This window comes from Conger conger, chromosome 1 (genome assembly GCF_963514075.1).
Source record: "Conger conger chromosome 1, fConCon1.1, whole genome shotgun sequence".
Classification (NCBI taxonomy): Eukaryota; Metazoa; Chordata; class Actinopteri; order Anguilliformes; family Congridae; genus Conger; species Conger conger.
In genome coordinates this window covers 13,870,624-14,014,802 of record NC_083760.1, presented here as the reverse complement: position 1 = coordinate 14,014,802, position 144,179 = coordinate 13,870,624, and the positions used below count along the sequence as shown (strand labels likewise).

General features: G+C 39.6%; 4 protein-coding genes across 7 annotated transcripts; 1 reads left to right on the top strand and 3 right to left on the bottom strand.

Annotated features, from left to right (window-relative positions):
- Positions 1-32,763: 32,763 nt before the first annotated feature.
- vrk1 (VRK serine/threonine kinase 1) lies at positions 32,764-53,682 on the bottom strand. 3 transcript variants are annotated; one of them, XM_061249025.1, is made up of 13 exons: positions 53,550-53,682; positions 52,389-52,536; positions 48,644-48,699; positions 48,344-48,413; positions 47,853-47,940; positions 47,660-47,768; positions 45,756-45,848; positions 44,939-45,071; positions 43,640-43,760; positions 42,792-42,850; positions 41,051-41,223; positions 34,360-34,453; positions 32,764-34,181 (listed from the first exon to the last, which is right to left on the bottom strand). In XM_061249025.1, the coding sequence occupies exons 2-13, from the start codon at positions 52,534-52,536 to the stop codon at positions 33,910-33,912; spliced, it is 1,416 nt and encodes a 471-aa protein (XP_061105009.1). In that variant the 5' UTR covers positions 53,550-53,682; the 3' UTR covers positions 32,764-33,909. The 3 variants fall into 3 exon arrangements, with proteins under 3 accessions (XP_061105009.1, XP_061105000.1, XP_061105017.1); XM_061249016.1 differs by having other exon boundaries at positions 52,389-52,553; positions 53,550-53,676; XM_061249033.1 differs by having other exon boundaries at positions 53,474-53,562.
- A 2,177-nt stretch (positions 53,683-55,859) lies between these two features.
- On the top strand, positions 55,860-102,455 carry si:dkey-288a3.2 (protein phosphatase 1 regulatory subunit 37). Its single transcript, XM_061262579.1, has 12 exons — positions 55,860-56,010; positions 57,949-58,046; positions 67,328-67,373; positions 71,059-71,159; positions 71,740-71,859; positions 73,025-73,172; positions 78,381-78,536; positions 78,726-78,838; positions 82,012-82,153; positions 82,424-82,590; positions 100,913-101,022; positions 102,350-102,455. Exons 1-12 carry the CDS (start codon positions 55,860-55,862, stop codon positions 102,453-102,455), a joined length of 1,458 nt encoding a protein of 485 aa, XP_061118563.1.
- A 3,812-nt stretch (positions 102,456-106,267) lies between these two features.
- Positions 106,268-127,252, bottom strand: papola (poly(A) polymerase alpha). The gene is made up of 23 exons (XM_061233673.1): positions 126,995-127,252; positions 123,620-123,790; positions 123,127-123,193; positions 122,843-122,924; positions 122,398-122,507; positions 121,230-121,283; positions 120,743-120,854; positions 120,115-120,204; positions 119,222-119,360; positions 118,694-118,766; positions 118,364-118,484; positions 117,567-117,651; positions 113,235-113,288; positions 112,839-112,958; positions 112,469-112,578; positions 111,630-111,751; positions 110,955-111,091; positions 110,538-110,605; positions 110,289-110,461; positions 109,413-109,478; positions 109,192-109,236; positions 107,680-107,721; positions 106,268-107,202 (listed from the first exon to the last, which is right to left on the bottom strand). Exons 1-23 carry the CDS (start codon positions 127,000-127,002, stop codon positions 107,107-107,109), a joined length of 2,145 nt encoding a protein of 714 aa, XP_061089657.1. The 5' UTR covers positions 127,003-127,252; the 3' UTR covers positions 106,268-107,106.
- A 1,168-nt stretch (positions 127,253-128,420) lies between these two features.
- Positions 128,421-134,970, bottom strand: ak7b (adenylate kinase 7b). 2 transcript variants are annotated; one of them, XM_061258210.1, is made up of 18 exons: positions 134,865-134,970; positions 133,587-133,766; positions 132,423-132,531; positions 132,218-132,312; positions 131,931-132,041; positions 131,703-131,786; positions 131,519-131,607; positions 131,324-131,414; positions 131,155-131,232; positions 130,847-130,996; positions 130,439-130,567; positions 130,204-130,306; positions 129,975-130,103; positions 129,827-129,892; positions 129,371-129,568; positions 128,965-129,185; positions 128,696-128,854; positions 128,421-128,544 (listed from the first exon to the last, which is right to left on the bottom strand). In XM_061258210.1, exons 1-18 carry the CDS (start codon positions 134,952-134,954, stop codon positions 128,509-128,511), a joined length of 2,118 nt encoding a protein of 705 aa, XP_061114194.1. In that variant the 5' UTR covers positions 134,955-134,970; the 3' UTR covers positions 128,421-128,508. The 2 variants fall into 2 exon arrangements, with proteins under 2 accessions (XP_061114194.1, XP_061114202.1); XM_061258218.1 differs by lacking the exon at positions 129,827-129,892 and having other exon boundaries at positions 129,371-129,541.
- Between the last annotated feature and the right edge of the window lie 9,209 nt (positions 134,971-144,179).

Below are 144,179 nucleotides of genomic sequence, written 5' to 3'. Positions count from 1 at the left end.
AGCCGCCGTGCAGCTGAACAAACAAAGGCACATTTTAATGTGGTACCTTGCTCCCATGCATATTCATGAAGCCCACTCTTGGCAGTGACATGGGTACAGCGGGACGAGGCGTGCTTGTCGGAGTGTGTCACGTTTCCAGACCAGCGAATTTTTTTGATTAAAGTCCCTTATCCGTTTTATCATGCATATCCTCTCTCTGATTAAAGTGATCTGAGGCTGACACTCACAATGTCAGACTGAACTGAGAGGGCCTCCTTCGGAGCATGCCTGGAATGCCTAATCCCCGCCGATGCATCCGTCTGTTTGTACGTATAGCCCCGGCCTTATAGAGCCGCTTTAATTGCTGTTTTAATTGTTTAATATCGGCATCTTCCTTGAAGGCCAAGCAAATATGATTCTATAGCGCAATGGAAAAAAATATAAACAAAACAACTAAGCCTGGGGGTATTAATTATATTGAAATCATAACATTTAAAAGAGCTTGAGTGTAGAGGATAAAATCTCCATAAAACAATTGCTTTCTTCCCTTATGAGTAGCTCTCTCGTTTTCCAATAACATATTTGAATCCATAGGTTTTTACATACTGCTTTTGTCTTACCCTATTCTCAGTCATTTTAGAGTCATATTATCATACTATCATACTATTTAAACGAGTGGGTACAAACCTCAAAATTAGGGCATATATGTTTTAATTGATGTAACTCCTTGTGCTGTGAACAGCTTGGCTGAATGGGAAGACACTGTTCATGGCTTAATGTCAGACATATGCTCAACTGCATGACAGTAGAGTTTGTGAAGTGGGTTGATGAGGATACTCTACAGTTCTCCAATAAAAGCAATTCTCTCGAAAATATTAGCAAAGTCCCCCCCCCCCCCCCCCCCAGACTACTCACAGTGAGGCAATAAACCTTGTTTATAGAAAAAGCCAAGGATCAAACCAGTGGTAATCAGGATTTCAATAAAACCATTTTTATGCATCAGCCTTCTGAGCTATCCTTTTGCAATCTGTTTGATTTTTGTCCTGGCCCTTCCTTAACTCAATTAGTTTTGCTTTACCAAATTTACTTTCTCAACAATAACAATCTTAACAATCTTAAGAAACGGTCCTTTGTCAAGTGTAAAACGATTGATTGTTTTCCATTGAATAATCTATTACTATTACTATGTTTATTCAGTGGTAATAAGGGGCATGGTTGCATATGTTACGTCTAGTTTCATACCCATTCAAGTTAGTCCAGAGCTCTGGGATTGCTGTCTCCAATGTACTAAATATGTACTATACTATAAAATGTGTATTTCCTGAAAATCATTTAGGGCATGTTTATCTTACATTTGTCTTACAGTTATTGCTTGGAATGAGGTAATCACTTGTGAATAGTAGATTTTTTTTAATGTAGTTATCTCAGTATGTTTAATTGGCTAAGATCAGTGGTGGTTGCTGAGCTGGAAATAGACAACTTCCTGAGTGAAAAACTTCCCTTTAAAATGATCATTGGGCTCAATCTGTTTTCATTCATTCTCCTTGATTAACAATACCGCAATTAAATCACCAAATGCTCAATATCAACCGTATAGCCAGTTCTCCTCAATTGACCAGTTATCCTTAATTGATTGATTTAATTGTCACTGTTGCTCTGTCCATAGGTTTCTGTGTCCAGCAAAGCAAATATGCCATTCTCAACCCTGAATGCATGTATACTACAGGAAATATTTACTCAGTTTTGGAAAAATGGATCTTTGATTTCAGAAAGAAGCCCAGAGAAAGGTCTGCAGCTTACCTTTGAAGGCAAGATACATAATGTCGTTCTGACCCAGCAGGAAAATAATCCAAATAAATAAAGCCTACTGTACCAATCACAGTTCAAAGGTCAGTCATCTCATCACTTAGTGATTGAAGCAGTTGACATGGATATAAAGGAAGAGCCTTGTTCTTGTAGGCTGTGTGCTTACCTGCCAATGGCTTATTCAGACTTTTGGCACACTTGTTAATGTAGGAAAATGAATGAAGCAGGTTGGGACCAATAATCAGATTAAAGGAAAGTTTATCAGCCCCTCTATCTTCAGTTCCACAACCGCCACTGGTCAAGATTGCCAGGAAGTACACTGGTCAGTTTAACTGCACTATTATGTTCCTGACCAACCTAATCTGAAACAGGGTACGGGCATTAATAAATATATGCTTATGAATGAATAATGGTGATTCTATAGACATGCAATGTGAACGAGCCATCTGTCAAAATGTTTTTGGCAAAGAGTGCACAGTTTTCTGTTGCCACGCTAGGATCATTTTCAAAAAGCTGCCAGCGTGACAACAGCCTGGTGACATTGGTGGTGACCAGGGCAACGTCGCAGCCACAGCTGCGGGTGCCACATTGCGGTGGCTCACATCCTCCGAGCTGACAAATCTCACTGTTTATCATTCATTTATATGAATGCATTACATAGGGAAGTGGATAAATGTGACTTCTTTCAAATGATCAATGGGTACTGTATAGCTAAATAGAGAGCGCCGAGCCGTCTTCGGCTCCGAATAAACACGGAATTATCGTCGCGTTGTCTGCGCTGGCTGCGGTAAACCCAGATCAGACATTTTTGTAACTTTTGATGAAATCGCTAATCCAGTAATTTCATATCTGGATGTGTCTCTTGTTATTAGAAATGTGTCAGGAAGGTGTGTTTATACTATGCATATACAGGCAAAAATACTATAGATTAAGCTGCTATGAGTAATGTTTTTTTCATTGGGATTATTCATATATTTGCAGCATTCCTATACAGGGTGTGTAATGAACGGTACAGAGCCAGGACTGAGTGCCCTGACTATAGAGTGAGTATGCAATGCGCTGTGAGTCACTGAGTAGGGTGTCATTCTCATTGAAATTTTGTTCTAATGAAACAGCTGGGCGAGACACAGTTGAGACTATCCAATCAGAAATTTTAATTAATGGAATTAGGAAATTGCTGCAGTTTGGCATCATTTAGGGATTATATGACTTTTAAATTTGAAGAGCTAAAAACTTATCTGACCTTCACTTGCTTTTTTTCCCCCCACAACTGCTTTGCATAGATGAATTGATGCTCCAAGTGAAAGTAATATTTTAAGGCACTTGTATTTGCTTTCATGGCAATACAATGGCAAGCCTTATCTAAAATGACTTTTATAAAATGCATCGCCATTAAGCAAAACATGCAATCTATCATTGTGAACACAATATATCTGAACAATAGAGGCAAATCCAAAGGTTTGCTTTTTTACTACCTTTGATAAAGGAGAACTGTAAATGGTTGAATTCTATTTGATATTTGTGTTTTTTTGTGTTCCCTTACCAGCATGAAAAACAGCACATTCAAAAATCTCTTTATTGTTCAAATTATTATAGAGTATTTTTAGCACCCTCTTTTTTTATTTAAAAGCTAGCATTAATCTGATAACAAAAACAAAACGTTTCAGCCTTGAGAACATGTTATTAGTGTAATTTCAGAACAAGCTTGCCATATAATAACATGAAAAATGACAAATAATATTATATTTTAATAACTTGTAAAATAACAAAAATGAAATCCACAAAAGGGGCCTACATCCAAAAGCGGAGAAAAAGGATCTTGAGTCAGTAGTTGTCAGCCTATGATCAAATGGTACAGACGGAAGGCAACTACAGAGTGCTTGCTGGCAAAGAAATATAAAGTCCAGATTTAATTCTGATACCAAGAAATAGAATTTCAAAGCTGGATGTCTTATCGTTGGCATGCCCCTTTGCAGGACTGATTTCCCTAGCAAAAGCCTGTCACCACCATTATGTCTTACATGGAACCAATTTACTGCAACAGCTAAACAGGGTTACTAGAGCTCTTGTACCCCTAAATGTTTGAAGTTATCAAAAGGGGAAAAATAGCATTTTGAATGTTTGGGGAACGGGAGACTGTAATTGAAAAGTATCAATCAAAAACAAGGCAAGGGCCAGGAGGGGAAGCTATTATGTTAACCCACTCCTGATGTTGCAGAGCCAAAATGCATTCCTTTGTATTAGTAATGCACTCATGCACTCCGGTCCTAAGCCTTAAGCCCGGGTTCTGCAAATGTATCTCTGGACCCGGCTCTGGGATTATCAAATGGAGCATACAGCCATTACAGGTCTGTTTTGTGATGCTATCTGGGAAAAGAGATAAATGTTTACTGGTCAGGTGTTTGCAATTTCTATACATGAGAAATGAAGACCTTTTGGTACAGTTCCTCACATTCTCCTATTTTTTATTTTTTATTTTCATCGTCCTTTTTCAGTTCACTCCCTGCACAGCTCACTCAATGTATTACAATTCATCTTTCATAACTTCACAGTATGGGGTCGACCCTTCATAAAGCGACCATATACAAACATTCATGGGAATATTTCTGTAAAGGAAATCTTAAAACTCGCATACTGATACGCTGCATCTGACACTTATGATAATTACACTGTGGGTGTGATTAAGTGGGAGTGATGGAGATACTCATTTACATGAAGTCATGAACTCTTCATATACAAAATGGTGCACCAGTTGTATCACGCCATGTGCAACATGCAATAGTTAATCTAAATATTCCCTCTTTTTGAATTCTCAACATAATGGCTTTGGAAAATAATATTCTAAAAGATCTGGAATCGCAACCTCCATCTAACAGGTGCACGTGAAGCCAGAGACATTATACAGTAGAAATACAGACAGGTATTAGGATATTCAGTCACTTCGCTGGCTGAGCTGTTTTGAATACCCCACCCTAGGCCACAGGCATATTCAAGTATCCTTTTAAGGGTCACTGTTTTATTTCCTCTGTTCATGAAATGAGGGTATTGTGCAGCTCCTGAAATCCTCTCATGTTCAACCTTTCATCTGATTTTTTTCATGGTCTTAGAATAAATTCTGCAATGCATTAGCATGTAAAGAGTAGAAATGACATACAGCCATTGGTTTGAGAAAATAGCCCTTAGTTAGGAATGCCCTTATACCAAGGTCAAACAACTGGTCCACAATTATGTATTCCCTTTCTCTGACACAAACTGTGGGTTTCCATATATTAAAATAAATTGTTTTACAAGTTTTTTATCTTCTGGAAATGTACCACCGCTGAGCTGGGAGACAACTGTTAAGCCACATTCCTTAATACTACGGTGCATATGAAAAGCCTTCCGCTAAATCTCAAATTTCTATATTTGAACTGACATTTACAAAGAAAAAAGGGAAAAAGAACAGCTTTACTTTTACAAATAACACAACAACCTTCCTGTCTTTGCAAATATATTCAAAGAAATTCATTTTGCTTCTCAAATAATCGATGTGCTTGTTTCTCCGAATGTTGTGTTGTGTGTTATTAACAAAGCGCAATGCCATCGGAGCTTGCCAGCAGGTTATAGTTCAAACAGCAAGGAGAAAGTTGCCATTGAACATTGCAGCTAAACATCTGCTTCGCCAGTGTCCTTGGAGGCCTGACTAAATCAGAGGGTGTATATTTAGCTGTAAGAAGTATTACTTCTTCTTCAACTTAAAAATAAGAAGCATAAAAGACTATGTACTGGTTGTTTCTGTATGGGTAAAACAGGCACCAGCTGAATTTTCTGAGAAATGTCACCAAGGACATTTCAGCATTCCAAAGTCTTTGTGGACAAGATTCAGCAAGGAAAAACAAAATATACCTTTTCAATGATCAGTATTTGCAATGTAATATGCGAATAACAGTCACTAGCACAGGCAGTGTTATAGCACACACCAGGATCACTAAACGTCAACGCGTCGCCTTGTCTCCTAATTGGTCGAATCAAAAGGCCCTCCTCACGCCAACGGAACATTCCTCCTCCGTCCGACCGATCGATATTCGCCCTCTCGCGTCCGAGCGCCTGTCCATCTGCCCTTCTGTCCATCCGTCTATCCGTCTATCCGTCTTTTCCTTGAGGCCCGTCTATCTGTCTTTCCGTTCCATGCCTAGGCTGTTTCATAGCAGCCCCCATTTCCCCCTTGCACACACACACACAAAAAAAAAAAAAACAGCACCAGCAAGGTTTTTAATTCAAATTTCATTTCCACCGCTCCGGCCTGTAAGCTCACTCAGCAGCCACTGGAGTCTAAAGTGACTCTGGGGAGCCCTCTCACAGTTCTATATGCAAATATCTGTGCACCTGGGCAGTGGAGCGGGCCTGCTGAGAGGTTACTTATGCAAATCTGATTGACTGAGAGCATATTGCAGGAGAACACACGCGGGCCTGAGACACCAGCAGTTATATTTCACAGGGCAGACCGCGTTCCCGCAGAAGGAACGGAGAGAGAGAGAGAGAGAGAGAGAGAGAGAGAGAGAGAGGGCGAGGGAGAGGGGGAGTGAGAGAGAGGAAGAGAAAGTGAGAGGGAGAGAGTGAAAGAGAGAGAGAAGGAGAGAGAGAGATGAGAGACAGGAGGAGGAGAGAGAGGGAGAGAGAGATGGAGAGAGAGCAGGAGGAGAGAGAGAGAGAGAGAGAGAGAGAGAGAGAGAGAGAGAGAGAGAGAGAGAGAGAGAGAGAGAGACGCAGGCCATTTTAAATGCCAGCAGGTTTGATGAACATCCCCGTTGCTGTTTCGGCTCGTATTCCCCCCACGCCCTGCTTGCTTTTACAGCGCCCGGGCAGAGGAAGTATAAATGACACGGACTCAGTAATTTTCTATGCACACTTTGTAATGGGTTGAAATCTCAATATGTCCAACGTCTTACCTTCCTTTGGATGTGGCATTAACCCTCTGATTAAGTAGTAAAGGCTGGCTGGAGCTCAATCACCAAACTGCTGTTGGGCCTGAATGTAGATAAATGACCCAAAAAAGGGTCTGGCTGGAGCCCCCACAGACTTAGCCCGCTGTACAAGAATTTAAATTTGCAAATAAATGTGCTATGCTTCCACATTATTTATGAATTTAGGTATACTGTTTGCCTTGGCAATCTGGCCCTCACGAGCCCCTGCACCAGAAGCACTAAACGTCAGCAGAGGCTGGCTTTGGTGAATAACACGCAGTTAAAACTATTGCCCCTTGTATGCGAGCCATCATTGAGAGTGAGTGGATGAGAAGGAAGACAGAGAAGGGAAGACGTGAAAAGCCTCGGTATTCTGTCTTTGGCTGTTTATGGCACCGTATACATCGACAGTGTGGCTGTCTCCGTGGCGCACCATTTACATAATCAGCACTAAAATAGAGCAAGACACCTGCAAAGTGTTTTTGTGTGGTATTTAACATGCTCGTTCCCTCGTTTCCTCGTTCTCGTAATCCCTGACGGTTTCCAATTACACTTCTACATTCAACATTCACGATAACCCCCCCCCCCCACCCCCACACACACACACACACATGCACCCATAATGTTGTAACAATTTTTATATCCATGAACAATGTCTTTAATAAATTATGCTATTACCATAACCCACTTAATGTCACCTTTATTCACCCCACATAATGATGCAGAATGAACTGAGAAATATGATTTCTTTTTCCCAGAAGAATATTTGTTTCAGACCTTTTTATTAACCGCATTGGACAAATACTTTTGTTTTCTTTATTTGCAGTCCAAATGGCATGTACGGAACATGATATTTTGTGTAGTCTGCCTAACATTTTAGACTAATCTTTGCTGTTTATGAAATGAAGATCAAAGTAATTATGGGAATGAGTCTTACACACATTGGTAAACTTGTCTTGGTGTTATGCGATAGTAATCTTGCTGTCACATGGTCTCCAGTATCAGTTTTGGCTGAATTAATTTCTGCAACACCTGTCATAGTGTCATTCATACAGACTGAAGTATATTTTGTAAAATTAATTGTTCTCTGTGTTACAACAGATACCTGTCTACAGTATGTATGCTAAAATGTCAATTTAGTCTGAAATGTGTCATTTGAAGTGGTAAATTGTTTCTGACAAATTAATCTACTAGTGGAGTGGGCCAGTAAACTGTGAACAAATAAACAATGCCACAGATCATTTTGAAAAAAATATCAAAATTAGCATTTTGTAGTGTTCTTGCTTATCATTATTATTATTATTATTATTATTATTATTATTATAAGTATTGTTGTTGTTGTTTTTATTGTTGTTAATATTATTATTGTTGTTGTTGGTGTTATTTTGTTATTAGCAGTAGTAGCAGTAGTAGTGCTGTAGTAGTGGTGGTAGTAGTAGTAGTTGTAGTTGTAGTTGTAGTAGTAGTAGTAGTAGTAGTCGTAGTAGTAGTAGTAGTAGTATTTATTTATTTATTTATTTATTTATTTATTTATTTATTTATCTATTTATCATTACAATAATGTGTTTGTTATATGTATATGTATATTTGTACATATTATAGCACATTGTCAACTTATAATTCACCTTTAAAAGTCCCATCCAGCGAAAATGAATGTTGGGTGTTCGGACAGAAAAAAGGGGCTATGCAGAAGTGTGAAAAAAAAGAAATTGAGGGGATAAATACATATTTTTCACGACGGCCTCGCTAACAATAAAATATTCCCCTGGTTTATTTATGCCTCATGCACTTATAATAGCCCAATTAAGGGAAGACTGCGCTAGCCGTCTGAAGGTGTGTCAGAAATTGATTATCTCACCATGAGTAGACACCCCAATGTTCAAAGATTACTACTGTTAGCAGAGTCAGACTGCTTATTCACACTGTCAAGGACTTTCAAACCTAAATTACTCTAATAAGTGATCATTTTCACACTTGTTTAGTTTTAAAGTGCTCATGAAAAACACAATAGCAATAGAAAAACGGGTAGTTACGGGAGGTGTGGGGGGATGGAAAAACAAACGTCCCTTCTGTTTAAAAAGGGCACGTGTGTCATCTTCAGCAGTCGTTTTTCTGATGGTATTCTCGCTCAGACGAGCCCATGCAACACTGTGCTGCAATATCATTTGATGAGATTAGGAGATTTGTCCCTCACTGCAGTTTGACTTTACAATTGCTAGCAGCCCCTTAATGATGAGTGTGCCTGTAAGGTATAGTGCTATCTTCCTTTTGCACCCTCTTTTTCTTCCTGACTCCTCTCTCTCTCCTGCCCGCCCACCCCCCTCCCTTCCCAAAAATGGAGCAGTGGCCATATGACAGTCGGAGAGTAGCCGAGGGGGTCACATATGTGGACCCTGGGAAAGGTCATCTTTAATCCCGCCCCATAATGCCCCACTGCATCCTTACCCAGACAGCTGAGCAACAAAAGGGTCTCTGGTTCAGTGACTGACAGAATTTCTAATTGTATCCACTCATTCATGACAATTTGATTAAAATATTACGCCAAAGTCTCGCCCCCTGTTTGTTTCGTTCCTCCAAATCTAATTTTGATTTAAAAAAGAGAGATTACCTCCACAAGCATGACTGAGGATGCTATTAACTTCTACTTAATCTTTATTACTGATGTGATTTTAACATATGTATAGCTTTCGTCCCGCTCCCATTGTTTTGCTCCTTTTTTTCCAGAGCGATGTGGACGAAAATATGGAAGAAGCCATTTACTGGAGTTTGATGCACTGTCAGAGAGAACTGGGACTATAAACAGAAAATATGTCAGAAGAATTCAGAATCAGTTTTAATAATCACGTGGCACAAAAGTATTCTGTGATCTTGCGCCTAAACAATGAATTGAATGCATTCGTATGCAGCATATACAATGTACATTCAGTGAGCATTCTTTGGCATTTATTACTTTATACTATTTTAGACTGATTAGGTCTTCTGCTGCTGTAGCCTATCCACTTAGAGGTTTGATGCGTTGTGTGTTTAGAGATGCTCTTCTGCGTACCACTGTTGTAATGTGGGATTATTTGCGTCACCTTCCTGTCATCTTTGACCAGTTTGGCCCTTCTCCTCTGACTTCTCTCATTAACGATGCGTTTTTTCCCGCAAAACTCCTGTTCACAGGACATTTTTTGTTTTTTTTGCGCCATTCTTTGCAAACTCTAGGGACTGTTATGCTTGAAAATCCCAAGAGATCAGCAGTTCCTCAGATACTCAAACTCACTTAGATAAAAATAATTTCCCATTCTGATGGCTGATGTGAACATTAACTGAAGCTCCTGACCCGTATCTGCATGATTTTATGCATTGCACTGCTGCCACACAATTGGCTCATTAGATAATCGCATGAATAAGTAGGTGTTCCTAATAAAGTGCTCAGTGAGTGTATATACATAACAGCAGAGCCTAGTTGCTTATTTGTGTTGGGAGAAAATGGTTGTGTTGGATGAGAACTGTATACTTTTACATCACAGATTGGAGCATGTACAGTACCAAAACACATGGCTAATAGCCCTCACCTCTCCAGCCTGGCTCAATAGCTCACCTTTCATTGAAAGTAATCATTGGATAATCATAAATTAACAGAACTTATACTAGAATACAACATTCTCTATGCCACATATAACATACACCAGTAAGTTGGGGTGAATATTACAAGTTCTTAAGGGATGGGCCCCATTACATCAAACTTCTATGGAGGCATACTGATGGGTATTTGAAACAAAATTTCTGAAGCATGTTCAGGCACTGAGACTGCAATCCACTTGCACTGAAATTCTACAGTAATTCACTTCCACAGAAACGAGAACTACCCTGTTCGAATTTGATTTCAACCACCAGATCCTCTTCATATTAAATGTTAACCACCAGTGTAATAAATTAGATTTAGAGCACGTCCTTTGCATTTCTACTGTGATTTTAGTAAAATAAGGGTGTTCGTCCTTGTTTTAGGTCATCAATTCAATTAATTCATTCACCTTTAAAATGATCATAAATCTGAAGAGGTGCAACCTCTTCCTCCCTGCCAAGCACCCCTGTTATTACCCAAGACCCCCTCCTAGCGTCTGCCCATCCTCAGAACAGGGGAGAGAAATCTATTGTAATATGATAGCAGTGAGGGTGGGGCCATGGAAAGGGGGGGGGGGGTTGATGTGGGGAAGAAGGGGAGGTGGGGGGGGGCTCAGCACTGAGGATTTGAAAAAAATACATGTATCATTCACCTGATTTGAATTGTAGCTCCCTTTTTGAACCTCTGCCAATTCATTTTGTACATTAAAAATTGGTCAGGGATGATAAGATTCCATTTTCATGGTTGGCAATGCAGAACTGGCGAAAGAATACAATTACAGACCCCAGAGTAAACTCTCCGAATGTCAACTTGATGTAAATGATCAAGAACCGACACACAAAAGAACAGGCTTCAACTTCCTCCAGTCTCTTTCTTCTCACTGAGGGACCCTTTACCCTTAGCAGTCATGCTCCTGCGGTGCCATTACAAGAGGCGGTTATGTAAACTGGGAATCCAGGATCAGTTCAGTCTGAAAGGGAATTACTGCTATCAAACATGGGTCATTTTCACCCCAGTATGTAGTCGTATGTAGAATACATCTGTTCCCTCTCTGAGACAACAACAACAGAAAAACTTAAATGCAAATGTGCCTTTAAAACAGCCCTCTGCCATCAGCTTTCTGGAACAATATGCATGAATATTCACATGTGAGGATTTTAACCTGAGATGGGATTCTCTATAAACAGATGTTCCTCACTTCATCCAGGTGCTTTTGTTACATTCGGGCAAATATTTTTATAATGGAAACAATTTGTCTTTATAATACACTAACATATAGATTTGCAAGTTGTCAGACCATAGAGGTAGCAGACTATAGTACACGGGAGAATTGAAATGTCTTCCTGGCTATTTCCTTCTTTTTCATATAAAACACAAGTAGCCATGATTGAAATATAGTATCTATTTTAAAGTGTAGCCACCCAAATATGTATGTACAGTATTTATAATGAGTATTTCTTGTTTTAGAGTAAAACACTGTGCAGAACATTCCTCTACCATCCTGACCCCAAGTCTAACAACCAAACAGATTTAAAATAAACATAATTTAGCCGCAACATATCCAAACAATGATGCTAAACCATACCTGGGTACATTTATATATACCATATGAATATACAGGTACACGCGCGGTGCATTTTGTGAGTTGCCCACAGCATGCAGAGCATGTAAATATCCCAATACATTTGAATTCAGATGTCATCCCCTTTGACTCGGGTGCCATTTTGTGATGGTGAATGTGCCATCCGCTCTGTGTGCCCGGCGAGAGGGAGCAGCTGGACGGTTCGACACCTCGTAATTAAGGGTTGCGGCAGTGACACACTATGAGACATTATCAGTCTTTATCTCTCGCTCACCTCTCGCTCCCGCTCAGCGGAGTTGTCCTTCCACTGCACCCGGCTTGTTGTTGTTTTTCCCCCGTCCACGCACAAAGCACAAAGCACAAAGTTAAGGCGAATGTTAATGATGAAGACACTAATTCAGGCCCCAGCATTTATTGATTTAATGTATTTCTTTCTTTATTTATTGTGAGGACTGATGTGTAGACGCGTGTGGTCAGATGGCAATCCTGAGATATTTCAATCAGAATTATGGGTGTGAAAGGTTTTCATGCTTTCATGTCTTTTGTGTTTCTGACATATTTATGCATTCATATATTGATTTTATTTTATCTGTAATGCTTCCTTCGCAGAACTATTAACGACACATTGTTGCGATGCTGGTTACTTTCCAATCAATGCCGTTACCCATGTCGTACAGAAAGTAATCTTTACAGGGTGTGAATTATCAATCGCTATCCAACAGGGGTGTTAAAGCTCTACTGGAGCACAGGCCCCCAGCACTTACACTCCTAAAACCTGTAGCCGCCTTACGTTCACTAGCAGCCTCTTACTGACACACTCCTCTGGCTGACAGGAGGGGCGTTGCCAGGATTTGAGGACATAGGAGTCTTAGCCCAGAACTTTGTAGGGGGACATCCTACCCTGGGGGATTCTATTTGCATGAATCTAGAGATTTGGTATTACAACTGAATGCTTACATCAAATAATATTTTTGCTTAGAAAATGAACAAAATTATAATCTTTTTGAGTTGTCGAGTCAAGAGCTGAAAAGGGTCCCTTAAATGGTGATACAGTATGACCACCTTTCACATAAGACATCGCCAACCCTTTTGTCAGCAAGAAAGTGCCTATGGTGGGACACATAACCCACATGGTAAGTGTAGCTACGTCCGAATGGTCTCTAGCATACCAATAAACATGTGAAAAAATGGACTCAAAGCTGATTCATGAGCCACAGTGCATAGCAACACAAGTCTTTCACTCTCATTCGTAAACAATGCCTATAGATATTGCTACACTATAGAGACATCACTGATGACACAATAAAGTCAGGAGTATGACCTCTACACCAAACTCCTTCCTCTGTATATTGTAGCCGAGGAGCTGTTCAGTTATACAGCTGGCATCAACTTTACAACTGCAAATTCTCCAGAAGTGATACAAAATCATCTCTTGTAACTACCAGCCATCCTGGGTTTCAATAATACGTTTTCAAATTCACATGGTACATATTCACATATCATATCAACCATGGTACAATATTTACCACATACCCAGGCTGGCTAAAGGCCGGCTAAACTTCTCTAAATTGATTTCTCAGCAAGTAAGTTTACAGATGGAAGAAGTCACTTATTTGGAGAAAGAAAACAGAACCCAGAACTTTGGGGCACTCCAAAGTGAGAAGGTAATGAGAGTGGAGAGAGCCTTTTCACTGATGAGATGTAAAATTTGTGTCAACAACCAAGCACATGCAAAACTTCTCTAAAGAGCTCAAACAGGATTAAAACAGGGGTGAGAGAGGTTGCATGGGAAATGTGAGGAGGGTCATTTCAAGCTTGGACTGAGGGAGGTACAAAATCGTAATTGGGAAGAAAACAGCGAACCATTAAGTGGGACATTCTCAGGAAAACATGCCCTTTTGGCATTGCCAAAAAAAAAATTTTTTTCTCTTTATACTAATATCATTGGATATGGGCCTTATTCAACTGCTGAAAAAACCTATTTCACAACCTCAGGCAAAAGTGATGTTTTATTTTTCAATATTTTTGTCTCACACAAAGCAATTTGAGTTCAACCCCATCACAGACTACTTGGAGTACAACCAGATACGGTATGTTCAGTAAATATGACTGAAAATCTTGCACGGCCACATAATTTCAATGTCCCCAGTTTAAGAATTATCATGAAAAGTATGAATTTCATTTCAGTTCCCCGACTGCTGATTCAAATCATGCTGTGTGAACGTTTTGTATTGCCCATCTTTATATTTTTACTGAAAATTGATGACATTGATGAAACTAAAATATGAAACTTGATTCAACTGATTATACTGGCAATAATACACCCTCCCAGCCGATTTTAACATAAATATATTTTATTATGGTAAAGAAAACACAAATTCATCATGTAACAGGGCTGAAGGGACAGTCAACAATTCAAAGTGAAACAGTGAATCAATTACATTTTCAAATCATTGATGAAAACAGCTGAAAGTAATACAATGTCCTCAGCCTTTATTTCATTGAGTGAACACACAGTCAAGTATCACCTTTAGTGATGAATAATAATAGTTGCAAAAAATAATGTTATCTTTAAAAAGGTGGCTAGGTTAATCCGTACAATATACATGTATATGATAATCAGCCCCGTAACAAGTGTTAGACAATTTTCTGGTAAAAAGTGTTGAATGTCACAGGGCTGAAGAACATGTCCAATGATGGCAGCTACATACAAAAACCATGCTACCCCATGGCATATGATGCAAAAAAAATGTTTTCATATATTTTTTCTTGAAACAGAGTATAATTGAGCAATACAAGCTCAGTCCTACATGAGAAACAGTGTACAATAGAGCAAAATGAGAAGATGAGCTACCTCTTTTAAATAATGTCTTCAAAATACTTGAATGTCATTTCCTCAAGAATGATGTCAAATGGATGACTCCATTATTTTTACAGGTGGGGGATGGTCTATCATTACGGAATTGAACAAAACTGATGGACGGCCTAAAATCCTAGCAGTTTTTTTGAAAACAACTTATGAAGTGTAAAAAGACCTGTATGTGCCTTTAATATGCAATGGAAATGTAATGATGGTCAATGGGGGCATACAGAAATGAGTGTATTATTATGAAAGACAGCCATTATTTAAAACCATTAGATGTATTTTGGACAGAATTCTGCATGTGTGATTAGGAAGCAGTTTGGCAGTTTGGTCATTTTCCCCCTGAAATACATTAAGGAATAGACGAGTGACACAAAGGGCACGTTGTCCTGAAAATTCCCCATGTAGTATAAAAGTACTGTAGCAGTACAAAAGGAAATGTGGACTTTTAGGGAATCTCACATTTGTGACACAAGGTCAAGAGAGACTAGTATTTCTGCAGTATAATAGTCGTATAATAGAAGTCGTGAAGCTTGACATACGGTTTTTTAACCAACATCTTTCCCTTCATGGTGTCTCCATGACATGTATTTTGGTTTCAGCGTTAAAGGTTTTTATGGAATGAAACAATATGTTTTTCTATAAACCTACTATAGCTAGCTAACATGCATTTAATATCCCAACCTGTTTAGTGTCAGCATTTTGCAAAAGACCTACAGTGAAATATTTCATATCAATTAGAAACTTAATTAAACATGAATTAAAACTATCCCTGAGCTATGCCCATGCTAAGTATTCTAAAAGTTATTGTAAATAAATGTAACATTTTGAACCTCACAAACAAACAGGCAGGTGAAACGCTGTTACATTTGACACACAGTGATCCATTTGTTATCATATGCACAGTAATGCTGGCTTTCTGTCAACAGAACATGCTTTCCACCAGAGCAGTAAAATATTGACAAGAGAAATACAGTTATGACAAGAGGCAAAATTGTATACACTATAAAAAAAGTATACACTATATTTTTTGTTGTGTGTGGCTTCAAATAAATAAATAATCTTCCAACAAACAATTTGGCTTAGAAACAAAGCCTTCTTCAGAAATAATGGTATTTTTGCTAAACTGTTGAGACTTTTGCAATGACTTTGCTGTGTCCTCAGGTGAGTTTCCTAACTGACGCAGAAACTGGAAACCAAACATCCGTATACATTTTATGTGTATCAACCTGATAGGAAATCATGATCTTCTTTTTTCCAAACTTTTTAATGAATAACAATAACACATTGTTCAGTGTCATGCATGGGGTGGCTTTTAAAATTGTTTCTATTGGTTTAATTTGCTGTCACTCACAAGAGAAGCCAATCGATACAGCAAATGGGAAATAATTAGAGGCTAAGTAAGGCAAGCCTTTATCAGTGAAAACATTACACAAATGAAAACTTTCACATATTTAAAATTAAGAACTTTCGTTAAGTGCGCCAATGACCATGAATTCTTAAATCTTACACACATTAATATTCCATTAATCTGGAAATTAAATGTGAGCACATTGTATACATAGTAAAAACAACAATAATAATATAAACAATTTAGCAAAACAGTGACTATCCACACTTACTAAAATAAACACAAAGAGCAGTTGTCATTTATTTAGCTTAGCATACTAACTACTGCTAATAGTATTTGTTGTTAGGCAGCAGCTACCTAGTAAATACAAATATAATGCATGGCTCTGTGTAGGATAATACAAATTAAGTGCATTACTCTTGAAAATAATTATCATCTTTTTCGGTAGCTAACTCAGAAACGTCTTAGCCTTAAAAAAACAAACAGTAGTCACCAGCTAGCAAGCTATATTCATGATACAAATGATATCTAAGGGATAATTCTTCCAGGGGCAAAGAGTCAAAACCAGTGCTGTCACCATTTTCAAAGAAAACTGGCTTGTATTATGCCCACACTATGTTTATATAAATAAATAATAATAATGTTAATAATTAAATCCTGACCCCAATGAGAGCCACTTATCTTGTGACAGGACAGATCATCCAATATACAATTTTTATCCTATATTGCGATATCTAACATCTGACATGTTAGGTGCCTGAGCAGTTTAAACATGATATGCACATTTTCCCTGAGGTTTTTATTTGTTTTTTGTTTTCTTTGTGGAGGGAAAAACAGTTCAACCACTGGATGAATTGGGGCACCTTCCTCCATTATCACCACCCCCTCACCCCCAATCCCTACTCACTGTAAGTCAAATAAGCAAGAAATTATTCATACAGTTATATCCAGATATAACAGCTTTTACAGATACCTGCAGCTGTGAAAATTGGAATTACACCAGTGTTCCTGTATCCACAAAGGGGTTAAAAAGAGCCATATAATTACCGAAATATAAACAGAGACGTTGTACTCTCAAAAGAGTTCATGAGAGTAACAGAAATGTGTTTGGTTTTCATTTGCGGCATCAATTGTCACCTGCAAGACCTTGCACTTAATTTGGGAATGAATCCTGGAGCTGAACTGTTGCCAAACATTCAGAATGGATTTTGGTTGCAAGTGTAAAAGTGTAAAAAGGCCCACAGGCATAGCCTCCCATTATGATACCGGCAGTCATTAAGCTGGCCGTGATAGCTGAAATCTCATGTAAACCTAGCATTTATGGTACAACGTAGTTCTACATTAAACACTGTGCAAAAATATCTCCGAATTTGCAACCGCCAATATTAATTTTGTACATATGGGGACATATTTGTGTCGGACACACGTAACTACTAGGAAATGACACAGTTGTACACTGCCGGTGTGCAGACATCATGTAAATGGGAGTTGACACCATTTGCAGAGTGGAAATGAGGTTAGGCAAGGAGAGGCAGAGCCCAGCAGAGCTGGAGACGATGCCAGAAAAGCGACGATCTCTCACCCCGGAGTTGTGAAACAGCCTCTGACACACGTAGCATCGCTGCCTCTAATGACCACATGGCCATTTCTGGGAAATAAAGAAATACACTCTGACAAGCGTCTGATAGGGCTAAAGCCGCAGCCGGGGAGGAAATGGACGGGAAGGGGTTACTTCATTATGCGGCAAATTAGAAAAATTCATAATTTATCATTACACCCAGCCGAAATGCCACCCAACCGAGCCTCACCCCTGTGAAAAACATCACGCGGAAAAAAAGAAGGAAAAAAAAAAACTGTCAGAGGCCTGCTGCAGCCAACGGGCAAAATTAATATGCAAATGTATGCAAGAAATTAAAAAGCAGAATTACACAGGCAAATGAGGTAGCTACACTTGAATTGTTAGGATTATGAATAATTACTGCGAATTTCCTGCTCCTAATATAACTTGTTTTTTGATAAACAAAGACTTAATTATCGAGATGCGCTGGAGAATTTCCGTGGTACTCATTAATCTTGCAGAAAAAACAAGTCCCCGGTGGCCGGTGGTAATGAAGAGAGCGTGCCCTGAATCGGCAGAAAGATCAGAGGCACCGGGGTGCCAGGGTAGCAGGAATAAAACGACAGTGCCACTGTCCCTCACGCGTACCCAAGAGTGTCATAACTTCTTCCGCTAACTATCAAAGGGACTTATTTATGCTGGCAACTGAGCCATAAGTCCAATTTACGAGGCCTGGAGCGCTTGAGGAATGATCTGTTGATGGGCTCTGGAAATGCCATTTTGTCGGTTCCCCAGCTTGGTCCCCACTGATAGCGAGCGGTAATGGACCCGAAGGTGGCTGGCGGAGGAAGGGGGCTGGCACGCCGCAGTGTCGACTGGGGGGAAGCTGGCACTTCGGGGACCTGTGCCATAGGTCCTACAGTGAGCCGGAGTCCAGCGCTGACACCGGGAAGACTCCCAGAGGAGCGCGGCGCGGATAAACAGGGATGCGAGGTGCAGATGGCTTTAATGGGGCCTGTAGGTACTGTTTGTTCATCAGGGAAATCACTAATCTTCCAACCTTTAAAATGAGCAGGAGACAGACAGGACTGGCAGAGGAGAGAATAAACAAAAAAAAAAAAAAAAAAAAAAACAAGAGTCAAGGGCACACTTCCTATTGCCGGTTTGATTGTCATCTGATCATCCCTGTCTGTCCCCGATGTGTAATATGAACTCAGGATTGAGATAGATTGAGGGCTAGCCAGCCGTACTATTTTTGTTGAATAAGTGTCATTTTAAGTGTATTAAAAAGTAGGTGGGTGAGCAGAACATTATTTGGAAAACTTTGATGGCAGATAGATAGACAAAATGAATAAATACATTATATACAGAAAACCTTGACTTAATCAATTGCTCTCAACAACCCATCAATCCAGTTCTACGATCAGAAATGTAAACGATGTATTAGTGGCAATACATCCTAATCAATGCAAGAGACACTAATTTTACAAATATAGGTGTCGCAGAGACTATAATCATAACAAAAGACCCAGGCATACTATACTGTATATAACAGGAGCTGAGCACTATTTGTAAAATGTATTCATAATCTAGTCTAGTCTTAAAACTAGTCTTTTCCTTATTTAACTAGAAGTATACAACATTAAATGAAAATAGATTATACGTGGCCCTCCTGTAGCAATAGCAATATACAAGAGACACATTTTTTTAGGTCAACACAGCACACTCTTTCTTTAATTAGACAATCCTATTGCCACTTCGCAACAACAATGGTCCAACATTTCAAAATATGGAAATCTACCTTTCCCAGTAAAGTATACCTTGAAGCTGACAGACAGCTTTGATGTAGTGATCATTTCCTTTAAGGAAGCACTTTCTCTGAACACCCGCCTCTTTCTCTACACTCAGTCATGTCTAAGAGGGCCTGATCAACATGAAAAGAAAATATAAGGAGGACTGCCACGCCACATATTCTGATGAAAAATATGATAACAAACCTTTCCTCTAATGTCAAAAAAGTGCTTTTCAGAAGGGAAGGAAGTGTGCAAATTAGATGAAAGGGGTACGACGTAGCGCTTTGTTAGCGGGGAGGGGAGAGGCTGTCGTTAAACCTCCGACGTCTGACAGGCCTTGACGGGCCTAGTGTTGGAGAAGCACCACTTTTATTTGTGCTGGGACTTTGGCGGCCTAAACAATGTGCGTCTTTGATTAAGGCCCGTTGCCATGAAAAATAATGGCCATCGTGTCAACAGAAGCCTAATGCGGGCCTTGAGGACACGGAAAGGTCCCTCTTGTTTTCCACCGCCCAATGCAAAATGTCAGTTTAGTGATTGTAAAGTAGCCACAAGAGGTCATGGAGCCTCAGACATTAATAGGCTACTAAGACCCAATTAAAAACGGGTGACCCAGAGGAGGACGCCCCTTCTCTCCTCTCTCTGTGGGGCTTCATTAACAGAAAGATGTACAGAATTGGTCTCTGAGGACACCTTGGACACACAGGCATAAACATAGGTCTTTTTCTTCACACAATTACTGCGCTAGCAGTGTGCTTAGCCAAGGCAGAAATGAACACACCTTAGGCTTTGAAAAATAAGGTGTGGTTTTGGAAAGCCCTTTTTAAGGCTATTTCAAGAAATAAATTAAAGAAACAAATAATACCTATAAAAAAAGGTGATCATACCAAAGTATTTGACCAACAAAACCCAGAAAAAAGATTTTAAAAAGCACTGCAAGTAGATACAGTGCATTGATGCAAATGTATTCCTATTATACTGAACCAAATACTGTGCTGAAATAAAATCATGCATATAAACATAATGCATTGCATGTATTGTAGTGTACCAAAATGCATTCTGCATGACCGTAGACTTGTATCTAGGCAACCTCCACAGAGTCCCCATTTAGAGGGCTTGTCTAGGGATGAAAGTGAAAAGTATTGAGGGGTATAAAATACTTTAGAGCCTGGAGACCCTTGAGCGCTAGCAAATCTTGTTACTGCACAACATCTTTGAACAAGCCAAGTCTGCCTAAAATCAAAGTTGGTGTCGTACTGGCACTTACTGAGGCCCAATATTTCCATCTAAAATGGCTGGCCGGCACTTTGGTACAGCCTGTTTCCTGGCAAATGCAAAACAAAGAGCCCGGTAGACATGCCTTGAGGCAGTCTGGCAGTAAAGTGCTACGGCAATTTATATGTTTGACCAAGGCTCTGGGACCACAGGGCCTTGGTAATGCTGTTTTAATTGGGGCCTGGCCCTCCATCGGTAGGCCAGGTTTTCTAACACATGTTCAGGTTATGTATGAGATGCTCAATGAGTTATAAATGGGATTTATGGCTTCTTGCATAGCAGAAATATGTCCTGTGGATAGTTAAAGGGGGTAATATACAGCCACGGTCCAGATGTGGACACCTTCCCCTTCTTTATTTTTATTCCGATGCGACGGCTTTAATGCTGGGCCGCGGCGTTTCGCTCTCCGCCGCTCGCAAAATGGCTCCTTTCCACAGCCCTGCGATTTGGAGAGCAGAGCTCTCGGAGTTGGCCAGGAGCTTCGAGTCGTGACCTTCCCACTGTCTGAGGGAGGCTCAGCAGTGCCTTGTGCAGTCAGACCTGCTTCTGTAATTAGCAGGAGGATATGTGGAAGGTGATTAACGCCGGTGACATATCACACATTAAAAAGTGTTTTGGAGCAGACTGTTGTGTGACTGTGTGTGTGTATATGCCTATGTGTGAGTGTGTGCATGTGTGTGTGTGCCTATGTGTGTGTGTTTTTACGTGCATGTCTGTCCGTGTGGGCATGTGTGTGTTTGTGTGGGCATGTCTGTTTGTCTATGTGTGTGTAGGTGAGTGTGTGTGTGTTTGTGTGTATGTCAGTGTGTTTGTGTATAGGTGAGAGTGTGTGTGTGTGTGTGTGTGTGTGTGTGTAGTTGAGCGTGTGTGTGTGTGTGTGTGCATGTGTGTGTGTATCTGTGCACGCGCGCCCTGACAGACTCCCAGGGAGAAAGGAAGAATCGACTGGTTGTTGACTCCCAGTCACAGCGGGTGGGTAAGGAAATACAGACGCTCCCTGAGTCTGTGGCTGACCACCACTCTAACACACGTAATACTGTGACTGCGGTCACACTCCCTCCACACTGATCCCTCTTAACGCTGTTTAAATTCATGCAAGACTTTTATCAACATGTCAAAGATCCCCAACCTTTTTTTTCTGCACAGTTGTGTGGAAGCAGTTCCACGCTATCCTTGTTATGTTCTATGCGAGAATGGGGTGAGAGCTTGTTTCTAACTCCTGTTAGAAAGTGTCACCAATTTGAGCACCAAAATATCATGCAGTATCATGATTTCACTGAGAATGACATCACTGATTCTGTACTCCTAAAATACATTCTTCAAAAAGGAATTTGGTCCTCTGTGGCCTGCTTGCTTAAAAGCATATTTTTCCTGTTTTTGAACCTCTAATGTCATCCTGGAGCTTTTGATTTGTGTGCCACTCTGATTCAAGTAAAAGGATTGAAATTTTGGTCGAAGTATGCATATTTTAGGGACTAACGCTATTTTTCCGAGCTGCTTGTAAAACGATTGTCCACGTGACACGACCTATGTTTTTGCATAATTATCGGATGCTGTTGCTAAATGTTAACAGAGAGCAAAAAACCTACGGAACTGCTCTTTGCAAAGGTTTTGCGGGCATTTTACATACTAAAACCAGGAAGAGAACGCTGATGCGTGTGAGACTAAGTGCATATAGTGCTTAGGAAAAAAAGAAACATTCATAATATTAGAGATAACACAGGATAGGATTTTTTCCATGTAACAGAATACAAATTATTCCCCACCATCAATAAGGGTGTGTTTAAGATTAGAGGGAACCAGGGTGTTCTGGCTGAGGGAAGATGTCTCACTTCACAGTGACTCCCAGACAATGGGGACTGGAGTCAGAGCATACAGAGGATTACACAAACAGCTCAGACTTGTTGGACGAGCAGCAGGACTGGCCCTGCCACCCCCCTGTGAGAGAGCTTCCTCTGGGGCAGTCTTCAGGCGAGCTTCAGGACAACAGCGACACGCTCTCGCCGCTCCACTGATGAATACTCTGCTCAAGACCTCGCTAGCTGCTGCCAAGAGCCCATCTAATTGTAAATGCGTGGTCCAGTTAAAAGTTAAACCTTCTCCTATTTCCGTGCCATCCAGACACAAGACGTGGCATTTGTTCCATCGGTAGGCGTTTCGAACCCAGTTTGTAATTGTATTAATGTATTTAACAAGGTTAATGTATTTAACCTTTATTAAACTAGGTAAAAGTGATTCTCATTTACCACAGAGACCTGGCCAAGAAGGCATGTGTCAATCATGACACACGAAACTGCTTTGTTGCTACATCTCAGTATTAGCTAAAATGTGGATGCTATGGAAATTGCAGTAGTGCTCATTAAGGTCAAAGTAATGGAACTTGATTTGGGTGGATATAACAGCACGATTAAACTGTCTATTATCCTAGACAGTCTAATCGTTAAAAAAAATATATATACTTTGTTAAAGTACAGGGCTCTAGTTTCAAGGAGGTGTCCATATCTGATTCTGCTGAAACAGAAAGACAAACAAGGCATGAGTCATTATGTATATCGTTCTCTGACTGTCAGATGCACCAGCAATCACTGCACTGGACAGACAGACAGACAGACCGACAAACCGGAAGCTAATGTAGCACCCTGTCATGCGGAGAGCAAATGCAAACATACACGCACTCCGCAACCGCATACAGTATATTTGACTCAGCTAATATTATTCATTGCAAATTCATATTGATTCTATTAATTAACTCCAAATATTTTACGGGGCTAAAACAAAAACACCTACTGTTTTGTAATTAACTTTTCTTTCCATTGCACCCCATGTTTGAGCCCCTCCGCTTTGCCAGTGTGTTATTGTGTTTGTGTGTCCCCCCCATTCCCCTGAGGACCCCCACCGCCGATACCCCCTCCCCCCTTTACCCACTCACCCCCCCAACACACCCCCCCATCCGCCTAATGAAGTCCCTTAGAAAGGAACACAAAATGGCCTTGTTTTTTCATGGTAGCCTTTAGGGCCAGAAACTTAATTGGGGGCTGAATATCCAATTAATGTTAGAGGTAGAAGGAACTCATGTGGCCAACATAAGGTGGCAAAACTGATGTTGTTAGAGGTCTGCTAAGCAGAAAGGGGGGAGGGGGGGGGGGCTTTAGGGAGCGTCTCAAAGGGTCTGTCCTTTGGCCAAGTGGAAGAGGGATATTCATTAACGGGAGGTGCTGATAGTTTGAGCACGCTCCCATCAATTTCCACCTTTAAATACACACACAGCAGTCTCTGCAAAAGCAGAATTCGGGGTTTTCAGATAGCTTGCCCCAAAACAAGAGTCCTTTTTGGACCAGCAACTAGGTCACAAACAAACAGGAGGCCAGGCAGCAGATTCTTCGGAGAGGAGAAATCACATTAATGCCACAGGGATGGAGTCCCTCAATCCCAACTTCATTAAAACTAAATAAAAAAGTGAGGTCATTCATCTCTCTCCCCATGAACCTATAAACACAAATAGGTTAAGTCTCCCATTTTTTTTGCTTGTGATACTTTTTATGTGCTATATTTCATTCCAAATTAAAATCTGACGTGCCATATTAAATCACAATGTAAAGAAATTTAAAATTATACACAAAATAGGCACCATGGGTCTTGGTTTTTATAGCAGAACTTACTGATGAGCTTGCACCATAAAATAACATTAAAAAGAAAATCTCACGCTCAGTCTCTTTCTTGATCAGATCAATCTTACTGGTTGTCATATTGCTACACATAAATCCACTAAACTACAAAAAAAAAAAAAAAAAAAATTCTTTCCAGTGATAAGTGTTTGACCAATCAAAATATCTTTCTTCCGGGGGCCCAAATATAACAAAATGCAGATGCTTGATCATTTAGTCTATTATTAATTGTATAACAATTAGCCAGCTTTAACCCTTATTAACAGAGTCTTTGTTCTGGTGACAGGACCCATGGCGATATCCCCCTGCCGTACACTACGGAACCCCTTTCTGGGCAGGAAAGGCACCAGGGTGACAGTGACAAATCGTCGCTAAATTACAATAACTCCTTGGCGAAAGGAGAGGAGAAACTGCGGTCTGTGCGGGCGGCGGTCAGAGAATGAGGGCTGGGAAGCCGCTTTAAAGATGGGGTTTTGTCACAGGTGAACAGAGGCGGCGCTATCAGCAGGCTTCGCAGAAAGCACTCTCCTTCCGACCGGAGTGGAGCAGGGCGAGGTCGTCAGAGAAACGACAGGTCATAATTAAGCGCTGAGGATTACACATGTATACATTACATGATAAAATGCTTCATAAAGCATATAGCCACACCAACTAATGACTTCTGCAAGTCCCTGAATCACGGGCTAATTGAAACCTACGTTTGAGGGTGTTTGCATTTCAGAAGATGGCAAGTGCTTTATGATAGCAGAGAGGAGGCATATTTGGTTCCATGTGAGTGACACTAAACTGAGCTGGTTACAGTAGTGCAACTGCTTTTGTGAATGGTGTACACAGACTATCACAAAATTGTTAAGTCAGTTGCGGGGACATCACATATATTGGATATATGAAGGCAAAAATTGAATATACTCGCATAAGAATTATTATTTTTTTTTAATCTCAGAAACACCTCCCTGGGAGTCTAACACACACACACACACACACACGCACATCTGAGCCGAGGTCTTATTGATGTATATTTTAAAAATATTCCATGATCTGTTACATCATGATACAAATTCAGGTTTTTGGTGTGGGTACTCTGAGATCTCCATCATATTCCTTAATATTGAGCCAATATTGAAGTCTATTAATACATGTTATTGAACAGTCTACAGAATTAACTTGAGGCAAAATGAAACACATAAGCACTCACAATAATCACAACAGGAACAATGCGCGTTACATTTAGGGAGAAATTATTAGAGAGGCCCGTTGTAATGCAACGACGTATAGGCAGTTCCTTTTGTCATGATTAATTGTTTCCTGTAATGCATGACAGTTTTGTGCAGGGGGAGAGTCTGTGACTTCAGAGAGCACTTTCTGAATCACCGGAAGTGTTTCCAAGGGTACGGTAACTAGGGCCAGGTCACCACGACAGCGAGCAACAAGACTGAAGATTCATCTGTTAACTGGCAACAACAGGTAATGATAGTAAAACACACAGGCACAGTAGTAGCAACTGGCAAAACATAAATCTGAAATGTACATTTGGTAATGTTTTATATGTACCCAGCACACATGTAGAAAATTCAGTTTTTTATCTATAATGAACTCAGTATCTTGGCTGGATATTTGAATTTGCTGTTTTCCAGATGACTAGAATATGCTGCACTGTGTTCTTGCACATTACGGATATTGAAGTGACTGACGGTATACATTTGAATGGCCTTCTCAAAGTTTTTGTTCTGCACTTGACCTGTGTTACAGCATGCACATCTGATATTGAATCTACTACTGAATATTGTTCACATTCTGAAAAGCCCCAACCTTTCCCTCACCCAAGGCCTCTGCACGCTGCTCCTAGTATGTATAAATAGGTTACCACTTCACCCTAGCTACCATTTTGTATACATCATATCTCCTCTGCAGAAATGTATCATGAGGATTGAGAAAAGTTAGGAAGATCCCATTTTGATTTACAGTCATAACGTTTTGGTGGAGGAGCAGCAGTCCTTCAGACCTGATCTTCAACTTGACCTGATCCCAGATCGGATATCAAAACACAGCACCATCTGGCCCTTACTGCCCTGCTGTATCTCCAGAGCACAAGGTTAATATCATACGGTTAGGAGCGGAATAGAGACTGTAATTATCTTCAATTCCAAGACAGAAAATCCTATTATTTGATCCCAGTCTGACAGATGGAAAGGCTACCACATCCACACCCATTCCTGAACAAGCCAATCTGGTGGCTTCAGCCAGCCCGGGGAAGACAATGGTGGGAGAGTGTAGTGGTTGTGTGGGGTTTTCTTTTGGTGAACTACATCGGTGAAACCTGAACCACAGCTGACAGCTAATTACCCCTGCGGCCAAGAAATACCCACGACTGTTTGAAGCTGAGCAAGAGGATGGATGGGTGGTTCAGGATGGAAGGACAGAGAAGACATCTCAGACAGAGACATGGCTCACATTAAGAAAAAAAACAAATTACAACTACAACTGGGTCCATGTCAGAATCATTTCAACATTACCAGTGGCCAGATTTAATTCAAACTTATTGGATACGAGCAGTGCTCCAAACTTCCGTTTAGCATTAATGGCCAAAGGGCAGAGATACACAGAGGTTTTAATTCCTTCATCTCACGTTCATCTGTTTTGTGAAGTGACTAGTGTGAATGATAATCAAGGATAAGCATCAGAAAGTTTTTGCTTGTAAAATTGTCATGCAAACACACTTGCAATGTTGATACGCATGCATAAACCCAAAATTTGCCGCAGCAAATTTAATTTCACGAGGCAAATTTTACTTGTTTATGCTTTCATGGGTGTTAAAATATTGAGGTTTACTAGACCAGAAAGAAAGCTCACGCTTCTAATTTATATAACACCCATAATGTGATATAGTTGAATTGATTTACAATGGCAGATTTCTAGTTAAAATTCACTACGTATAGATTACACTTTGACACCAGAGGTCCTATTCCCATTTGCCATGGGCGCCGTGAATGCCTGTTTCCCAATAAGACTGCTGAAACCGAAATCACAGAGCTGAATTTTCATGTACGATCGGACCCTTGAGATCTCCTCTAAGGAGCAAGAACCAGCTAAATATGATTTAATTACAGTCTATCAGGCACATCAAATTGGTATCTTGGTTTCCACAGAAAGTGGGACAAATCAAATACTAGTACAGGACACTAAAATTAAATGTATAAAGTAAAAGGTGTAAAACAGATTAAGCATGTAATTTACTTATTTTAATACAATTTATTTGACCTAACATTGGCTTATATGCATTAACAGGGACTTGAATATGAAGAATATTAAGGAAAAGTATGACTGAAGTCAAAATTTTGGCATCCCCTGCAAAGTTAATTGGAATAATATTCCTTAATTAGAAAGTAAGGGTATGATGGAAAAAGGATGGTATATCCAGGTTAATAAAACTATATACACCAGAATCCATCTAGAATGTCTGGGAACCTGGATGCAAATTTTTATATGAGCGTATTTATATTGGGAATCCGTGTAGTAGCTACATCCCTTTTCAACCAGTCCCACCATTTTAGGGGACCAAAGGTTTGGATTTAACTTGAGTGGATAAGTTGCTTATGTACACTTCATAATTAATTCTACTGCTGCTATCAGCAGTTACATTTCCAATGAAGACAAGTGAGCCAGTATGGCAGCCAAACATTCCCAAACTACAACACCCCCACCACTATATTACATGGATGACAGGGGGGTTCTTGGGCAGTTCCTTTCAGCCTCCACATCTTGGGCTCCTCTGTCCACATTTTTCCAGAACTCTGCAGGCCCTTTTAGGTACTACTCCATAAACTGTAATGCAGTCATCCTGTTTTTGCAGCCAACTACAGTGTTTCTGATCTGCCAGAAAGATGGTTGGAGGGTTCATTATGGTGAGAATTATTCTTCCTTGGCCTACCAGCCCCCTTGCAATTATTGAGCTCACCAGTGCTCTCTTTGTTCTTAATGATATTCCAAACAGTTTATTGTGGAAACCCTATTGTTTGGCCTATGTCTGTTGTTTTCTTATTTCTCGGTCCCATAATGGCTTCCTTGACCATGATTAGCACAACTCTGGTCCGGATGTTTGCAAATGCCAATGACAGAGAATCAAAAAGTAGATACTGAAAGCTTTCTTATACCCAAACTATGGAAGTGATGAGAAGCCAACTGATACTTTAGGTCCTCTAAAATGGCTGGTCTATGTATAAAAAGGGCTGTAGTTCATACATGGATCATCTAATATGCATTTAAATACCCTCATACTAAAGATGACAGCCTGCACATTACCCTCATATTCATCGTTTCATTTAATATCCAATGCGCTGGAGTACAGAGCCAAAAACATGCACTGTCCCACTGTCCAAATACTTATGGACTGCACAGTATATTCGTGTAGATATAATGTAAACATAAACTCCTTATCACTGAGGTTAGAGCAGGGTGCTGACCATTAAAGGTGGCATAGTGTGGAAACATGGACATTATACAGTGAGAACCAGATGGCAACTTACTGAATGCAATAACTTTGTACCACTGAGCTACTGTACACAAAGATTAGACTCAACATAAGTCACAAACTCTGGACATTATACCTGAATAAAGAAGGACCATGATTCTATGAATCTAAGCTTGAAAGCCATTTAATTATTGCTAGCTAGGTGGACAGGATTTCACTGGACCTAGGGTCTTTAGTGACAGTGAACCCCAGCTAACCCCACCCACTAAAAACCTGGCACTTAGCCAAGGGGCCAAGCATGCCAATCTGAACACAGGCCTTCTACTCAAATCCTATATTCAAATCATTCAAAAAAATCCAGCACCATTTTTTAAAGCAAAACATAAAACACCCCAGCAATGAATTCAGAGATTTCAGTTTAAATAAACTTTACATAAAATTCATACTTTACGAACTAAAGCTCTTCTTGAAGGTGCCATTGAAAGCCACAGAGACACCCGACCACCCCGAGCACCCACCCACCATGGTCGACCCACCCCACCCCAGCACAGCAGCTGACCGCAATCATCTTGTGGCAGATCAAAAAGCCACCACAACATTGTTCTGCAGGCTGAGCACAGGACAGTGCCCCAAGCCCGTCATGTGTTGAGTGAATGAACTACAACTCCCAACGGTCGGCTGCCCTGAGCTACCACAGCGCTGCACAGTCCACGAGATTGTTGCTTGAGGGGACTCCACGGGCTGGACCTTGTCATTTCTCTCAGAATCCAGGGCAACAAGCAATCCCTCCTTCACCTCTTTTAACATTGATCACGTGAAGGTCCGTGTCCTCTCGGCTGGGTTAATAAGAAAGCAGTGAAGGGAATAAAGTCTACAGTGCACCCGGCTGGCGGAAGAGTGAGAAAACACGCCCACCGACAAGAGCCGGGCGCATCTTCTCATCGGCACGTTCATTAACATTTGATGAAATATTAAACGCGTTCATACATCTGCAACGGCAGGGCGGAATGCACATAGAGCTATGACCTAATTCAGGATTGCGGCCTTTTTCAGCCAACATTTGTTGTGTCACTTCCATTCGCTGACAACAATTACGGGGATGGTGGTTTGGCAACGGGGCGGAACGCAAGTTTGAGCGTCCTCCTTAGGACCCCTTCAGCTTCCATTACAACATCCGCCAACACTTCATTAAGACTCTCTCCGTGTACGAGATATGTGTTGATGTCACGTTAATTAAGACTGCAGTCAACTCCCTGCCTCCGCCGTGTCAACGATGGCCGCCTCGCCCATGTTCGGCGGTCCGCACTTGTCCGAACGGAGGAAGCCTTCATATGCCGTGTAAAGGGACGGTTAGCGTGTAGGACTACATGAGGGCGCACATGCACATACACAGCCTACTGCCGATGAACTTGTCTTCTTGATGACCGCCAAATCCCCACAATGCCGCTAGAGGCAAATCAAATTAAAGTCTCTCAATTTGGCCCGCGGACTCGGTTTGGCAGGTTCTGACTTGGAGAGGTCTGGCCTTCAGGAGGAGACACACAAGTCACTCCTTGGCCGATTCTCAAGCACACCACCATGTCGGAACAGTACAGACCGCTGCCCTTCGGAAAGAAAGGGGGCGGGGGAAAGAGAACTTGTTTATTTCCATGTTTTTCTACTGTTTCACCTAAAACAGAAATTAAATGTGTATCTACATTTTATCAGGTCTGGTATCGCCTTTGAAAATGGTAGGTAGTAGAGTGTTTAACATTCTCTTGTCAAGCGTCCCCCTGCTGCGACAATAAATGCCTGTCCAGTTTTGTTCTCAGCGGCTCCCACAGATTAGAAACAGCGGGAGGACTGTGTAGTGTGAATACAATACCGATAAGAACGCATGTCTTAGCCCCACTGCTCTGCCGCTTCTCGGAATGTGAGAACCTGCTGTTTTCTAATATTTACACACAACTAGAATCACAAATGCACCATAACTGAATTGAAAGAGGCTTTTTTTTCACCTAAAATCTGTTTTGTGGGAGAGAATAAATAAGAACATAATAACAGTGAAATTTATGTTACTTCCATTCTCATCTCCAAACTCCCAGAGAATGGGCATAGAAAATGGCTCAAGTTTTAAAGAAGAAAGAAAAGAAAAGAAAAAGGCAGAAAGTACAACTCCACATCCTGCGGGATTACATTATGAGACAGAAACACACGCCAGCAGGTGGAAATTAGTCCCACGTAAAGAATTTACTTCTTGTTCAGATGTGCATCTATGTATTACTCGAGATTTCAAGAAGTTTTCCCAATATGGTACGCTATAAAAAAACCTCAAATGTTTACTTCTCACAAAACATGAGAAAACTAAAAGGACTAGAAGTTCTTGTATAAAACGAAATGTGCAAAGCGAGCCTGTCCAAAGATGCTTCGGCTGCATATGTTCTTGTTTCAGCCCAGCAAGAATTTGAAGCCTGTTCAAGGCACAATTACTCTCATCTGTTCTACAGTACTGAATGCTTGACTGCCAATAAAATGTGAATAGCAGTTTGCTGCTGTACTGTCATTATAGGACTTTGACTGAAGCGTATTTATCAATCATGCACCGAGATCACTATGACAGGTGGAAGATTCAACAATGCTCTTGATCGTGGTAGTCTTATTTAATATTTTTCTGACAAAAAGAATATGACTGCACTGAAGTAAACTTATAAGTACCTTATGTTCACTTAAGCATTAAACACATACAAAAAATAATTTATTTTGCTTGTAAAGAAGACGATGTTAAAAGCTCTCAGATAGTTTCCCTCATCACCTTTATATATAATTGGTTGTTGAACCTTTTTTTTTTTTTTTTTCTCTCTTTCTGAAAACTATCTTAAGATGGCAGCTAGTTTGTTTAGGAAACAGATTTTGCTCCTGTCTATCACCTTTCCTATGAGAAAAAGAAATCCCATGAGCGCACTGTAGCTTTGCTTCAAACCTACACTGTTTTGCATGTGAATGCCCAGATCATTCCCTCATTCAAAGTGCACAGAGGGCATATGAACTACTGCAGGTAATGCAATGAAAAAAAAACAAAAAAAAACATCTTTATAATAAAACAGAGGTATTTCTCTTTAATAGGAAGATGCTGAATAATGATATAGGCTCACATGTTAAATAGCCGTTTGAACAGAGGGCACAAGAGGTTAATCTTTTTCATATGGACAAATTCTTGTGATTTCCCTCAAATTCAAAATGTCAAGACCGCTTCAAAACACGCCATTGCCGAAAGAACCCGGCAGCGATGCTGAAATTTTGCCACTGAAGTCGGGTGCCCACGCTGCAACAGAAACAGGGCTGAAGACAAGTCGCCTTGCAGCACAGAGAAAGTCACTGCAGCCCCCTGCCCAAGTCCGATCCCGGGAGTGAGCGTGAAACTTATAGCAGGCGCTGGATAAAAATACAGGTCAATCAATGGCCACAAGCGGGCATATCAAACGGCGAGCTGCAGCGTGGGGCGTGAGGAAACAGGTGGCACTGTTGTGTTTAAGCGCCGTCCCCCTCCTGCAATCATTATGTACTACTGCCCCCTGCTGAGGAGTGATGACTATGGGCGTCCAGGTCAGGGCCAGCGAGGGAAGCACACGCACGGGGATGCACTTACGTACTGCTGCATCAATCCATCCCGCGGCCGCTGACAGGCCCCTGCAGTTTGGTGCAGAAACACATTAAGAGGAACATCTTCCTCTGCGCCAGGCTTATTGGGAGGCTGCTGCCCCTAACAAGAGCTAAAGGGCTCTTACTCCCCACAACAAAATCAGACGCGCAGAGCTTAACGGGAAGGGGCGAATAAAGAAAATGTAGAGATTTGAGAAAATAAAAAATAAAAACAAAAATGAACATACAGGCTATATTTAAAGTATTTTTATTTTAAAACACACATCAGGTGTCGGTGTACAACTTCGAGAGGAACACACGCACCGATAAACATTTGAATCCTTTGTGAACAATCCTTCACGTCATAATCCTGAAATATAAATCCATGTTTTACAAAAAGAAAAGATTTCTGGCCATAGTCCACTAGTCCCGTGATTTATGCACATTATTTGCCTTGACCGTGAACACACCCACACAAATCAAATTTACATGAGAAAGATTGACAAACTGCTCTAATTTGTAAGTAATATTTTCACAAATTATGTTTGTTAATTTAGGTTCTGCACATCAGTTTTAATTACTTTTCCACTGGACGAATTTGGAAACATTGAGGAATTTGGCACCGATTCTCAGCCTGGTTCAACGCCGTGTCAAACACACAGATGAACTGGAGTCTGACGATTCAAATTCAGATCACCAATCTTGGCTAATTTGGGTCTAACTGCTCTAATACGGAAACGGAAAATGATACTTATTCAGAGTTTTCTTCACTATTTATTGATCTTGGAACAGGATAAGATCACAGTATGAAAACTGTAAAGTTTCTATTTGTGGCAAGTATCGCAGCCATTTATTTTGAGTTTTAATGACTGAATTGCTTAAGCAGATATTTCGACGGAGGAGAATTCTGGGTGAAGCGTGATAGACCCAAACGCTTCTTTGGGCGCTTTTGATCAAATAGCAAAAGAGCTACAACACAAGCCACAGACCTGATGTGTGGCTCAGTGGCACCTGCAACATGTCTGCCTGCTTCAGTGTAGGCATCAAAGCCCAGCCCGCTTCTCCCAGAGAAGAGGAAATGGGAGCTCATGACTGCTTTCATGCAAAACAAGAGAAGAGTATGGCGAGGGGAAGCAGTGAAAAGACTCCACACTGGTGCAAAGCAATCCCCACTGGCTTTCCTTCCGTGCTCATATTCGGCTGCTATGGGAGAGAAAAGAACTTGCGATTCTGAAGATCTTCTGAGTTATTTATTATTTTATGGAAAGGCTACCGCTAAGAACAAACGCAAGCTGTGTTAAGTATAAAAAGATACAAATAAAAAAAAAAGGAACAAACCAAAAGAACTGACTAAAAACAAACAAGAGAAAGTGGGTTGGGAGCAGGCAGAGTCATTTTTCAGGCGTTCTTCTTTGGCCTGCCTCTAGCCCTACTCCTTACCTCCAAACCTGGAGTGGTCTGAGTCCCTATTTCCACTTGATCCTTGTTAGCAGGAGACTTCTTAAGTGGAGACTTCTTAAGTGGAGACTTCTTAACACGAGACTTCTTAACAGGAGACTTCTTAACAGGAGACTTCTTAACAGGAGACTTCTTAACAGGAACCTTCTTAACAGGAGCCTTCTTAACAGGAGCCTTCTTAACAGGAGCCTTCTTGTAGACTGCCTCTGCCACTGTGGGACAGCAATTAAATAGCACATTAAGAACTAAGCGTAGAACAATGGCTTTCACAAAGTCTTAAGTATGACCATGAGCTTCACGGTGCTATTGAGGTAAACATGTCGATAACCTTTTCAGAGTAGCAGGTAACATACTGTACACATTCCACCCAAGCAGTGAAAAAAGCCTCACCTTTCCTCTCGGGGGATGGTCTTATTTTTTCAGGAATGATGTCCGTTTCATCGGATACGCCCCAGACCTCCACGATCTTCCTTTTAGTAGCCTTCTACAACACAATCAGGAGGGGGAGAGGGAAATTCAAAAGTAATTTAATACAACAATTGGCCAGCTAATGTGATTATTTTTATTATTCATTGTCGATTAGTATACACACACGCAGCTTGGTATGTACAGTCAATAGTGGAAGTTTGTAACTGTTGGTGGTAACATGGTAACTAACTGGCTAGTAGCATGCATGCTAGATTTAGATTTCATTTAGCTAAAAGGCATTACTGCATAAGTCTAGGGTGGCATTATTTTAGGCAATGTAGGTGGTCACAGGTAATCATATACTTTAAAAAATGTAAGAAAAAAATGAAGAAATGTCTAACTATTTATGGGAACAACTGATGGTTATTAAAACGCTATTAGACCAAAAGCAACAGCAAGCACCCTAGTGCTTACTTTCCCCATTTCCCCTCGGAATTTTAATTTCATATCCTGAAAGCAGGCTGATGCTCATTGTGGAGAGCAGCACAGATTCATTCTGCAGAGGGCATTCACAAAGTGAATCCAGGAGCATATTTCACCGAGTCTGCCACCTCTATCTCTTAACCAGAAATAATAGTATCTTAAATGTCTTCTTATTAAAAATAAATCGCAAGTAAAAAAATAAATAATTGTAGAAGGGGCAGCATCAGTAGTAGTACTAAAATGTATGACACTCTGTTTATAGTTCAAATTCTGAATATAGCTTTTCCAATTTAAATATGTCCAAATTCCAAAAAATAAAATGCTCTACTACTGGCTAATTGTTATTGTATGTCGATGGGTATATGGTATAGGGCAGTGTCTCTGAACTCCATTCCACCCACTTGCTAACTACATCTCCGACAACAAAGAAACTTAACCCAGTGTTTTAAATTAGACATTTCAGGGTTTTTTGCCAACACGCTAACACAGCCAATGAGAAATCTCATTCAACCAACCAATCTTACCTCATTAAAGCAGTCGTAATGGTATCACAATTAACAATGTTACACATCTCATTTTCATACCTGCATGCTTTTGACAAAAATGCTGTGATCAAATGGAGTAAAACAATCACTACCATAGTGAAATAAACAAATATTTAAAAAGTAAAAGAATCTAAAGTAGACTTTACAAACACATTCTCCCCAATTTGAAATGCCCAGTTGCACTATAAGCAGTCTTACTCATGCTGCAATGGGAGAGCAGAACAGTCAAAACGCACTCTCCTCTGAAGCACGTGATGTCACCAGCTGCTTATTTTCACGCTGCGGCCCACAAGCCAAGCTTTGCAGGGATGAGTCAGAGGAAGACACTTGACGTGTGGCTTTAACGAGCAAACCGCGGACGCTCGACTGACCAGCGGGGGCTGCCACGTGAATCCCGGCTGACTCAACTCCCCGTAACCCTGGCGACGCCATTGCCGATCGCACATCGCCCTCCGGAGCTACCAGCCATAGCTGCCATAGGATACCAGTCTGGACCAAGAGGCCCATCCATTCACTCCAGCAGTGACTTAACCACATCAGGCAGTTAACTAAATAATTAAATTGGAGAATAATGTTCATTTTGCAACAGTATCAAATATGCTATACAAAAATGCCGGTTGTTGAGTCAGAGACCAGGTTCTTTTTTTAAACCGTCAGGCAAGCAGAAAAAGCAAAGTACCTCAGCAACGAGCCAGAAAGGGAAAGGATGTCTCATAGATACACAGGCAGATTAAATGACCTACTTCAGTTCTGGCCTTCAGCACCGCATTTATCACTTTCAAAATTATACAAACTGTCCTTGTTAATCATTATACATGTTCACTTAGATTCCCGGTTTGAATCCCCCATTCACTTTAACTGTATTACATTCAATAACGACGCTGATACTGTTCATAGTGGGTGGAAAAATTGAGTGGAATACACATATTCAGTTAGACTTTATCATGGCCAACGGTAGCTCAAATACTGGTTTGTTTAGTGAGTCAGTGGACAGAAGACAGACCGCTGAGCAAAGCACTGTGCAAGGCCTTGTGCTCAACGGAGGGAGGAACATATCTGTGCATGCCCAACGCAAGACTGGGGTTCCTAGGTGACGCATCCAGCTAAAGCCATAGCTGTGAAAGTGAAGCTGAGCTCCAGCCCAAATCGTGACCATGCTAATGGAGCCTGTGGCTGGCAGTCCCATGGGACCATGCACACAGTCGCCCACAGCGTCTTCCAGGGAGGGAAGGTTTCATTATGCGATGCAATAGTGACTCCTTTGGTCAACTGGGCACCTGCACGAGTTGTGCAATCATCAAAGAACGCAGCACAGCCGGTAGATTACAGGAATGAAGTGGGAACTGGACACATGCATTTCAGAGGCTGTGCATGCTAGTATGGACACTGCAGGGATGGGACAGGCCTGGAGTTGTGATTGTCAATTCGAGACTGGGGACTAATAGGAAGGGAATTAAAATGTTTTCATGGTTTCCCCTATAAATATGGAAAAATTAATTCAACAAATGAATAAATAAATGAATTAATAAAGAAAACGTAAATAAGTACAATAAATTGAATTAATTAAAGCAAATAAACAGAATTGAAATATTCTTCAGGGAACAAAAAGACATCTCTGTAAGACAGAAGTGCTAATCATAATTATTCTCTGAAAATAATTTCCTGTTTAAGGAAGTTTTTTTTTGTGTGAAGGAAAAGTTAGTTCTTCTACTGACCTCATGAGGGACACCTGAAGATAGTAATCACAATGGGCCTGATTCACAAAACCTCAATAACTTCACCTTTGTTGTTAAGAATAGTTCCAGGAAAACCCTAAATTGGATTCTTTACACATGTGCAATCCATAGTTTTTGTGCATACATTAGTTTTTATACATTTTGTGCATATGTATCAGATGACTAATGCCGTTTGTCCGGAAATTCGATGTGCGTGCCTGCTCACGTGATTAGCATCTGGAAACACCCTAGCGAATTCATAAAAAGCATGCCAACTTCAGGGTCGTGTGCAAACATAAGCTAAACAAGTCCCTAAAGATACACTCACTCTCCAAGGCACATTTATACAAAAGCAGCAAATATTACTCCACTATTACTGTCATATACTCAATCTCTTCATCACTCAGTTTTTATCAATAAACAAAAGTAATGATTATTCCCAACCAGATTATTATCGCAAAATTGAGAGGAAAAGTAGGTGTAAAAAAAGAAAAAAAAGAAAAAAAAGAAGCCTAAAAATAGTAAAAATTTCATTTTAAAACAAAACCGAAATAACAGCTTGATTGAAGCCTGTTATTTGCTTTACAGACGCATGAATCAAGGGTATTTTAGAACCTACAAACTGGAAAATGTATTTAAAGAAGGAATCCATGTAAATGCCTTTAGATTCCGTGGAGCTACATGAAATGTGGATTTTAACAACGGGAATTCAAATCATTTCATATACAGAATACACATGATTTCACACTGCCAACTTGATATCTGATGATTCAGCATGGTACTGGTATTCAATTATTCAAGTAACAACTCAAAAACTCAGTTCTAGTCTTCAGACAATAAAGTGATTATCATTCACAGTTTTTGTGAATGATAATGGGAATTGTGGACTGATCGAAATTTACAACACAACATAGCTCGATTCTGTTTTCTGGATTGGGCGAGAACTAATTTCTGCAATGTGCAATATCAGGTAAAATACAAAATCAGGAGATCATCATTTAGTTATAGCTATCTTTATAGGAAACATTTTTCAGGAAACACGGCCAATCACCTACGTATGCACTTATGTGTTACCAAAACTGAAGAAAATATTTTCTATTTTGGCCTTTGCAAAAAAATAATAAATGTACCTATACTTGTGAAAAGAAAACTATAAATAAATTTTTAGACCAGGTTTCTATTAAATTGAATCCAGCGGGTCAACGCATTTCATTTAAACATAAATTCGCAGATGATAATGACAGCATCGGCTTTCTCTATTTTATAATCAATTCTATGAAACGTAATTTGTTGTTTCGGTAGAAACAGCAGAAATGAGAATAATTCTGACAATGAAATCATCCTTTGAGATGACGAGGACGATGCACTTAATGACAGCAATCAAATCCTCTCTCGCTCTCTTTCCAATTCCTCCTCTCCTCGACTACATAATGAACACTCCCCCCCCCCCCCCCCCACCCCCCCCGCCCCCCCCCCCGCCCCCACCCCCACCCCCTCTCAGACTTGAACTATCACGGTTACTTCTTTTTCCTGCTCTCCTCTCCCTTCCATTTTGCCAATTGCTGCCTCATGATTACCATCCAGACCCTGCTGAGCTGAACAGATTGGCTCGATAATTACATACAATAACTGCAGTGGGCAGGTAACCCTCAGCTGGCGCAGGCCAGCTCCCCGGTGGCACCTTCCATATGCAAACTGCATTGTGGGAGTGCGACGCGTCCGTCCCTCCGAGCTGCGGCACGGCTCGCTGATTGCCGGCCCGCGCCGACTCCAAGGTTACCGTGTCAGCAAATTTGTGATACATTAGCAGCGAATAAACACAGACACTCAGACCTGTCGCAGAGGAGGGAAGAGCAAGAAAAGAATAAAATATTGAGGAGGATGAAACCGGTTCAGTGTTTTTTTGCGGGAGGGAGCCATCGCTGTTTATTTTTGGTTCGGGATTTTTGCCTTCCGGTACTTGAATTTGAGCTTTTTTTTCTTAAACCAAAAAATTGTTAAATTGACACTTCATTAATTTCTCATTTTTGGTTTGGATGAATATTTCTTTATATTGATCACAGAATGTTCATGTTTTTCAAATGCATGAACTCAGGATGGATGAGAAATTATATTCTTTCTGGTCATGGCAAATAAAATGACTTAATAATAAATAAACACATCGATGAATGTCATTAAAACAATAGCTGAATAATCTCTCACTATTTTCCTTCAGATTAATACTAACACATAAAACAATAAATCAATATAGCACGCGGTCTAATAACACCTCCGAGATACTTTCCTTCACATAGCTTCTGAGGAACATTTTATGTAGCTGTACTCGTACACTGGACTTTACTGAATGTGGATTCACTTCAGTTATTCAAAGCTGATTTTAAAATTCTGCTCCAAACTAGACTTAAGTGTACAGTGGAGTCCCTTCTGTACGAATTCCCCTTTTCCGACTCATACACCGAGTGATCGTAAGGCGACAGTAAGCGCTTAGTAAAACGCCCATTTATAACGTTCAGGGTGTTTCAAACTTTGTACAGTGGTTAAACCACGGCCTGCTTAAAAAACTGTACATACAGTAGAAAGATGCCAGGGCATACAATAAAGATAGAAATTCAATGTGGGTTATGTTTCCAAAATCTTTTTCTGGAAATAAGTAATGTCTGGTTTATTTTCATTTGATAAAACTTTGAACTTGAATTGCAAGGAATTACTATATTTGAACTTGAATTGCAAGGAATTACTATATTCGGAGGTCTAAATGTGTTGAAAACACCATTTCAGCTAGATAGGGGAACACAGGCTATTTTACACTTTTCCATAAACAGCAATATAAGGGAAACACGAAAAGTCTATGAAATCGGGAACAAGTGCATTAGCTAGCTCGCTATAAATAAACAAATATATATATATTTTTTCAAATGTTGGTTGAGAAGACCGGGTATATTTAAGATATGTCCAAATCAAAGGACAAATCAAAGATTCACATGACAAACAAAGGGGAAAAGGACCGCATTTCTCTGTTTGTTAAATCCCAGATGTGGGTGGACAATAACAGACTACAGCTCTGCAAGCGATCTGTTGAAATACTCAAAAAGCAGATCCTGCCATCTGCAGAAGTAACCTCAGCAGCCTCACAACGTCAATGACCAAATGCGTACTTTTCATTTATTTCCATAATATCGATTTCTTTTCCAGGACACAATATCTCCATTCTTTTCCTCTCATCTTAAGTCCACCTGCTGTTGCTTGAGCAGTAGGAGAGACAAATATGGGTAAAGATGCTTCATTCTAACAGGAAAAAGGCCAAGTTTAAGACGATCTTTAATTTCTCAATAATTTTGTTACAGCACAACATTCCAAAAATGTTTATGTTGCTGGAATGGTCTAATGTCACATACTATACAATATAACTAAATTATATTATGTTTCATGTGTCCTTTTGGGGACTCCAAATGTCCTTTTTGGAAAACTGCCTAGACATAGAAAAAAACTACGCAGAATTTTTGGTGATATTGTCTGAATCTGAAAGGGTATATGTTTCAAAGTATGCCAGGCATCGCAGTAATAATCTGTATCCACTCCAATAAAGAAAATCTTTTCAGTGAGGAAAAAAAAAAAAAAATTCATCCACTTCCACTGTGTTGCTTCTGTAACGTTGATTTGGTAATACTTAAGAGTAATTCTGATTATGCCTCTAGTCAGAAGGGTTCAAGAATAGTCATGAGCATGTCATTTTCAAGCTTGTGTTAAGGAAAGGGGTGCTGCTTAAGGGGTAAATACACTCCTACGATGGTACCCCAGTAAATCCATATTGGCAATCACATAAAAGTAGACCTATTGGAAAATAAAGGGGAATTGGGGTAGGTCCAATAAATGCACATACAATAACTGACCTGAACACAGACATTCACATTGTGAAAGCAAGTTTCTGACCTTAGTGGAAGATGGGCCAGCACCATTGACTGAAACGGAGAAGTCCAGCTTGTCATCATCAGTGGCGCCTATAGACTTGAGCCCCGCCTCCAGGATGCTGCGTAGCTTCTGATAGGCCGGCTTGTCCTGGTAGCCTAATGACTTCACTGCCTCCATGAACTTCACCATTTCCTCTAACATTGAGATGAGACAATGTTTCTTATTGAACTTAAAGAATAACGGCTTCAGATTTAAAAAAATAAAACCAGCAGGGTGAATGTGCGGAATTAGGAGGTAGTAGTAAATTAAGGAGTTTTTTTGGAATAAGAATGAAGGACACAGCTGACCCCAAGTCACGCACTGTTCCTCCTGCTTGACTAAAAAAAAAGAAAAAAAGAAAAAGAAATTAGTGACGGCCATAAAAGTGCCACCTTACGTTATCTTATTGCTCTGATGTCGTATGTATGTATAAGACAACAGCCTGAAGATACATTTACTTCATTCTGTAGCCGTGCTGTCGGATATCGTAACATCTGCCATGATGTCAGCATCACTCAACAGTCAGAAACCAGTTTGTTCACTGACGAAAGTTATGCATTCAACTTTGAATGCATAATAGAGTCTGATGTCCAGCAAACGCAACACTTTTGAAGTAACCTGCTACAACTAATAAGAGGCACAATAAGATAAAAAGTGGTACTCTACATAAACAAATATATTATAATAAATGAACAGCTATTAAAGCAGGAAAACATCAAGTTTTGCCCGAGAAAAAAAATCCATCCACTCGTACAATCCGCCACACATTTCATTGTCAGTCTGCTAATAGCAATCAAGCTAATGTGTTTTTCTCCCCATTCTGTTAAATGCATGAACCTGTATGAAACCGCCACAGTCACCCAAAAAGTTAAAGTGAAAAGTTTTGCGGAAAATTAGCATAGTGCTAATGAATTAGCCCTCATTATCGGTGAATCAACAGGTTTGTGCTCATTACGGGGAGAAAGGGCTCTCCAAACTGTTTGTGAGGCAGATCAGGAAGTGCTTCAGTTCAATTACCACTTGGATTGTAAACAGACTGGGTAGCATTTCAGGAATCACAGGTGTTTTCAAGGACCTCTGTGTGCCTGCGGAACAGCGAGCAACAGTCTCCCAGGACGACGCCGAAAGCATTAGGATATTTGGTTAATCTAGTCTCAACTGAATTACTCCAAAAGTGAAATTACAACCGTTATCATACCATAAAACAATACATTTGCGCAGCAGCGTAATTTTGAGAAAACAACAACAAAAAAAACACATTTTTACGGAAGTTTGTGGTTCCGATCTAGTAAATCACATTTTTCATACCATTTTCTGAAAGATAAATTAACAATGGTGCATCTGGTCACTTTGGCTGTTCAAGGCATCTGGAGAAATGCCCTCACATTTCCTAATGTACTGCATTGTACACCAACTAATGCAAGCACTGGACAACCATTGAAAGATTACATTCCATCACAAACAAATCTTTAAATTAAAAATGTGATACAATGCCATTTTGACATTCTTAACTATTACATTACATGCATTCAGCCAAATATCAATACAGCTCTAGGTTTAGAAATGCGGGACAAAATATATATTTTTAACTAGCTACATTAAATGTTTTTTTATTTTTACAATAAAACCATTAGAAATGCTATTAAAATATTTCAGATAATTACTTTTCAGGATCATCTGCCAATGTATCAAATTCATAAATATTTTGGTATGCCGGCCTCACCTGGTTTATTTTCTGACGAGAAACACTTTGAAATGAATTCTGAGATGTTGTTTCTGCTTCTGATAAAAGAAGAAATGACAAGGTAAAAATCTGAAGACATATCTTCAGTCACTTAATTTGTTTTTATACACATTTTCAGTTTATGTTGTCATTTGTCATTACTGTAGTACAAATCTAATACATATACATTACAAATCTAGTACATATACGTTTGCAGATATAATTATTCAAGCTAGTAACAAAAATACAGTTTCGACATCTTGATTACAGGATATCACACATCGGTGATCCAAATAATGTGTCACTCTGCATCTTGTTTAAAATGTAAACAAGAATATCAATGTTGTCACTGCAATGTAAGGGACTTAAAAGGGTTTAGCAAATACAGACATTTTTCAGTTTCACCTCATATGGAGACACAGAACCATGTTAAAAATATTTATAATAACTTACAGTTGATTAGGCTAAGCAAGGGACAATCCCCCCAGGTTAACGGCATTTCTCAAGGGCCCAACAGCTATGCGGATCTTATCGTGGCTGAACCATCAACCTTATGGGTCCTAGTCATGTATCTTAGCCATTAGGCTGCCCCATATTTAGATACATTTAATGGTGAATTATTTGGTTTCCAATACAGTCAATTTAGAGAACTGTTCTACATGGAGTAACAACAACACTTCTTTATAATACTTCTGAAACGGTATGATCCCTTTACCAGTAGAACATGTATTCAATGCATTTACTGTACTGTGGAACAGCTAACTTTTGTAGAATTACTTTTTGTGTTTGCTTGGCCATATTTTGAAAGGCAATCTCCTGAATTCTACAGTATGAGGGTTAACACTTACTTGAACTTATAGTCTTTGACATAGACGGGGTCCTGGAGCTTGTCCTCCCATGGAAGACGCCCACAGAGCCACTGGATCATGCAGTAGCCCAGGATCTCCAGGTCTGCCCTTCTGGATGGAGCTGAAGGAAACAAAAGCAGGTCACCATTGTCTCAGGCAGTGTCTCATACTGCCTTACTGCTTCACCACCAAAGGGAGTTCAGGATTCGGATGTTCTTGAAATCCTGATGACTGCTCATCAGGTATCTGATTACTAGTTTACTCCAAGGGAGGTAGATTTGCCGAAAAATGATTAATTCGGAGCTGCGTTTGTTTCTCCAATACTAATATGCAAGTAAGTTTTACGGGAAAAGACAATTTCTCTAATCCTTGCTAATGCGGGTGAGGGTGATATTTTAGCAGTATTCACTGTATAGGTACAAAGGTAAAACCGTATTTAAAAACGCCAACCAACTGAAATTGCTTAATGACCAACATGTAGCATTGGCTGCCTAAGAAATAAGCTATGTACATTCAGTGACCTGCTTGCTCATAAGATTTACACGTTTCTGAGATTTTGCATGCTGGGAACACTAGATCAACACTGAATCTCCTCACATCTTTAGGGTAGCAAAGAGACAGCAGTTATGAAACAAAACAAATTTCTCACACATCGTTTCACACCCAAGTGATACATCAGAAGGCGACAGGCACGGATTTGAATGCCATATGTGAAAGGACTCCAAGATATTTATATCCACTCATTTAAAGCAATCGTCCAGAAAACATAGTTAAGGTAAATGGTAAATGGTTGGCATTTATATAGCGCCTTTATCCAAAATGCTGTACAATTGATGCTTCTCATTCACCCAACGGCAATTGGCTGCCATGCATGGCACCATCCAGCTTGTCAGGAGCAATCGTGGGTTAAGCGTCTTGCTCAGGGACACTTCCACACACCCAGGCCGGGACTGAACCCTCCAACTGCCAGACGACTGCTCTTGAGCCAATGTCGCCAAGTTACATAACACAATACTAGCGTTTCTTTTTTTTCTTTTTTTCTTTTTTAAATCTGACCAGAAACTGATTGTAGGTAATCAAAGGAATTGAGAACATTCACATTATATTTAGGCCTATTTACAAGTTCAGATTTTTATAATGGCTTATATTATAAAAATATGGAATATATATTATATTGCTCCACTGCCAGAGTGGTTTTAAGACAAAGGCCTTCTCAAAACCCGAGAAAAACAGCAAAACCGGCATAGCACATTAGCATGATGAGAGAGCACATGAACGCACTGATAATGGGCTACGTACACACTCCGTTGTGAGCATCAATACTGGTGAACTCGATGGTGCCGTCGTGACATTTCCTTGGGTCTTCCTTATATTCCTTCAGTACACCTTCCGGTGAGTACCTATAGGCCAGTCCATAATCTACTAAATAAACCTAGGTTTGCAGATAAGATAAATAAATACATGCACGCATGCAAACACAGACACATTCAACAGAAATGATTCAGTCAAGTGTGGTTTCACAAACATATACACTGAGAAATAAAGTCAGGGTACATTCTCGGCATAAAACAAAGCTTTGAAAAAAAAAAATCACACGGATATTTCAATAACTCAAAGACAGAACAGAGACTAAACCTGTTAATCCCATGAGGCTGCCTTCTAAATTGCCATTTAAAAATAGCAGTTTTAAAATGCACCACTGATACATTATTCATCTCCAAATTAATATTGTCCCCACCCCCACCTTATTTGCTTGAGACAGCTATTTAAAGCTATTTAATCTTTTTACTCAGGAAGCACTTCCCAGCGTTATTACACATTTAGGGGAAATAAGCAGTGTCAGTGATATACATTTAACAGTATATGACATTATTTTTAAATCTATAAACATTGTGGCTAGATGAATATTCACTATGCTGGAATGTGTGCTCCAAAAAAAAAAAAAATCTAACAGATTTTTTATCAGATAGATTTTTGTAAAAAATATATATCAATATATATATATGAATGTCACATAAAACCATAGTTCATAAACAGGTATCCAGTATTTTGGACTGAAATCAAATGGCTGCAATGAGTTGTGAAAGGTTTTGGCATACCAACGTAGGGCACTGACCTGATTAGGGTTCTTGTAGGATAAGAGGAGGTTAGAGGCTTTGATGTCAGCATGCACATACTCATGTTCGTGGATGTACTCCAGAATATCAATCTAGAAAAAAAATTAAAAAAAGAAAGTTTTTTGAGCATCTCAGTACTGCCTCACTGCATAAAATAAATACATTTACATCATGTTTCAAACAATAGGATATTTACATTATATGGAATCTATTACAGCCCATGGATTCAGCTTTAGAAACAAAACTTCAGTTTTTAAAGAGAACTCAACTTTCAAAACTGTGTTAGTTTTGTACATTGTAGATCATAAAGTCATTATAGAGACATTCAAGCTACAAGGGACAGTAAATTAGTTCACTGAAGTCCATGTAACCATCATACAAAACTCTGGACTTGTGCTTTCTGGAATTTCTGGGCACTACTAACAGTTAGTAGTGTTACTGGCCTAAAAGGTTAGTAAAACTAATTAATAATTGTAATATTTTTATTTATGTATATAGCACCTTTCAAGCACAGAGCACAATGTGCTTTACAGAAGAAATAAAAGAAAAGGATAAAATTGTCAACACAGACAGAGGATGCAGTAAAAGCAGCACTAAAGAAGAACAAAGAGCACAATAGTAATATACATAATGGCAATAATAGAAGGGGAAGAAGGAATGCAAAATAAATAAAAGGAAATTATAAAATGGCAGAGTTAAAAAACACAGAGTAAAAAGGGAAAAGGCACATCACAGAAAGCAGTTTCATAAAAATAGGTTTAAGACTGGTTTTAAAAGCAGACACTATCAGCAGAACTAATATTGCATGGAAGGCTGTTCCAGAGGCCAGGGGCCATTATAGCAAAAGCTTGATCAGCTCTTGACTTTAGTCTAGACTCTGGAACAGCCAAAAGTCCAAGGCTAGTAGACCAGAGAGGCCTCTGAGGACAGTAGGAAGCTAAACCATGCAAGTAATCAAATAAAAACCAACATTTGGTATTATAGAGAGGTACAGCTGGGTGTCATCTGCGCAGGAATGATAAGAAATATTATGCAGTTGGATAAGGGTAGCATATATAAGTAGAACAATACTGGTCCAAGAATTGAGCCTTGAGGTATACCGCATGTGATCGCGGAGGTTAATGATTTAAAGTCACCAATTGACATAAAGAATTTCCTATTTGATAAATAGGAAGATAACCAGTCCAGCACAGCCCCAGAGATACCAATGCACTGACTGAATCTACTGATCAGAAGAGCATGATCAATGGTATCAAATACCACACTAAGGTCAACAACACCAGAATGGAAATGTCTCCTGCATCAGCAGCCATCAATAAATCATTAGTAACCCTAAGAAGGGCTGTTTCAGGGCTGTGCAGCTGGCGAAAACCAGATTGAAATGTATCAAAGATATTGATGCCATTTAGGACCTCAAAGATGTGCTCTAAAACTTAGAAATGTGTCTAAAATGTCCTAAAACAGAGGGATCAAGGCCAGCTCTTTTCAACAGTGACAGAACACATGCCATTTAAAAAAATTCAGAAGTGAGAGCCATTAAGGATAGAGAGCAGAGTGGGGCCAACTGGCCCAAAAGTTCAATAAGAAATTTGTGTGAATGATATCAAGGGGACTGGAGGAATGACACAGTCTCTGATAGAGCATGCAGGGAGATTGGCATGAAGCAAGTAAACAAATTAGGATGAGGGCATGGAAGGTCTACAGCTGAAACAGGAGGAGTGATGTTAATAATGGTCAATCTTATTCACAAAGAAGGATAAAAGCATGGGTAACAGTTAATTGTGTCTTTAACTGTGTTTTAAAAAGAGCAATGGTATCTAAAAGAAGAGCATATCTCGCATCCATTTCTTGTTCCGAGTGATATGCTAAAGTACATAATGCATTGTCTGTATCAGGAACTCACAAGCCTCAGGCCGAGCTGCAGAACAAGTTTCCGGGGAAATTTCCTGCCACCCTGTTCAAACATCTTCTGCAGATCTGTTCCAAACCGGTCCATGACCATGAACCGATACCTGAGAAAGAACATTAATGAGTGACATTTCTGAGCATGACTACGAGAGCCTAGTCTGACTGACTCAAGAAACGCAAAATATCACCTGTTTCCTGCTTTCTCATGGAGTCCTGACCCCCAGTAATTTGGCACTCCCAAGTACCTCAACTTATGGGACTTTACCCAACTCTGAACTGAAACATGACATGAAAGTAGTTATTAATACTATAACATACAAATAGTTACGAATGTGATAAGACACGCACAACAATCTCACAAAATCTAATCTAATACAAATACTCTATTATTTTTCCCTGAGGAGAACATGTACATGAACAAGGAGCAAGCCAATGCTACCCAATTACCAGATGTGCTCCTCTAAATTTTCCCAGTCAGGCACACATCAGTTGGGAGCACAATAGAGCCCTGTTATGCTGGTATTCAAAACAATAACACAAATTGGGATGTTCATGAAATAATACATTTCCCATCAGCCACCAATATCCTCACATTAGACTCCTTGTTGAAAGTTGAAGGTTTTTTTCGTTGATAATAAAATAACTGTCAAAGCTAATCCGTATCGACAGAATTACATACTTAAATTTGGTTTGGCAGCCCGCATATAAAACTTCAGCTCAGAGAAGAGAGGACCATTGTCACTTGGCTCCTGAACAAAAAAGAAAAGAGTGGGTTGAGAAGGGGAAAAAATAAACAATTTATGTCAACAGATTAACAGATGGGGCCCCACAAATAGTGTTGGCTCATGAAATTCTCAGATATATCTGTAATTTCTGAGAAGACATTTTTGTTGTGCAAGTTAATTCATAAATTTCATTTAAAAATAAAGAAATCAAATTACTGTAACAGTTCCAAAAACAGGCATTGTAGTGCTCTTACCACTTTGATGACATATGGAGCATTGGTTCCTACTGCTTCAGAGGAATCTTCATTTGCTTAAAAAATAATAATAATAAAAAACAAAAAAAAGGTTTCAGCATTATTAAAATGGCTATTCATTCTGGAGACAACTTTCTGCTTTGAAATGCAGACCCAAAGACAAATGAAAGATATCTATGCTGACATCTTTTTATAGAAGTCTTATTGCCTAGAGGGCTAGTAAACTATTTTCCCAAATGACAACCACAGTTAAATTAGCCAGCAAGCTTGAAAATCGGTCTAAGAATGCCAAAGAAATCAGTAGGCTAGATTGTTACTATTTTCCACTATAGCAAATAGGCCGACCAGTTGAAAGGCTGTCAGTAATTAAGCCATTTACAGCATAGTTCAATTTTGCGAAGTAGCATATATTGAAGAACTGTGGTTCTTATGCAGGTTTCCCAACCTTTGACATTCCCCCTATTCTACAACCACCAATTCGTATTTGAACATAATTCACCAAACAGAATATGAACTCTACAAATTTAATCATAAAGAGACATGCAGGCTAAAGTTGAAATGTAGTAAAAGGCCCAATTCTAAAACACAGATTGTAAATGTAATCACCCCCACTGCCCCCACCCACATTCTAACAAAGCCTGTGTAGTTATGTGAAGGCAGAATTCTAATGAATTTTATTTCAAAACTTGGTCTCAATGTCCTCTGAAATAATAATTTTCAAAGTACTGGCTGCAGCCCTCTAGTGCATCACAGTAGGTTACAAAGTGCATTGCAAATAAGCTTGATTTCTCTGCAAACAAGCTTAATTAAACATCTATAAATCTGACTGTTTTGGAGCATACCCACATGTTAGAAATTGTTTTCAGGCTTGGACACTATACTTCATAATGGTTTAATTTATGTTTGCATATCTTAAAAGGTCTTATAAATATATTACAAAGAAGAAAGCATGACCCAAACAACCACAGAGAATACATGAAAGCCAGAGCAACATGTCTACCCAATTAAAAACACAGTTCAAAAGGCTATACTAATAAATCATGCAGTTATGCTAAGATTGGACCTCACCAATTGACAAGGGTTCATCTAATAATGTTGGTCCAATCTTAAAAAAAGAAAGGTAATGAATAATTTAAGTGCCAAGATTCATCTAAGCATTGCAACCTTTCTTCCTAAGATACAAACATCTGCGTAAACACAGTTGTATTGTGCTGGTGGTTGGCTCATTCGGTTAAGTCATGCTATGGTGCATGGATGAGACTCACAGCCTTGGACCGTGCCAGTGCCGACAATGGTCGGTAGTTCCACAGGACAATGCACAATTGGTGACTGCATCGCCCAGGGAATGGGAGCGTGAGGACAGATAGGACTCTACCGGCCCGGGGATTGCAGTCAAATCGAGACAGGAAAGGTCTTCCTCTGAATCCACTCTATGAAAGCTCAGCAGTAACTATGGATGTCTAAACTCGCCATATATATGGCTACCATTGGAGATGATTGGCCATTTGAAATTGGGGTGGGAATTGGATATAATCAGCCTCACGTTGGGCAGAGAAAAAAAAAAAAAAAAATTGTATTACAAATCAGATTATCTTACCATCATAACAATACAAAATACTCATGGACATGGGGCGACATTGGCTCAGGAGGTAAGAGCAGTCGTTTGGCAGTCGGAGGGTTGCTGGATTGATACCGCCCTGGGTGTCAAAGTGTCTCTGAGCAAGGCACCTAACCCCCAATTGCTCCTGACGAGCTGGTTGGTGCCTTGCATGGCAGCCAACCGCCGCTGGTGTGTGAGTATGTGCGTGGAAGGGTGAATAAGAAGCATTAATTGCAGAGCTTTTTGGATAAAGGCACTATAGAAATGCAGGCATTTACATAGAAGGGAGAGGAGACATTACATTACATTACTGGCATTTGGCAGACGCTCTTATCCAGAGCAACGTACAGTTGATTAGACTAGGCAGGAAACAATCCTCCCCTGGAGCAATGCAGGGTTAAGGGCCTTGCTCAAGGGCCCAACGGCTGTGCGGAATTTATTGTGGCTACACCGGGATTAGAACCACCGATCTTGCGTGTCCCAGTCATTCACCACTACGCTACAGGCCGCCCCGGCCTGACTAGAGACTAGAGTCGAATGGCAATGACCGCATAGGTGTATTTCACATACCATAAATCCGCTACTGCATCTAGAAAGATCTTGAAAATTACTCGACAACCATTACTTTACTAATTGCGGGTGCAAAATAATATCCCCATGCAATAAACCCATTCTGGATCAGGCATGACTAATGCAAGTAATGCAATCTGCAAATGCACTGATCTCTACAGCACCCAGATAGGCAGGCTAGATCTATTAGTTGATGCAAATGATTCAATCTTGCTGAGAACAGAAGTTTACATGCTGAGAAACACACTCTTGAACACCTCGGAGTGCTCCCACAATGGTAGGCCAGTAGTTCTTCAATGAGGAAGAATTTTTCAAAGCCTCTTTTTCTCTAGGACTCGGATGTCAAGATGCAGTCCTGGAGGGCAACAGTGTCTGTTGATTTTTCGATGTGTTTGAGCACCACCGATTCATTGAAATCACTGATTGTTAAAAGAATCCACACACCTTGTTCTCAAGACATAAAATGGCTGCTGATTGAAAGGAAACCAGACTGCAGACACTACGAACCTGCAGGACTTGAGTTTAACAACCTTGGGCAAGCGCATCTGAAGGTTCCAGGACTAGCTTCTACTATTGGATATATTTTTACAAGAAAACAGTATTATGGCACTCAGTGGAGTGGTGAAAATAATATACCATTCTTAGAATTACACAATTACACAATTAGCATTACATTCTAAAATAAATCAAATGATAATTTAAATCTCAAATGTTTTTTTATTTATCATTTGTTAGCATATGCATGCAAGAATAATTTTTTTTTTTTTTTTTTTTTTTTTTCACGTTCTGGCACAATAATGGTTTCTGATGTAGCTAATATGTACTGCAATCAAGAGCAATCTAATAACAATGATAATAATGTTTTTCAGCTATTATGCAATATATTCATATTTAGCTTTTTAAAAGCTGATACTGAAGGTATGACCATGTCATGCCCTTGCTCAGGCAACCGTTACACTCCGTTGTACACAAAAATAAGCGTTTCAGAAATGAATGTCATATACAATACGCTCCAATATGGCAAAACAATCGGTGCTTTATTTGTTGACACATTGCACTTCCCCGTCCTTTTTGTTTTTAATGCCCACTTGTGCTCGTTATGCCTGTCCACTCATGACAGCATTCTTCTCTTCTGTAGCCAGCTGAGGGAGTGCAGTCTAGCATGTGTGCTTTGAAGCATGTTCAGCCACAACCCCCTTATTATAACTCCAGCTGAGCAGTGAATGTGTTGCACTGAAGGACTGTCTTCTTGTGACGCCTGCACAAACGTCCAACTAGTGGAGGCGCTTTGGGCGTACTGAGAATACAGACACTCTGCATTCAACGCACCACCCAATTGATCAAAAAAATTCATCCATAAACTTACCGAAAAGCACATTTTTGAAAGCTATATCTATTTGTTTGATTAATATTTGTATCCAGGTGGTATGGATACTGAATTACCTTGAACTAGTTTGTAAAACCGAATATCACGCTAGACTTCTGTATAGACCACAGACTGTGGCAACTTGTTGACCACGAGACCCATTGTTGCAGCAACGCCTGGTGTAGGGAAAACAATCTAACTGGACTTACCCAAGTATAACAAACCAAAGCCCCCTTTCCCAATGGGTGGCCCTATTTTCCAGCGTTTCTTTGCGGAGTCAGTCAGCACTTCTCCAACAGGAAACTCTGCTGCCAGTTTCCTCTTGGCTGGAGCCCTTCCCTTGCCTTTAGGTGGCATCTAGACAGTAGGGAGAACTATACGATTTTGACCACCTAAACCGGCTGTACAAGTTAAGTATGTCAAGCTTGGTTAAATAAATATAATTTAATTTAATTACATTTTATTTAGTATTTTTGACAAATGTCAAACATTTAAAATCGATAAAAAGACTAGCTAAGCATCACGTCTTTGTCTTCAAGTGACAACACAACTTAATTTATTGAATAACGTTACTAGTAACACATTAGGTTCCTTCCGTCAAGTGACAGAACCGCAACCTCGTAGCTACCTAAGTTAGCTTAGCTCGCCAACACAGTAATTAAACAGCAGCAAGCACTAACGTTAGTCTAGCTCATGGATGTGCACAAATAATAATGCAAGTCAAAAGGCGAGCCGCCTCCTATATTTCTTTATGAATAATAATAGCTACCAAACGTGGCCAATTTACCAAGCATGCACCTTTTATAACCAGAAACAGAACGCTAGCTAACTTAGCTATGGTTAAGTTACAGTGCTAACGTTAACTGCACAACACAATTTCCCATTCCTACAAACTAGAGCTAGCTAACACAGGTAGCTAATGAAGTTAGACTATCCAGATTTACTCAAGCTAGCTAATTTTTCACTTTCATGCAACATGGCCTACAGTACCAGCTAACAACTAAAAAGATAACGTAGCTTATATTCAAATTAGTTAGTCTAACTGCATCACATGCTGGCTTTCACTTTCTGTCGCCTACGCCACTTTACAACAGAACTTGCTAAGTTAAGTTACCTACGATACTGCCCGTCGCTTTGCCCTTTATATAGTCTAACGAACTAGGTTTTCTATCAGTATCAAACTAAGTCTTAGTATCAAAATTACTGAAACAATTAAGTTAACATTAACGTTAGTTCTAACGTTAAATTAGCTGATACGTAGCCGGCGTTAGGCCTTGCTAGCTAGCCAACTTACGGGTTATGTCTTGGTTTCTTTGCTTTGTCAACATCACAACTACATAATTACACGATTGAGCTGAGATTTACTGTACCTTTAGGTGTGTAGTTATAAGTCAAATGTGTCCTTCGTCTATAACTCCAAAAATCCCACCACGGCCACTCTAAAATTCCCGCAATGTCCTCCTAACAGGAACTCGATTCATAACCGCCTTAGCAGTCCTAAACCCCATTGGTCAGAATTTGGGTATGGCGGCGATTGCGTGTATATCTTCCGGGTGTTTCTTGGTTTTCTGGCATTTGTAGTTCATACTCAAGTGCTTGGTTGTGCTTTATTTGCGCCAACATTTATATGTTGTATTTATTCATTGTCATTATGTGCCATGTGGTAGGTTACTTTAATATCTAGTCCTGTTTTCCACAGTGCGTCACTGTCTATAGCCTGATTCAGCTGGATAATTAAACACAATTTGTACAAAATCAAGAGTTAAACGTCGCATAATGTTGGAGTTGGAATGAGATCATTATGGCTGAAGTTTTGCACGGTTCAAATATCTGGGTGAGGCATTGTTGTTGATGCATGTATCTGACTGATACAATGATAACATCTATAAAACAGCATAAGGACAGGTTGCTTAAGAAGTAGAGAGAAGATACAAACGGCTTAATCAATGCTGCATGTTTTACAGTAACTACTACACTAAAAATGTATATTTTGTTATATGAATATAAATTCAGTGAGCAGTTTCAGTTTTCAGCACCTCTGAACACATACGTTCTGTGTTAGACTAGTCAGCTTAGACTAGTTAGTAATACTTAGACTAGTATTTTTTTGTTTTTCGCACCATTCTCTGCAAACTCTAGAGGCTGTTGTGTGTGAAAATCCCACGAGATCAGCAGTTTCTGAGATACTCAAACCACCCTGTCTGGCAGCAACTATCATTCCATAGTCAAAGTCACTTTTATAATATCACATTTCTTCATCTTTCACCATTTGGTCTGAAAAACATTGGAACCTTTTTCGACCATGCTTACATGCTTTTATGCATTTAGTTGCTGCCACATGATTGGCTGATTAAATATTTGCATTAACAAGCTGGTGTACAGGTCTACCTAATAAAGTGATCATTGAGTGTATATTTAATTTTGGCTCTCATTGAAATATCAAGAATACTCAGGTAAAAGAGGAGTTAACAGCAGAATGCATTTTCAACTTCAAACACGTTTGCTTACTCGGGCCATGTCAGAAAATATAAACTCCACCAGGCATCAATAGGCGAATGAAAGGGAAAGGGAGAAATATAATTAGGTCATGCATCAAGGGATTCTCTACAGAGATAGAGGCTGATCTGGATGCTAGTTATTCAGACCAAGTAACCGGATGCTGATTAAAATATAATAGTTCCGTAATAGGGGTTTAACATGAGGGGGTGAAAGGATAAAATGTTAAAATACCTCCCTCAGGGCCAGTGAGAATACTGTGGCTTTTGCTAAAATTAATAAATACTAAATAAATAAGAATAATACATGTGCACACACAAACAATGTTTCGGTCAAAATTGGATACGGAACCTACATCTTGTGATACAGGTTGCAAAAGAAAACATTTATAAGAGAATGGACACAAGATGCTTCTTCACTTGTCCTGTTGATGACTGATCAGCATATTGCACATAATGTATTCAATACTGACACTGCACCCATCGGGGCAATTAACAATACTTTGAAGAGTTTGTTTGTGTCCTCATATTAATAATTAGTATTTGGTTCCTATGAACCCCTTCCCAGAACTCTGCACAGTGCATACCCAGGGCACACTTAGAGCATTTGGTAAAGAGAGCCTTTAAAATAAGATGTGTTGTGCAAATGTACTTTATGACTTCTTAGCTTGGGCTTCTTTTATCTGGCTATTTGATATGGAAATATTGAATTTCACATGCATGGTTGAGGACGGCCTCATAAATAATGAATGTTGTAGTATCCTATGTCAGCTTTACAAAAGTGGAGAACAGAGGAAGGGACTTCAGTTTCCAGCGGCAGCAAGCTTCTTCACTGTCTCAATCGATGCAACACTTCTAAACAGCTTGAATAGGAGAGGCAGTTATTGGACATAGTATTCCATAACAGTTCTATCACTGAAACTGTTCTGAAAAAGGCTGAATTATCGTCATGGTTATTGTTATTAGTGCAGGGTGCTCTCTTGTGTTTTAGACAGTCACTGCACCAGTTATATGAACTGAACTGAAAGGAGAATATCTGTTCCCTCGGGCAGTGAAGGTGAAGAGATGCAACATGGGATGTTTGGCCAGCTAGTTCAAGCTTCTAGTGCCCAGTTATACTTTGTCAGGTAAAATGCGCCAACACTACTGAAATTAATTTGTGTCTGGTGTCACTGATAGTGGAAGATGACAGGAGGCAAGGAAGACAACAATACAGAGCTGGCTTCTTCTCTGTCCCAGTTTCCAAAAAAATGCAAAGGTGAAAAGCATGTATCTTTCCCACCGGATGAAGAGATAGTATCAGGCTTCGCTGAGCACAAGGACGTACTGAGGGATGGTGAGCTAATGTCCTTTTCGTACCCTTCCATATTTCTGTTCCTAGTGCTGTACATGCATTGGAGAAAAAGATCAATTTATTAGATGTAAGTTGCCCTTTTAAATGCAAATAAATGTATGCATTACTTAGGGACTAGATCTTACTCTCAAAATCCACACCCCGTAATAGAGTAGTGAAATAAACCATCTGTTTGCAGACTTCACAATGCTACTTTGGAGATTATTTTTTTAAATAGCATGTTGTCAACACTGACACATATTTTGGACAGGTTTCAGCTCATTGTTAAATTTAATTCGTGCACACATATTTTTTGACTGTTGGTTTCATCAGTCACTCTTGTGATTCGTTTTTTGCTGTCCCCAGTATTTTTCTAATATGTGAATTCTTAATTAGCATCTACACTGCATTATCACAGAAGCACAGCAGTTTCCACAGTGACCTAGTTGTTTTAATATTGTTAAAATAATTAATTAAATTAACTTTAATTAATGTCCAATGTTTGTGCCATGCCTCACATGCTCCTGAGGCATACCACAATGATTTTCTTTTTGTAATAACAGATACAGTATGATCATTTGCATTTGGGTAGTCATTTTGTATATTGCATCTTCTGTAATACTGAAACCTTTACTGCTTATTGAAAGATTGCCACTGTTGTGAGAAGAATTAAATATAAACACATTTCACTTCTGACATTTCAAGAAATCACTGCCAGTAAATACAATTGGATCCTTTCATACAGTGCCATTCGTCCTTGTGTTTTGCGGGTGTGAAGTGAAAATATTAAAAACATTTTTCACTCATCTAAAATTCATTGGTAAATAAACACACAACATCCTTAAGACATTTATTTTTATGTTAATGGTGAGACTTCAAGCTTTGTTCTGTTCTTCAAATATACTGTATGAACCAGTTCCCTTATGACTTTTTCTTCATAACAAGCACTGGAATAATGTCAATTATTGAAATATATTTCATACTCCATGAAATGTGTCAAAAGAAGCAATTGTAATTAAATAAACCTCTGTATTTTATCATTTAAGCTGGTTACTCAAACAGGTAATCTGCAGCAGAATTTCAGACTGATGTTGCAATTGTTCATAATTGTATTATGTTTAGCCCATAATACTGCATATTAGCAGGTATACATGTCTAAAATAAACTGTATAGCACACATACAATCTCTTCTGGCATCAAAAGCAGCCTTTAATGTCTTTAATTAGTTATTGTGGAAGTTGCTGCGCTAGGATATAAAAAAGCATAAAACCTAGTGAGAATGGTGGGCTATAATTAACGGTATTATTCCTTAGGAAAACATCTAAAGACCATTGCAGACAGATTTTATTGTAGCTCCCTCTTGCGCTTAAAAAAGCCATATTTTTTCTCCCATTTGGTAAAAGCCAGTACTAACTGCCGTGATGTCTTTGCTATGCCACCTGCAACCTTGCAGGGAGCACCACAGTGAAAATGTGGTCACTGGTCCAGTCAACTCACCCATAACTTAGTGGCCATTCAACAGGCCCACCGCATGCTGTATTCCACATGCTGTAGTATGGAATCATCTCATGAGCTGAAAGTGCATTAACCTGATGGGGAGAAACTTACCTCACCAACTGAGTCATCCACAGCAGCCATTTTGTACCAGAATGCTCACCTCACATCAACTGAGATGACATATTATTAAGCCATTCAAACTAACATAATTAGGTAACCTGATTGAGAGATTGTGTTTGGGAATTTGACCAGGGCAATGAATTTGACCAGGGCCCCTTTTTCTTGTGATAGGTGCCATGATAACTTTAATGAGGATCTTCAGTGAGTCAGCCCTTGGTCTGGTCACATAATTGATACATCTTCAATACGTATAGTTAGTTTTACAAACTTGTAGATAAGGTCTGATAATAGCATGGTAATTATTTGTTCATGTTACTTTCTTAGTTGACAGCATCACCCTGGTGGATGTGATTTCAGCATATAAGAAGAGCTGCCTTAAGCATCATGTGGAACCCACATCAAAGATATTGGAGCAACTCCAGGTATTTATTTATGAATTAATTTACTTTATATGCGTAGATACTGGTGCAGGAGCGGTGCACTCTTAGAAATAAAGGTACAGTGGAAGTACATTTTTGTTCTTTAAGGAACACATTCCTGAATGTATCCTGAATGGTACAATAAGGTTTAATCTACCCTTTAGAAGCAAAAAAAACGACACATTAATGGTTAAAGCCATTTTTAAGCTTTGTATGTATATTTTTTTTCTGTAAGTATGGGGAGGGTGGTATTATGATCATGGGCGTTATGTGAAGGGAAGGAAACAGATAGATGGAGAAGGGATGAGGGGGGTGAAATAGAATAGTGATATAAAGGTGGTATAAGGAAAGAAGAGTAAAACTAGCTACCATAAGATGGTACACAGAGAGATTTTATGAAAGACATTGCATTTGTCGCCAATGCCAGTCTTCCACATATACAACACACACCTGATTTGTGAAAGTGTTCCATAAAGTGCCACTATACAAACTCTCCACTCCTTTCACTGTCCAGTTCCTCTTTACTTTCTTTAGCCTCCGCATAACCGCACAACAACAGCACGTCATCCTCAGTACCTAGTAGCTAGAGCCAGCAACAGCACGTCATCCTCAGTACCTAGTAGCTAGAGCCAACAACAGTGTGTCATCCTCAGTACTTAGTAGCTAGAGCCAGCAACAGCACGTCATCCTCAGTACCTAGTAGCTAGAGCCAACAACAGCGTGTCATCCTCAGTACCTAGTAGCTAGAGCCAACAACAGCACGTCATCCTCAGTACCTAGTAGCTACTGTCAGTTACTGTCAAAGAAAGTACCAATTCATTCTCTACATAGGCTTGACATGCTCAGATGCAATTATAAAGTTTAAAAAATGAGTAACCATGAAGCTGTGGAGGACCCATGCAGGGCCATAATAATGTATTATTAGTGCCCTTTGTTTGCGATGTTCATTCTCTGTTTGTCAATACTGCTCCCCTTTTGCCTCCATTGCATGGATATTCTCTCCCATTAACTGCACATTTAAACTAAATTAAAGCTGCTGTCTAATTTACATTATTGGCATTTTGGCAGACAATTTAGATCTTAAAATTCTTATTTTGTATGAAAATAAGCTTAAATAAAAGTAAAAATAAACTTGAAGCTTGAAAAAAAATAAAAATAAAAGGTCACACAACACATTTATAATGATTTTCTTGAACTTTCACATGACTGGAACAGCTGGAACATGTTTGTGTATGTATGTGTATGTATTGTTACAGTAATGTGAAAGTTGTTAATTGCATGCATAACTGCAGACAAAATGCTAAGCTGTGTGTTTTACGAAGAGTAATATTTAACCCTAAGGTGTTAAAACACAAATATGTAATTAGAAAGTTCTTAACTGAACATTCTAATGCTAGTGTAGCTATGAATTGAAATCAAGAGTTCTAGAACGTTGATTTAGAAAAAATAAAGACATTCCAAAAGGCCTACTCATCAAAATGAGTTAAAAAATAAAATGCAAACAGACAGAGACCCAGACGCACATACACACATGCACACACGCATGCTTATATTGTACTGTACACAGACCTAAACCCATACATATAGACATGTATAATTAATCAGATGTGTACTTTATTCCACTTTAACTGATGGTGTTTTTGAAACTCTTTTCCATCATCATGAATTAAAAATTGGTTCAAGGAGAATTATTTGTCAGAAAACTGAAGACGTATATTAAGTATAAACTCTATTATCTTGCAAGTGCTAATGAACTCATATACACTGGAAAGTAGGGTAGGTGGTCCTCTAAAAAACAGCAAAACGTGTAGTTAAGCAGTAGCTAAGAGGAGAAGTATTTAGACCAGGGCTTCAAGTGAATTCCTAATAAGTGTATGCAAAGCGGGAATCACGGCTTAAAGAGCATATTTATTAAATTAGGTATTGCAAGGCAGGGTAGTCCCCGGAGGACAACCATGGAAGACTATTAAAAGCATTTATTGTACCCGTGGGCTTTCAGTTTCCTTTGAAATGTTTAAAGTAGATAAAACCGTATTGCTTTTGGTTACATCTTCATAAGAGTGGTAAACAATAATAGGTTTGAGCGCAAAGCCCAGGGCTCCCTGAGTTAACTATAGACCTGACACCCCATTAAGTGTAAAGGAGGTTTGGAACATCGAGCTTTGTTCCACAGTAGCTTCACTGGCGCAAGTAAACTCCTATAAAAACACCACTAGAAGGCAGTAATTCAAAGTCACTTATTTTTGTAAGTGAGGGGAAAAAAAGGTTTACAAATTAAAATGGTTGATGCAGTTATAATTTGAAAGATATACTTCAAACAGCAAGTTTCATAGAGCATGGTTGAACTTTTGGAGGATCTTTTGAGATGTGGATCATTTTAAGCAAGCCTTAATCTACAAATACCCCTTGATCTTTATACAGAAACTACATTTGTTATGCAATACTGATTTAGAATGATTTTGGACACACAGAACATATCAATGTTTTTATCAACATTTATTTGGATATGTTTTCCCAAATGTTTGGCACTCTGTCTCTAGTTTCTAGTTTCACTGAATCAATGGTTAGGAAAGGAGCTGTATTAATTTGTTCAGTTTCACATGAGTTATATATTGTGGATTCTCTGAAGACACTTACATGAACATATGTGCTGAACTACAGTGACATAATTCTTACCAAGAAATCAGCTCGCCAAAACAAGATTGACTATTACAATATACACTCAGTGAGCACTTTATTAGGTATGTATTGGACTTACCCTGCTGTAGCCTATCCACTTAGAGTTATGGTGCATTGTGTGTTCAGAGATGCAGAGATGTGGTTATTTGCGTTACTGTCACCCTCCTGTCAGCTTTGACCAGTCTGGCCATTCTCCTCTGACCTCTCTCGTTAACAAGGTGTTTCTGTCTGCAGAACTGCTGCTCACAGTTTTTTTTTTTTTTTTGCACCATTCTCTGCAAACTCTATAGACTAGTGTGCGTGAAAATCCCAGGAGATCAGCAGTTTCTGAGATACTCAAACCACCATGTCTGCTACCAACAATCATTCCAAAGTCACTTAAATCACTTCCCCATTCTGATGGTTGATGTGAAAATTAACTGAAGCTCCTGACCCATATCTACATGATTGTATGCATTGCACTGCTGACACACAATTGGCTGATTAGATAATCGCATGAATAGGTAGGTGTAATAAAGTGAAAATGTTCCTAATAAAGTGCTCGGTGAGTGTATATAATGTATTCATACTGTATACTGAGTAATTAGTAAATAGACAATGTCACATGTTTTGTATTTTGTTTACATTTAAATCTATTTCATCATGCTTAGAAATAATAGAATAGCAGAAGGACTGAATTGATGTTCTCCACATCTATAAGTCGCTGTGGATGAGAGTGCCTGCTAAGTGATTGTAATGTAATGTAATGTAGAGGAAATGGATGTTAAAAGTGATAGACAGTAGCCGGCTTCCTGCTCAGCGTGTGTTTGCAACAGAATCAGAATCTGTTTGTGTATCCTCCTCCGAGGCGGGAAGGCAATCAAACACGCTCAGTTCGCTGGGCTTTCGCGTTTCACTGCAGTAAATTCAGACGTACAGTGTGCACTCGAAGCCTTTCGCAGTTTCGTGTAAATTATCAGCCGATAAGAGGGCTGAATGGAATGACTCTTTGAAGCTCAGCTGATACTAATATGCTGACTATCCCACGCACTCATGGCAGATATGCTATATTCACGTCGCCATTTTCTTCTTCTTTTCAAACATTTGTTTCCTATACTATTCTTCAAAATACTGAGTATTGCACAGGGTTGACTGTTTAAAGGGATGATGACTTGCCATCATCTGTTGTGGGCCTTACAGTAACAGTAATTCATACATTGAAACAAAATGGATGGTGTCACATTCAACTAAAATCATAAGGATGTTATTTATCGGATTAATTTCTATATAATTATGCCAATGTCAACACATAAACTGGGAAATGTATGCACACCCCGCCCTTAGCCCAATCTACATTCTACACTGTAAAAATGAAAAAAAAATACAGTTTCTAAACAAAGATTGATACTATGTGGATAGAATTATCTATACTGTGTGCATTCTCTAAAGAGTGTCAGCACTAGAGAGAAATTGGAATTAGCTGCTTGTCTGTGAATCAGTTAATGAATAGATATCAGTAATTACTCTTACTGATTATTCAGTTGAGTAGACTAAAGAGAAATCAATTACCTCGACATAACTTCATTCTTTATTGCAAGCGAAAAAAAATATCCCTGCTCAAAACTGAGAACATGACATTTTAGAGCTCTTAAATTCTTAAGGTCAGATTCATTTCATGACAGTATTATTTCTATAGGCATAGCCATATGAGACAAAATGTATTACAGGTATTTTACATGCAAACACTACTGGTCCCCTGGACTAACATTTCAAGATTCAAGGTTAAAATGAGTGTCTCCATAATAGCAGAGCTAAATATTATTTGTAATGTTAAAACCACAAAATAATATATATTATTATTATTGTTATTATTATTATTATTATTATTATTATTATTATTATGAAAGCTGTGGAGGATGCAGAATGATTGTTATAGCAGTTCCCTGCTGCATTGAATAACCAGACTGAAGCAAATGTCAGACTTTTTCTGCTGCTGTTGAATATGAATATGAATGAATATATGAATTGCATTTGTATGGTGTGTTTTCAAGGATCTTCACTCATTTAGCTCATATGTGGCAACTATTTTGTGCCAGGGCACTCAACAGATTTCAGTTTATGTGCAGAAATATGGCTATATTTAGCAAATGCAACTAGCGTGTGATTAGATGACTGGACCGAACAGCCAAATTTTGAATTTAATATGATATCTTATATGACCGTGTATTACAAGACCTGATTTTACTGGGCATTTGCTTTCTGTTAGTTCTAGCATGAAGACCTTGTACAGTTGACTGTAATGACTCTGGCTGACATTTGTAGATAAACTGTGATATTCATACGCTCATGCTCATGACCATGATGATACTATACACTGAAGTGTATGCAGTCTGTCAGATTTTCCATTACAGTTTCTATACCTGTGTAACTGCACACGTAAACACAATTTACTTAATATCTAAAGCACCATTACAGTACATGAAGGTGTGCATCTTTAGTACTTATATAGTACTTAAAGGTGCCTATACAAAGTCGAGTCCATTCTAATGTGAAAGATTACCTGATGGTTATTTGGTCATTTGAAAAGCTTATAAAAAAAAGCTGGACTAAGAAAACTCTGCGAGGAATAAATGTGTCTCAGGGTCTCAGTCACCTTGACATTTCTTTCTGAGAGTCAGCCCAGTGCCCCCACCTTATGCATGATTATGGGTATTTGGGCAGTAATAGGCCCTCAGTCATACTGGTTCTACAGAGTTGCCAAGCTTTCACTGGAGTACTAAATATGCTATATATTGAAATGTTAACTGTTGATTGATTCAGTAAAAATAAAATGAAGATGAAATTTTCTCTCAAAACGAGGTAGATATAGGTAGTGTAATATTTCAAAGCAGTTTAAAATAGAATAATTTACAGTTTGTCAAATTAAACTACCACATAGAATGCCGGTAAGATGGCATAGTATATTGGTTCACGAGCTGTCCTTGCAACTCAATGTTTGTAGTTTTGTTTCTCATCTGGGATACTGGGAGTAACGAGGGTACTTAACCTGAGGAGAAACATGGATATGTTTAGATTAGTTGTAATAATGACTTTGTTGATCAGATTTTCTCTAACCTGTGTCCCGCTGTCTTCTCTTGGCTGAATGACAAAACATTAAGCAAGGCTTAAAGCCCTGAGTTAGGCTGGTAGCTCCAGTTTCTCTGAAAAATGAAATAATAGGTCAATATCTTTACTTGAGGCAAGTACGGTGCTGACAATGGTTGCTGCATGTGAGCATTGTAGATTGTTTCACCAAACATCTCGTTAATCACCGCTAATATGATTGGAAATGTGGTCTGCAGAAAACCACATTGAAGTGCAGCTGGACCTGATCATGGACACTGGGTTTGTCATGATTAATCCATCACAAGTGGTAAAGCTGTACAATATTGTTTTAATTTTGCAGTAGAAGTAACTGTAATGGTTTCATGAAGAGACATTACATATTCATATACAGTGTCCACTGGTTATGTAAAATAGTTCATTGTTTAAGCTATAGCATACTGCCAGTGGACTCAGTTCTGTTTTTCCTCTGCATTATAACGTGCTGAATTTCTGCTATCATCAGTACGCCACTGGGTCTCTTTGATTAAATATTGCTTGCCCTGTAATATAAAACAGTATTTAAACTCACACATATCTAAACACCATCAAGTATAAATAACTTCCAGACTTTTAAACTTTAATGTGCATCAGGCCCTCTGAACCATGGTGTTGCACTGATTAAAGTTATTAAGGAGGACGAGATATGTTTATCACTCGCCCACCTTCTTCATGGGAGAAAATTAAACCGTAATACATATATACAGCATATGTTCAACCTTTAAGGGTTACATCATATTTTACATGGACTCCAATTAATCATTTTGGCTTGGAATGCTTTCCCTTGTATTTCAAATCATAACAGATGAACAAAGAAAAACTGTGAAAATATTTTGAAAGTCAATTAAAATTTTGTGTACGTTTTCATTTTTTTAATGATAAATTAAGTTACTAATTTTGTCTATGCTCTTTCTAGACACTGCAGGTTTAATTGCTAATTGTTAACTGGGAATGAATACATTTGCATATTAATTAGCTCCCAATTTACATTTTTAATTTGCTGCCTTCAAAGGGTGTGAGATAAAAGGTCGTGTTATTTTAAATAATTTATCCTTTATTGCTGAAAAGATGCTGAAAGGAAATGTGCAGCTGATTTTAACCCCTGAGAGCTTTTACTGTATAAAGCACTCTGAAAATTATTTTTTGAACTAATTAAATGGGCAAAAAATGCTCCAAAACAGTTCTTAACACAAAGCCACCCAGAATGAAAAGTGTTTTAGTGGGTCTCCAGGATTGGGGAGGAAAGAATGGAAATGCACCAGAGATGGTTTCTGTTGAAGTGAAGTTATAAACTGTATTCCTCTGCCTGCAAGTGGAAATTATTATTTTTTTATCACTTAATTTTGTCTTCTCCCTTCTGACACATCAATAGGTTTTGCACTTATTTAATTTTCTGGAATGTGAAGAGGAAAACTGCTTTGCTGAACTGCACGAGGATATCCAAACTTCACACTTTTAGTAAAATAAAACTGAATAAACTTAATGTGACCTTGAAAGGCAAGGCATGATTTTATATTCAATTCATTTCATTTATTTATTTTTATTGTATACTAATATGTATGTGTATGATGTATGTGTTGCCTCGAACATTAGCATACCATATCATTCATCTCATTTCATTGTTCTATTAACCTTTATTTAACCATTCAGATCTGGAATCCGTTTTTCAAGAGAGACCTGGCCGGTTTTGTAGCCAACACAGTGTCAATATAAAACGAAACTATACCTATAAGATATTATAATTTATACCTGTTTTTATCCACCTCAGCATTCTCACCTTGCCTCCTGCCACTGGTATGGTGACGTGTGGCGATTCATTGTGCCCGTGCGAGAAGTGAACAGAACAATGGCATTCTCTAGTGAACGTGCACGGAGCGGGGAGCGTGCTACAGCAGGGCGGATAGAGGCAAACGCAGTCTATGGACCAGGCTGCATGGCTCATTACGGTCTGAGTTAATAGGCAACATATTGGGCAATTAAGATTTGATGCCGCTCATCTTTCTCGCAGTTTTACTGCATGTCCACAAATATGAATTTTGAAAGTGTGTACATGCTTTTGGCAACTTGGCTATAAATGAGAGAAATAATGTTCAGAATAGGAGTACGCTTTCAAAAATGAAATATATTCAAACAATGAGGGAGACCGGTTATCATTTTTATTGTGCCCACATACTGAACTAGTCAGTGATAACGAATAGTTACGGCATAGCTGATGACACAGGCATGAGTAACATTGGTGCATATGACCCCACTCTTTGTATTCACAGAACATTTTTTACTGAAACTAGTAGAATAAAGATATTGTTCCAGGTCTTCTTGTGCATTGAAGTCATTTGAAAAATGAATCATACTTAACAATGGAAGAAGGTTTTCGTCGTATGAGAATAAGCTGGTGCCAGCATCACACAATAGGATCCAGCCAAATGATACTGACACACGCTTCCTCTTCACACGAGAAAACCACTGAAATTATCACGTTTTCCTTTACGAAAGGGATTTCACATTTTTTATCCTCGTGGAAGTTTTCATTCCCTTTTCTAATTGTCACTAGAAAAGATTATCATTATTCTACAATTCGGGCAATTATGTCAACAGCAAGATTGAGGTAGTTAAATTGTGTGTATATGGAACAGTTTATAGGCAAATTAATGCATCAACAGCTGACCAGCTGTTTTCTTTTTTAATTATAATTGGAATTGGGTATCGCCATCGACAGTGAAATGAGCTTAATTCATAATATATGCTTTCCTAATGAATGAAAAAAGTGACATGAAATCACTGTGAGATTTAAGGCCTTGTACACAGCGGAATTAAAATTTAGCTGCATCAGCAAACATCTTTCATTTCAGACTTGTCGTTTCACCTTCCCTTCAAAGGGGAATGCATCTTTTCACTCATTCTGTTATTTGTGACCCATTCTATCATAATCAGTCATAAGTTGCCAGCCAATTTTATTTAATTTTTTTCATTGTTGGCTGTTTTAGGCTTTCATCTTCATTTTGTAGAACAATATCTTGACTTTCATAATCTGCATACCTTAATGCCAAATTCTGAGTAAAAATATAGTTTATTTAAGATTTTAAAGGCACAATGTCTAAGTGAAAGTAACACCGGAGTTATGGATTGTTTGGAGTTACAAACAACCACATCAGCTGCATTCATGGCTACATGTTAATGTATTTGCTTTCATGGTCTGTATGTCTTAATGCCAAGCGTACATGTTCGTATACAACCAATGTCCAAACAGTAGGGCAGCATTTATCATTTATAATGATGTGTGAAGATATTAGGCATCTAGTATTGTTTCTGTAATATGGATTTCCACAGTCAAAATATTATATTGCAATTTAGAAATTCCCTATACTCTATAAGGTTGAATACACTGAAACACTGAATTTTTGTGATTGATATGATACAATCATGTGTGCGTTCTGTGATGCAGTTTTCCGATATTGTCTGTCATTCTGTCATTGTATTAGGTGCAGGAAGTTACAGACATGCAGAGCAGGGCCAGATGTCTAGATCTGAGAGGTAAGAGAACATTTCTCTGTGAAATGTATGCATCTCAAGGGTGGCTGAGTCAGCCAGATGTACATTTCTGTTTACTTGTCTGTTTTTATGATTACGAAAGTAAGCATATAATAGATGTGCCATATAACAATTTGCTTGCATTATTGTTCAGATATTGGACGTTATGTGTACAGTCTGTTATTTGTGGGCACGGCCGGACTGCCCGTCTGGCAGTTCTGGCAGATAGCAGATGGGCCGGTCCACTTTTTGGGCCACTTGGCCACTATTGGGCTGCGATTGCATACCCCCCCGGCCCCGGTCCACAAGCTCAATTCCCCCCGGTCCTCGAGTGGGCCGGTCAAAACTAAAACTGCTCCCAGTCCGGCCCAGTCTGTGGGAGTACTCAGGCTCAGAAATATGGACATTGTGTGGCATGCCAGCTAACCCAAAATGTTTGAAAAACATTGCGGAATTGTCATTTGGTTGTGAGATAATTTTATGATGAGAGTATTTTCAAAACAGTCTTAAAACATATTTATTGTTCCAAACAAGTTCTGTCAAAGTCAAGGAAAATGTGGTTCCTTCAATATTCCTTCTGACATGCAAGACATTATTTACTAGGAATGTTTTCCTACCTTTAGTTGGTATGCAGTTCTGAAATGACCATATCATGCTTTTACAATATTTTTAGACTTGTTTGTTACACAATCCAAGTTCAGTCAGTTAGTTGAAATTCTGTTAACAAATTGAAATTCTGTTCATTAAAAAATGTTCTTTGGAGATTTTTCACTTCACAATTTTAATTTAAACCAGCTTCCTGAATTGATAGCAATGGTTGAGATGTCATCACAAGGTAAACTACATTCAATTGTTGCACAATTCTACAATACATTTTGCCAGAAACATTTTCTTAAAGAAACATAATTTAGATTCAGGGGGTTATTTCTCATGTTGAAAACTGGATTATAATGTTAGCGATCCTAAATTAATTATTGCTAGACATCCTACCACTTATTTAATACTGGAGCTAGATTACTTGCTGTTTTTGACACCAGCAAGTCCCATTAAACACTAGTGAATGCTACAATGCTTGTACTGAGATATGCCGATAGGTATTCCATTTCTTATTCTTTTACCTCAGGAGGCCAGCAGTGTTTTATAGTACTTAATCCCTTGTCATCATGGGATTGTAAAAATGGTAGATGATTAAGAAATGACATTGAAAAAAGAAAAGGTATTGATAAAAACCAGGCATTGTACAATTACTGTATAATGCATTGTTTATGTGATACATGTGTACCATATCGAAAGTAGGCAATGTAAGGGGGAATCCCCTCATTGCCATTCTGAACAGCCCAAGATCACAGAGATGGAGATATGATGAATATAATGAATGATTGCATTCGTATGGCTTTTGCAGTGTGTACATATTTGAACATGCAGTCAGGATTTGTCGTCGCATTCCTTATGCACGCAGATCTTAATATGTAATGAAAATTCAGACAGTGTCTAGGGTCTGGCGGATGGGGGACTAACAGGAATATCAGCTATTGTCAACCTTGGGCCGGACCTGACATTCCGTACGAGCCATCATACCGTACGTACTTATAAAGGCACCCTTATGGCTGGAATAAACTATTTGATGATCATTCAAACTAAGTATGCGTTTTTCAAAGTAAGGAATGTGGTTTACAGTGGGAGAAATTTACATTTCCATCTGTATTTCTTATTCAAATTGACATCCGCACATGACTCTCCGCCTCTCCGCATGTGTGATGAATGGCTGATTGATTTCTAACTCCATGAAAAAAGTTCATTTCCCCCCTCCTGTCTCCATATGGGGCTTCAAAGAATTTTACAGGTGGTTACAGGTGGTTGCTGCAAAACATGTCAGCCATTATTATTATATATATTTTTACACTGTACTTATTTCTCTTATTTGTTCTTTTCCATTGAAACTATGATTGAATGAATTCGTCCTGCACTTTGTAAATTAATGCACGTTATTTTCCACCACATTGTGTGCCAAGCATATATGGTTTGTAAGTGCCATTTTGTTTTGTTTTTTCCTCTCACCATATGGAATATGAACCTCTTCTCAAATTTGGCATGCATTAGCCCTTTACGTAAGTTTGTTTATGAAAAACCTGGTCATTTTTGTCTATTATTAAATTGTATATTAATACTGCATTAACTGTAATTCACTATATTCTTGTGGCCCAAATTCCTAAGACAAGAGAAGAAGAAAGAAAGTAAGAAAGAAAGTTCAAGACCCCAGCTCGGGCACCACACATTCTATTAGCTCACATCTTGTGACTTTATGTCTTTGGCTTGGCTTCTGTGATTTTACCCTGCACAGTGCCTACAAATTGGCTATGAAAAGTGAAGAGTAGGTTTAATTTAAGCGATGGGGAATCTTTTTTTTTTTATAGCAATGATATGATTTATAAATGTGTTACTACACAAATGTACACAGAAAGGGAAAGCTTTCTACAAGACGTTTATGTTTGAGTGTGGATACCTACAGCAAATCCCATGGCAATGAACAGCATACTTAAATATTTGAACATGTTTACATTGTTTAGAATATGCTATAATACACAGTATCAGATCAATCAGAAGTGATTAAATATGATATTTTGATTCTCCCCTTTTCGTATCTCTGCATCTTATCATTGACCAGTTTTGTTTTGTTTTATCACCCATTGGGTATTTGTGTACATTTCTCGTCTTTAGCTCAACGTAATGATTGAATTATACGGCATTCATAATCAAAATGAATTGGTGATAGGTATTATGTTCATACTTAAACAGATGTGTATACAACAGGATCTCACCAGTGTGTGTGTTTTGTGTGTACCTGTACATATGTGTGTGTAGGAGTTTTGACAGATTAAAGATTAAATAGAAATTGTGACATGGCCATTAATTGAAAATTACATATTGAGTGCCAGTAGCAGTTTGAGATTGGGGTAAAACCATCTGCCTTTTGATGAGTACAACTCCCGTATTACCATGGTAACCACAGTTACAATTTGTCATTTAAACATGGTCAGCATGTTTCCTCCTTGTTCCCTTGTCATGCAGCGATGACATCTGACTGTACGTCTTTGCATATTATCTGGGAACAGCAGAAGGGATTAGAAAAATGGGATTTCAGATCCCTTCGTACGGTACAGTTAAGTGATTATTGTAAAATCATTTCATAAACGATATGCTAATGATGAATAAATGATTATCTTCCGATGCACAGCTCTGAGCGACGCGGTTCGCTCCCCGACCGCGAAGATAAGGGTTTACGAGGAGAAGGGGCCTTTTGAATGTGTGCGTAATAAAGACGGACCGCTGTGGCCATCAAAGTGTTTCTCTAGGCTTTGTTTAAAAGTCATCTGTTCCTGAATAATCAGCAGCCCTTTGAATTTTATTTCAGGGATGGGAGGGCAACGGACGTGATCTTGTACAGGGACACGTCTCGCGTTTAACTCACGCCTGCCGACTCACAGCCATAGATACATTATGCTCGCTGCGGGGATCTTTGCTGGAGGAAAAAAAAAGTATTGAAAAGTCAGTCCAAACATTTTGGGAATGTTCTGGCGTGCCATTATCCTTGCTTTCCAATTGCAAATAACTTTGACTCCTGACTGAGATGGGCAATTTGGCTGTGAGCAAACAATCATAATTATCTAAATTCTGATTGCTTTTTCAGGTGAACGATTAGATTACCATGCGTGCGAGTCTCTTGAAGATATACTGAAATTAGTGCAGTTTGATTTCATCAGTCTACGGGAGACACAACTAGAGGAGAATGTAAGTATGTGAATAAAGTTAGTGGAAAATGTTCTCTGTGGGCCTCTGTATAGATGTATCAATTTGTGTGTTAGTGTGTTGTGATTTGATTATAGTTATAGTTTGATTATTATTATGGTAAATACAGTATGTACAGTATATATGTACAATACTGTTTTACTCTATTATTGCATACTGATTTCAGATCTTTAAACAAGGAGTCTGAGTAAACACAATTTTTATTTATTTAATGAAAAAAAGTATCAAACACCCCTGTGAAAATCTAATTGCTCCCTTAAACTTAATGACTGGTTGCACCACCTTTAGCAGCAATAATTGCAACCAAAAGCTTCCTATAATTTGATATCAGTCAGAATTTTACCCCACTCTTTTTGCAACTGCTTTTATTCAGACGAATGTATGTTTAAAAAAAAATTAAATTATATATGTGTGTTTACTCAGGTTCCCTTTTTCTAGTATCTAATTTTGTCTAAAGATTCTGGAAGCATTCAGTGTGACAAATAATAGAGTGAATCAGGAAGGGGGCAAATACTTTTTCATGGCACTGTATGTGTGTATATTTGTTATTCTTCTCTTTCAGGGAGCCTCCTCCTTGCTGGACATGTTCCTGTACTATGAATCAGCAGCGCATCTTGACATATCGTCCAACACCAATCTCGGAATTTCGGGTTGGCAGGCTCTCTCTCGGCTGGTTCAGCGGGTATGCTTCAATGAAAATCAATAGCCACGGTCAGAGTGAATGAGTGCAGCTGCTGTTGGCGTGCGGCAGGGATTAGCATGGTCTGTTAAAGGTAATAAAGCACGCACAGAAGTCCGGCCAGAAGAGTGAGCCCGGAGCAGGGAGAACCCGCGGTAGCTGGCCGGTCAGCAGATGCTGAGGGATGTGGACTTTGTCAGCTAAATGACAGGCATGCACAGTGAATTAATCCACTGCTGCGAAGCTCATTGCCACAGACCTTTCGTCAGCCAAGAGTCAAAAAATGATCTCGCTAATCCCAAATGTCATTTCTAACAGTCCTTGGAATGAGAACGTCCTCGGTCTTGTAAGGCAAAACCTCCCTGATGACAAACTTTACTCAAATATGCCACTGAATGAATTAAAAAATGTACTGTATGTTCCAACATTGAGTGCCGTAATTATTAGTGAAAAAACAAACCATGACCTGCCTTGAAGTTGACTGAAATTGAATATGCACTCAGTGAGCACTTTATTAGGCAGACCTGTACACCAGCTTGTTCGTGCAAATATTCAATCAGACAATCATGCAGATGTGGTCAAGAGGTTCAGCTGTTTTTCAGACCAAATGTCAGAATGGCAGAAAAACGTTGTTAATGAGCGAGGTCAGAGGAGAAGGAACAGGAAGGTGACAGTAACGCAAATAACCACGCATTACAACAGTGGTATGCAAAAGAGCATCTCTGAACACACGTGTCAAATTACTAAGTGGATAGGTGACAGCAGCATAGGTGCACACTGAGTGTATTATGAGCTTACTGCATTGTAAATTCACTTAGGAATAGAATTGTAGAATGTACTTCATGGAACGTTTTGTGAAGAAAGGAGACTTTTCCAGTTTTGGAAAATCACTAGGACCAAAAGAAGACAGAGAAACATATCAGAGGAACACAATCCTTTCAGAGAAAGAAAAAAAGTGGACACATTTGATTCTACTGACCCAAAGATAACGTCTTACAATAGCCTGAAGATCCACAACTCTCCTTCAGAAATATTTTTCATTTTGACTTTAGGCTCTTTCAAACTGGAATGTGTTCTCACCTTGAGGAGAGGGTATCAGGCAGGTCTAGTCCACAGTGAGGGCATGGAACCCCGAGCCTTGTCTGATTATGTGCCGCCTGTCTTTCAGAGCAGTTGCCTATGGAGACTGGATGCCTGTGACATGGCCATCCCTGAGTATCCAGCCCAGGCCCTGTCAAAAGCCCTCCTCGGCAGCAGCCTAGCGGTGCTGTGTCTGGAGAACAGTGGCCTAAGTGGCAGGCCTCTCTTCACTCTCGGTAAGTCTGTCCACCGTGTGCCACAGGTGTTACTGAACCCGAGTGGGCCAGAATGGCAGCTCCGCGTCTGGAGAAACAATGCGGAGAAGAACCCGGTGACCTTCTCGCCCAAGCCCTGCGGTTCACTGAGACACTGTGAGAAGAGTCCTCTGGCACTCAAGCATTCACCGCGAGAGTATCAACGACGTTTCTCGAGTTCATCATGGCGCTTTATTTGTAAAATCATAGCTAATCATAGTCATCAAGTTGTATTCACATTTCTGAATAAGAATGAAAAGGATATGACACGATTGCAACCTTTTTTCGCATTAATTATGTCAATAATATAAACTATATAATACATTTTGCCTATAGAATATAGCAAGATAGGATATAATATCTATTGTTTATTGTAAATGCCAGTGACCTTCAAAAAATGCTCCCGTGTATTTATTCAAATCTTTATATTCATGGGCATAATGATGTGTATTGACATGTATGTAGCTTGCAGATCTCACATAACAGGCTGTTAAATGAAAATAGGCAGTAGCTTGCAGGTTCCTTTCATTAGTGGCTCGCTGTGGCTTGAGTCTCACAGAGAGACAGGTATGTAGATGATCAGTGTCCGTGCGTGGCCTGACCAGCAGGAACAGCTGATGGAGAACAGGGAACGACACGGCAGATTTTGGCCCCGTGAACCTCACAGCCGGACTCGGCCGGGATTAGATGTCCTAATCTTCCTCTTGTCACTTTACACACTACTGCACCTATCCGCAGACATCACTGCGGCCAGTAACACCACAGACTGATGCAACCGGACATCATGTCCAGTTGCTTTTGCTTAGAAAGTATTTTGGTTATATTCTGGGTGTTTTCCATCTTTAAAAAAACAAGCTTTTTCTTATATCAGAGAAGATGTTTCATTGCAGCAAGATTTAATTAACGAACTGTGTGTCCTATAAAATATACACAATGGACAACTGTGTGCAGTTGTCAGCCTAGCTAGTTTGAGAGGTTTTAGTGTATTTCTGTCTCTTTCATGACCAACTGCCCAATGTGATATACATAGATTTTCACATCAAAATCCAAAATATATAAGCACTATTCATTTAAAATTGAAACACATGCTTACAAACAGTGAATTGCCCTTGTTTGCTGGCCAGGACTTCACCAGTGAGAAAGGAATACGACGAGGCCAAAGATGGTTTGAGAACTGGAGCGGTGCAGGTTGTGATGTGTCTCTCTCCGGGGTGAAACGGTGGCCTGTCTCTTTAAGCTCTCTGGATCCGTTTGATATTTTGGCTACGCACAGTGGCCTCTCTCACAGCGGGACACCCAGCTCCTGATCATTGCCATCGATTGGCAGGCCTTGATTGCAGGACTTGGCGGCCCGCACAGTGGAGTCACCGGAATCAATTTCAACGATCACTCCATTTGGTTCCTACTGTGAATGATGACAATGTTGGCATTCCACATGCAACCAAAAGGCTTGATAAAATCTGCTCCATTGATCGGGAGAAACAACAGTATGTGGCCACAGACAAACAGCACCAAGAGACAGTGGCTTACAGCAGTTTTTCTTAAAAAGAGAAATTATTATTATCAGTAGTAGTAGTCGTAGTAGTACATGTACTAGCAGTAGCAGTATAAGCACATTTTTCAAGTTCAACTTTAGTAGATTATTGTTTTTTTATTATTATAGCATTCATCAGCATGATCCTTTATGATGTTCATGTAACATACAGATGGGTGACAAATTTAGAAAAGCCTGAATAAATGAGTGGAGAAACATAAAGAACTCAGCTGCTTCCATACAGGTGTACTGCATGATACACTTAACATGCTATCAAACTCTGTAGCATGTATGAAAATGCTAAACATGCCCAGTTGACCTCGGTTTTGGAAGAAAAGAGTCTTTGAAAGAAGGCTCATTATTGAGGCACAGCCTGGAGGAGCTTCAGTCACAAAGCCTGAAATAGTCAGTGTTTCAATAGGAACAGTGACTAAAGTGACATCTACATTTAGATCTATGGGAAAGGCATCCGTGAATAGGGTCGGAAATTGTGGTCGAAAGCACACATTTGGTGATGGTGATGCTTGTGCGTGAGTGTGATGCGTAAGGAAAAACAGAAATGTAACTCTTCTTCAGGTCAGTGCAGGATGTGATCAGACTGTCAGCAAGAACAGTCTGTCGACAACTACATAGAGAGGGATATTATAGTATGATTGCAGTGCATAAACCCCTCATTACAAAGACTAATGCTCATTTGAGAGTACAGTAGTGCAAAAAGCATAGGCAATGGTCTACAGAGATGTGGCAAAAAGTGAAATGGTCAGATGAGTCATCCATCACCATATTCTCAACAAGTGGGGAAGTACATGTGTGTCAAGAGAATGGTGAATTCTTGCCCCTAAACTGAGGTGACTATTATTCTCTGGGGGTAATTTTCCTGGCATGGTTTGGAGTGATCACCTTTGTCTTACAATGAAACACTTATATCCTTGTCTCTACAAGGATGGCAATGCCCCCATGCACAGGGCACAAGTGGTCATTGAATGGTTTGATGAGTATGAAAATGATATCAATCATATGCTATGGCCTTCGCAGTCAACATACTTGAACCCAATTGAACACCTATGGAAGATTTTGGACTGACGCATTAGACAGTGGTCCCCACCACCGTCATTGAAACACCAAATGAAGGAATATCTTTTGGAGAAATGCTGTTCCATCCCTCCAGTAGAGTTCCAGAGACCTGTACTGTAGAATTCATGCCAAGGCACACTGAAGCTGTTCTGGCCTTTCTAAGACACTTTATCGTGGTTTTTCCTTTCATTCGTCACCCGTCTGTATGTTTCTGCATTTTCTTCCATCTTGGACATTATGTTCTGCTCTCACAGCCCTGCTACACTCTCCAATTAGGCAGTGATTATTTCTCACAGTGCAGGCCACTCAGCATACCGGGAGAGCTATCGCGGAGAGTGACATCTTTCCCTGGCAGTAGCTTGGTAACTGGCAGGTACCTAGTCGGTAGCTAGGGAGTATATGTGGTGGTAAGCCAAGGAACCCTGACTGACTTAATTGTATTTGCAGTCATTCCGTTATACCCTATTTCTTCTCTAGCAGGCCTCTAGTGTCCTGCACTTCATATGCTGATTCGCTATTTATAGATCCTGCATGAAAGTGGAGACACAAACAACCACATGAATGTGTGGCCTGAACCCTACTGTTATCCTCATTGTCAGGAACAACAAAACATGTTCCTGGGTCAACACTATATTTAATATGCTTCAATGGTGCATATTTAATTATCCAAAGATAGTTTAAGGAATACATTCAGGTTTCCGGTCCTCTCTCAGCCTGATCTTGGCATCTCTATGCAGTGTGGGCATCAGTTTTGCCTTTCTTTGGACAGTATAGAGATGATGGTTATTACATCTGTAAAGACAGACTTAAAGAAGTAAAGTAAAGACAGAAGACTGTGGGGCCCTGCACTTGATTGACAGCAGTTCAACAGGGAGTTCTGGTTTATTTTTTGCAATCTTTGTAATTTTCAGTTTCAGAAGTTCCTGACCCCGGCTGTAGGAGTTGCTAAAGTCACAGGTTATGTTGCAGCCCCTGAGACCCAGGCTCATGTCAACAATGACCTGCATGCTCTGGTTTCTCCATAGGGCTCCTCCAATAGGCTTGCCAACGTGAACCAGGCGTTTATATTCATGGGCCTAGTTGCATCACAAGCTGCCCAGACTGTTATGCCATATTTTGTCTGCTTAGAGGGCATGTGTTGTCTAAAGACGGAGTGATCTCTAAATGCCACCAGCCTTTCACCTGCAGTAACATTGGGATCCGGGTTGTACAGCAGTGGCAGTCACTCTACCGACTTGTTCGACACTGTCCTAATGGCTGCCAGCGAGTCTGTCTCCCGTCTGCCAGCTCTCGTCTCCCGATTATCAAATCTGATGACCCTTGAGAAAATATGAAATGTCTCCAGAGACATGGTCGCTCACAAAATGGCCTCCCACAAACTGGCTGTTGATTCATCTTTTGATTTAGACACCAGGCAAGATTCGGAGCCTCAAATAGGCATTCACCCTGCACTCTTGCACAAAAACCTTTTTGGTTGGCCATTTCTAGTCTGATTTTCTGAATTCAAACAGGGTTGGCTGGCTCAAAAACATGCCATCCTAGTGGGCCCCGGTACCTAAAACTTATAATGTTTTCAGCTCATCTTGTTGCCTGACACATATTGGGAGATATAGACCACTCTATCTGGTTATTATTGGACATAAATGTCAGTTTTAGAGTTTATGGCTGTCGGGCAATAACCATCCCTCTCATCTGAAATTTCATCATCCTGATCTGAATTTACCTCAAGATGGTCTTCATTTTTGGACACTTCCTGCACTTATTAAATACATGCTCCAGATTCTCCAGGGTTGTCATCCATATTGCTCATCTTGAATGCAGATTTTGTTGATGAATGGGGATGGGGGATACAAGCACAATACATAACTATTTTTGTGTTTGCATGTTAAATACACCAGTTAACCCCAGAAAAAAAGACTTCATGCTAAAACATAACAATAGCTTGCCAGGACATGTAGTGGAGGCAGAAACACTGGGGGTTTTCAAGACCAGGTTTGATACGGTGGTAGATACTTTAGCTTTTAGGCAAACTAATCAGTAGGTACACTACTGATTAGAGCATCGCTGGGCTGAATGGCCTGTTCTCACTATTGCCTTATGATATGTTATGTTATGTAATAGAGTTAAACAATGGGGGTGCATGCCATTCAGAAGAGGTTTAGCAACCAGCAGCGTGTACTTTGAGTGCTTGTGAAATTATTTTCAAACCAACCTTCTTCAAATAATGCAGTTGTGGGTCTCATCTCAGGGCATGCTAAAATCTAAAGCATGCAAGGTGCTTAAGTAAATGCATGTCTTTTGCTGAACATATCTGAATCAAATAGGGCACATAATATTGCGCTACAATTTAGTAATTGGGATTTTGTAGACAATGCTTGCTATTCTATTACAACTGTTGAAAATGCAAGTACAGTATATATTTGTATTTATTTGCTAATTACAGTAGGTATATTTCATAATTGTTTCTTACAAAAGCACCATGATAACATTATTAGAAGGGATTCACATTTGTGTAAATATGTATATACTGTATATAATATACTGTATATACTCATTTTTGGTGGGGTTACCTTATTCCATAGTGAATACACTGAAGGAGAACACATCGCTCCAGGAACTCTATCTTGCAAACAACAACCTGAACAGTTTCCAAGATGCAATGCAACTGGGAGACCTTCTCAAATACAACCGCTGTCTGAAATCACTGGACATGAGCAACAACCAGATTTCTGATTCAGGTGATTTACACATTACACAAGATAATATTCATGGCTATTTCACCAGATGACATTAAAAATGCATTCTTAGGTCTTCTCTTCTTTTAATACCATTTCATGAAGTATTTTATTGGTTTAAGTGTGTTTTGTTCACAAATGTTGAATATTTTGTGTATAGTAAACTGCAATAATGCAGTGTTCCTCCCACAGGACTGGAAGAAATATGTGAAGGATTAGGAGCTGGGAAAACCAGACTGAGAAACCTGGTGCTCTGGAACAACCAAATAACTTACAGGAGCATGGTCCACCTGGCAAAGATTTTGGTGAGAATAACCGGTAATAATGAAAACAAAATATGTTGATGTCTGCCTACTAAATCTATAGTTGTTCGGATTAATTGTCACAGAATACTGAGGAATGCTCTGCTCACCAAACAAATGCTCTGCTCACCAAATGTCCTCACAATGTTGCTGAAATGTTTTGTCAGTGTTAAAACATCGCAACAACGTTGTGAGAATGTGTTGTGATACCTGGGTGGTTGGCACACCACCTCAAATCACAAAGCGCAGGCTAAAAGGAAAGTCAATTAAACAGCTGAATTCATGGATACAGCGACAGTTTTTTTCCACATATTGTAAGAGAAATGATTTGAGCCAGTGATCACAATCATAGCCTGCGGTGCAACAGGACTACAGAAGCAGGGCATTTAAATCCACACAGACTCTTCTCCCCATTATTGGCCTGGCATTTAGCCTTTGTGCTCGTGTTCCTAAATCACACACCCACAAGCCAAGGACATGGGGCATGACTGGCTGTAAGCAGAACGGGAAAGTGGGCACTCTGAAAATAGCCTGACTTCTCCTCGCAGGATATCTTATATAAAATCCCTAATAATATCCATTCTTCTTCACGCGCTCTGATTGTCAGAATAAACTACACCTTCCGTCATCTCAATGGCGATTGAAAATCAAAAGGATACAAATTAAAGGCCTGCTTTCTTTCTTCTTGGCCCCAGCATATTCAAAGCTGATCCATCCAGGCCAAAAATAAAGCATACTTGTTCCATTTCAGTGCCACTGAATAGGAACAGTTTGATTAAATAATAGATATGTGTTTAGGAGGTTTTCTCATCTAGTCTGTCATTAAGAAGGATAACTAGACATCCTTGCGACCATAATGATCATAATTAGTCCAATGGCTGGTCGTGTCGAATATGACACTCGAAGGGCTGTTATTAACCTTTCGGGTTTTTTTCTGGGGTGCCACAAAAAAAGAAAAGGAAAAAGGATGTAAGAGCAGGTTATTTTGACGATATGGAACCACTTCAATGTCAGAGGATTTGACTAAAATATTAAGGAAGTGATGATCAGAAAACAGTGTTTCTTCTTGGATCTTGGGTACTGATTAATTTCAGTAACATACGCTAAACATAAGTCTAACACAAGTCCTTTAGAAATGATGTTGCTTTGGGTTTATATATTTTTTTGGAGGGGGGGTTCTTTTTTTTTCTTTTCTTTTTTTTTTTTTGTTCCGGTGAAACTAAGCCAAGGAATGAATGTTGTGCAGAAGTCGTACTTATTTGCAAGCCTGAAAAGGGTACAGAAACAAATAGACCCCAATAGGAGAGCAGTGTCATACTCAGGTTGAATATTACCTGTCCAGTGTGATGCCCACTGCATCGGTTACCTCAGTGTAAGCATTATGTATATAAGGCTTCCACACAGCTCCATGTGTGCATGCAAATGCAATTTTATATTGTTGGACATATCTTTGTCATTTGTGTGTCCATCATAATTCAAACCATACATGCTTGTTAATACAGCTCTAATTTAATATCACACTCAATATTTGTGTACATGTTATCTAGTCTTTTTAATGCATAGACCTAATATGCAAAAATATGTATATGAAGTAACATGTTCTCCTATGTTTGTAAATTTCCTTCAAAGACATTTAATATTCAAATGTAAAAAGATTATGCTTAAAATGTGTGAGACAATTTTACACTGGGTGAGAGTTTATGTGGAAATATTATTATTCCTTGAGTAAAAAAAAAGTACATTCTTCTTCCTAAATGCCAAGGAGTATTAATACATTTTCAATATTCTGACAGTAGCAAGCATCCTTCAGGCTTTATTTTTATTTTCTAAATGGAAAGAAGACTCTTTCCCCGCAATTTTTTTCTTTTTAATTATTTCAAAATTTTGGATGCTAGGTATTCACAAGTGCTAGAATCCAACAAGCTACTCCTCAGGATGTAGCACTGTTTCAAACACTTTACTCTACAACAGCTCTCTCCGATAGCACTCCACACACATTTCAAGTCAGGAAGCCTGAGCTATCTTATAATTTGCTGTAGTTGTAGAATAGTCACATATCAGTCCAATTTGACCGAAACACAAATATAGCTTCCCATTCTAATATTCTGTACACTGTATCATATCCAGGAATTTAAATTTATTCATCTTCAAGAAAAAGAAACAAATCTAAACGCCAAATAATTCTTACTTCTCAGTAGTTCTGAGGATGGGTTTATTCCTTGGTTTTCTCCTTTAATATCCTATGGGTAATTCTCGTAAAGTATGGATAATTATGTGCTATAATGTGTTTGTATTGCTCTAAAAATAGAGCTGCTTTAACAAGAAGAAAAATAGAATATTGATGCTGTGGAATTCCTAGTTCCTTATTCCTTTTGAAGGGTCTCATTTTCTGGGTTTTATAAATCTCAAATTAAAAAAGAAAAAAAAATAATAATAAAAGATCTGGCTCCCCAAGTGAAGAACTAAGTATCCTTTGGTACTCATTCCAGATCTGCAGTAGGTTATGTAAGCTTATCTTTAAGACATCAGCACGCCTGACAGAGAGCATTGTTGTGTCTTTAATTGCTCCTAATTATCGCCAGCGCTCCTGTGAGGTCTTCAGTCCTTGGGAATATTAAACTTGTCCGATGACTGGTGCTTGTGTGAGTCCCACGCTGCACATTTCAAAGATGGCATTACCACAGTCACAGTGTGAAGCACTCAAGTGGGTTTGTAGTCGCCCTGGTACAAATTAAGTCTGAAGTGAACCTTAGATTTATTTAGCTGCTTTTTTTTTTTTTTTCTTCTTTTCTTTTTTTTCCCCCCGATGTGGCGAGCGCGGGTGTGCGGCGAGGGTGGAGAGGTAGCGCGCTCTTCAGTCTGCCGAGAAACATCGGCTGAGCCGCGTCTCCCTCGCCGCGTCTCCCTCGCCGTGTCTCCCTCTCCGCTACCTGCTTTATAGGTGCGCTAATAAGGCCTCGGTGTTTAGACAGCGCGGTACTCTGGAGAGACCATCCAAAAACTTCTGTGTTATTCAAGAGCAGGCGAGACCTCAATTGGAAATGATTACCTAAAAATAATCCGGGATGTCATTAGCTGCTGTCGAACCGATGGTGGGATAGTTAAGTGCTGTGAAAGTTTTTGAAGTGAGCGTTAACCCCTCACGGCTTGTGACTTTGTGCTCTGTTACCTTTCAGCCCCGTGTTAATACACTTGAAACACTGAACCTGGGTCGTAACAATCTTCAAAATGGCGGGATCCAGCTGCTAAAAGAGTCTTTAATCGCCAACCGGTCTATACTGCGCCTAGGCCTGGTCCACACAAGAGTGGGCTGTGAAGGTACAATTCATTTGACTAATTAAAAAACAAAGTTTTCAGAAAAATAATAGTGTGTCTCGTGACATGTACAGTGGGGAAGCATTCATATTGCATGTGTATTGCATAAGCAACCTTTAAACGGCTCAGTGAAAATATGAGGGCCGATTATGAAGAAACGCAAGAAGAAAACGACTTTTAAAATTATTTAAAAGTAGTTGAATTCTGCTATCTGACAGATGGCAACAGATGGCTTTTCTCTTATTTGTCCATTGTTTTTTTTGTCTGCTGCAGGTGCAGTGACATTGGCTGAGTTCATTGCAGAAAGTCGGCGGATACAGAGACTGGACATGAGGAGAAACCCGGTCAGAACCGCTGGCCTAATGGCTCTCTGGCTGGCCCTGAAGATCAACCAGTCTCTCATCAGACTCGACCTGGACACAACTCCCAAAGAAGAGAAAGTATGTTTCAAATATACCACACCACCCACAAGCTTTTCTTTCAAAACTCGACAGTCCTCTTCATTCTTATCCCTATCCATTTATTGTTTAGTATTCAACCCACTTATTTTAATTTAATAATGCATGCCTGTCAGTCAGCGAACACAAATTAGTCCTTTATAATTTGTCCACTGCTGCCGTTTGGCTGTAGGAGGCTTTTTTTGTGGGACTAGTCCCCTGCTTTTCAAACAATACATCAGTTCTGTTTCTTTCACTGTGGAAACCCAAGGAAAGTGATGCCACAACTTTCATACATGCCCCTGCTGGATTAAAAAAAATAATTAAGCTCACTTGCCATCTGTTTGTCATGATTTTATCTTCACTAACTTATTTGCATATTAAAGCATTAATTAAAATCTCCAAGGAGAGTACGCTTACTTTAAAATGAACTCCAAAGCTTGTTTGTGTGTATGCTCTAAACTTTCTTTTTTGCATAACACTGTTTACATTTATATTGTTCTTTCTTATGTTGAATTGCAATGCTTCGCTGTTTATTTTTCTGTATGAAATATGACAAGCTCATACATCAGCTTGAAGTAGGAAAATAACAAGTCTTGATGGGCTGAATAGCCCATTCTTGTCATCAAAAATTCCTATGATCTTCAGTTTTAAAGCTCATCGATCAATCAGGCATTTTTGTAATGGGGGATACTCTGATGTTTACCCTCATGTTATAAAACATCCCAATTAATACAAAGTGCAAACAACCTTGAAAGAGATTTAGCAGAAAAGCTAAGTTGGCTAAGGGCAAAGTTAGTCCTCAGACTCAGGATGGAAGTCTAGCTCCTGAGATGTAAACAAGCCTTAAATGGCGTTAAGTCTGACATCTTTCTGTATATAGTGGCTCCTTTGTCTATGTTTCTTTGTTGGGCACTGTCTATGCCAAGGAATTGGGAATCATTATTTGAATCAGTATGAATATGCTTATATTGGATGGTTAACGCTTTACCTTTGCTTTATAACATACTGACATCTCTTCTTTCCTAAAATGTGCAGGAGGGCTTTAAACTGGCTTTGGTACTGGTTGTCTCACTTTTAGAGATGCAGATGTGCTTTGTGTAGGCTTTGTAGCACAGCATGGTGGAAAGAAGCATCATTGTATTCATCAGAAATCAGCATGTCATCTGATCATGTTTGATCTGCAGCAATTCCATAGAATTCCCCAGGCTTGTGAATTATGAAAATATAGCTTTTCTTTAGAGAAAACGTTTTTTTCCACATAGAATAATGATTGTTCTAAAAAAGGTGGCTTTGAGATGTATTATTTGAGAGTTTAGTTCCTCACGTCTTTGTTTACAACTGCTGAATTTTCATGTCTGTGAGCTACTCCATTTGCTCATCAGCCTGTTTTGGTGTTAATTATGAATAATTTACAAATCTAAAATATTTATAGAGGAGCCTTGTGAAAAGCAGCATTCGGAGGGTAAGCTGTAGTCTGTAGTTGTGGCAAGGTACTGTATGTTGATACTTCCTGATCTTTCCACTGAGGACTCTGTGAACCTGATTAACAACCAAACTGCGAAAAGTTAATTCATAGTTGTGCAGTGTTAACCGTGTATTTGCTCATTTTCTGCTCAAGTATTTATTTCAGGTTGTACAATGGCTTGCCTCTTGCAGTTTAGTGGCTACTTTACAGAATAGGAAAAAAAAAATCCCCAGTTCCTCATTTTTTGCCACTCAGATGTGAGTACCATTCCCACAAAGTGTAATTAAAAGTGTGAGCAGGACCGTTAGAAAGGTTTTCTTTTGGGAAAGCCTCTGATGGAGCTCACAACTCTTGTGGAGCGTCAGTGTATCACCGCTTTCTCATGGTGCCTGCCTCTCTGATGGTGGCACCTGACCATGCATGTAGTATGAAATGGGTTCGGCGCGTGGGACTGTTGACAGATCAGCATGGCTTGAACATCCCTGGGACAGCCTGGGTCCCTGACATACAAAGATTCAACAGAAATCAAGTTGCTGGCTTTGACGGATCTGTGCCTGAGGTCGGCCATTTTGTTCACTTCCAAATGGCACCTATCTTAATGAACCCCCCGCACACGTACAAAAATGATCAGTAAGTGAATTAAAATATTTATGGCAGTGGCACCCCACCGAATGTCACACTTACAGGCATAAGAATAAGGCACACACTTCCTAGTGACCTGGTTAAGCCTCAGAGTTTGGTTACCTGAATTCAAAGGACCTCTCGCAGAAGCTTCTAGAAATTCACCATCTTGCCACAGACACTGAGGCTTGCTGCACTCGTGATGAATTTCCCCGAAAAAGGCATATTTGCCAGCTGTGTAATTTACTGCGGTGCTCATTTACATATTAAAGCATTAATTAGCCCCTCCGAGCGCCTGTGTGGGGATAGTGTAATCATTGGACATGTAGTCGCGGGGGAGGGCTGTTCCGTGCCGTCCTGGGGGAGCCTGAGGCGAGCTCGCCCGGGTCTCTGGGTGCTGCTGTTGACCATGTGCTGTGTGTTTGTGGGCTTTGTTTTCCCGCTCTGAGGGGATGTAGTGGTGCGTTGCTCAGTTTTCTGAGCTTTTCCGGGCTCTTTGATGTGTCACATTTGATCTGTCTCCCTGTCAGTTTAATAGCTCTACTTTTCCTCTCGCTGCAGTCAGAGGTGTGACCTGTAGTTTCACAGGAAGCAGAGTTCTTTTTCCCGGTGTGTGTGTGTGTGTGTGTGTGTGTGTGTGTGTGCTTGTGTGCGTGTGTGTGTCTGCGTGTGCGTGTGTATGTGTGTCTGGGCTTGTGTGTGTGTGGGCGCACTTGTGTGTGTGTGTGCATGTCTGTGTGTAGTTGTGTGCATGCATGTGTGTGTGTATGTGTTTGTGTGTGTGCATGTTTACTTCTATGCATGTGTGTGTTTGTGTGCATTTGCATGCGCTTGTTTGTGTGTGTCTGCATGTGTCTGTCTGTGCGTGTGTGCATGCATGTATGCATGTGTGTGATTGTGTGCATGTGCACTTCTGTGCGTGTGTGTGTGTGTTTGTGTGTGTGTGTGTGCTTGTGTGTGTACTTGTGTGGGTGTGTGTGCGTGTGTGTGCGCTTGTGTGTGTGTGCATGTGCACTTCTGTGCGTGGTTGTGTGTGCGTGTGTGCGTTCATGTGTCTGTCTGTGCTTGTGTGTTGGGGGGAGAATGGTTGTGTTGAGCGTTTGGTTGGGATACGCATTGGGAAAGAGAGGATTAAAACAAACCAACAATGCAGCGCGGATGTTTTAACTGCAGCCGCACAGATGGGTTTGATATTGAATCCCGGCAACACGAAGCTTTATGAAAGTCCTCATTTATCCAGCTGCGTCATTAGTGTAGTCTTTCATGGCTCAATGCACTCTGTGGACCCCCATATCCAAAACTACATTTACACCATTTGCATGGTTGAGGAACTGCAGTGGGCCCGGCGTTAGTGATATGGGCTGTATTAACATCAGGCTTCATGAGTTTGTTTACTTCAGCTGCCATCGCGAGGGCCACGCGCAACACATTCCGGCAAATGCTGTACCGCTAATGCTACAAACGGAAAGTGCTCCGGCCGTTGGCTCTGCCCCGCGCGTAAGCCTGAATATGAAAATGTAGCGTCTCTTTCGGGGCGCGCTCTCTGACTCCACGCTTAAACGCTCCGAGTCACCAGTCGCCGGAGCCGGTGAATACGGTTCAGTTCATTTGAATATCATGAAGCCCTTCAGTTGCAGGCTATTGCAGTGCTTCATCCTCGGAGAACGTTTCCGCTCTCTGAAACGCGGGCCGTTAAATCGGTCCGTCCGCGCCGAGAATTGCGATGGAACCCGGTGCGTTCGTTTAGTTTGCTGTAATGTTTCGGTGAGTGGCTGTTAAAAGATAATCACTCGTTATTTCATGGGTCTGTTTCGACCTTTCCCGTCTATCGCCTATGGAAAGGAATCCCCACCTGGTGAGCAGCCAGGAAATGAATGGAGACACCTCCACCCAGGCTAACGGGTGGAGGTGTCGATGTGAGTCTCTACGGGTACACCCATCACCCATCACGTCTCCATCTCACTGCTGAAACTCTCTCTTCCTCTTAATCCTGAAGCGGAGCATAAACTGAGGCTCGGTCTCCTTTAGACTTGAGAACCAACACTGCCATTGTCAATAATTTCCTTTAGTACGCAGCGCCAGTTCTGCGAGTTATTTATTTATCTATTTATTTCCTCGCTCGGGCAACGTTGGGGGATGACAATTAAAAAAGAAACCACCGGTAGCGCGCTGCTGCATGTGAACGGCCTCACCTTCCGGAGGAAGACGGCGGCGACGCTCCTCGCTCCGGGCCGCTCTCCGCTGGTCTGCTCCTGCGGAAGCCCGGGCCCGTTCCCTGCCTCTCCAGCTGGAACGCCGGGACCGCCGAGGACGCTTCCCGCTGCCGTCACACCGTCCCCGGCCGCCCGGCGCCATGGAGGGGAGATAATTGGATTTGTTGTCACCTCCAGTAGCTGCCAGGAGCTGGCGTCTGCTCCGGTTAGGGATGAAGACATCACCGTGACAGGACCCTGAGAAAGGATCAGCTGGTATCCTGGGCACCACTAATAAAGTGCTGGGTGTAATGTCCAAGCGGACAGACTCAGGCCAGCTGTTCGCCCGAACCTGGGGCCAGGTCTGAAACGTGAGGGTGGTGGAGGGGGGGGAGTGGGAGCATGTTCTAGCACGAGGCCTAGCGCTCGCTACATAGCCTAGCGCTCGCCACATACCCGCGCCCAACATACGTGGCAGAGAGTTCAAAAAAAGCACAGCTGAGTAAGACTGTGGTGCTGGTGTTTCACCCGCTGCCTTCCCTGCAGACCGACGGGCTAAGCGCTGAATGTATTCTCGTTTTACTGTGAACCTGTGGCGCACCCTGCGTTAGCACTGACCGGTAAGGCAGCAGCCTCAGACAGCAGACAGCGGTAGGGCCGTGGTGCCACCTGTTTACTGTCCGGGGATGCAGGGCAGAACTGGGCATCACAGCAATCACAAGTCACTTCATGTCCGTTCCTTTTCAGTTTATTTTTTTAATAGTGGGTTCCACAAATTAGTTGAATTTTGGCTTGAAATTGGCAGTACTCCATTATTTGTTTATTTTTCACCCTTTGGCCTTTGCAACACAGCAATTGATATGAAAGGGCCTAAATGCAAAATTATATGTATTATCTTTTAACTATAACATAAACACCACTTCAAATTTGCCCTTAAAATGTAAGCCTTAGGATATGTTAGATTTAAGCAGCCCTACAGTCTGTGGAGTCCTTTTAGTGAAGGACAGGGCCAGTGTTTTTGCTTTATTTATAATCTCTGTCTCAGAAACTTGTGTTTGCGAGGATCTGTGTCCAGACGGGAGTAGGGTGGGCCATATAGAAATGAGATGGTGAATTTATTCATAGGCCTATAGCATGCTCTGCAGGCCTGTCAGAATGACCTGGGCGACTGTGCGATTGGGCTTGGCAGCGGGGAGAGCTATCGCCATGGAAATCCTCTGCTGCACGCACTGCTCTCAGGCTGCAGATTAGCTGTTAAGAGGTTATTTAAAAAAAACCTTTTTTATACTCAGTTTTAGAATTTTTTTTTAGGAAAGAAAAAAAAAACAAAGAATGAATGTAATTTTGCAGCGGTGCTGTGTGAGGAGTGGGGAGAGGGAAAAGTATCAGTAATTGGAAAAATGTCGGTTCTGCAGGACTAGACATCTCCATACCCAGGGGATCAATTACAGAAAGACTCATTCAGCTCTTTCTATTCAAATGAACACCTGAAGAGAGAGGTCTCACTGGTTTTAAAAGCTTGGGATATTACTAGATAAATGTTAGCCCAATAAAGAGCTCATCAGCGGCAATTTGTATGCATTTAAGCTGACAGCAAAATACTTCTCTTTTTGTGTCCTCCCTGTGCCCCACATTTTTATCTCGCCTACTTAAGAAAACAGGTAAACTACAATGTGCCATCGATTCCCAAACCCTCAATGAGTCTTTTGTAGAGAAGCTGCCTTTGGGAAAGATTTAGTGGTACCCGTTTGAAATGGAAGATTTTGTCCACCAAAGAAAGCTTTCTTTTCTGTTTGCTTTCATGAAAAGAGGCGAGATCAAACAAGAAAAACAACAGCACTCGTAGCAGTTTAGTTTATTCATAAAACTGCACAGTCATGACCAAAGGCTGAGATTTTCTTTTTATCTTATAAACACATCTTGTGAATCTTACTTCAGGTTCAAGGAAGAGATACAGTGGCGTTGAGAGAACAGGTGACTCAAAGGCGGAAGTTTTTGTAACTAATTGGCACACAGTGTAATATAACTAGACCAATGCGTAGTATCATTGTGGTATTTTAAACCACTGTTGATCGCCATGTCTATCTGCTACTCAGTTTGGAAAGTCTCATCTTAATTGTTGGCCCATTCTGTTGCTACACTATCACAGATCAGTGTGGGAAGTGTTTAAATGATGTCCTGAAATGTGCCACAGGGTATTCTTCACATCTGACTATATCAGAAGTGTTCATTGTGTGAAAGCATTCGGTAAACCTTTAGTTTAGAGTTATAATGAGACCATTCACTGCTGGTGGAAGGGCTGGCACAGTGGAGCAGTGAAGAGCACTGTTGCCTCACAGCAAGGCGGTCCTCTGTCCACACTGTGGCCGGAGCCTTTCTGTGTGGAGTTTGCATGTTCTCCCTGTGTCTGCGTGGGTTCTCCCTGGGTCTGCATCAGGAATTGCATTGTACATTAACTTATAGGGTATGCTATGTTTACCAGCCATTTCGAATCTAAATCAAACATGCTGATGTGAATAAAAATAATAATGTATGAATGTAAAAAACATGCATTATTTATTTATTTATCAGAATTAGCTGCCATACCAATCTATATGTGGCACCTCTGAGAATTCCATTCCCTTTGGGCTCTGTGTGTTAACTGTATTACTTAAACAGAGTCCACTCCACATTCGGAATGATACATAGCCTTGTTACCTGTTAAGTGCAATGTATGATGATGTGTGATGTTGAGCTGCTGCCCCACAAAATGTCTGTGCAAGGCCCTGAATGTATCTGATTAAACTGGAGACTCTCAGAGATATAAAACATTCAGATTCATGGAATGTAATGTCAATTTATAATTGAAATAATATTGCTGAGAGTATTGGGAGTATATTTCACTTCCATTAGTTGTATTGATAACTAATGAAAGATAGATGAACCAGTATTTAGAGATCTTGGTGGTCAGTGTTCCTGTTAACAGCCTGACCATTAAATGCCTACTCTGAACAAGGGCAATACATTTCTACTCATTATGCACATTTCTGTTACTTAATGGAGCATTAAGGTGATTGCAATAGGTGCACCAGCAGTGTAAGCTACAGCTCATTAAATATGGCACAGTTTCGTCATTTGCTTAGCACAAGGTTTGACAGGTAACATAATTAAACATTTTTTCCTGAACAGAGTACATAAGTACATAGAAGAACAAATGTAAACACTATCAACAAAATGTAGTTTGCACAGTAATAATTGTGAAGATAAAACCTAGCAACAATAACTACTTTTGTCCCTAAAGCACCAGATAAATCAGCGGTACATTAAAGCCTGCAATTGAGGTTTGGAGAGGGGAAAAAAATGTTTCCCACCTTGTAAGAAAAGAGCTTTTCTCTGAAACTTTTCAAAAGGCATGAATATAAAAGCTTTTTTTTTTTCTAAGCAATTCCTATAATGTGCCGTAAAAGCACCCCATTTAGTTAATAACCGTGCCATCATTAGTCATTTGCTAGTCAGGGTGTGCTCCCGAATAGCACTGCCTACTGCAGCCTTAACTCCCACAACACTGAACTCAGTCTGTCTCACCTCATACCACAGTTGCGTTATATTCCAGTGTGCCCTAAGCACACGTCTCGGATATATATTTATTGGAGAACAGACCAGCTCGTTGCTTACGTATCTTAAGCATAATTGTAGAGTGAAAGCCCAATGTGATTTTAGCTGCGGCTGTGATTCCTTCTAAGTATCTGTGGCAAAGGGGTTGAGGAAATTGCCAGGCAGTATGTGGCGGATCAACTACGAAACCGACTGCTGACAAAATAATGCTGGAAATGCTTTAGAGCAGACTCCTGAGGGCAAATTGTACACTCCCATGCCAGGCAATTCAGTTCAATATTAGCAGGGGCACCAGCTAATAAGGTAACTATATCAGTGCACTGCATTAAATATCCTGTTGATTTAGTAATATTATAGTAAAAATGTTTAATCAGTATGCTGGAATGAATAAAGCTTCTCTCTGTGTGGGTGCTGTATATTTGAATCAACCAAAAAACACATGAAATACTCGGGTTTGGAAAGATATGAGGCATGCTACAGAAACTCTACTCTGTTATGGAAACATCTGTATAGCTATCATGTTTCAATGGGATAATTCAGGATATTGTTAAAGGAACACATGGATTGACAAATAAAGTTGTGCTTCTTTGTTTTGTATCTCTTGTATGCCATCCCACAGGAGATACAAGGGGCAGGCACAGGTTGCAAAGGTGACATGTCAGTAAACTTCAAAACAACACTGGAAACATGGCAACATGAGAGTACCCGTGCAGGGGCAAGCAAAGGAAAGGCTGAGAAAGGCAAAGCAGTTTCTCCTGTTCACAGTGACCTACTGTATGACACGCGTCTACATTCTCAATCCTGATGGCAAAATAAAAATAAATAAATGAGAACACAAGCAAGAGTGAAACATGTAATATTAGCTACCAGTATTTGATTGAAAGGCTGCTTTGCCTTAAAAAGGCAGTGTGAAAGGGCACTTAATCTTAAGATTTGGCCACTAATACACCAACCCCCCACCGGCCAGACTAGTAAAGGAAGGAAATAATTTAATAATTTATGGACACAAGGATAATTGACAGAATCAGTCTTGCACTGACTGATGACAATATTGTAAGACAGCCATTTGGCAATAATATCAACAGATGTACTGATCTATTTCAAATGCTTTGGTTTTTAATGAAGAAAAATATGCCACATACATAAAACCTATTGAGGATAATGTTCTTGAGTTTAAGTCAGAGAATATAATCCATAAACAAGCAAACAGGCCTAGTATATTGCAATGTATTGTTGAGACAATAATAATAATAATAATAATAATAATAATAATAATAATAATAATTTAAATTTGTTCTGTGACTCTGTTCAGTATATTTCAGTATATTTAATGAGTTTCATATTTCTTTAAGGTCCTCAGCGAATGATCAAGTGTTTGTTGTGGTATTTTGTGCATCTCTGCATATGTCAGAATGTGTGTACAGTTCAGCGAGACTTTTTAAAGATAGATGGGATTGTCTCAGTTGCCAAATGACATTTCTTCTTCACTCAAGCACATCTCATTGCAGTGTTCCTCGAAGTATAAATAGGCACTAGACACATACCAGGACAAGGATTAGAAAGAAGAATATATACATGCATGAAAGTATTAAAACTGACTTCACTCCACATCTTGCAGTATATCCGTTATGTGAGTTGTGAACGGTTGTGTACTGTTTTTTAACCTCTGTGACAGTTTGTGCTAAAGCACAGTGATGTTCCCCATGCTGCATTGAGGATCGCATCTCAAAGCCACTCCTCACTGCTGAACGAACACCTCCAGTGACAATTTGATGACGTCACTCAATGCTCAATTAATTTCCTGGAGAAGGTGCATAGGAAGCGTGACTGAAGTGTAGTTGAGTATCTTGCCTCAACAGTATTCTCTCTGAATGAGGATTTATCTGACATCACTGTAGTAATTATCGTTTTCTATTTAGCTGATACAGTTGATTAGACTAAGCAAGGGACAGTCCCCCCAGGGGCAATGCAGGGCTAAGGGCCTTGCTCAAGGGCCCAACAGGTCTGCTGATCTTATTGTGGCTACACCAGGGCTTGAACCACTAATCTTCCGGATCCCAGTCATGTTCCTTAGCCACTAGACTACTGGCTGCCCTTAGTAGATAAGGTAATGGGGGTTCACATTGTAGCATAATGGTTTGGGAACTTAGCTCGCAACTCCAAGTTTGTTGGTTTGATTGCCAGGACAGGCACAGGCCATTGTACCCTTGAGCAATGTGCGTATACAGCTCAGGCTGTGTAAATGTATTGTACATACCAAGAACGTAAGCTGTGTAGGTTGCTGTGGATAATCACTCTAATTCAATTCGCCCCATTGGACATACAATTTTCTCCCTGCACTTTGGATTATGTACAAATATGCTAATTTCACAAACTGCGGCGAGGATGGCAAAATAATTTTTTACACGTAAACATGGAATTTTGTGCAAACAAACCTGCACTCTTTTCGCATTTTTACGAAGGGTAGGCAGAGGGGTCAACATAATGCGAAGCATTACATCTATTTATGACGCTAAAGCTGGCTGTGCTTTAGGGACCGCCTGTGCTAAATGATATTGACATTCAGATGGAGCGAGATTGCCACTCTAATTCCCGCACTATGGATCGTGAGCCCGCCGTCTTAGTCACAGATCCCGGCGCCCCTCGGGAAGGTCTGCGGCTTTCCGCTCAGGTGACGTCCCACCGCGCCGGCCCGCACACCTGCAGTGACCCAGCCTCGCCATTAGTCTCCACGACAACCTGCGGCGGGAGGATTACTGTAGTCACCGCGCTCTCTTACAGATGGCTCTCCGCCGTCATCTGCAAGTAATCTTCATACTGTGCATGGGAATGATTCATTAAAAACAGCCGAGGAGTCTGCAGCAGATACACATCTCAACCTGACCTTCTCCACTCCGGGTCTCTCTCTCTGTCTCTCTCGCTTTGGCTGTTGTGCTGAATTTCAATGCGCCGCAATAAGGTGCCACAGTCATACCACTTAAAAGGGAAATAGTGTTCAGAAACCCCAAAAATGCCGTCTTATTTTGTGCTGGTATTTACGCTGACATCTGAAACGTGAAGCAGGACAAAGGGATATTTGTTCTCGGTGTGTGAAGGCCTTTTTTTACGCATTTCATCAGACATATTAAGAAACAATATGTGTCAGTTGCAAATTTTGCTTTAATGAAATTGTTTTAAATGGCTTCTTTAAAATAATTACAGTAATTCTAAAGGATATGGGTTTGTATGACTGTGTGTGTGTGTGTGAGAGACAGAGAGAGAGATACAGAGAGAGACAGAGTGTGAGAAAGAGAGGGAGAGAGCAAGAGAAATAGAGAGATTCTCTATGGCGTGTGGAAGGACAAAGAAAATCCCAAGATCATTTTAAGAGCGGTGATATTTAAGTGAAAAGCTGTGAAGATCAATTAAATTAGCTGTAGCGGTAGCCAATGGCACTTTACCATGCCCTAGAGGTCACAATGGTTGGCTTACTGCACTCTTGTCAGATAATCACTGCAAATCAGGACTCTCTTAAGCACAAGAGCCTACCTTAATTACAGGTACAAGTGTGAGATTTCACACAGACATTAAAGTGATGATAAAACTAAATTGATAATAAATGCCTCAAAGATACATGTTGGAGCTAATCTCACTGAAAGCTTAAAGAGCTACACTCACTGAGCACTTTATTAGAAACACCTGTACACCTACTTATTCCTACGATTTTTCAATCAGCCAATAGTGTGGCAGCAGTGCAATGTATAAAGTCATGCACATACGGGTCAGGAGCTTCAGTTAATGTTCATATCAATGATCAGGAAGGCATCCTGGAAACTTGCCAGGAAGAGGACGCAAGTGTACGTTGTCCCATGGACGGTAAAGAAGATGGTGAGGGTGGCCATAAGTAACCAGAGGAGAGCAGTTTAAAAATCGCAGAGATCTGTTGCATCTTGGGGTCAACCAAGTCTGAAAAAGAACCATAAAGTGGCACCTCCATACCAACAAACTGTTTGGAAGGGTGGCACAAAGACAGCCCTTACTGAGAAGAATAAACAAAACCAAGCATCTTGAGTTTGCTAAGCCTCATTGGAATTATGACTGGAAGAGAGTGCTGTGGTCAGATGAGACTAAAATTGATTGATGTGTGGCCATACACACCATCAACATGTTTGGTGGCAAAAGTGGAATGCATGCAGGGGGAAGCTCCTCATAGCTACTGTCAATATGGAAGTGGCTCATTGATGTTCTGGATATATTTGCTGCCAGTGGTCCAGGGGCACTATTTAAGGTCAATGGCACAATTAATTTAACAAAGTAGCAGGAAAATTAGGAAAATCTGGTTGTCTCTGCTAGGAAGCTGAGACTTAGGTAGATTGTCCAGATGGAAAATTAATCAAACATACATCAAAATCCACACATAATTGGTTGCGTAAAAACAACATCCATGCTGCCATCTCAGTCTCCAGACTTAAATCCCGCAAAAAGCCTATGGTCTGAACTGAATAGAGGGGGGGGTCCATAAGCGCAAACTCTGCAAAGTTCTGCATCCCTCCAAACGTGTTCTCTTACCTTATCAGAAAGTATAGGAAAAGACTCACAGCTGTCCTTTTTGCCAGGGCTGTTTGCACAAAGTATTACGCCAGGGGTGCCAATAATTGTGAAAACACTTTTTTGGAGAAATACATTTTTTATTTGACTTTCTTTGATTCCATTGAGTCATTAATAAAACACACTGCTGTACATGTTGGAAAATAAAGCTTACTCTCAGTGAGCAGTTTATTTGGGATTTATTAGACTTATTTTTTAGGCGTATTGGTCTTCTGCTGCTGTAGCCTATCTACTTAAGAGGGTTGACGCATTGTGTGTTCAGAGATGTTCTTTACAGCACTATTCTAATGTGTGCTTACTTACTGTCACCTTCCTGTCAGCTTTGACCAATCTGACCCTTCTAATCTAACCTCTCTCATTAACAACTTGAATGGGGACATTTCTTCCCCATTCTGAAATTTGGTCTGAAAAACGACTGAACCTCTTGACCACGTCTGCATGCTTTTATGCATTTAGTTGCTGTCACATGATTGGCTGATTAGATCTTTGCATCAGCAAGCTGGTGTACAGGTCTACCTAATAAAGTGCTCACTGAGTGTAACTATTATTTTTTAGTTTACATTATTTTTGTGCATATTTATCAAGAGTGCCAATAATTCTAGAACCCACCGTAGATTTTGATATGTTAACAGAGTGATTCCATGCTTTTGATTAAGATTATTGAAATGTAATTGTAATTTCATGACAGAAAATGTCGTAGTTCAGCTCCATGTATATTTATGTCTATTACAGCTTCCTTGTGATCATTCTCTTGAATTGTCTGAGGCATAAATTCAGCTCAGCTAGATTTCTACCAGAGCTGCAAAGTTTAAATTGCATTTAGTATTTTGGTGCAGCACTAACATTGGCGTTTTCAGGGATTTGGCTGTTTGATGCTTCAGTCATAGATTCATATTTCTCTCCATCACTCTGTACTACAGTATAAACAACACACGCACACACACACACACACACGCACACGCACCCACACGCACGCATGCACGCGCACACACTTTTAATGACAAAATTAAAATAGTTTTTAAGCATGATTTGAAGAAAATAAATTGACCCTATGTAGTTTGCACAAATAATCAATAATAATTAGACATGAATGTGTTTTTAAACCAGAAGGTATCAGTCAGTCATGTTGAGGTAACAGTCCTAATTTGCTGTACAGCTTTGTAAAAAATATTTTTGTACCTAAGAATGGAAAGTAACATTTTCTTAGATACTGCAACAAATATCTACTTTCTTCTGTCTGTATCTTGCATTTTGAAATAACAAGGAACTCTGCACGTTTCGGTAGTACATATTTCAGCTTAGCCACTTCCTGAGTGAAGGGTTCAGTACACTCATTTTGAATACAATAGTGACATCTAGAGGTGGGCCAGAAAAATGCGATTCCGTTGCAATGATTTCCAGCAGTTGTAGGACAATGGAAAATGTGCACATCGTACCTCCATGCCTTCATGTAGGTTCCCAAGAGAGAGGGAGAGAAAATGTGAATGTAACATTAATTACAGCTATTTATGTTAAGAAAAAGGCATAGTCAGATGGGTGAGTGCATTCATTAACATTTACTTAACAGTGAAGCCATTTCCCTTTCCAGTTTATAAAAAGAGTAAATTAAAAAATACTGTATTATACAAACAAAACAAACATATACTAAAGAAGGTGGCACAAAGTTATACGACATAAAGTGTTCTGAAGGTAGAACAGGGCCAAATGGTGGTTGAAATGAAAATGTATGCAGTTTGAAAGAACAGAGAAAATATTTCATCAAAATATTATGAAACATTTCCCATTTCTCAAAAATGTAATGGAAATATAGTCGGCAAAAGTACATGACTATTTCAGTCAATAAACTTGCTCATTAATCCCTTTATTTCTTTAATTCCAGTCCTAAAACAGTTTGCACATAAAGATTCTGGTGTAAGTCATCCCGTCAAGTTAAATCATTACAAGTAATTCCACATTATAAATGTAGTATTTTATTTGCAGGTATTATGTAAAGCAAATTACAGTTTAAGCTTATCTCGAAATCAAACTTATTTGTGTTCCTTGAGTTTTGCAGTATAATGAAAAATATAATTGGAAATAAAACAATGTGCAGGTAGACATTAATATTAAACATAGTCACTTCTTGATATGCTTAAAAAATTGAAGTAAAAATATTTTTAAGAATTTAAAAAAAGAAATCCTACTTGCCTATACTTGTAACTGGCATATGAAATGTTTAGTAATTTACATATATTAGCATATAAAGTAATTGGCACAGATGCCAAGAAAACACTGAAAAACAGATTAATTGTCATCCACCAGGCGCAGTGACATAGTTAAAAATGAGCCCCTTTTAAGAAGCCAATTATCAGAGAATTTCCAAAGTAGCCTTTTTTCATCAGTGGTTTTCCTTTCACACACACATACACGAACGCCCCACACACACACACCCACACACACACACAGATACAAACACACAATATATATACATCACAGGCTAAAATCGGTCCTATCAATACACTTACATTGTACATAGGCCTACTTTCTACATGTTGCAGTTTTGCATCGTTTTCATTTTTGAAACCCAAATGTTTTCTTAATTTCTTAAATAATGTAAGCTTGAGAATCGGCACACAAAACAGTTTATTATGTATTATATGTATTATGTATTAAATCTGTCATGTATTATGTAAACCTGAAAAAAGAGTGAGATGCATGCAAACGTGTGGTTTTAAGTCCGAGTAACACTGTTCAGTCTGATTAAACTTCAGTTTTGAGTCTGCGTGAACGTAGGTGTTTTCTCTCGTGAAAACTGAACCGTTTTTTTCAAAAACTGTTTTCTTTCTTTTATGTCTGACTTCCACAGTATTCATGAAGGCTTTGCAAAAGAAGATAATCACGTTTCAAAATATGAAACGTGTAAAGGATGCAAAGGATCAAATAAAAAACATATATATATAAGTATATATATGGTATAAAACCATATACATTATAAGTATTTATTATTCCTGTAAAATACAATGCTCAGTATTAAAATAGCAGTTTGCATTTTACAGCTCTTCGCAGACATGGTGGTAATACATTCCGGTAGCGTTTGCTATAGCTATAGTTTTATCCCCTGTAATAATTGGATAGTGCCTCCATTTGTAAGGCTGTCTGTGGGAATGCAGAGCTAACAAATGAGCTAGTTTAGTTGCCAAAACCACTGTTCAGGGAGAAGGGCTTAAACGACTCTTATTTTCACAGGCATTGTGCATCAGCCGTTTTAAATAATACAGAGATAATACCAAAAAAGCACATTGAGGATCCATTGTGGTGAGGAAAACATGCACACAATATTATTCTGAGAAAAAAAAAAACCTCCTTTGATATTGCAGTGCTGTCATCATGGATGCTTTGTGGAATGTCCAAAAATCAGAAAAAAATGGTTGTTTATCATTTTTAGGAAATAGGCAGCAGTTTACAATTTATATCATCAAACAATTTATATTTTGCAGTGGTCTGAATGTGCTGCCCAATGAAATAAATAATAAAAAATACCCAATAATAAAAAATGGTGCAAAGCTGATCATTCCCTCTAAACCCTGGTACCCATGTGGGCATTGTGCTAAACATTTAAAGTTCCTCCTCCGACCACAGACTCAGCTGCTCTGAGTGCGTCCCTTTCCCGCCTGTATGCAAAGTGTGTTATTTGTATTCATTAATGACTTTATAATACCAAGCCAGCAGGAACCTGGTTTCATCTCTATTAGTTTAGTAGCCTGGCAAACAAAGGGAGTCTGTGCCCATGGCATGATGCCAACATGAGCTACAGCCATAAAGGCAGTTGTCCATCTGTGTCGCTTTTTGCAATGAATATGCCTCTTCCTCTTTGGTGTGAAATGCTCTCCTGATATGTGTCATTTAAAAATGTCTCCATTTATTCATAGATATTCCCCTCACTCTAACATATTAATCTTTTGACGCCTATCTAAGTGGCAAGTCGGAAATTAGGCAAAAATAAATGTCACGATGACAAACCTAAGCTTGAAAAATACACCCAGCTATAGGGCTTGTGCGTTGGGGAACGTCTGAAATAAGGAATGAGATAACACGGTCTCGGAAGCGTTTGCTTCCTCCTCAGTCCATCAACATCGCTCCGAGCTGACACCCTGCTCTCATCTGCAATGCTGGTCAGATCATCGGCGTTCATTGTATATTTTACTTGGGGGTTGTTTTTGATCTTTATTGAAGAAAGAGAGCGTTGTTTTCATCTGTTGTCTCTTTAGCATGCGTCGTCTTTGAAAGGAGCATTGTTTGAACGTTGTGTGAATAGCGCTGGAATGTGAGCGCGAGGAATCCTCTTTTATCACCTTTTTTTGGAGGCTATTAGCAGTTACATTTCATTAATAGTGAAAAGTGGACAGACAGGCGCGCTGGAAAGGAGACAGACAGCCGCAACTTCAAAAACATCAGGCGGGAGACGCACGTCGGGCGGAGACAGGCTTCAGTGGAGAGGACTGACAACGAAGCCCTGGATGAAGCGAGCAGTTGTTAGTGCATGCCTATGAAGAGTTAAATCGTTAATTAGGGAGGATGCCAAATGCTTCCCCGTGATGCCTTTTCAAGAGACTTCCTGTTACTGCCTCATATTGCCTGGGCCTATTTGGCTGTACATGTAGTTGTAGCCTAACTATGAATGCACACTGTACATAGCTAAAGTCGTTCACTTTGATGAAGATGCTGTCTTGCGATGTAAATGTCTTATATGTTGACCATGTAGCCTAGCTAGGACCAAATTTGGTAGTTTTGTTCTGGGTTAAGAGGCCAACAGGATTTTCTCCGGCAAAGTATAGGCCTAGTGATGTAAACGTGCACGCAGTACAACATCCAATGTAAAATTGACTCTTACAGACAGAGCAGGCCTACATATGGACATTTTGCTCTATACAATACGCATTTTACCGTGTAACCTCCAAACTAGCTGAATGTGAAAGCAAGAAACCACAGAGTATAGACCGCAGGTTTTCTTAGCGAGCAGAGTTCTACCTGTGTAGGCTACAGATGGAGACTGTGCAGATGTGGTGAGCGTACGGTGTTCGGCGGACAGGGGGACCAGCGGAAGGTCACGGCTTTGGCGGGAGAAGCGACCCTCACCGGAGGAATCGGCGGTCGGTCCAGAAGGCCGCGGCGGTGAACTCTGACCCCAGCAGCACCGGTCCCCAGCAGCGGCGCTCCTGGTCCAGAAGGCGACGGCGCGTCTCGGCAGGCCCCCCCAGCAGCCTTGGCACGGCATAGGGGTGCCATCGGCGCTGCACTGGTGCTGTAGTTCTTGGCTGGGAAAGTGGAGCGTGCCCTCTGTCACTCGTGGGGAGCGGCCCTGTCCAACTGTCACTTCCTGACAGCTTCATAATCAATCTCTTTATTAACTGCTCGGCTGCAGACGGGGCGGGCAGGGGGAGCAGGCGGCTTGCGTGCCATGCCTCTGTACCTCACGCAGGTTTCGCTCCGCTTGGGTCGGAAGGTTGACGCCATGGGAGAGCGCTGCTTCCAGGCAGGGTCCGTCCCTACCGCCGGCAAATCACACCGGTGGATCTGGCCCTCGCCCGCCCGCGATAATTTATGAGGAGGAAAGCCGCCATCGCTTACGCCGTCCGCCAGCCAGCTCTCTCTCCGCCCGCCAGAATCGGCCCGGCGTTTTAAAAAGGGACGTGCGTCGGCGAGGGAATAGCGGCTGTGTCTGTACTTTGTTCTCCTCTCGCATAGGAAACGGCCTCATAGTAATAATAAAGGAGTCGGGAGAAACAACCGGGGCGAGATTAAGACAAGATAGCGAGTGCTGTACGATATTAAATATTTATAATATCTCCTCATAGTCTGTGTCTTTTTACTTTTTGTTTCGTAGGAGGAATTTCTGATTGAAACCCAAAAGAATCTACTGCAAGAGATCTGTGATCGCTGCGTGAGGAATGCGTCGGCAGCCAAAGAGAGGAACCTACAGCCCGCTTCCCCAGGGTACAGCTGACAGCACGGCAACACCAGACTCCAGTCTCCCCACACCTCGGCCCAAACAGCTGACTGCTATATGTATGAATAATAATTCTATTGCAAATAATGATAACCATAAAACTCCAAATCCCCATAATAAAGCTGAAGCCTCTCTCCCTAATGAAACGCAGCTTCCTGCTGTTTTTAGTCTAATGTTTCCAGCGAGGCTTTCACCGCTTTCCATAAAGCAATTTTGCGAGCCCACTTGAAACGTGAATCACCTAGAAATGAAAGGAATCGTTCCCGATTTTCATTCAGCGCCGTCTCGAAAAGTGACGCAGGCCAAATCTCAGTTGATATGGAGGTTGTGTTGTAAATCCCAGTTTGCTCGCACGCCATGCTTTCTTATGTTCACATTTATGCGTGGGGAACAAAGTCCTTTAGTCTTGGGGATGTGTACAACCGTCATGTATAAGCTATCTGGCGCACTAGCAAATGAAACTTCTGAACTCTGTTGTGTCTCAAGTCACTCATGAGCAATAAGACAAACAAAATATTCAGATGTGTAAGACCAATTAAACTATGCCAGCACGAAGTTATGCTGTGAGTCTTTTATCTCCTGAACTGTTATTTATTTGTGTATTTATTTTTTATTTATTGAGTGGAAAATTAACTAGCGGCATATTTTGTATAGGTCAAGTATTAGGTAAATGTTGCTGTTTCAATTTGTACCGCTGAAATGGAAGCATACGTGCTCACAGCGAATTTAACACTCCTCCAGGGCTATCCATGCCTGGTTCCTAGAGTGTTTCTGTGCTACTAATTGGCCACCGCAGAGACCTCTCACTTATTATGCAGTGATTCGTTATTCTGTTATATTACATTTATTAAGTTGCGTACGAGTTGTAATCTAAACGGCCTTTCGGTGAGTCATCTTGCGTCTCAAAACGGCCTTGATTTCTGAATCTATGCGAATGGTCATAAAGCCCCGCGTGACATTGTTTTAGACTGCCATTCTTTTTAGTTTTAACAGATCAGCATATTGGAGTTAGTCTAAATGTATATATATAATATTTAACAGTGGCCATTGTGACAGTGACAGTTGTAACCAACTGTTGGCCTACATGACAATTTAAACTTAAAAAAAAAAAAGCCATACAGTTCAGTAACGGTTTTGTGTTCCTTAATCACGAACACAAGTAAAAGACACGAACGGTTCATTTTCTTATTATAGCTTTAGTGGCTTTTTAATCCAATTACTGTAGCACGTGACAAATCGGGGCAGAGCTCCATATTTAGCAGGGGCGATCTCTACAACCCCGCCCCCCTCTTGTGTGATTTTGGTTTTACACAGGAAGGGCTCGCAGCGGCTGCCCCCTCTTCCCCTCGGCATGGAGCAGGGGCAGATTGACGGAGCAGCATGGGGCGCCAGCCGCTGTGCTAACTCACACTCCACCTGATGTTTTAACAAAGGGTTCCATCTCTGCCACCATCGCTCCTCTCGCACATCCAGCCAGCCCCAGCCGCGAAACCAACAAGGTATGAAACGCGGTTGGAGTGATTCAATGAACAGATGTACAAGAAATGGAATCATCACGTCTTCTACTGTATTTTTGTCAAAATTACACATCTACTAAGACCCCGAAAAAAGGCCTGAGCATATGGAGCAAACGGTTTTCAGAACTCAACTGGCAATCGTGGAGGAACACAGGTCCAGTTTGGCTATATTTAGGATTTTTTAAATGATAAAGATACGGGTTAATGTAATAGGACACATTACTGGCAATATACAATCAATAAATAATCACCACCAGTACGCCAACTCACCCCATAATCAATATATCGCGCGCCTCCCGATTCCACTTCTTGGAGGTCCATCACCCAACACCCCCAACCCCCCTCCCCCCTCCCCCCTCACGAATTTCCGTCCTGGCCTCCAGCATCCCTGCTGTACGTGTGGCTCATACTCCTTCTTTCCCCTGTCAAGATGATCCCACAGACAATCAGTTGTGAAGCGCGGGCTTGGTGGGTGCCATTCCGCTCCTCACAGCATCCTCTCGGCTGTCTCCTTCTGTGGCTGGGAAAACTTGCGGCGCGCTTCCGATGTTGGCACCGCAGCATGAGCGATCGTACCAACCGGCGCCTTCCTTCCCCCAGCCTCCCAGAATTATTTCCATATATTTATCAGGAAGCATATTAATGATTTTATCTCACAGTTCTGATCAGCATGAACCTCTGAGGGGAAAAATGCATCTTCTATTCTGTTGATTCGTGGAGACAAGTGCGAACAACCGTTGGCTTGAAACCGTTGGTGAAAACTCGAAATGGTTTATTCTCGTGTTTAAGAATAGGTTCAGAAATTAAATATATGAAGTTTCTATTAAATCTGTTTCGGCATTAAGCGTTAAAGCGTTACTGCGTAAAGGGGACATTTGTAGAGGACAGGACTATGCACATTTTCAACATGTTCATGGCAAAGCAACACCGGTAGTATAGTATCGAATCAACACCGTTAGCTGCAGAGTTATCGTATGTGAGTTTAATATTGTAGTAGAACATTCTCGATGAAGTTTATCAAAAGTATATGGAATAAATCATCAAACGTTTTAATAACAAACGATGCCATATCTACTAAAACTAAGTGTGCCATCAAAATGACAACTGAAGCACTAACTGCCCACATTTGCTAAAGAGGTTGTGAGCTGCACACTCATCACTTTGTATCAGTTACATTGCATTATATGAATGTTACATTATGCTACTGCAATCAAGACTGAAAAAAACAAAAACATACCCTAAACGTACAGCAAAATCCCCCAAAAACATTTCACAATACAAAAGGCTGCCTGTATTTTAAAAATAGGCCTAAGTTGCCGTTAAAATTTGACGATTCATATTGCTTTAAATAAAAAAAGATTATATTGTTTCGGTAAACATGTTAAAATAGGTGTCTTTGACAAGCCTCTCAAAAACGAGAAGCCGCCAGCGATTCTTTTTGATGAGAAAACATTTTTTTCGACTTCGAGCGCGAATATTGGCAGAAAAGAAAAATGTATTGTGTCTTCACTGAAAGAGGGTACATAATGATATTCACAAGGAGACCCCCTGCAGAGATGGAAGGCAAACTGTTCCTAAGCAACAAAACACATTTTCTTTATAAAATACGGGTGAGGTTTTGGGAAATTTCCCCATTTAAAATCCCCAGTTCATATTCCGGGCGTGGATTGTATATGAAGCAGAACTGCATATTTAAAGTAGCCTAAACCAGTAAGACTATCTGTCCCCTAAACATGGCAGACATTACATTGTTGTACATAGGCCTCATGTAGGCTAATAGCCTACAATTCTTGGAACATTCATGGAACAGCTTCCAGTCGCTGCAACTCAATTACGATACGCATGCACTTACGGCGTGTAGTCTATTTAAGAACGCAGTTAACTGTAAACTAAGCTACTGTAAATAAAATACTGTATCTTTGATAACCCTGAACCTGAACTGTAAACAATAATTTAAGGGGTGATTTTAGGCTGCCATCTAGTGTTACCATTTAATGGTTTGATTTTATATGGATCGCAGACAAATATACCGCAGATAAGGAATGCCTTATGTAAAATAATCCATCCAATCACTGTGCTTGTTCATATTATAAAGATTACAATCAATTGTGAGTTTGTATACACAAACTGCTCAACCCTGAAACCCAATTATTTCTAAGGCATTTATCAAAATGCAAGCGGATTTCTGAGTTCAATACAATCTTCGGTAATTTAATAGTAAATCAATTCGATATGCATATGTGTTTGTATCATAAACAAATAGTGCAACATAATTGATACTTCCTTACAAGTACATTTGTTTCCCATTATGTTTTTAGTTATTGGAAAATAAACCGAAAAGGAACAACACAAATACACCGCAGATGAATACATTTACTTGTGAAAAATAAGATTATTAGTAAAATCAAGATACTTTAACAAATTATTAAATACTAGAACTATGCATCATAGCGCAACACGGGTTTTAAGAAGTACCGAAATCCACCTTCAGCAATAGTCTTAAATATTTCTGTGAATCCAAATGCAATTAAAACTATGAATGCATTGGCCTAATCATTGTAGCTTCATGTTTTAATGTTTTTAATTCAAAGAAGAACCAATCAGAAATATAACAAGTAAATATTGTTTAATGTATTTTCTAGAGTAACGTTTTATCAGAAAGTTTGCGTACACCGAAACCATAACACCCAACCATCTTTCCCTGATGAGGAGGGATTCCCTTGCCATCACTCTGATACAAGTCAATCTTGGTCTCCTCTGTGCTCAATACCATTTTCCAGAACTCTGTAAGCTCTTTTAAGTACTTTTTTGAAAACTAACCATTGCATCCTGTTTTTGAGGCCAACTAGTTGCATCTTGCCGTGTAGCCTCTGTCGTTCTGTTTGTGAAATAGTCAGCCGACAGGAGTCACAAACACACCCACACCTGTTAGTTTTTCTAGTTAGATTTCTTCAGTCATCAACTGTAGAGATCTTCCTTGGCCTACCAGGTCTTCCCGAATACGGAGCTCACCAGTTCTCAATCTTCTTAATGAGGTTCAACATTTTTGATTTTGGTAAGGCTAAGGTTTGACCTATGCTTCGGACTTCATTTTATTTCTCAGCATCATAATGGAAACTGTGGTCCTCAGGTTGCCAAATGCTAATAACAGACTCCAAAGGCAATCAAAAGCCTAGAATTAGAATAAGGAACCAATTGAATACACCTGAATAATCAGAAACCCCTGTGAAGCCATGTCCAATACTACATGGTGAAACCAAAATCTATAAAAATACCATTTCATAAAAGCGGGGAATCTACACTTTACCCACGTGTTTTGATTACAAATCTAAAATTGTGGAGTACATACTGTGTACACGCCTTATAGCAGCATATATAAAAAATATGCATTTGTCCCAAGACATATAGACCTCACAGTATACAGTGTGTGTGTTTGTGTGAGCGTGCTGGCATGTAAACATGTGCCTACCCTAATGTAGAGAGCTCATGTTTTATAAATGAACAAAATTTTGTCTTGAACATAGAAACTATGGATGTAAAGCGAACTCCTCATAATTTAACTCCTTACACCTTGCCTGTTTGAGTATTTGCAAAGAGAGAGTGGGTACTGTTTTCATTCAGTATAAGTAAATAGATAATTACTATCTTAAATTTAACTTAAATTGCTATAGCATCACTACTATGCTAAACCAAAGAAATGACTAAAATAACAACGTTCAAAGAAAATGTATTTATTTTGTACAACACAAAGTACAAAGCAAATTATTCCAAAGGTTGTTATACAGATCTGTTTCTTTGACTCAAACACTGTTCGTAAATCAGTCTTCAGTTATGTTTGGGAATAATCTGGACCTACTTGTGGTTGGATTACTTTCCTCCATCAAAAAAAAAAATGCTACATTAAACAAAAGAAATATCTGAAGATGTTTTTGGTCAAGTTATTTACTCAAACCTGAGCTATTTCAATTAGTGAGACTATTTCTATTACTTCAACAAATCTACCCCGTAAACAGCCCAAAGGCACAAACAGCTGACAGTGCGTACCTTGTAAATATCACAATCCATCTTAAATCACAACTTTTCTTAAAGAATTAGTGGTCTTCACCAGGTGCAGCTGCTGCGTGAAACTCAATTCAAATTTTGACAGTTGATGCCATAAACCCACACCAAGTCATAAGTCTGCATCAAAATAAAGCACGCTACCACAAAACATAATATCCACCATTAACGTCTGCTCTAGACTTTTAGACTTCTCCTGGTTCAATATAAACAATGAAATAAAAATCACAAACACATATCTATAGCAGTCACATTACACAGTGTGAAAGTATGACATCATATGTATTATTATTTCCTGTAAAACTACCTGTCTTGGGATAATGCCACTGAAGAAGTCAGAAGAGCTGCGCCTCCATCTAGTGGTCGAATCTGGAATTACAATACATTCCCTCGTAGATTCGCTCACTGTTTCTTCTGCAGCAGTCGATCGCTGCTGCTGCTCCCTTCTGACCCGAAACAGTCTATGCTTAGCGGGACTCCAGAGGCTTTGTTTTTCTACCGGCTAAGCCTCAGCTTGATCGAGTTCTTCACGACTGGAATGGGGTTTGGTGGGAGAAGGGGTACATCAGAAAGATCTGCGCTGAGCACTTTCTGAAAGAAGAAAAGATAAGATTCACATATTAAATATATATATATATAAAAAATGGATGTGCTTATACATTATATACACTTAGTGAGCACTTTATTAGGTATTTTAGACACCTTTTAGACTGAAGTCTTCTGCTGCTGTAGCCTATCCATTTAGAGGTTTGATGCATTGTGTGTTCAGAGATGCTCTTCTGCATACCACTGTTGTGTAATGCGTGGTTATTTGCATTACTGTCACCTTCCTGTCAGCTTTGACTAGTCTGGCCGTTCTCTTCCGACCCCTCTCATTAATATCACGTTTCTTCCCGCAGAACTGCCACTCAACAATTCAATTTCAATGAATAACTAATGACACTTGCATTACGGTACCTACATTCAGAATTTCCACAATTAGCTGAAAGTTATAATATGTACATTAATGGTAACGCATAAAGTATTTGTAAACTGCGGTAAGTCCTGAGTTCTGCTGAATATTCCTACCTGTGTGACTGGAACGGATGAGGTTACTTTCTCCTCTGGTTCCTGCAGAGTAAAGAAATTACAATTCCGTAACAAAATCAGGATAAAGCAACTGCCCAAAATCCTGACAAATGTGGTGACAAACTGTCACCAAAACTTATCTTATTCTGCAGGGACAGTTCATCTCTCCCAGAACGTGCACGCTGACGACGAGCGGAATGATGCATAAATATATATATATTTTTACATCAAACTGATCTCAGCAGTTGATCTGAATTAAACTGAACATTCATTTGTGAGTGACGGACTGTTGCTTAAGCACTACATCAGCCCGACTGTCACAGAGGTGTCTGAACACAGGCGATACATTGATCTTAGCTGATGAGTGTCAGACCTGGGGGAAATGGAACAAATCTTGTTCACCTACAGCACTGCCTTCATGTCCTGTGTACACGGGGCGATGGGGTATGTTCTACCAAAACTCTGCAGTACGTAGAGCTTCACTGGGAGTGTGTCATTGTTTTTAATGTGAATAATTTAATTCTGTAATTGTATAATATTTTGGATCGACTGAGCTGCCCTCTTGGTTAGTTCTCCCTCGTAAAAGAGAGCGCATATTTCCATGGTACTCCTGGTTAGATATGAAAGGACAGTATTTTGAATCAGTTTGAGACAGTCAGTTACACATTTCCATCCCTGCTAGCTGTCACAGTTACACACAGCAGCAGAAACGGGGCAGTCTGAAGCCAGCAGAGGTGACAGCCTCTCAGGCGGATGGGGACCGCAGCACACTACAGGACACGCTGAGGGCTGTGTTTACACTGCAGGTGAGAAGCCAGGTCACAGCCACAGACGCTGGTCCCTGACCGCACAGCCCCGCTGGGGCCCTGAGCTCACCGACGCTCCCTGACCCTGCACAATGAGGGTCCAGTACAGGCTCAATGTGGGTTTACACTGCTGATGAAGAGCCAGGTCACAGACGCTGGTCCCTGACCGCACAGACGCTGGTCCCTGACAGCACAGACGCTGGTCCCTGACCGCACAGCCCCGCTGGGGCCCTGAGCTCACCGACGCTCCCTGACCCTGCACAATGAGGGTCTGGCACGCGGCGTGAACTCAATGCGGGTTTACACTGCCGACGCTTCTGTGACTGTGACCTGCCGTTTGTGATGTAGCAGAAAAGCCATGACAACAAACGCCACCACAGGCGAGGTGTCGCGATTCGCTGTCGCTCGGAGACGGGCTGTCAGGCTTTGTCAGCAGAGACTCAGTGCTAGATGATGATGTTCTTACAGTATTCACCCCAGTCTTTAAAATACGCCAAAAGCACCAATTAACTATTCTGCTATTAAGAAGGGCACATTGAATTGCTCTGACCAACTTTGCCTTCTTGGATATTCAAGTTAGAACCCTATAGGGCAATAATTGGTCACTTAAAGTACAACTGGTCAGAACATATTAATCTAGACAGCAAAAATAAAAACATAAGTATGCACAGCCATCTTGAATACAGTAAATAAAGTGCCTCCATACCTTCCCTTCCCCCTCTTGAGATTGACTCATGTCTTCACCACTCTGCTGTAAAGACATATTAAAAATACATTTGACATTTAAACTCATTTTACAATTATTTACTATAACATTTGTTCATAAAAAAAAAAGCAGGTAGCTACCTCAGTGAACTACTACAAAAATTGAGACCTGATTCTGATGTGAATCCAGCGTAAAGAACACTGAAGTGAAAGGGTGTTTACCGTCGGCTCTACAGACGACGCTGCCTCAGAGTCCAGAGCAGGGCTGTCCGCATCTGCAGCCGGGTCCTGGGCGAGACGGGAAACAGAACCTCTCAATGACTGGAGGATTATAATAAATAGACCAAACCATTCACACATTTCTCAACTTTGGGGAACATCACAAATCACTTGGGGGTGGGGGGGTATGCAACCGAGTAAACATACAGTGTGAATATAACAAGATGCTGCATGTCTGAATTCAGAAAAGAAATGTCAGGGTGCTTGCGAAAGCGCCCGCAAAGAGGATGTCAACTTTTACAGTTAGTGGCCTCAACAAATAACAGGCATGTCATATTCATGCATTTACACAATACAACACTGACAAGCACTACTGCATCGCATTCAATAACCGAGAGGTGTAATTTGCTCTTTTGTCATTCTCGACAAAAGATGTGTATGAAGTTTAAGATGTACATTATGTGTAATGTGGTTAATCTAAAGACAGAGTGATACACGGCATGAAGTATAAGATGTACATTATGTGTAATGTGGTTAATGTAAAGACAGAGTGATACACTGCATGAAGTATAAGATGTACGTTATGTGTAATGTGGTTAATGTAAAGACAGAGTGATACACTGTATGAAGTATAAGATGTATGTTATGTGTAATGTGGTTAATCTAAAGACAGAGTGATACACTGTGTGAAGTATAAGATGTATGTTATGTGTAATGTGGTTAATGTAAAGACAGAGTGATACACTGTATGAAGTATAAGATGTACGTTATGTGTAATGTGGTTAATCTAAAGACAGAGTGATACACTGTATGAAGTATAAGATGTATGTTATGTGTAATGTGGTTAATGTAAAGACAGAGCGTTAGACTCCAGGCCACCTCCTCCAGCCTGGGTCTCTTGCCCCTGTCCTCCAGCGGAGGGGAGCCGCTCCTCTTCAGTGCTGGTTTGGGTGTGGGTGGAGGGGTGCGGTTCGTGGCCCGTGTGGAGGCCGCAGTGTGGGGGGGCGTGGGCTGGGTGGCGGCAGAGCTGGGCTTCTGTCCGTTCGACACGCCTGTGAGGAAACAGCGTTCAGTAATCACAAACGCCCAACGCGCTCTGAACAGAGGTTAAAACACAAACACACAAACCTCCAGAGGAGTCTGCAGCATCAGCCTTGGCCTGGGAGTCCGACGGGCTGGTCAGTGAAGGAACAGGCCTGCACCGTCACCAGGGAGGGGAAGAGAGAGACAAAACATTGCTCAAAGCACATGTGGCTACAGACAACCAATCAACAGTGGAAAGGCATCACGGAAGAGACCAATTCTGGTTGTAAACAACAGAAATTTTATTTTGCATTCTTAGCCATCATCTATCACACTAAAATACAGAAAAAAGAAATAAAGAAATATAATTTCAGGCTTTCAGCATCTTTTAAGTCTAACCAAAAATGGAAAAAAAAACTTTTTGTTCCTTCTACTGGGTGCATATTAGAAAGAAGTAACACACAGAAACAGGCAGTGGAAATGGCATTAGAGAAGAGTGACTGGGTGAAGCAGCAGACTCACCCAGGCAGGTTGGAGGCGTGGTTGAGTGGGCAGCTCTTCAGGACAGCGGTGGGCGAGGGAATGGACATGCTGTTGTCGCTGTCCAAAGACAGGTCCAGATTGGTCTCGTTCAGCAGACGAACCCCCTCTGTCGAGTGCTGTCACACAGGGAGAGGTCAGAGGCACTGAGAACGAACTCATTCACTGAGAACGCACTCATTCACTGAGAACGCACTCATTCACTGAGAATTCACTCATTCACTGAGAACAAACTCATTCACTGAGAATTCTCTCATTCACTGAGAACACACTCATTCACTGAGAATTCACTCATTCACTGAGAACAAACTCATTCACTGAGAACACACTCATTTACTGAGAATTCACGCATTCACTGAGAATTCACTAATTTACTGAGAATTCACTCATTTACTGAGAATTCACTGTGTGACTGTTTCAATCACCAGTCACGGACATTTGATTAAGAAATTAAGGATTTATTTATTTAAACATATGTATGCAATAGCAACAAATATGATGTTATTTAATATGATAATATTGATATGCTTTCAGACTCTTAGTCAGTATTAGAGTGGACCAGTTGAAAAGCATACCAGGATGCCAGATAGGATAACGTTAATGGAAATTTAAGTTGGTAAAATGATGAATTGGGCATGGATGTATAATAGATCTCACCTTCCTTCGTTTCTGTATGACCAGGTTCGGCAGGAGCTGGTGGAGTTGCTTCCTCTTCACGTGCATGGCTGTGATCTTCATGTCTGCTTCAAACATCTTACTGCTTATTGCTTGTCTGTACACTAAAGCAAAAACATAAATAAATAAACACTCAACTATAGAACATAGACTTGTCCCTAAGTATCATGAATCTACTTACGCTAAACACGCTATACCTATTCTTGGCATGGATAATGCTTATGGCCATACCATGTAATTAGTTCAAATTAAAACTATCCATCCACAGTATTGTGCAACATTTCATTCCCAAAATATAGCACAGAATCTATGCTGCTGTCCCAAAACTGAGATAAAGCACATTAAAAAAAACTTGAATATGGATACAAGTTAACATAAGTGACAACCTCATGACAAAAAAACCCTTTCACTAAATCTCAAAAAATAATCTATTTGTCTATAAAAGTGAAGTTTCATTATTTTGTTTCCAAAGTTAAATTCGATTAATTACATTTTTTGATATGAACGTGTCTTTGAATCCTGGTCTTGGCCTGGATTTCCCCTTTCTAATAGAGCTCAGTTAATTAGGTTAGATTGAGATTTTAATTAAACGCTGATCTGTACTTCACAGCTGTTCTCTGAGAATGAGTGCTGTTCGAGGTGTGTTTTCCTAATAAAAAAAAGCAACAATTAAAGGCTGTTCTACTTATCTTTGATGAAATGAAAAAACAACCATAATTAATGAATCAATCACTTGACACGCTCATCAAATGGAAAGTTTGATGAAAAGTCGACAGACCTCCCAGGCAGAGCTCATTAAATATGATCAAAAACAGGCTTACCGGTGTCGGTGAAAGACTGGATGTCGTATGTCAGATCCACATTGAGATTTTCAGAGCCCTCTACTTTCTTGAACACAATCCCAATGACCCACATTGTGTTGAATTCTTGTCTGATCAAACAGAAGAATAAAATACAGGGATATATGATATGATACAGGGGCACAAGCAACCCGCACAGTCATGGTGTAAACCTGAATATAAAGTTACCTTTCAGAAGCAAAACAAGTCAGCGCGAACAAAACTGTACTACTTCTCCAGTAGTGCAGTGCAGATAGACGATACGTATAAAGCTATCGTTATTATTTTATTATTATAGATGCTATGCATGAGGGAGCAGTACTGTATAACTGTCGGCCATTGTTGAACTCACTTCTCAACGTCTTCTTTCGGACCAGGGAATGACTGTGGGTTCACATGTGCAAGTGTGATGAACTCATTCTTCTCCAGATTCCCAACCAGAATGCGAATTTTGGACTCCACCAGGCCAACCCTGCAACCAAAATAGCGTTTGAGCATTTACAAAGGTCCATTGTTACACCTCAAGGCCAGCATTAGTTGGAAAATTACGAGTGTAAAATCATCATATAATACATCTAAAACAAGAAATGCTCACTAAGGTTGCAAAATGCCTGAGACAAAACAAACGTGAGTCACAAAATAATATATATATTTTTTTCCATCTGATCTTTTGTGCCCCTGTCTCTCTGAAGTAATTCAGTGATAGTTAAAATAAAGTTAAAATGTGTCACACTGGAGTTATACTCACCACTCCAGGTGCTGTTTCTCTGTCGGAGCACTCGCTAGCAACACAATATAATGCCTTGGAATATAAAAACAGAACAATGCCATTATACGCTTAATAAAACAGTGCCGTAGAACAAAGGCAAGTGCAGCTGTTCACCTTCACACTCATCAATAGAGGTACAATTAGAAGGCCAGGCAATGCAGAACAAGAAAAGAGAAACACAAGGTCACGCCAGTCCCCTATCAAGAGGCCACACATTCCCAATGAATTCAACTGCAAAACCACTACAGCCCAGTCTATCAGCCTGAGTAAAGTCCACAGAAGAATGGATGGACATACTTGCTGAAACACTGAGTACAGAACTTCTTTAATCTCGGGAGAATTGACAAAACAACGGATTCACAAACCGATTGCGTACGGGTAGCACTAGTAATGCTAGGCTGGTTTGCACTGCACTCAAGAATAACAGACATGACTCTCGAGAGTGCACACACGGCCATTCAAATGAGATAAAATATCCAACTCTGGGGAAACTGATAACTCACTTGTCAGGTTCTTTTAAGCTGAATAGAGCGTATCTACTCCAAAAAGCTGAATCGAAACTGAAGTTTCTCCACAATACTATGTAAAGATCGAGCATACAGCTTCCTGGTAAAAGGTTTAGCCCCCACAGGCAGAACACAATTGAGGGTACCTTTTTACTAAGCAAGCAGCAGGATAACCATTTCAAATTCCAAGTAACTGACATGTTCTGCGATAAGGGAGGGGGGGGTTCTAAATGCCAAACACTGCGTCCACACCAGTGCAAAATATCACTGACCTGTAACTTGGAGGTCCCTGGTAAATCCAGAGACACGTTTGGATGGGGGAAGGGGGGGGAACACAAAAGCTTGGAAAATAAACTGACCACAATTCACTCACAGAAGGGTATCAGGTAATGGTATTTTTATTTATTTGGTAGATTGTCCTAGTTTTAAGGCTATGGGGTGCATAAAATAAAAAATAAAAATCTTCCATTACATTTTACACAGTAAAATATAGCACATATTAAGGAATGTGAATGCGCCATATTAGACTTACAGAATTACCCCCAGACTAAACTCCAATGAGTGGTTTGACTTAATTGGTTTGACATCTGCTCCAGGGAACTTCCAGGTGACTTTTTACATTTTTTTAAAAGCATCCAAACGTGCTTTTGATTTGCAGTTTTGGTGATAAACATACAGCCTAATGAGAATAACTTTGGGCCTTAGTGGAAAATGAAAAGGTCAGAGACAAGAATACATATATTTTTTATTCAAAACATGTAGTACATGACTTCACAAACCAATGCAAACCTTATGGTTCTTACTGAAAATAACCCTGAACTATAGCTGTATTTAAAAGAATCCTGATGTCCGAGTCCAATAATATCACTTTTTAATTAAAATTACATAATCTTCAGGCACATCCTGGATCATTCTGATCTATATGGTTTTTGTGCGGCTAGAAGTATGCTCTTGACAAAGTATCAATAGAAAACTAGTAAAAGGGCTGTGCACTGTAATGTGGAGCACACAAAGCCGTTTATGGCCTTCCTGCAATAAAAATGATCGCACTCTGCCACCAAATGTTGTTTATTCTACAAATAAATGCAACAATTTACATATGCATGGGAGAGACTTACACAAAAACTCCAATAATAGTATATGTTCATGCAAACTAAGCAGTCATAAAATAAACTGAAATGTTTGTTGAAGATCAATCTTCTGTGGAATAGTTATATCTGAGGACCTTTTAATCCTTTTTTCGAAGAGCTGGGGTCTTCAAAAAGCCATTCTTCCATTTCTATGGTAAAGAACTGAAAGAGAACTGGGCCTGACAGTGACTATACAATGGTTTTCACATTATCACTGCTGTTCATTTTCCAGGGCAGAGCTCAATATAGTATGCACTATTTCAAAAGGCTGTTTTACCATTTTTACATTCAGTTCATGGAAACTCGAGCTCCTACTTATCTCCCTTAAGAAAAAAGGGCTAACAACACAATTAAGGCAGTTTTAGTAATGCAATGTCAGAGCCAAGCTCTGACTGTGTAATTGCTACACGGTTTTATGTAAAATCTAGTCATACAATTCTGAATTCAGTTTTCTTCAGATCTGGTTGTCTATCAATAAATAGACTTTTCAACTGGATATACAGAACTGTATACTATAAATATAAATATAATACTGGATCTTTGGCGACAATTTTCTTTCTCGGACAGGGTTTAAGGTGTCGACTCATGACACATTCTACACTATCTGTGTAGTGCAGCAGGGATCTAAACAAGGCCAATTTTTACCATCATAACTATAATATCTCCTATTGTTTGCAGGCAGATTTTAGAGCATGGTTTTGTCTTATGACCCCAAGATGGGTTATACGTGTTAAAGACTAGTTTAGCATACCTTTGTACATTATATGAAGCATTGAGGTTTCTCTAAATATATTACACACCAGGGGTGCTGGATCATAAGCAAGACTATGCTCTACTGCACTTCACTAGGGGTAAAACAACTTGTAACTTGAGAAGTATACTGAGCTGGTACAAAATGCTGTTGCTAAACATTTAGGTTTCATTTATTGTGTTTAAGGCATTAGATATCATCAAGTCCCGGAATATAGCTACCAACAAGTTTTGTGCAGTGGCCTTTTTGGACCAATAAATGAGGTTCTAGCGCATAAGACAGCTAACCCCAACTTTCTCTTACCCAAATGAATAGGGGACTGTGGGAGAACTTCAGCCTTTGATTTATATTCCATCCATCCATCCATTATCTTAACCCGCTTATCCTGAACAGGGTCGCAGGGGGGCTGGAGCCTATCCCAGCATACATTGGGCGAAAGGCAGGAATACACCCTGGACAGGTCGCCAGTCCATCGCAGGGCCTTTGATTTATATTATCTGAATTTACTCATATTCCGTTAGATTAAGTGGTTGCTTTAAACGGTTACATTTTGTATGCAACAGCCTCCTTTTTATTACTCTCCTCAATGTTTAAAGGTAAAAACTTCACCATTAGTATTATTATTGTTATTATTATTGGCATTACATTACCATTATTCCTCTAAGTAATATGAAGTAGGTAGGCTGTCGAGGCTTCAGAAGACATCTACTGCGTAGACAATATGAATTCAATAATAATAATAATAATAATAATGTTGACTGTAGAAGCAATCATACTTTAGTAACGAGATAACACTGGAAGTCAGTTCCACAGTGTTATCTGGAACTGAAGTGCTTCAATTGAACAATTTGCCAGGATAGAGGGGTTTTGAGACTAGTAATTCTCAGAGATCTCAGAAAAATGATGGATTCACTGAAAATATTGGCCAAATAAAGACCTATGAAAGGCCTGTTCTCACTGTTAGCATTATATTATTATTTTCCAAATGGGCTAGAGTCAATTATCACAAAGAGACCAGCTTGCCGTTCTGTGTTTCTCAACTTCCCGATTAACAGAGTAAACCAAACGTGATTAAATTCTGCAGTAAGGGGTATAAACACTGGCCTAACTGAACTTAGACACACAAACTTCTATGAGAGGGCAAAGCACCGCTCATTAGCCTCAACAAAGCTCATTTTCATGGGGGACTACAAAGAGTATAACAAGCATATCATTAAAAATTTCCACTCATGCATTTCATAATGGGCTAAATGTCAGGCTGAGATTTAAAGTTACATCTAGTGCCAAAGAATCACTGTAACTTCTTTAATTACCCAGTAGTAGCTTTATTTAAGTTATAACCATAGACAGTATTTTTAGTAAGTGGTCTGCACTGGTATCATTAGTCTAATATTGAGGAAAAACGGGGAAGAAAAAAAGAAAGCTATTAAAAACAGACTAACAAGAAATACATAGTACAATTTGTGTACTAAAGCATTTTATTTGAAATTCATACAATGTAATAATGCACAATAATAAAAAAATAAACATTTTAATAAGGCAACTATTCTACCTACCTGCGTTAAATGAAATAAGCAATGGGGATGCAAAATACTGTTTGTGGACTGTGGTCCAAATAGACAATAACTACCAGTTAAACTGACACTTCTGTAGTGGAGAAAAACATTCTTAAGAATATGATCATTATGTACCCAGTGTCTGAAAAGCATCCTCAATGTCAGTGATAAAGGATGGTATAAGGCAATAAATTGTTTGGAGTCTTATCTGTATATGTAGGTCTTTATTTCAAATCAACACTGACTGGATCACAAATCATACAAAAATCATGTATGCTAAGAAAATGCTTTGTTTTAAAAATGAATCTTTATTTAAAGAAATATGCCTCACCACGTGTGTCCAACAAGATAAACAGTTTAATACATACTTGTATTTCTGAAAGAAGTTTGGTGCTTCAAATAGTTTGGACCACTCTGCTTTATTCTGCAAAATTTCATCTGTGATGGCAAGACCTGTAAATACAAAAGACACATCTAAATAGACAATACAAACAGTATTTCCTGAAATTAACAATGTCAGTGGTCGTGCTAGCCCATGGAATACTGCATCTTTAGAATTTCAACATCTGCATTTTACAGCAATTCACTTGCATTCCGATAAAAAAAATAACTACGTTTGCCATAAAAAGAACACAATACATGTACGCCATTCAGAATTTTAGAATGACACTTGTAACAGATGTGGAAATGGAGGAATAGCAGGATGAAATTAGTTACAAATACTGTTTGGGGTGTTCTGATCAAAGCAAATGTTTGCCAAACAGGCTAATAATATTAAAAAATTCCTAGGAGCGATTTCTGTTTTAATGTACTAGTGCTGAACAAGCTAGCAAGAGTGTGACATCTCTTTTACATTTAAAGTGCTTTCTCTTTGAATTTCACAGTGCTATTAATGACTGTGTAAACATTGTGATTAATAAACAAAACAAATGCCAGCCACCGGAAGATGATTGGCTCATAGAAATAGGAGTATGCAGTTCAAGCCTGGGTCAGCACCCACTGTAATCCCCCCAAAAAAAAGAATGTGACCACTGCATCTAGTTCATTCAAGGTGCCTGTAGGTACTTCCATTCACATATTCGGCATATGTGTATAATTGCATGTATATTAAATCCATAAGGCGCTGAAAACGTCATTGCTTGTTAAAACAAGGGACCAAACTGACCCTGTTTAAACTCATCGATCATGACAGCACGGGTGGACACAGACACATTGTAGGTGGAGTTCTGCTGGGGGTAGGCTGGTGTGATGATTGGCATCAGGTGGTACCTGTCACTGGGGGTGACCTGGAACAACAGTTTACACATTGTTGCTGTCCTGCAACCACATTCTCACTGCAGTGCTCATCTCTCTTAAAATCTCTAAAACCATGGCAATACTGACGGCAATACATTAACGATAATGATCAACATCTACATGTTCTTATGCTATTACAAATGAAAGAAGCACCCTAGAGCAGGTGCTCAGTGGACTGAATAGACAAAGGACATATTACCCTAGGGTCCCACACAGGGAGGTTGAGGTTGCAGTCCTCGGGTTGCTTCAGAAGGACTGGGTTTGGCCATTCCCTAAGTGAGAAAGAAGCACGGAAAATAACCTCATTCAAAATTATATGAACAGCGTTAGCTAGTCAACAGGTTTGCTAATACAGGAAATTTAGCCAGATGTCATACCTGAAAAAGTATTTTTTGTAAAACCATTTTTTTAAAATGTATTTACGATGTTTGTGCAGTCATTCATTCACTGCTATTCAGAGGCAAGGATGCGACTGAACAAAAAGGCCTAGGTGTTACAAGTTAGCTATAGTACACTACAAACTATGCCACAGGTTCCAAGCAGAACATATTACCACCTGTTCATGATTATCTTCATGCCTTCATTCACTATTATTCATACCTCCAAATTTAGAAAATCCAGTGTCAAACCATTCTATTACCCAGTAACATCTTTCTCAAGACCACAACTAATAATGGCAAAGGGTTTTTGTGTTGCGCTTTCTGGAGAGTTTTGTTTCAGAGCTCACCACTTTGAGAAGACCAGGAAGAACTTGTGCACTAGTGTGGATGCCACGGCATTGGGGTACAGCTGGCAGGTTCTGGCAACTAGCATGGCCCACGACACCCCACCCAGAAAGCCCAGGATGTTGGAGTAGATGTTGTGACCTAAAGGAATCAGTCAAAAATACCTTGATACATGGTATGATATAAACACATCCGTTTCAAGGCCCTAGTGTTGGCATTTCAGGCTGCTAAGGGGACTGCCCCACCTTACATACAATCCCTGATCACTCCCTACTCCCCAGCTAGACCACTCTGGTCTGCCAGCTCTGGTCGCCTTATGGTTCCCTCTCTACGTGCACCTGGCGGTCGAGCTGCACGTTCACGCCTGTTTTCCGTTCTGGTTCCTCAGTGGTGGAAGGACTTATCATGACAACTATGTTTAGAACAGCATTTCATGTGTATTTTGCTAGTTTCTGGATGTGATGCTTTGACTTATGGTAGAACCTATGCACTTGTAAGTCGCTTTGGATCAAAAGCGTCTGCCAAATGACTAAAATGTAAATAAATGAAGTTTTTATAAAGTTGCCATATTTTGCATTATTTACTGAAAAGAGCATAGAACAGCTACAACTGATCTACAAAGACAACTGAAACATTGACTACAGTAATCTACTGCAAAATGGTGTGCGTTTGTGTCTGTGTTTGCGTGTGCACACACCATGAGTGCGAGAGAATACATTCATGCTTTAAGCTGCCTTTGATATCTAAGATTCTTTTCAAGAAGAAAATAAACTCAACTTAATAATTTAATAATTATTAATAATAAAGAAGTAAATGAAAAGTGAAAATGCAAGTGATATGAAAAGGCTGCGCCACTTCAGAAAGGCAAAAAAAACTGGCATGAGGCCAAACTTACGCTTAGCCCACAGCTTGATGGCCCTCAGGGTCAGTCTGAAGTTCTCAATGTTTGGCACCAAGTGCAAGATTTCATCAGTGACTCTGCAACCTGTGAATGAGGGGGGATAAAACTGATCATCTACACAATCGCATCCAGAGACAAGTTAACATTTCATTACAATCAGAGAGACTAAGTACTTTTATCATCTCAAAGCACCCAGCTGCCCTGCTCCTTAACCAAAATTTTAATCTTGACTGTGAAAATGACCTATGAATTTCTGACCCAACAAATGTGTCCAATTATTTTTTATTAAAGCAAAGAGACATTGTTAATCACATGGCAATTGTATTGATAATGGCAAGATGTTTGTACTGTATACCTAAAACCAACATGCTCCAGACCCATTAAAAAGGCACTAATACATTTACTGTTGCTCAATCTTTTCCAAATGTCAAAGTTGATCTTCAATAAGAAAACACTCATTGATTATAATTGCCAGTTAATTGCCAGATAGCTTTTTAAAAAAACTGTAAAATATGCAACTTAAAATACAGGGCAACATATTAGGCAGTCTGTAATGTCACGATTAGTGATTCCAGATCAAAATATGAAATTAAAACACTGCTGTTCCAAAATAAAAATTTACCATTAAGGCTTCTAATACATCGGATGTCCAAATTCTTCAGCAAACTATCATCACGTAAATCCAGATCTTCAGGAATCGTTTGCAGGGCTAACCGGGCAAACAATATGTCAATCTATAAAAACAAAAACAGCTTTAAGAACCATTAAGAAATGAGGTTTATACTTAAACATTGATTGGTCAGAACATGCTAAGTAACACCTTATGTTATTGAATGTGGTTTGTAAAGACCTGACCACATTAAGGCAAATAGATGACTAGGGCTAATCCATTGGCCAAAGACACAACTAGCCCCCACAGTCCCATAAACAAGATATTTTTTTCATGGATTATTTAATGGTTGAACAATTCTGCTGGTAATAAAGCCATCCACATTTCTTAAAAATAACCCCACCACAGTGCATGAGACACTCAAAACTGGCATCAGAAATACAGTATGCAGTCTACATAAATATAAAAGCTAGACGCCTGTCTGAATCAAGGAAAATACCTCAATGCCATCAAAGGATAATTTTATTACTGGAACAAACGCCTCCTCCACAGCCTGAAAGGGAAAGAGAAGTCATGAGTCACATCAACATTTTCCCAGATGAAAGCCAGCCACAGAGTGGACCATAAGATTAGTAATACCAACACATCTTGATATTTTGATAATGTTCACATGTTCATGCTGGTGAAATCTAACCATTAGAGTCACAAAAACAGTCATATTTACACAGAGGGAGAATGGAATTATAGAGGCAGTACTTATGCATGATGACTGTGTAAATATGCCAATGCTGCCTGAATTTACACTGGGCCTGAACCACCCACAACCAAGAGATGTACTGAGCCACTGCAGATGCCACACATTTTCTCACACACGGGTACATTTCCACAGGAAACTATGGAGTCTAAAGGCTTTAAACATTAAAATTACATAACACTCAAATTGCAGTCAAATAAATAATTGCCATTCAGGTTTTTGATAATTATGTTGAATTATTAAGTATTGTAAATGATTTTTATTTTTGGATAGCTGACCCATTTCACAAGAACCAGCACCTGGAACTTATGAACAGCTACATTCACAAGTCTGAAAAAAGACTTGTTCTCATGTCTCGCCCTACCCAGCAAATTACTAAGTGGAAAAGCAGTTCTTCATCCCCGTGGTGACACTGCTGACATTTCAGCACTTAGTTTACATTGATCTCTGCTAAATCGTGTTTGCCTGACATAAAGCCTGACATAAAATGCGCTCGTCAGGCCAAGCCCATGAAACGCATCGCTTCCGAGCTTTTGACCTGTGCAGATGATATCAGAGAGTACATTACATGAAAAACAACCGTGGATATGTGCATGAGAAATTCATGGCAGTAGCTCATTATTTATGTTAATAGGGTTTGTGTAATGTTATGTAATAAAACGGCATACATTATAATTTATTCAGATGTAATTATTTCATTGCCTCTGGCAATTTAATGCTTTCTTCGCAATATAACTATTTCTTTTTATTACTATATTGATTAGCTTGCTAGAGGTTCCTGGGGGTTACAAAATTATTTTTATACAGATACACTGCAGTAAAAGGCTTAAGTGAAATCAATTAATTTCACATTAAATAACATCACATTGAGTATGCATAATTAATTAATGAAACTGCTGAAAAGCTTTCCTACCCTCAGGTCTTTGACCTCTTCTTGTTCTTTCAGCTTCTCATAAAAAGAAGAGAAGAAATCGGCTCGTTCAACATGGCGTGGGGCAACACAGAGGGCATCAATATCAGCACCTTCAAAAGCATGACAACCAAAGTCACCATTACCACAGTACAAAGATCAATGCATTTCTGCTTAAATGCACTGTATGTCAACATTTCCAATAGCACATTCCTTTTAGACAAGCCACTCCACATCTTTTGCAAGAGAAAGCAGATTAGGGTCGATTCATTCCACGGTTGTTTGGCTTTGGAAACACAATGTCTCACTGACCAAGCACTTTCATTTAAACTGTGATGGCTCTTTGTCCCGCTTATGCCAACCGGGCCTTTTTAAACATACAAAAGGCACCTTGAAGAAATATACAACATATAAACGCACGCAGCATTTTACATTATCACACTATTACCTTTAGTATGAACTCCTAGTCTGTAGGAGCCAAATGTGAATATCTTTCCTCCAACATTTTCAATTATAGACATAGGCAAGTTCTGCAAGGGAAGCAAGAGCACAAAACAGATACATTCACAAATGTGGCCTTTCATTCAAATGCATAGCAAAATAAGGTGATAGACATGATCAGAAACCAGTCACTGACATCACTGTAAAATACTTTTAAAGAGGCATCCAATACATCCAAACAGAACCTTTCCAATATTCCAAACCTTCAAGAAAATAAAATTCATATTATACCTTTGTTTCACTGATGTCCCTGATCCATTCTTTAACCAGCATGTTTAATTTGCCTAAAACCAAAATTCTACAGAAAAAAGAAACATGTTAATTTCACTCTTCTAACAGAACAACTGACGATGCCCATATATATTTCAATAACAGACTAGGTTTAAAATGCAATTATCACAATACTTACCTGCCAGTTATCTGACTGGAGCCTGAAATTCTCTAACTTCAAGGAATTAATTTTCTGGCATGTCAGACCCATTTGATAGCCAGACATGATAGATTTATTACTAACTACTTCAATTGTATGGCAAAACAAATTATGTACAATTACTAAGAAAATATAAGGAACAGAGAATAGATTACTTGCATCTGAAGTGTTTATGAGGACATTCAATCGATGGTAGTAGTTACACGGTTATACTGTGGCTATACAGTTAGAGGACACGCTTTGGAGTCAAATCTAATTGCTTTAACATTTTGAAAAGGGGGTGCACAGCATTACCTGCGCTGCAATTCAAGCTCTTCCTCAAACACGCCATAAGGCTTCAGTGCCTCCGTCAGCTTCCGTGTGAGAGCCAGGTCCACCTCTTTGGGCAGGGCAAGGCTGATTGGAGACGTGATGCCGTAATGCTTTGGCGACTGTTGAGACGTTTGCACTTGATTTGCAATAGGACTGTACAAAAAGTAAACAAACAGCAATGAAAAAACATTACATTTTCCAATGTGTGTACCAGCCACTTGGCCCTGGCCCATGCTACTTAGTAAGCAAGCGAGCTAGTTAATACTGTAACCAGAAACATTTTCATGATGAATAAACAAGTCAGCTATAACAATAATTAGCCGCCTAGCTATCACGTCAATATTGAACTTCCTTAACTGACAAATGAACAGAGAGCAATGACCCACATCCATACTGTAGAGGAAACACTTAACCCAGAGTTAAGCCTGCCCATCTGTTAGGCTTGCATGGTGCTTGTGCAAGCCTGACTGATGAACTCTTGGGATTGCAGAGTGCACATTTCGAATGAGATTGTGACCTACTCTGCACCCTCCAACTGACTCAAATTGACAGAGTTACAGTGCAACAGAAAAATAGCACCAAAACACAACCTGGATATACCAAACTGAAAGAAGAAAAAAAAGTATGCCACCCAGAGAGAATGTATGTTATCGGCCTGATCAATTCAAAGCTTTCCTTATACTGGACAATAACATCTAAATCTTTACATACACAGTGGAGTCTGAACAATACCAGGATATTGCTACACATAAGGGATTAATGGGAAGGCACGGAAATTAGAAACGGGACTCTTTTTGGATTAGGAGGTAAATCCATTTAGGCATACCAAACCAAATAAAGTGTACTGAAATGTTTTGAAGTGCAAGAAACTGTCCAGAATCATTTTAATTAGGGCATACAATGTCAGGGATTTCCGTGCGGCTGCCTCTATCAAATTTTGGCCGGCCTCCACAAAATGCTGATGGTATTCAAAAATATTATACACGAAAGTGTGGATTTCTATCATTTGCAACTGTGGCAGCTGTTACTCCAATATCGCAATCAGCAGAAAGGTCCGGGAAAGGCACAACCGAAAAACAGCAGAGCTACAGCAGCTGTATTCCCAGAGTGCATGATCAAACATTACTCTGAGTTTTTAAGCTTAAACTCTTTTAAATGCTTTGGAGTGTTTGGAGGCTAGCCAGCTTATAACCATTGTCACAAACAACCACATCAGCTGTGTTTGTGGCTACATGTTAACATATTTGCTTTCATGGTGCGTATGTCTGAATGTCAACAGGAAATGTCCAGAGTAAAAAATTGTTAAACGACCAGTTATAGCCCCAGAGTTTCGCTAGCCCTGTGTTGGTAGTCTCCCAGCCTCACGCAACTCTTACTACAAAACTTTGAAGCTGTTTTTCTCCAAAACATGGTTTGGTGGCACTGCAACGGGATACTTCCATGATATCTGGAGTAGAGAGATAACTTTGGTATCGTTAAAAAGCCTACATCATCCTCTTTTGAGTAGTTTCAAAAACTGAAAATATTTCTGGGGTCAATGCGACTGACTTCGAGCACATCCCATAGAAACTTAGGGTAAATTGCAGAAACCCGGTGCAAACATTATTTGAAGGCTGTAGAGATTATTTTTATTATTATTATTATTATTATTATCATTATTATTATTAGAAAGTAATAGACCAGACCTAACATGCCACATCAAACTCGGTTGTTGAACATTTATTGACAGAGTATTGTTGCTGCAGCAGCAGTATAGTGTGATGATGCACTGGGGTCTCGTACTTGGAATTAAGTGTTTAACCGCTTTTGGTTACGCCCCTGAAATGCAGAAATTTTGAAGGGAGTATGACCAGAAAGGAAAACAGTTTGCTAGTTTCGGGTGTGGCTACAAGTTTTGCATTTGGGACGTTCTCTCACAAATGGAGGGCAATATGAGTTATAACAAAGCAGCAGCCAATGACTTAATTTCACAGCTACCGTGACACTTAAAACCATCGCTTTGTCCGCATCAAGAACGCTCGGGCCCCGGTTCAATAAACTTGCAGAACCGTTTGCAATGCTTTGCTCATCAACAAGAGTAATCAGAAACAGAATTCATCATCATTCCAACAATTACATAAATGTATACATTGGGTGACAAGTCATAAAGCATTCACGGTCTCATTTTTTCAAACCACAGAAATGAATGACGACTCAGAAATTTTAAAGATTTAATTACATCATATAATGGGGCTTTTGCAGTTTAGAGAAGGTGGGACAGAAATGTTCGGTGCCGTCGACCGTGAATAGAATACTTCCATTTGTATCGTTGATAAAAATACATTATGGGTTTAACTTAAGTGTTTTGGCTTGTGCTATCTAACGTTACATCATACTAACCTCATACGCCCATCAATAAAGTGTAACAAGTAAACAAAAAAAGTGGACAAACCTAACGTACGTTTTCTGTGATAAATCTATTGTTGAGTTCACGTGCACCCACTGCGGTCTACATTCCTGTCCTCCCTAATATGCTCGTACCACCAAACTCCCGCAACACTAGCTAGAGTGCACAGATAATGGTGGGAAACTTGATTTTCATTATATGGGGACGTAGCTAAGTAAAAGCAAACCCACTGTCGACTGGCTTATCGTTAGCGAACAAGTTAGCTCGCGAAACTTTCAAAACGACAATCGGCTATGCTGCTAGCCAGCTGAGGTTAGCGACCTAGCACTACGAAATAAACAATGTAGCTAGCTAGCTCGTTTATTTGTAATTATAGTTAGCTATCTAGGTTAACCGTTCAATTAGCGAACAAACATGGGCTGGTTTTCCGTATCCATTTCCATTTTGGCTTGCCAACACTAAAAATGTAGCTTAGCTACAAACGTATGTTACATGCTTTACCAGTTCGCCGCCAGTTTATCTACTTAGATAGCTAGTTAGATTAACGAAGAAACTGCAATGTTACCTTGCTCACAACGTTCCTGTAGCTAGCGAAGGAACAAGTTGCCATCTTGAGCTAACGTTAGCTAGCTATTCCGTAGTTGAACTGCAGATAGCTAGCTATAATGGCAGCAACTTAATCTAGAGCTAGCAGGATAGCTAATTTAGCTAAATGTCGCCTCGAAAAGATGGGAGTATCATTAGCTAAATGATTGAGGAATTAGTGCATTAACAACTAGCCAGCTATTGTGCGCAGGTAATATTTTATTAAACGTACAGCCAATTCGTTAAAGCGTTTGCGAAATCGGTCAAATCTTTGCCAGAAGTTTCACTCCAGTTAGCAGTAGGCCCAAATCCAATAGCTAGCTAACGTTAGCTAAATAACTGTCTGGTTACAACTAGGCATTAGACAACGCTGGACGCATACTTACAAAGGCATGGTATTAACTTGTGTGCACGGTTAAAACATAAAATGCGTTTTCATGGGACTTTCATCTTCACTGAATGTTTTGTTGTATCCCTCAATCTTCTGTTTTGAACATTGGTAATTCCCCGTTTCTGTTCAACATGGCGCAACAGTGCTGCCACAGCAACCTTGAAGAATGACGTTGCATAAGCGCGCGCCGTCGACTGTGCGTAGGGAAGATACCACAAGCGCAGCACGCTGAATTCTTTACTGCTGTGTGCACAAAGCATTGACGCTCCCCACGCGGACTGACACCAATGCAGTTGCGAAAACAAAGCACAACTTTTCAGATGGTTGGTTGGTATTTTAAAGGTGGTTCATCATCGTTACGTTTATTAATATGAGTAGATTTTACACAACGTCTTTTGCGGAGTAGACCTCGGTCGAAAATGGTTGTAGCCTGTTTGAAAATTTATTTGTGAACCATCCTTTTCTCAATAGTTTCAAGTATTGAAAGATACACTTAGTGGGCACTTTATTAGGTATTTATTAGACCTGTTTTTTAGACTTATTTTTATACTTCTGCTGCTGTAGCCTATCCATATAAGAGGTTTTACGCGTTGTGTGTCTAGAGATGCTCTTCTGCATACCACTGTTGTGTGGTTATTTGCATTACTGTCACCTTCCTTTCAGTTTTGACAGCCCTTCTTCATTGACCTCTCTCATTAACAAGGTGTTTTCACCTTGTTAATGCTCACTGGATGTTTCTTGTTTTTCACACCATTCTGTACAAACTCTAGAGATTGTTGTGCATCATAATCCCAGGAGATCAGCAGTTTCTGAGAAATTCTGGCACTAGCAATCATTCCACAGTCAAAGTCACTTAGATCACATTTCTTCCCCATTCTGAAATTTGGTCTGTAAAACTGCTGAACCACTTGACCATGTCTGCATGCTTTTATGCATTTAGTTGCTGCCACATGAATGGCTGATTAATATTTGCATTAGCAAGCTGGTATACAGGTTTACCTAATGAAGAGCTGGGTGAGTGTATACTAAAGCTAATAAAATATTTATGTCAGAACATTTATTAGTTTGAGGTATCCAAAACAGTATTTCCCCAAGCCATTGGCTTGAGGTTAACAAGTAATGGTTAATTTATTCTATTTATCATTAATGGCATTTATCCAGAGACAATCCTCCCCTGGAGCAATGCAGGGTTAAGGGCCTTGCTCAAGGCTGTGCTGATCTTATTGTGGCTACACCAGGGATTGAACCACCAAGACCTTGCGGGCCTCAGCCATGTACCTTAACCACTACGCTACAGGCCGCCCTGTTGTCCCAATTATAGTAACATTAACCTCGAAGAAGATTCCAATGTCCAAATGTTTTCTATATTAATACACAAAGAATATATTGCACCATAGATTTTAATGACAAAATTAAGGTTAGCATGTAATATTGCACATACAGTATGAACCATTATACACTATACATAATCTATGTAATTTGCTGCAGTACTGAAGAGGAGCCAGCACTTCACACTTGAGGGTTGTTGTTGAACAGATATTCTGCCTGAAAAACATAAAATAAATAATAATAATTCAGAAAATGATTAGACAAATACTTTGATTATTATGTTCGATATACTCATAGTAAAATATGTAATAATACATTTAACATTTTTGTATAATACTAGTAATAATAATATTATTATTAAAAGTACCAGAAAATCAACGGGATCATCAGGTTTAGCTTTGCAGCACTCTATTAGCCCTTGGGTGAGGGTTGGCATGACATTCTTCATGAGATAACTTCGCAAAGGAGCCGTCTGGGCGTCCAGCAATTCCTGCTCCACTGTCTGTACCTCCTCCGTGTGTTTGCTCTACAGAGCAAACACAGCATTATACATTCAAACAAATATGGCATAAATACTACACTTCTTTGGATATCGGTATCAAAATTAACTCCCTATACATTTGTTTTGAAGCTTACCCACTCCTCCCATCGTGCAGCCCTATTGGCCAACTCCTCTTCTTCTCTTCTCTCGATCTCAGCCCTTTCGGCTGCCAGCTGCTTCAGCCTCGAGTCAGCAGTCCTCCGCTCCTCCTCCTCCACCTCCTCTGCGGTGCGGCCGTAGTTTCTTTCAGTCCCCACAACATTGGTGATTTTCTCCATCACAACCAAGTAGTCCAAGTCATCGCTGCTGGTAATTTCTGGAGGAAACAGCACCATGTCGGCATCAAAATGCTACTATATCTTGAAGTCTCTCAGAAAGGGTAGCTTCTACTATCCAATTTCTAATGTTAAAGCACAGCAAAAATGAGTAAACTTGATTGCTATCAAAGGTCAAGCACACTTTTCCCTCACAGAAAGTTTAGATATTCAACTCCTGCACTACCAATGTGCTCCAAATGAATTTCCAGCTCATCAAAATAGTTGAGCACTGTTTCATCTTCAATGTTGCTTTCTCGGAAGCTTGCCAGTCGGCGGGGAAATTGGTCCTGTGTGTAGTGAGTGCCCTCAACTGCACTCTCTGGCAGATTAAGCACACGGGTCTTCAAAAATTCATCTGTGGCATTCAGAGACAAAATATGCTCTGTAACAAAAAAGATAGAAAAGTATTATTATTAGGTAAATTGTCAATATCGATCTAGTAAGTAGTATTGTATATAGTATATACTGTACAATGTTTTGCCACATGTATGTGGCACACCTGTATGGTTTAACATGTCTGTACACAAACACACACACATATGCATGTGTTTATTGTGTATGCATGTATAAATCTTATGTCAGTACATACTGAAACATTACACATAGAATAAGGAATAATGTTGTTCAATGACAGTCAGACCTGGAATTATCTTTTTGTTGAAAGGGGGTACTTTCGACCCAGTATCCTCTGGTTCATCCTCATCAGCTAAATACAAAACAACATTATTTATGGAAAGAAACATATAGCCTTTGCATATTGAATGTTTATTGTTACTGCATGTAAGTACCACTGAACAGCTCCTTGGCTTGATCATATGTTTTAGGAAACCCATCCAGAACAAATCCTTGATTTCTGCAAGGGGTAGAATTGAGTTTCTCTCTCATGACTCGAATAAGAAATTGGTCATCCAGCCGTCCTAAAAGAACAAATAGTTAACAGTATTACTTACATAAATCAATTAGATTTCTGTCATCATTACTGTGACTACACTAAAATGATGTCTGTAGATAAATAACCTCCATTCTGGTCCATGTTTTCCTTTAGACCTTCCAAGAATTCTTGTGAAGCAGCCATGTCATCGTCTTCATTTTCCTCATCTGCCAACTGAGTCAGTGTCTCCTGGAATCCAAACAGTCATATGCAACATCACCATTGAAGCTTCAAGCTCACTCTGCTTAACTGCTTTGAATCAGTGTGCATGCATACAGTATCAGCTGTAGTTCACATGCAAAACGTGCTATGGAGACTAACCAGGTGTGCAATGCATTCAGTAATGGCATCTTTGACTTTGATGTGATGCAGTTTGTAATGTTTACAGATCTTCTCTGCGACAGTACTCTTCCCAACAGCAGGAGGTCCCAGGATACAGGTACGGATTGGCTAAAAGACACAAATTCAATATATTTCCTTCAATGCTGTTATGAAGACAGCATGGTTCAACTGTGTTAAGAGTGGTTCAATTGTGATCACATACACGCTCCTGCAAACCATTAGAAGTGATTGCAGTTTACACCTGGATTTAAATTTACATTTGCAATAATTTTGCAACAATGTTAATTATCACTGTCAGTTATGACTATAGGATACAGCACGTGCAGTAAAGCAGTTGCTCAGGATGGTTTAATTTTATGATAGGCTTCGGTGTTGAATGCAGCGTACCAGTAGCCCCCTGGTCTGTCTGTATTGCTCCACAACGAGGTCAATGTTTTCAACCATTCCAGATTCACACACCCACTGGACATTCAGGCTCTCCTTCAGAGCGATAGCTTCCATTCGCAGATTCATGAAGAGAGAATCAATGTCTGTTTGCTATAAAAAATAAAAAGTACATCATTGTTTCTCAAGTTAATGTTAAGACAAGTATGACATGAACAAGTTATTTCAAATTAATTCTACAACCATCCCCCCATAAACTAAAAACGCTCTCCATGGTCTAGCATTGTAAGACTGCTTTACATGGAACATACTGCTAAATCTTTTGTGAGGAATGCATCTTCTTTTGGGACATTCTGGATTTTTCCTGGTCCTAGAACTTGACTTATCACCTAAAAAATGAAAAACAAATATTGCAATCATTGTTTCTGAATAATAATAGTAATAATAATAATAACAATTACCAAAATTACCATGACTCACTTTCATAATGTCTTCTAATGTATTCTTGGACTCATCCACAGCAACTAAGTAGTGTGTCTTTGGCTTGAAATCAATAATGTTCTGTATCACACTTGTAAAAACGAGCAGAAGAAATAGATGATAATTATGCATTTCAAAGAATATCCACGCTGTAACATAATGAAATCAATGTGTCTAATCAATATAACAAGGAACCTGGCCAAGTCGTTGACATGAATGGTAGGAACGATATTGTCCCCTGCTCCAAAGACAGGAATTTCTGAAACCTCTCCCATCCAAGAAGTCTAGAAAGAAAGAAAATGTGATCAAATGGAGAACATTACCATGATGACAGAATACCAATACTCAACAATGAGAGTAATAAGTATAAATGAATTACCTTGAAAAAGAAGTGAAAAATGTTCTCGCCCATCCCATACTGAAGGCCCGAGGCTACAACATAACTATCAAACTTGGACTTGTCCTGAAAAATGAAAATAATGTTAATCAGTGAAGAGTGTAGTACAAGTAGGCTGAAAATAGAAGCTAAAGTCCTATATCAGATCCTGGTTATATCTAATGCTCATAACTGTAAAATGCTATCTGTTAATCTTGTGGGTGCACTTACTGTCTTTCCCATTTTAATAACAAGTTTCTCCACACTGATATGATCTTTAAAATTTGGATGAGGTCGCCTTCTTCGGTAGTCTTCTTCACTGAAAGGAATCTCAGGTTGTTCCTGAGGTTTAAAAAAACAAGTTCAGCTTTACTTTAAGCAAGTTCAAATAATTTCAGCATCATGTTTATCTAGTATAGCATGGAAAAACAGTACAGTTTAATAATTTACCAGTACGTTAAATAAAATTTCACAAAGGACTCAAAACTGATCAGAGTACAAATTAAAAACATACTTACTGGATCAATGGGCCTGCTCATGACCCAGGTCATCACAGTTGATATCAAGATGAACATCTTTGGGTCATTAAAATCGTCCAGGGCTGCATGTAGGGCTGAAATTAAGTAAAGTGTTACAAGAGCCACACTTTAAGGGTAATGATATATATTCATCGCTGTTGCAAGTTAATAGTAGGCTATATGGTAACTTAGAAGTAGTAATTACCTGAAATTGCCCAAGATGCCTCATCTATCTGGTCAGTGTTTTCAGTGACATTGTAGATAATAATATCACATTCCATCAGCTTCAGGAGAAGTTCTTCCCGGTTCATTGACTGCAAAATAGGGCAGTTATTGAAACCAGTTAAAAGATGCTTTTGAAAGCTTTTGAGTCCCAATATATTTTATTTAATAAACTCAGTTTACATTCATTCACATTTTCAGGTACAATTAAATATATACTGTAAGTTCAATGCTGGTCCACTAACAATGTGCGCAGTATGAAAGCAAACCAGAACAATCAGGGCACCAAACTACAGAGGTGAATATGAAAGCAAACCAGAACAATCAGAGCACCAAACTACAGAGGTCAGTATGAAAGTAAACCAGAACAATCAGACACCAAACTACGGAGGTGAGTATACATTATTCACTTTTACGAATTGTTTGTAATTTGTTTCCGAAAGGATACCACAGATAGACAGAAATGTCACTGATTAATCAAAGTACCAATGAACACACAGGAAAAATGAGAACCATACATCACATATGCTGTCAGTTTCTCCATCACAGTTGCCTATCAATTATCCATCCATCCATCCATTATCTGAACCCGCTTATCCTGAACAGGGTCGCAGGGGGGCTGGAGCCTATCCCAGCATACATTGGGCGAAAGGCAGGAATACACCCTGGACAGGTCGCCAGTCCATCGCAGGGCACACACACCATTCACTCACACACTCATACCTACGGGCAATTTAGACTCTCCAATCAGCCTAACCTGCATGTCTTTGGACTGTGGGAGGAAACCGGAGTACCCGGAGGAAACCCACGCAGACACGGGGAGAACATGCAAACTCCGCACAGAGAGGCCCCGGCCGACGGGGATTCGAACCCAGGACCTCCTTGCTGTGAGGCGGCAGTGCTACCCACTGCGCCATCCGTGCCGCCCCTATCAATTATTCAGATCTCAAACATTACAAAAACCTGGAAACATAGTGTGACCACGAAGTGACTCTAACTGAACTTTGATCTAGATGCAGTAACAAAAGATGCTTTGAATATGCAATTTCATTTGGTTTGTCGGAAAAAAAGTTCCTATCATTTAAAATGTGCATGGGTTCAAGTCAATTCAAGCAAACTTGGTGGGAAAGTGGTCTAAGTTACTCACATGATACTCTTCGGTTGCAAAACTCAATTTCTCCTCAGCTTTGCTTAAAGTGGTTCCAACTATTTCAAAAGTGCCTTTCTGTAGTTTAGATTTTTGTTCATTAGACAAACTATCTTCTTCTTCCATCTCACCCTCCTCAGCCTCCTCCAGTGATGCTCCAACAACACAGGTAGACAAAAACTGCAGTGTATGAAAAAAGAACATATATTATAATATACATTTTATAAAATATTAAATATAAATCCGATTAAATAATTCAAATAATTTAAAATGTCACACACACACACACACACACACACAAGCACAGCATACTAGCCTCATTCAAAATCTTACTATGGTTAATTACATCAGTTGCTGACAACTTTGGTATTTTGTTTTAGTATTTTGTTTTTTCTTTAGTTTAGCCATAATGACATGATGTCGATAAATTTAAACTGGTCAGCTACACATATATAATAGTGTGCAAAAATATGGGCACCCCTGGTCAAAAAGCCTTTTACAATTAATATCTAAGAAATGACCCTCTTAGAAATGAACCATCTTCATTCTGAAATCCTTGGACAACTGTTTAGAGGAATCCATGGTTGTTAACACCAGACAAAACAGCCGCAGTGGCTGAATACTGAATACTTTAGAAGGCATGGAGTTCAGAATAAAAAGTTCAGCCCTGGACTTATACTGAAGCCCTAAATAGTAAATCAACTGGGTAATACTATTTTTAAAAGAAACAAAGAATAACCAAAAGGGTTCCCAAACTTTTGCACAGGGCCTTTTTCCCTGTTTTCTCATTTATAAACAGTAAACAATTAAATTAAAAACAATCTTGCTTTAAAATTTGCAGAAAGGTCTCATGTTTGCTTGGGTGCCAACTTTTTTACACCCCACTGTATGTTTTACTTTCCGCCAGGGAGCTCTGTCCTCGCCATTATGCAATTTAAGTATGCTGAATTAGTTTAAGTGGGCTATCTATTTAGTTTTCGCGGCGGGCATTCTAGTTGTAGCCTGTACACGTCATCCCCGACTTGCTAACAGCAAGCACTGTAACAGTTCAAAACTCCCGGTTGAAAATGCTACATAGGACACAGCTACATGTATTGTTAATATCCAGTTACTGCACTTGCCAGGAAAACTCGGCAGAACTCAGCTAAACGTGACAAACCTTGACAAACTGTGACAAACAGATCTGCTGACCTGACATCATACGGATACATATATACCATTAAAACAATTCGCCGAGATAGGCTGAAGTTTTATTTTTAAATGAACGAACTGACATGCCTTTGCGATCCATTTTGATGAGTAGGAGTCGATACGATTGATAAAAACCCTTTTGGTGTGGGGTCTGCTTGCTTCGTCTCCGTCTTCCATTCTGTCGAAACTAGTATCTTTGTCGTTGCTAGGCAAACAGACGCGTTCTTGTTGCTGGATATAAGTTTCACAAATTAGTATAGCGCAGCGATCGGATAATACGCTTATCACAAAGCATGACACAGACTATCCACAAGATTTAGTCATCATGGAGCCTGCACAGAAGTTTGCGTAGCATAACGTCCACAAAGACAACGTGGTGACACGTAAGACGCACAAGCTAGATCCTAAATGCAGAATCCTCACGACTATGTTTTTTTTATTTGGATGACATGCCAATGTATACTATTCTAATGTTTGGACTAATTCAAATATTTTTCCTATAATGACAATGTACTTAAATTTCAGCAATTAAAATTTGTGTAAATAATCACGTGACACTATATGCCTCGGTGGCTTTGTTGCCTTCCCCCTGGTTTAGGATTTTGGTGTTACGTCTGAGTGTATGTGATTTCAGTAAAATATGTACTTACTCTCAGTGAGCACTTTATTAGGCATTTATTAGACTTATTTTTTGACTTATTTGTCTTCGGCTACTGTAACCTATCCACTTAAAGGTTTGACACATTGTGTGTTCAGAGATGCTCTTCTGCATACCACTGTTGTAATGTGTGGTTATTTGTGTTACTATTACCTTCCTGTCAGCTTTGACCAGTCTGGCCCTTCTCCTGTGACCTCTCTCATTAACAATGCATTTCTGTCTGCAGAACTGCTGCTCACTGGATGTTCTTAGTTTTTTTGCACCATTTTCTTCAAACTCTAGAGACTGCTGTGCCGGAAAATCCTAGCAGATCAGCAGTTTCTGAGATACTCAAACCACCCTGTCTGGCACCAACAATCATTCCACAGTCAAAGTCACTTAGACTTTTTCCCCATTCTGATGGTTGATGTGAACATTACCTGGAACTCCTGACCCGTATCTGCATGATTTGATGCATTGCACTCCTGCCACAGGAATGGCTGATTAGATAATCACATGAATACGTTGTATTACAGGTGTTCCTAATAAAGTGAGTGTATGTATGTATTCTTGTATCATTCTGTACTGCGCCATGTGAGTCAGATATTTATTTGATCAAACATTTTCTGCACTGAGGTGCACAGATGAAAATGTGCTCTCATTGCTTCCCTCTGGTTGTATAACACTGATGGGCAGATTGATAGAGTGAGGCAGGTAATTGAGAGCAAGAGAAGCCTGAACCACTCAACAGGAGACAAGCTGCTTTCACTCATTGATTGGAGTGATGGGATGAGCAGGAAACCCATACAAAAAGCTACTTTGCACAATTGTGAGTAGAGGAAAAATATGCACTGCGAGATCTATTCAGTTCAAAAATCAGTGAAGCTGTATTCATGTCAGCACATATATAATTTGTCAGAATATATGTGTCAGAATAGACATTGTATATCATATCCATGTCGATCTTAGTAAAACAACTCATGCTGCTCACCTGCAACAAAGTCTGTCATGCAATACTCCATAACAGTAGAAGGCAATATACTGCCTTTTAAAAGATACTTAAGCTGGCTTGTTTTGATCTATCTATCCTATGTGTCAAATTCACTCAAATTTTCACTGGTTTTTCATGTATTGTGTTGTGAAATCTACAGGTTACAGTATATTCCATTGGAAGGGACAAATTCACCAATACATCAATGCAGAACATATTTAACAGAGAAGTCACATTTTAAAATCTATTTAATTATTGTTTCAGCCGGTACCTATGTTATGTCATAAAATTACCACTAGATGTCAGTGTCGTTCTAGCAAATCTCTGCTTTCAAACAGCTGAGCTGTTCTTGAAAAAATGTGTTATGAAATTGAGATGTCACTTTTTCCGCTAACTCTTCGTCTTATATAAAGGTATGGAATGGAACATGCATGGTATTGTAATTGTTTCCATGGCAATTTATTCAGATCTATGGCCTATGAATTCCTAATTCTGTTGATCTACACTTCCTTCATATGGCTGATTGATATCAGTCTTGCATGGCCCTAAATTATAACAACCAAAAGTATAATTTCTATATATTGTGTTATTTAGAATCTATAGTTCAGTAATGCCACACACTGCAAAATATGTTTGGATTTTATACATAATAGAAATTATTACATACACACACATACGTAATGCATATTTAAACTGTAGCATATTATTGCTGTGGTGCAATTGGGGCATGTTAGTCTGTTGCCTGACACTGATTAGAACACTTTCCAGCCTTAAGATTTAAGATTTAGAGCATCCTCTTCTGAACTGCCAAGAACAAGATGAGGAAGTAAATTACAGGCCTTATAAAATCCAACATAATTGTCAACCATTGCGTGAGGGTAAATTACTGCAGAAATAAAACAAGCTGTTCTTGTCATTCAAATCAACAACTTTCAGTAAAACCAGTCCCAACCTAAATGTGCTGTGTGTATTACTCATAGTCATAATTCACTGTTCTTAATTTGTCTTTTTTTTCCATGCCAAATATGGTTTGACTGCTGGCTAACATGTTTAAAAAATGCTACATTACAGAATTGTTGGACAATTTGTTTTTGTGGATTCTATTTCTCTTTTTAGCTATGATCTCATTGAACTCTTAGGGGATAAAAGTAGGCGTAATTAAACAGCCAGAATAGACACTAATATATTGTAAGATATATTCATACTATAGGTAGCTGCATTTGCAAAATGTATGTGTGTGTACTTTTTCTATTCATTAAACAATTTGCTCACGGCTTTTCTTTGTACAGATTAACTAATTATCTTTCCATCTAAAAATGCAAGTATTCAGTAAATGTATGACTTGAACAGTATAATGCTCCAAGCATGGTAAGATCTTACTTCGTCCAGAATGCTTGTGGGCTTTCTAAGCTCCCACCATCATTATATCTGCTCCAGTGGTGAAAACAAAAATGATTCATTCAACACCAAATATATATTTCTAAGTCTGCCAGTAAGAAAGACACTCTGAAAATTGCTTCCCTCTTTCAAGGCCTACAGACAAGACCATAAACATCCATGCATTTTTCTTTTGGGCTTCTATATGTGTGTACATACAATAGATCGTCTGAGGTGAAGGTCGCTGCACCAGCTACCGTGACAGAGAAATTAAAACATGTCTTACATGGGCTATAAAACCACAGAGATGACATTTCAAAGACATGAGTATTTGAAGGATGTCAGGAAACGTTCAGTGTGTCTACTTGCATTGCACATCCGCAGAGGTTAACGGTAAACTAAGGTTATGCACAAGAAAAATACATCTACACTGTGGACTTTGAGCAGGTATGTGGTGTTTCTATGTGGAAAAGTACACTGATGTTTGTTGTGTGAACTGTAACATTTTAATTTAAATGAACTTTATATTATTTATTTATATAATATTTATGTTTTTATATCCTTTTCTACAGTGCAGCATCCTATTATTTATGCCAGACAGTAGCAATGACTTAAGGAATGTTTAATATATGCACGTGCTTGTAATCTAAAATGGATCAGCACATGGCTCCAGACATTCTATCCACACTAACAGTAGTCCTCTACCCACTGAACGGCAGCTTGGCTGGCAGGGTAATTGCTTTGAGAAGAAGTGACCATTTGTGGAGGCAGTTTTTGGTTCCATACGGATTTTCTGGGCCTTTTACTCAGGAAAAATTGGGTACTACCATCTCTCATTCCTTAGTTTTGGAGAGATCCAGTATGTGTTTACTCTCAAGAAAATTGCCAGGTAAATACAGAACTTGAGCTGCTACTGTCATATACAGTTGGTACAGAAAGATTAACTCCATACAGAGGTATATCTTCTCAAAACACTCAACTCAGATATTGGCCAAGTGCACACAAATGTATGATATCATGTTCTATTTATCTTGACACCTATGCACATATGACTACAGCAAAAATAAAAGTATAATGTCAAATGAGCAATTACTCAAACTCAGCACTTTGTCATGTTTTGTGAAGTCCCTGTATAAACTGATGCACATTAAAGGCTGGATTGAGTTGAGGAACTGGCATTTGTTTATTTTCTGTAAAAGTTCCTATATTTACAAAAAGTAAATGTTCCCAATTCTATGTGCATGATAAAATGACATAAATACTGTTCAGACATTTTGAATGATCTCTATAAATATTTATCAAAACAATATTTAAATATTTCATTGTTGTATGCCAAATAGATGAAGTTGAAGTTTTCTTATAAAATCATTGCTCAATCTTCAGGCTCATTCTATCATGGTCTCAAGAGGCACTCAGATAAAATGGCCTCCCCACTTATTCCTAATCATAGAAAGAGCTCAACAGTGGATTTGAAAGTGCTTTCATGGCTTCAAGGTCTGTCAGTTATACCTGTTAATACTACTTTAGGCAGTTAAGCTTTATTGTTCATTTTCAAAAATGTTTCCCTTTCCATGTGGAGGAACTGGTGTAGGGTTATTTCACTTCTTACAAAGTACTTGAAAAGGACGATAATGATAAAGGAATTCAATAAAGATTCTCTTGTTCATATCTCAAAAAATGGTATAAATGACTCCTATTGAAATTGTTCCAAATCATAATTATCTTTGTTCACAATTAGTCACCTGTGATATCCATTTTAATTAATTATGAGAATATGCGCATGCATGAAATCTGGGTCATTTTGCACAGCAGGAGAGAAAAAGTTAGACTTTAGTTATTTTGGTCCTTTACAACTTTTGTGCTCATTTTTTACCCCTCTCTACTGGTTTTTTTTTTCTTCTTGTTAAATTCTAACAGTGGCTTGATAGCGCTCAGACATAATCATCCAGCTCATGCTTTGAGTGCAGTTGGTGGAAGACTTAAGGGAGGGTACGCGCCGCATGAGAACGCGATGACAGCGGAGCTCGGAGACTGTATCCTTGCAGCTTGGGTGTCCAGGGATGGGGGCCTGTGATTCCACCCTCGCTGCTGTAGAATGCACCATGGGACGCTCCTTTATTAAACATGTCCGCTCTCCATGTAAACACTGTCTGTTGCGTTCTTGTTGGAGCGCATCCAATCCGGGAATGGCATCCCTGTTTCTTCCTGTAGACCTGTGCATACATACCTACTCTGTGTAAAAGTGTGAATTTCGCAGTTACGGTAGGATATATGCTCAGGATGCTGAAAACGTGATTTCGTCTTGACTGGAGTTGAAGGAGTTGAAGGAGATTCAACATTAAACTTGTGCTTCGGAAATGATTGCTGTCTCTAGCACGTGCCCTTGATGATTTTTTTAAATAATGTTTTTTTCATTAGTGGTGTCGTTCTGTTTACATCATCACTCCTCAGACTGACATGCTACTTCAATATCCTAGTGCAATTTTAAACTTCATTTCTGTCGTTCCATCCACAGATCCGTCAATCACCTCGAGATGAAACTTGGCAAATTAATCTCATAGGACAGGGGTCATCAAATCTGGCCCTCAAATCCAGCCCTGGGTTTCTTTTCTCCCAGGCAATTAACTGAACAATTAGTGCTACCGTACCAATTGGCCTGACTGTCTTCACACCTAACTCCCAGGAAGGGTTGGGATGGTTAGCAGTTTCACAATATGTCTCAGTGAAATTAACAGAAGATTTCTAATGACTTTGCCGCATACATTATCACCACAAACACAATGAAACCTTGAAAAAGGTCAAAATAGTAAAAAAGTTAGTAAGCCTACAGTCTTCACGTCTTCACTAACTGTTTTATATTGCACAGCCAGAAGGCAGAGCACCTCTCGCATCCACATTGCGTATCTACTCTCAGCAACGGTTAGCTAGCATAGCGTAGCATGGTGGATGCCACTGAACTCTAGACTCTAGAAAGGAGAGTGAATGCCCAACTGACTATCTACTGTAACTTTGTTAACAACACCTTGGCAGAAGATAGTGTGGCTGGGATGCTGGAACTATTTCCCCCAACAGAAAAGATATGGAAATATTATGGATACAAAAAAAATGAGAGTGGGAATTAAAGGATTACCCTGTCTGCGGATTCTGAACATGCCACAAAAGGTTTGCTCCGAAAGGAAGTAATACATCAAAATGTATGTCCCATCTCCGTGATAATCACCCAATGCCATACCATGAATGTAAGACAAAGTAAGCTAGCTTCATGCATGTGGGAACAATGTAATAGCTTACCCATCTAGTCTAGTGTGTCGATAATGTATACCAAATTGTCAGCGTAAGCTTGGTATTAACACATTTCGTGGGTGTTGCTGAGGCTTTTTTCAGTTTCTGTAGTTATGCATTTCTCACTCATGAGCAGTTCATGCCTCCTGCACATTCATATAGTCTATTCTACCATCCATGCCCAAAGAGAGTCTGCCATAGTCTGTCACGACCACAGTGTATTATTTTTGTTCAGTCCAGAGCTTGAAGTGAGCTGGTAGCCTACTCACCAGTTTATCTAAATCTAGGTTAAATTCTAAATTAGTATTAAATGTATCAGCTGTTGTTAGAATTCTGTTATGTGTATAGAATTTAGAATTGTGAGCATATCAACTTAATCTGATTCACTATCTGCTTGTAAAACTGTAGATAACCTTGTTAAATGACTTTCTTGACCGAGTGGTATATTTCTGTAAATATTGGTAGCTGCTGTAGATGTATTCTAAAATTTCTCAAGGACCTGTCATTGGCTTGGTCCAGAAATGCTTCAGAAAGAGTAAGCAGTATGTGTGGTGCTTTTTAAAGACTTTCAGCATATTGTATTGATACCGAGATAATGGCATAAATCAAGATACTTTTGGCTATTTTGGCATTAAATTGTCATACTGTCCCACCCCTACTCCCAGGTGAAGGGAGGGTAGAAAACCGAGGACCGTATTTTGATGGTCCCTGTCATCGTAGGACTTGACATACTGGCCAGAAAAGGCCAGTGACATACTGTATCAACATGAACTCTTTTGTTCACCCTTATTGATTTGTAAACAACAAGTCTCCATTAGAACACTTACTCTGAGATAAAGTATGTTTGTGTCAAACACAGAAGAGAGGCACGGGCAAAGAATGGGATTTTTCACATAACTGACACATCCTTTGAACAGCATGTTTGTACACAATGGTGGCACATACTAGTCAAGAGTTAGAGAATGCTTGTGTGCCCCTGGTGGCTTCACCAAATAGACATCAGATGAATTGCATGCATTTTATGTAGCACTTGAATGTGCCTGTAACCTTTAGCGCTTTGTTCAGAAACAGGACAAAAGGAGGCCTTGCATCTGAAATTGAATCGGGTCGGGTGTCACGACAAACACGACACTGCTCAGTAGACTTTAAAGTAAACAACACAATGGAGTGCCCTACAACACACGTGTTTAATGAACCATTTCCCAAGATTACTCAATCTTCATGCATCGCAGAAATCTCAGAAGAGTTTCTTTTTCCGCACAATCTGATTCTTGAAGCAGCTGAAGTCATTTTTCCCCTCAGCCCAAATATTTAATTGTGTGTTATCGAAGGTTAATAAAATTCAGATCATTGAGCATGGCAAACTGTGAATTTGGGAAACCAACAAAAATGAATGAATGAATGATTTAAATAAATAAATAAATAAATAAATAAATAATCAGAATGCCTGTGCTTGCAATGTGGCCAAAATAAGCCCTGAAGTTAGATACTAGGTTGAATGAACTTAACTAAAAAAAAGTGGACCAGAAATAATAATCCCAAAACTGCTGAATCAGAGGGCGTCGTCCTACAGCTGCTGTAAGGACATATAATATAATAGTGCTACGCTGCAAGCACTGCATTAAGAACAAACAAACTATGAAAAAGCACAGAAACCACAAGTTACCAGACTCATGCAGTTATCGACCACTTCACTCCACACTGATCTCGGAGTGGACTGCACAACAGCACTTGCTATTTTTTAAATGTTTTTTTGTGATCTTTCAGACACAAAAAAAACATAATATTTCATGGCAAATGGCTCCCTATCCAGAAGCAAAAATAAAGCATTTCCTCTCAAGTCTTTTTTTTACATTTTGAAGTTATTGTGTTCTTTAGCTCCTATTGATATCACCAGCAAAATAATAAATAGTAGACGGTGTGTGGTGTGAGGGCAATATGAAAGAAATGTGTTGTGACTGTATTGCCATAGATACAGTAAATAGCATGGTGTCCCTAAATAATATATTTTTGTTCGTAGATAACTATATCTCCGCTCATTGCTGAGATGGTATATTCAAGTATGACACATACTGATATAAGATGTGCTTTGTAGGTACTTTATTTTCCACAAACAATCTTTGAAAGATCTGATATTCATGATCTCATACCAAGGCAATACATCAGACCTGATACTGAACTACACATATTTATTTTAAAGTAATAGTAGATCTATGGGTTGTGATAAATGCGAACACAGCATATACATTCTGTGAGCAATTTATTAGGTAGACCTGTACACCGGCTTGGTAATGAAAATATTTAATCACTCAATCATGTGGCAGCAACTAAATGCATAAAAGCATGCAGATGTGGCCAAGAGGTTCATCTGTTGTTCATACCAAATGTCAGAACGGAGAAGCAATGTGACCTACGTGACTTTTACCGTGGAATGATTGTTTGGTGGTTTGAGTATCTCAGAAACTGCTGATCACACACAACAGTCTCAAGAGTTTGCAGAGAATGGTGTGAAAAACAAAAAACATCCAGTGAACAGCTGTTGGAAAAAATGTGTTGTTAATGAGAGTGGTCAGAGAAGAAGGGCCAGACTGGTCAAAGCAGACAGGAAGGTGACAGTAACACAAATAACCACGCATTACAACAGTGGTATGCAGAAGAGCATCTCTGAACACACAATGTGTGATTACTTGTGAGTGTCATTTAGTTAATTTATTGGAAGGCACATTTTGTGGAAACATTAATGATAATGAACCAAATTATACGTTATAATTTTAATTTAACTTCATATTGCCCTCTCAGGGATTCAATACACTTAGAATTTCATTGAGAACATGGTTATATTTTAGGGTCTAATTAATAAAATTGAGGGTACACGTGGAATGGAGTGTATTAATCCAGTTTGAATGTAATTTAATGTAATCAATGTAATTTATGAAAAAAATGTGAATAATTATAGGGCAACACAGGAATTCAATATTTCTTCTTGGTATGTAATGCTGTATAATTAGTATTATAGGAATACCGACATTTTGAGAAATAAACCTTTTTACTGGCTTACCCAGACTGAGATCTTTCATTTTATTTTATTTTTTGTGCATTCACTGGCTTGGTTTCT

Bases quoted from the DNA above. Each gene is read 5' to 3' on its own strand.
- vrk1 (XM_061249025.1), bottom strand. From the start codon at position 52,536: ATGCCACCTAAAGGCAAGGGAAGGGCTCCAGCCAAGAGGAAACTGGCA. The intron at 47,941-48,343 runs GTATGTAATTCT...GTCATGTTTCAG, and splicing joins GGCTGCCAAACCAAATTTAA to TTCAGAGTTGGGTAAAGTCC. The intron at 34,454-41,050 runs GTCAGAAACTTG...ATTGTGTTGTAG, and splicing joins CTGGCCCATCTTCCACTAAG to AAGGCTACTAAAAGGAAGAT.
- si:dkey-288a3.2 (XM_061262579.1), top strand. From the start codon at position 55,860: ATGACAGGAGGCAAGGAAGACAACAATACAGAGCTGGCTTCTTCTCTG. The intron at 71,160-71,739 runs GTAAGTATGTGA...CTTCTCTTTCAG, and splicing joins AGACACAACTAGAGGAGAAT to GGAGCCTCCTCCTTGCTGGA. The intron at 78,537-78,725 runs GTGATTTACACA...TTCCTCCCACAG, and splicing joins CAACCAGATTTCTGATTCAG to GACTGGAAGAAATATGTGAA.
- papola (XM_061233673.1), bottom strand. The intron at 123,194-123,619 runs GTAATGCTGTGC...TTTTTTCTGTAG, and splicing joins GAGCTTGAATTGCAGCGCAG to AATTTTGGTTTTAGGCAAAT. The intron at 119,361-120,114 runs GTAAGTTTGGCC...TGATTCCTTTAG, and splicing joins CATCAAGCTGTGGGCTAAGC to GTCACAACATCTACTCCAAC.
- ak7b (XM_061258210.1), bottom strand. From the start codon at position 134,954: ATGGAAGACGGAGACGAAGCAAGCAGACCCCACACCAAAAGGGTTTTT. The intron at 132,313-132,422 runs GTAATTACTACT...ACTTAATTTCAG, and splicing joins GGCATCTTGGGCAATTTCAG to CCCTACATGCAGCCCTGGAC. The intron at 128,545-128,695 runs GTACTTTTAATA...TATGTTTTTCAG, and splicing joins ATGATCCCGTTGATTTTCTG to GCAGAATATCTGTTCAACAA.